The sequence below is a fragment of the Medicago sativa genome, chromosome 1 (assembly GCF_051527215.1).
Source record: "Medicago sativa cultivar Bolivia chromosome 1, Bolivia_mono, whole genome shotgun sequence".
Lineage (NCBI taxonomy): Eukaryota > Viridiplantae > Streptophyta > Magnoliopsida > Fabales > Fabaceae > Medicago > Medicago sativa.
Window position 1 is genome coordinate 37,050,303 of NC_140749.1, and position 144,179 is coordinate 37,194,481.

At 34.4% G+C, this 144,179-nt stretch overlaps 8 protein-coding genes and 1 pseudogene across 11 annotated transcripts in view; 3 read left to right on the plus strand and 6 right to left on the minus strand.

Annotated features, from left to right (window-relative positions):
• The first annotated feature begins 55,187 nt into the window (after positions 1–55,187).
• FLD (protein FLOWERING locus D-like protein) lies at positions 55,188–61,326 on the plus strand. 2 transcript variants are annotated; one of them, XM_085717907.1, is made up of 6 exons: positions 55,188–57,024; positions 58,350–59,117; positions 59,207–59,252; positions 59,362–59,489; positions 60,357–60,420; positions 60,868–61,326. In XM_085717907.1, the coding sequence occupies exons 1-5, from the start codon at positions 55,344–55,346 to the stop codon at positions 60,392–60,394; spliced, it is 2,661 nt and encodes an 886-aa protein (XP_085574033.1). In that variant the 5' UTR covers positions 55,188–55,343; the 3' UTR covers positions 60,395–60,420; positions 60,868–61,326. The 2 variants fall into 2 exon arrangements, with proteins under 2 accessions (XP_085574033.1, XP_085574030.1); XM_085717904.1 differs by lacking the exon at positions 60,868–61,326 and adding an exon at positions 60,519–60,733.
• Positions 61,327–62,178: 852 nt separating this feature from the next.
• LOC146954716 (MEF2BNB-like protein) lies at positions 62,179–64,358 on the minus strand. 2 transcript variants are annotated; one of them, XM_085717922.1, is made up of 4 exons: positions 64,242–64,358; positions 64,017–64,071; positions 63,757–63,845; positions 62,179–63,200 (listed from the first exon to the last, which is right to left on the minus strand). In XM_085717922.1, exon 4 carries the CDS (start codon positions 63,170–63,172, stop codon positions 62,429–62,431), a length of 744 nt encoding a protein of 247 aa, XP_085574048.1. In that variant the 5' UTR covers positions 63,173–63,200; positions 63,757–63,845; positions 64,017–64,071; positions 64,242–64,358; the 3' UTR covers positions 62,179–62,428. The 2 variants fall into 2 exon arrangements, with proteins under 2 accessions (XP_085574048.1, XP_085574038.1); XM_085717912.1 differs by lacking the exon at positions 63,757–63,845 and having other exon boundaries at positions 64,242–64,356.
• A 4,192-nt stretch (positions 64,359–68,550) lies between these two features.
• LOC146954717 (F-box/kelch-repeat protein At3g23880-like) lies at positions 68,551–70,095 on the minus strand (annotated as a pseudogene).
• Positions 70,096–79,912: 9,817 nt separating this feature from the next.
• Positions 79,913–85,887, minus strand: LOC146954718 (serine carboxypeptidase-like). The gene is made up of 9 exons (XM_085717972.1): positions 85,527–85,887; positions 85,227–85,398; positions 84,105–84,224; positions 82,944–83,087; positions 82,708–82,861; positions 81,953–82,041; positions 81,115–81,373; positions 80,864–80,997; positions 79,913–80,325 (listed from the first exon to the last, which is right to left on the minus strand). Exons 1-9 carry the CDS (start codon positions 85,814–85,816, stop codon positions 80,197–80,199), a joined length of 1,491 nt encoding a protein of 496 aa, XP_085574098.1. The 5' UTR covers positions 85,817–85,887; the 3' UTR covers positions 79,913–80,196.
• Positions 85,888–87,448: 1,561 nt separating this feature from the next.
• LOC146954719 (subtilisin-like protease SBT3.17) lies at positions 87,449–90,131 on the minus strand. Its single transcript, XM_085717983.1, has 3 exons — positions 89,910–90,131; positions 89,581–89,678; positions 87,449–87,689 (listed from the first exon to the last, which is right to left on the minus strand). The coding sequence occupies exons 1-3, from the start codon at positions 90,125–90,127 to the stop codon at positions 87,616–87,618; spliced, it is 390 nt and encodes a 129-aa protein (XP_085574109.1). The 5' UTR covers positions 90,128–90,131; the 3' UTR covers positions 87,449–87,615.
• Positions 90,132–92,546: 2,415 nt separating this feature from the next.
• On the minus strand, positions 92,547–99,851 carry LOC146954720 (erythroid differentiation factor-like protein). The gene is made up of 8 exons (XM_085717968.1): positions 99,509–99,851; positions 98,363–98,570; positions 97,328–97,853; positions 96,997–97,248; positions 96,684–96,875; positions 96,520–96,594; positions 93,904–96,408; positions 92,547–93,184 (listed from the first exon to the last, which is right to left on the minus strand). Exons 1-8 carry the CDS (start codon positions 99,792–99,794, stop codon positions 92,885–92,887), a joined length of 4,344 nt encoding a protein of 1,447 aa, XP_085574094.1. The 5' UTR covers positions 99,795–99,851; the 3' UTR covers positions 92,547–92,884.
• A 13,905-nt stretch (positions 99,852–113,756) lies between these two features.
• On the plus strand, positions 113,757–128,014 carry LOC146954721 (serine/threonine-protein kinase CTR1-like). 2 transcript variants are annotated; one of them, XM_085717996.1, is made up of 17 exons: positions 113,757–114,107; positions 114,617–114,943; positions 115,032–115,173; positions 115,447–115,550; positions 117,389–117,594; positions 119,616–119,702; positions 119,887–120,027; positions 120,154–120,194; positions 122,270–122,338; positions 122,490–122,590; positions 122,689–122,773; positions 122,883–122,981; positions 124,290–124,358; positions 124,459–124,590; positions 126,231–126,325; positions 126,626–126,767; positions 127,679–128,014. In XM_085717996.1, exons 1-16 carry the CDS (start codon positions 113,890–113,892, stop codon positions 126,699–126,701), a joined length of 1,992 nt encoding a protein of 663 aa, XP_085574122.1. In that variant the 5' UTR covers positions 113,757–113,889; the 3' UTR covers positions 126,702–126,767; positions 127,679–128,014. The 2 variants fall into 2 exon arrangements, with proteins under 2 accessions (XP_085574122.1, XP_085574118.1); XM_085717992.1 differs by having other exon boundaries at positions 114,642–114,943.
• Positions 128,015–133,587: 5,573 nt separating this feature from the next.
• LOC146954722 (glycerol-3-phosphate dehydrogenase SDP6, mitochondrial-like) lies at positions 133,588–141,324 on the plus strand. The gene is made up of 6 exons (XM_085718001.1): positions 133,588–134,038; positions 134,285–134,758; positions 136,694–137,025; positions 140,003–140,163; positions 140,360–140,618; positions 140,791–141,324. Exons 1-6 carry the CDS (start codon positions 133,681–133,683, stop codon positions 141,088–141,090), a joined length of 1,884 nt encoding a protein of 627 aa, XP_085574127.1. The 5' UTR covers positions 133,588–133,680; the 3' UTR covers positions 141,091–141,324.
• A 529-nt stretch (positions 141,325–141,853) lies between these two features.
• LOC146954723 (P-loop containing nucleoside triphosphate hydrolases superfamily protein) overlaps positions 141,854–144,179 on the minus strand; it is a 7,025-nt gene continuing 4,699 nt past the window's right edge. The window contains exon 7 of the mRNA XM_085718007.1: positions 141,854–142,411. Coding sequence (XP_085574133.1) covers positions 142,117–142,411 — 295 coding nt within the window. The 3' untranslated portion in view covers positions 141,854–142,116. The remainder of the gene's footprint in view (positions 142,412–144,179) is intronic.

Consider the following 144,179-nt stretch of genomic DNA (forward strand, 5'->3'; position numbering starts at 1 on the left):
CCGTTACTCCGAATCCGATTCCGTTTTCGCCTACGCGTTCTATTCGACAAATCCTATCATATTTTACTGAAAAATCATATTTTCAAATCTCAAAAACAGCTTATCCCAGAATCACTTATTTCTTAAAAACACTTAAAATCACTTTTTCTCATAATCTCAATTTTCATCAACCCAACCCTAAATTTGATAAGGAACATTGCCTATGATAAATCTAAGACCTGAACATCAATTTAACATAACTTCAATGAATTTTCTATTCTATTAACAACCAAACACATCTTCAAAACCTAATTTCTCAAACAACCAAAACTATGAACATCAAAATAAGATTTACCATAATCCCCAACACTCACAACCTGCAACCTTTGCCAAACCCAATTTCAGAAAACATACTTAAGATTAGAGAATATGAATCCCAATTTCTGATCACCCAAACCCCCAAATGATTTGCAACAATGTTTATAGGTTCTATGGGAAACATAGCAGTCAAAACAACATAGAAAACATGCATTCTCAACATAATTCATTTCATTATAGCAACCTAGCATAACTTTCTAACACAACAATTCATCAAATTTCAGAATTATACATATTATTAGTGAAAGGAATCCCACCCTTACCTTATCTCAGCAAATTCTACAGCAAAAACGGTTGGATTCTCTCTTCCTAGCTCTTCTCCTAGCCTTCTCTTGGTTCTTCTCCTCTTTCTCTCAAAACCCACCTTTTCTCAATTGTACGTGAAATGTTTCTTTCTGACTTTCTTTCTTTTACTCCCTAAAATATAACCTCTCCTTTTTCTCATTTAACTCCCACTAATTTCACATAATTACTAATTAATTCCCATTAACCAAAATATTAATATTTTACTCCTATTTTTATTTCTCCTAATTTTTCCACAAATAATAAAGCCATATTCATTTAAATAATACACAACTCCATGAATCATATAATAAAATAGCATCATACCATATATCACATAAAAATCATATAATATATATATTTCACATAAAATCACATATATATAACAAATAAAGTCATATAAAATATTCACCCATCTACTAAAAATAATAGAATTAAAATGGGGCGTTACAAACTTCATCCCCAATTTCTAAACCCTAACCGTCCAGAACCAAAATCCACCTCAATTCATCACAAAATTCGTACCAATTTCACCACAAATAAACTCAATTCAGCAATTACTACACGAAAATTGGTTCGAATTCACAGAAGATTCTCAGAAAATTATCATCACCGAATCTTCACCTTCGCAATTCAAGCAAAAATTCGTCAAAGACGAATTCCTTGCGATCACGAAGGATTTGGTAGGGGAAGAAAAGAAGAGGATCGAAGTAGAAACGAAGAAGGATCAAGCACCAGAAAGGTTCGAAAAAGACGAAGAGTGAGAAGACGAAGAAACTTCGATTTATTTTCGTAGTTTGAATCAAAATATACATCAGAAGCGAAGAAGAAGCTTCGACATCTTTCTCACCTTTCTTTTGGTTCGAATCTCCAGTTTCCAACAGGTAAACACATAAAAACCTTCTCGTTTCGTCTCAAATCTTCATCGAAGGTCCATAAACAAAAATAAACGGTGAAACAGAGTAGATCAACAAGTTTTAAAACTTGTTCTTTCGAAAAAGTTTGAGAAAGATTGAAAAAGCTTGAAACCGAAACCCTAAGATGTAGATCTACGAAGATTCACAGTTTATTTTTCGAATCTAAGTTCATATTCGTAACCAGCACAAAAGATAGAACAAGTTAGGGTTTAGATCCAAATAGATCGGAGAAGTTTGAGTGTTGCCGGAATCTGGAATTCACGGCGGTGACAATGAAGATTCCGATGAATCTTCATCGTCTCCAGCCATTTCATTCCAGAAACCGGCAGTGGAGGATGAACGGAGAGGAAGAGAGAAGTGAGAGCTTCTCTCACTAGAATGAGAGAAGAGAGAGAAAGAGAGGTGAAGAATGAATTGGACCGGTCTCCAGGCATTTATATAAGCCTTTGGACCGGTCTGGTTCAGCTGGTTCGTTCCTTTTGGCACCCTGACCGTGGGATCTAGGGTTGATCCGTCTGGATCAATCCAACGGTCCCTGTAGCTCCCTGATGATCCAGGATCCATGTGTGTGTGGGTTTGGGCCTGTTGCTTGTACTGGATTTCGTTTTCTTTCATTTTCTTGCTATTTCAAAACTGTTTCTTGCTGTTTGCACCCCTCCATGTTCAAAAACTTTGATAAAAATTCCTAAAAGTTTTCTATATGTTCTTGATATTTTTCTTGACATTTTTGTGATATTTTTATGTGCTAAAACCTGAGGAAAATGTATGTGGAATTTCTTGCTAATTGTTTACTATTTTTGTTAAAATTTGTGAAGTTGTGCATCTAAAAATCCTTTAAAATTCCAAAAAAATCTTCATGTATATTTCTTGTTAGTTTTGTGGTGGTTTTGTGATAATTGTTGCATGATAAAACTGATAAAAAATAATGTGATGTTTTTCTTGTTATTTTGTGATGTTTTGTATTAAAAATTTGTGAAAAGTACATGTTCTTGATCCCTAATCATGATACATGATAATGATTTGTGAAGTGTGAATTTGCAATGGATTTCTTGCTTGTTTTGAAGTGTTTTTTTACTGCATGTGAATATAATGTATGTGTTTGCTTGTTTTACAAGTCATGTTAAAATTGGTTTGTGAAGATAAAATGCCAAAATATGTCTAGAACATAGCATGATTCTTGACTTGTTTGTATCCTTACAATCCTCATGTTATTGAATGTGATAAAACCTTTAGGAGAGTTGGCATGATGTGAGGATTATAGGTCATACACTTGTTTGGATATTATGATAAGTTTTAGGAATATCTTGTCACTTTTAGGTTAAGGGTTTCATTACTTTTTTTGCTAAGTTTTTAGTATTTCTTTTTGCTTGCAATTTCCATTCTATAATACCCTATGCTACTAACCACTTTACTTCATGTTTCATGCATTCCATAAAGCATTTCATCCTCCATCTTCTATTCTTAGTTTTTATTTTCAAATTCATGCAAAATTAGAATGTAACACTTAGGAATTTTTGTACTTTACTTTTTATGCAATTTTAAGTTCTTGCAAGACCATAGCATGTGATTAGGGCATGATGTAAAGGACAATGGACTCTAATGATGTACACCGACACAAGCACCGACACATGCACACACATCACATAGATATTTTAGATGTATGTTTAGGATATGCATGCCTTAGATGTATGTTTAGGGAATGTATGCTTATATGTATGTCTAGGAACTTTGAAACTTAGCAAAAATCATTTTCAAAATAAATATGAACAATATCACTCAAATCATTTTCTAAATAAACGTTGGGATCAAAATCCCATTGATTTTCCTTTTATTTTCTTAAACAAATTTTAATGAATTCTTAATCATACTTAGACCTTTTTGCAAAATAACTAATTCAACCTCACAATTTCACAATCTTACGCCCTTGAGGCCTCTCTCTCTCATTCTTCAAATTCCAATTTTCAAACTTAAAATCAACCAACAAAAACAAAAAAACATTTTTTGGAAGAGAACTACGGTGGATTTGATCCCTTAAAAGGGTACGTAGGCAAGGAACCAATATTCCTTCAATTCAAATAAAACAAAATTCAAACATCTTCTTCTCCCTCCAATTCTTGACTTAGTAAACTCTTAGGTGTAAATATCATTTTTCAAATAGCACTTAAAAACAAAGTGCGCGCGTAGAAAGTAAAGACGGTTCCTATAGGTTACTATAGTCGTTATGGGTGCCTAACACCTTCCCGTAGCGAAAACAACTCCCGGACCTCGATTCTCAAGGGTTTTGCTTATTTTTTCCCTTCCCAAGAAAAAATGAGATATCAAAGGTTCAAAAGGTTCAAACGTAATCAATGTTTGACACCCGAAAACCAAGATAAAACAGTCTCTACCTGAAGTCTCAACAAATGGGGTTTGAAGAACTCACTCATGTGCAAATGGATACATGTCCTTCTTTAAGGTGGGAGAGCTCAAATGACAAAGATTTAGCGGCTGGAGCATGGGAGCATCTACTGCTTTGTGCCAAATTCATGGAATTTCTGCCAAACAAGAGGAAGAAGAAGGATGATATATTCTTTCTATCATTTTTGCCACCCTAACAGTGGTTGAAGCGTCAAGCTCAATGACGTAAAAGAAAGCGCATGGTGGGAGGCAACCCATCCTTTTTATTATGTTTCTGTTTTCAGTATTTTATTTCTATTATTGAGTCAGACAATTGTCAGTGTGCTTGAATAACTCAGTTGTATCCCCTGTTATGTATTGAATTTGCACTTGTTTATTATTGATGAATTTGTTTGTTAGTTAATCTTTTACAATTTAGTAACAAATACTTGTTCAAGTGGTATTCCAAAAGGTCATATGGAGGTAGTGACTTGAATCTCAAAGGCGAAGTGTACGACATATGTGATAGGTAGTCACAACTCCCATAAATCATAACTGTAAGGTTCATGGCCAGATTTTATTTTTCAATTTACTTATATATAGTGTTCCGTGCAACTACATTTCTAGAACTTGCATTGTTTCTTGACTATTGATTGGTCTTTGTCATTTACACACTAAGGCGAAAGTGCTTGGTCCTGTGAGCTTTTGAAACCTACCCTGATTTTATTAAAATTTTATCCTTTTTTAAAACCAAATTGAGCCGGTAGGTTAGATCTTTTTGTACGGTGACAAACTACATTACAAGCCTAGAGACTTTTAGGATGTGACCCAAAAATGTTATATTTGAGTTAGACTTTTCATAATGTTGCTAAACAATAAGTTTGGGGTTGCTATTGGAATTTGCAACTGACTAAGTTTGGGGTGGGGGTACTAGAGAACAAAGAACTTTATCATGAAAAATACACACAAAAATGGTGTATTGAAAAAAAAATAGAATGAAAAAAGGGACAAACAATGAAAAATCTGAGTAATTTTAAACTCGATTGTCCCAACAAGTTACAAATATTCTCTAGTACCTTTACAAATTATTGTTTCAAGGGGTGAATGATGGATTGAATCCATGCTTTAATTTTCGTAGGAGTGCCTAACTCAAATTTTGTGCAGCCTACTTATACAAATATTATCCCACCTATAGCGTCATTTGATCCATGTAGCCGACCCCACATAGTGAGATAAGGCTTGGTGGTGGTTGTTGTTGTTGTTGTTGTTGTTGTGTATACCTAAGCCCCTTTATAACCCTGAAAGACCTCAAAGTGTGTAATGACATTGATTTTGATTGACGTTTAGAAACTTTTCAAGTGTATGGTAATATGTAGACCTGCATGTCGACTGTGTGTGAACCCTTATCAAATTGTTGAATGGAGTTGTGTATGGTAGATGCAAGCAAGTCGAACTAGCTCATTTTTAGCTATTCGGGAGATGAACTTTTGGGTACTATCGCTTGATCAGGTAATTTTTATTTTACTGTCGATTGTCAATGTTGAAAATAAATTCCTTGAGGACAAGGAATGTATCAAGTTTAGGGATGTGATGACAGTAGTCATTACATTATTTTTTAGTCATATTGGTGTCCTTTTTGTAATGTTTTGAGAGTCAAATGCTTGTATACATGGTTAAATCAGCTCAAGATTCATAAAAGAGAAGTTTTGCACAAATTGGAGAAGAATGCAAGAATTTAGCTACTGGAGACATCGTGCCACGATGTACCTGAATCGTGGCACGTTTGAAGCGTGAAATTTACCTGAAGATGCTGGAAAAATCGTGGCACGATCGATGTGTAACGTGCCACGATGGTTGAGTAAATTTGTTGCCACGTATGATTAATGAGCAAACCGTGCCACGATGGTCTCAAAACGTGGCACGATGGTGGGATTTTTTGAAACCCTAATTCTTTGTCTATAAAAGCCAGATGCGATCAGAAGCTTGGGGTTCGATTCTGGAGACCTAAACAGAGCATAGACGGCACTAGGAAGCTGAAGAACATGCAGTGGATCTCACCAAACTCATAGTTGGTTTTGATTTATGTATGTTCTATTATTTCTATGTCTATGATTATGTTAGTTATGAGTAGCTAATCTTCTCAGTTGATTGAGCCATGATGAATCTATTTTGATATGTGAACCATGTAGAGAACTCTCTTTATTATCAATAACATTTAGTCTTTATTCATTATTATTCTTGCTTAATGCTTTTCTTAATATCATGTGTATGACTATTAACCCTAGCTTTTATTGATTGCTTGAATTGAATTTAGGTTTCAATTGACTACTAACCCTAGCTATAGAACCGGACATAGTAATTGTGATTAACTCAACATATGAAACTAGAGATAGGAAGATGAGAGTTAAGACTTAGGGTTAACGAACTAGAACATCGCTTCCAATGTTATTCAATCAGTTTAAAAGATTAACAGGTTATAACCTAGGAAAGGGATTTGAGTCATGAAATTGATCAAAGCTAATAAGTTAATCCGACATAAAGAATGAATAAGTGTTGTGAGTAAAAAGAGATAAGCTATTTCACATAAATCAATAAAGGATTCACCGGCTTGATCATCTATTTTAATCCAATTATCAAACCATTTTATCTACCTTGTATTAAGTTTTATGCAACCAAATCCAATTTCCTAGGGCAACCCATAAATTTACTACATCATTTATTTTAACACTTTTGCCTAGTAGAAATTAACAACGGTCCTCGTGGATTCAATCTTTATTACTACTTTGATAGTTTTTGGTACACTTGCCAATTTTCTATCAACGTGGCTAAGATGACGGCTGATGAAGTGGTAAGACGATACACCTTTTATTTAATGAAAATTGAATTTCTATGTTGTTTTAATTAATGTAAACTATTGTTAATTTTTTTCATATATTATTTTGATTATTGTGAAACTGATGTTACTATTTTTTTAATTTTTGCAGTGGTGTGACAATTTAAAATATGTAAACAATGGAAAGAAGATTGCAGCGATACATGATAGAGAAAACACCACTCGAATAACAGCAAAATGGTTTAAGGATGGCTTGAGGGCCACCAATCTTCAGTGGCTGCAGGATACCAACTACACTATTATTTATTGACCATGGACAATGTTCTGCCTTTGTTGAGAGATATCACTAGGAGGCATTGAGCTTCCATCTTTTGTTTGGGAAGACGACAATGACTTGTTTGCTGCATCTCCCCGTCAAGGGCATGATATTGGCCCACGAAGGTTCAATGCCCATGACTGAGGTTGTTGACTTGATGGTGCAACTATTGGGGGCTGATGTGGTGAAGACATGGTAGCAGGTGGAAAGGACAAATAGGGCTCATGCACGATTTAGCTGGTTGAACGATATTTTCAAGGAGCATCTTCGAGAGGCACTGGAAGCTCGCCAGGCTGGTCATATAGTTGAGATGCAGGAGAAGCGGGACCAGTCTCTCCGTATATATTTACTCTATTTGGTGGGTATCACGCTTTTCACTGAGAAGAGTGCCAACTATGTGGATGTCGCTTATTTGAGGTATTTCAGAGACTTAGAGCTTGTCTCTAATTATGCATGGGGAGTTGCAGCCCTTACACACCTGTACAGGGAGCTTAACAAAGCATCCGATTATAAGACCAAACATCTGGCAAGATACTTATCTTTGTTGCAGGTATAAATAAATAAATAATAATGGACTACATGTTTATTCATATGCATGTCTTGTATGTTTGTATACTTATATGTTGTTGACTTTGTTGCAGGCTTGGGTGTTTCAGCACTTCAGGGGTATGGATGTCAGAGATGCATGAGGTGGATATCAAGACTATCAGCATCCATGTGCCTTGATGTATCTACTGTTGAGGGTCTGGCTTCATCAGATGTTTACAAAGAGCAACTGGATCTAGCGGGTGTTATCATATCCATGTATGCTGAACACCGTAAGGCATGTTCATACGTGCGAGTCAGCCTTTACTCTAGATGCCTCAGATACAGTACTCGTAGGGTGAGATATCTGCCGGAGCAAGCGCTTCTCCCGTTTGGGTTTGTCCAAACCGTCCCCAGACATCCATGTGAGAGTGCATCTCCCCAGACGACCTTATCGTATATCAGCTACCGCAATGCGCACATCTTGATCATATGCTGACAAGTTAGGACTTGAGGCTTGATGTAACACCCTCAAACCCCCACATACAATATTTAATAATAAAATCAACAAATAATCACAAGGTTCAAGATGCTACGTCATCGTTAGTCCAAAATCATGCATATATGTAACACCCTCAAACCCCCACATACAATATTTAATAATAAAATCAACAAATAATCACAAGGTTCAAGATGCTACGTCATCGTTAGTTCAAAATCATGCATATATCATCATAAATATAAATAATCGCAGCGGAAATAACATTTCAGACATCATAAAGTCATAATCTCCAAAATCTCAGATACATCTGATAGACGTTTGGCAAGTGCACCAAATACTATCGAAGTAGTAAAAATATCGATCCCACGAGGACTGTTTTTAACTTCAATAATTCAATTTCGTTATATAATTAGGATGTATAAAATTTATTTTGTTTTGCCACTAGGCAGTAGATTTGGTTTGATTTTAATTAAATCAAGAAACAGAAATAAAGTTGATTAAGAAAATATGGAGAGAGAGATGAGATCAGGTCTGTCGAATCCTCTATGTTTCCCCTAATTGGTTACTGCACCTATTATTACTAATGATTCTCTAGTTTCACGATAGTTAACAAATTAGCCCTAATCAATCCCTTGAGTTAGGACCCTCTTTTTAAACTACAGCCCCTAATTCCTTAGGTGGTCTAATAATCATCAAAGGTTTAAGCACGTTAACCTAATATCACTAACAAACGATTATCCATTCCTAGACTAACCATGTTTATTAGAACAATTCAATTAGGTCTAAGTCGAAAGCTATGGTCAGTAGTCATTCGTTCTCACAAAATCATGTTTATATTTGATCAGGATATAAAAAGCATTAAGAACAATTGAATTGAATGAAAACTAGAATATCATTAATAAGTAATAGAGTTTAACAGCAACATGTATCAATTAGGGTTACATAGATTCATCTCTGACCTAATCTCTGAGAGATTTAGCTACTCATAATCGAGTTTACAAATAGCATAATCAATGAAATAATTAAAACATACATGAATTGATAAAAGGATGAAGAAATCGCCCTTCTAGCCGTCTCTGATGTCTCAAAATCGCACTTTGCTCTCCAAAATCGTAACCCTTGTTCTTCAGATTGAGTGCAGTATTTATAGAAGTCATGGGCCTGACCCATCAAAATCGTGCCGCGCCTTGTATAATGGCGTGCCGCGATTTCCTCTTTACAGGAAGTGTGTAATTTTGCTTCAAAAATCGCAGCACGGCTTGAAATTGGCGTGGCGCGATTTCCTTCGAACAGACTTCAAATTTTAAGCTTTTTGAACTCCAGAACAGTATAAATTGCATGAGAACTCTATCAAAATGTCACAATAAGTCCCTAATATTACGTAATGACAGGATGTCATCACAACCCCAAACTTAAACCATTCCTTGTCCTCAAGGAATTTGCTTGCAATAGTGACAAACGACAGTAAAATAACAGTTGCCTGACAAAACGATAGTACCCAAAAGTTCATTCTCCTTCTAGCTAAAGATGAGCTAGTTTGACTTGTTCGCATCCACCAATTCACAACTCCACGCATTCAAATTGAAATAGGGTTCTACCAGTCGACATGCAGGTCTACATATTACCATACGCTTGAAAAGTTTCTAAACATCAATCAAAGTCAATATCATTACACACTTTTGAGGTCTTTAGGGTTATAACGGGGCTTAGGTGAAAGGTGGGATATATTTGGATAAGTAGGCTACACAAAGTTTGAGTTAGGCATTCCTACGGAAGTTAAAGCACAAAATTCAATCCTTCAATCATTCACCTTGTGGAATAACAATCAATGCAAAGGTACTAGAGAATACTTTTAACATTTTAGGGACAATCGAGTTTGAAGTTACTCAGATTTTCAATGTTTTGTCCCTTTTTTTCATCATTCAATTTCATTCTTTTTTTTTGATACACCATTTTTGTGTGTGTATTTTTCATGATAAAGTTCATTCTTTGTTCTCTTATTCTCTAGTACCCCCACCCCAAACTTAGTTGGTTGCAAATTCCAATAGCAACCCCAAACTTAATCTTTAGCAACATACTACAATGCCTTAACTCAGAAAATACATTAAGGGACAAATCCTAAAAGTCTCTAGGCTTGTAATGTAGTTTGTCACCGAACAAAAAGTTCTAATCCTACCGGCTCACAATTGGTTAAGAAAGGATAAATTTAACAATTTAAAACAGGGTAGGCTTCAAAAAGGCTCACAGGACCAAGCACTTTTGCCTCAGTGTGTAATTGACAAAGACCAATCAATAATAGAGAAACAATGCAAGTTCTAGAAATGTAGTTGCATGGAAAACTATTCTAAATATAAGTAAATTGAAAAACAAATTTGGCAATGAACCTTATGGCTGAGATTTCTGGGAGTGTGTGACTACCTAGCAACGCCGTACACTTCGCCTTTGAATCAAGTCACCCCTCCTTTAGAACTTTTGGAATACCGTTTCATCAAACAACTGTTACTAAACTGGAATAGGTCACATGAAACAAAACAAATTCATTAATAATAAACAAGTGCAGGAGCAATTACAATAGGGAAATAAGTTCAATGGACTTTGACATAAAAAGAAAATAAAGAAAATACATCAAAAGAAAAATAACTGAAAATAAAATACAAAGCAGGAAATGCTAATCCATCAGTAGATCAGCCCATGTTCACATCATCATCCGAGTGTCCAGCCCCTGGTGTCCTCAATGCCTCAAAGATGCCATCCCCTTGATCTTGCTTGGTGGCATTGAAATCGTCAGTGATTTCCCTCCTCAGTTTCTCAACCCAACACTCCTCCGGCGGTTGAACATTCAGCAATGCATTAAGGGCTTCAGGGCTGAAATCAATGATCTTGCCCCAAACAAAAGATTGAAAGGGTGTATCGGAAACCCGTGCATTTGCAAAGAATTCGACGATCACGGTTTTGTTGTTCGCTTCATCGATCATCTCATTCAACTTCGTCCACCCTCTCCTTCGTAACTCAGCCTCAAAGAACGGATAATTCACAAGCTTTGTGAATTCAAACTTCCTCTCCCCCACAACTTCAAAACTTTTCATGGCTTTGTGGAACTCTTGGGCTTGGTCATTGATAAAATGAATGGCGTTTTCGGGTGGTTCAGATGCGGTACGAGGGCGTTTGGCTTTTCTTGTGGATGGCTTGGGGTTGGTGGCTTTCTTTGAGCGGGTGTTTCGTGAATTGGAGGCCATTTGTGGTTAAGGAAGATGGTGAAAAGGAAGTTTTGTGAAGTTTGGGAAAATTATGATGGATTGTGAATGATAATGGTTTGGATTGATGAATTTGTGATTGAATTGTGGTTTGATGATGTTTAGGAAGTGATAAGGTAGATTAAGATGGGAAAAATTCGTGAATGGGAAGTCTAGGGAAATTTTTGGTAGAGAAAAGTAGGAAAAATGGAATGAAAATGATGATGAATAGTGAGGTTTTTATAGGCTGAGGAGAAAAATCGCGCGGCGGCCACATACAGGCGCGACGCGATTTTGTAGAAACAGGGAGTTCTCTCATGCCAAAACTTGTTTTCTTGAAAAATGCCTGAGTCTAATTGAATTTTTGAAAAACTTTTGAAGAGAGAATCATGCAAGACATCAGTACCTTGCATGATTTTCTTGATAGGAGGTACTAGAACAATTTTTCGAAAACTTTCCTGCCTCATATTAAAAAGAAAAGAAAAATATTTTTGTGTTTTTATTTTTGAAAGTAATAAAATCATACCTGAAAATTAAACAGTGGGTTGCCTCCCACCCAGCGCTTTCTTTTACGTCATTGAGCTTGACGCTTCAACCACTGTTAGGGTGGCAAATATGTCAGAAAGAACACATCATCCTTCTTCTTCCTCTTGTTTGGTAGGAATTCCATGAATTTGTAACAAATAAGTAGATGCTCCCATGAACTCACAGTTAGACCTTTGAAATTTAAGCTCTCCCACCTTAGAGAAGGACAGGCAACCATCTGCACACGAGTGATTTCCTTAACCCCTGTTTGTTCAGACTTCGGGAAAATGTCAGCACTCCTCACTTTTGGATTTTCTTCCACCACAACCTTGTGACACTCAATCTCCATCTGAACCAGCTTCATTTGAGACTCATGTGCTTTCTCAACAAGATCACCACACTGAACATCAAACTTTTCAAATAAAACTTGATTTGACACCAAGAAATCATCTAAAATATTCTGAAGTTGAGTATTGTAATCAATGTTGATCACCTCTTTCTTCCCTTCACCATCACTACCTGGTTGATTCGCCTCATAATGACCACAACTCGAGATTTTGTTGTCCAAAATTTTGATCTTAAAAGATAGCATATATTTTTCATACTGCAACTTAGCAATCTCTTCTGTGTCATAGAGGAGTAACCTGTCTATCATAGCTGCAAAACTTGGATAAACTTTTCAGTAGCACAGTACAATGAGAAGAAAACAAAGAGGATAATATTTTTTTTTTAATATATATATATACAAAAATATAAAAGACAGAAATCCTAAATAATAACGTAATTGCCTTGTTGAAATAATTCAACAGTCCCCGGCAACGGCGCCAAAAACTTGATAGACGTTTGGCAAGTGCACCAAATACTATCGAAGTAGTAAAAATATTGATCCCACGAGGACTGTTTTTAACTTCAATAATTCAATTTCGTTATATAATTAGGATGTATAAAATTTATTTTGTTTTGCCACTAGGCAGTAGATTTGGTTTGATTTTAATTAAATCAAGAAACAGAAATAAAGTTGATTAAGAAAATATGGAGAGAGAGATGAGATCAGGTCTGTCGAATCCTCTATGTTTCCCCTAATTGGTTACTGCACCTATTATTACTAATGATTCTCTAGTTTCACGATAGTTAACAAATTAGCCCTAATCAATCCCTTGAGTTAGGACCCTCTTTTTAAACTACAGCCCCTAATTCCTTAGGTGGTCTAATAATCATCAAAGGTTTAAGCACGTTAACCTAATATCACTAACAAACGATTATCCATTCCTAGACTAACCATGTTTATTAGAACAATTCAATTAGGTCTAAGTCGAAAGCTATGGTCAGTAGTCATTCGTTCTCACAAAATCATGTTTATATTTGATCAGGATATAAAAAGCATTAAGAACAATTGAATTGAATGAAAACTAGAATATCATTAATAAGTAATAGAGTTTCACAGCAACATGTATCAATTAGGGTTACATAGATTCATCTCTGACCTAATCTCTGAGAGATTTAGCTACTCATAATCGAGTTTACAAATAGCATAATCAATGAAATAATTAAAACATACATGAATTGGTAAAAGGATGAAGAAATCGCCCTTCTAGCCGTCTCTGATGTCTCAAAATCGCACTTTGCTCTCCAAAATCGTAACCCTTGTTCTTCAGATTGAGTGCAGTATTTATAGAAGTCATGGGCCTGACCCATCAAAATCGCGCCGCGCCTTGTATAATGGCGTGCCGCGATTTCCTCTTTACAGGAAGTGTGTAATTTTGCTTCAAAAATCGCAGCATGGCTTGAAATTGGCGTGGCGCGATTTCCTTCGAACAGACTTCAAATTTTAAGCTTTTTGCACTCCAGAACAGTATAAATTGCATGAGAACTCTATCAAAATGTCACAATAAGTCCCTAATATTACGTAATGACAGGATGTCATCAACATCTCATAATGAACTCAATGGTTCCTAAAAAAATATCTATAAATAAATTAAATCCCCGACTCCAAAGGTAAAAGCATAGAAAGGAGGATATGCATCAAGCTGTCCTCGGGAACTCACGCCGATCAAGTGTCCTCAACTTGCACGTCTACACCATGAGGATGCATGCGAAAAAAAAGCCACTGGAGGGTAAGATATACGTTCAACATAAAGAAGATATGAACTCAAGCATAGTACTCCCTTCGTTCCTTTTTAAGTGTCTTTTTTGGGTGAAATTTTTGTTTCTATTTAACTGTCTTTTGGTATTTTTAAGGGTATGATTTGTCTATTATATCCTTTGTCAATTACTCTTATCTTTTTCAATAAAACTAATTAATGCTATCTATTTGAAAAACTAAAGTTTGTTTATTTTTTTAAACAAAGTTTGTTTGTTTTTTTTTTTAAACAAAGTTCGTTTCTTCAAATTTAAACAAAATTTTGTTACAAGCAATTGTTCCAAGAAGAGTTAAAATTTATAAATAAGATGAGTAACAGTTATTAAAAATTTCAAGTGCAAAGTAAAAGAACAGATTTGAGAGAAGAAAAATAAAAGACTCCATGAATGTTCAAAAGGAAGAAAGAGTGGAAGACTCATTGGAATTGATGGTGAGAGGTGAAGAGGGAGATTGAAGACTCATTTGACAAGATACAATAACAAGAACAAGATGACAATGAAGAAGAAGAATTTGAAATAATTAAAAAGATGTGCACAGTATTTAGAAAATTGACAATTGTTTGATATAAGAGAGAGAGTGCACAAAAAAAATTGGAATTTGTTGGAAAAACAATAATAACTTACAATTATTTGTTACGAGAGAAATATAACATATTAAATTTATTGGAAAGATAAAATGTGTGCAAAAAAAAATAGGAATTTATTGGTGGATTAAAATGAGGGTATAATAGAAAGAAAATGTGTTAAAATACACATACTATTTTGGTGTTAATTTTTTAAAAAGACATTTAAAAAGGAACAAAGTGAGTATTAAGGAAATTAAACATCACATATAAATATACATACTCATCTCCTAAATTACTATGATCAGATATAATGTCTTTCAATCAATTAAACAAACAACAACAACTATCAAATCATCGTTGCAAGATAAAACAAGTATTCACACTACCATTTTATCACCAAGTTGAATATACATCATTCACACTTCATCACCATCATCACAATTACACAATCATCACAAAACACACAAAGTCATATACATACCTTCACATAGATTCATATAATCAAATACACGACTCCCATATAAACTCATAATCATGCAATATTCTAGTTTGACTCTACATGCATGTGGTACCGTTTTGGATGTTAGAGTTATGCTACCGATTGATGCCCCTTCTTTAAATAATTGGATAATCGGAGGTATATTACCAATTAATCCACCCTTCTTTAAATACCCTTCATTAAATATGACCGACCATGATGCATGGATACAAGTAAAGAATCGACAATGCACGCCTCCGCATAATTCATGTTACATGATCACTTCATCACATAGCATAACATCACACCAACACATCAAGCATCTTCAAATTAATACATTCATACAAACAATTCATTTCATCATCAACATTTATTCTCAACAACATCATAATAATCACCACATCATGTTTATCATCAATACAACATCAATAAAACGACATCACTTCTATTAACCAATTTCCATCTTAGAAGATTCACCATTTACACTTATTAAATCAACATCTCGTTCACATGTCAATAATCAATCCAATCATTGTTCATCACCTTACCATTAACATATAATTAATTGCAAGCTAATATGCCATAAGTCATTATTCCACAAAGTCCGTCTATTTCATCAGTTTGCCTAAGTTTGTCTATTTTTACACATTTCACATAAACTAATCCACATCCATCATAAGTTAGGTTAAGTACTCCAATACATTCAATTTATACTCCTAATAATAAAATTTTTGCGTTTGAGACCTAATCACATGCATTGGATACCTTAAAAGTAAAAAAAAATTGAGTTTCCCGACAAGAAGGGGGCCGCACGGTCGTGCTGTCCAATGTCGAGCTACACGCACGGTCCGTGCCACAGGGGCACACAGTCGTGCCACTCTAACATGACAGAGATCCTAAAATTTTCCGTTTTCGCGCGTAAAACATTGTTTTCAACACCGTTTTTCGATCCAATTCACATCAAATTCGTTCCAAATTCTTAAACCACTTATACTCGATCACTTATACATCATTTCTAACTTAATCAACTTAATTACACTTCTATTCAACATCAATTAATTCAATTATCACTTAAAACAACTTATCACTTAAAAACTCATTTTTACATACAACAACTCACACCCAAACACTATAACAATTAATCAACAACATAATTCCACCACATACACATACCCAATGTTATAACAAATGAACATGACATAGATTGAGCAATATTCATCAACAACTTCATGGTTTTCATGCAATTAAGCTAAAAACTTATAAACATCAATTTATCATAACTAAACATAGATTTTTATGCAACAACAACATGATTTTTTCACTTCTAACATATTTAAAATAACCACAATTAATGGAGAACGAAATTCAACTTAGATAAACAATAATTTCATGAAAATGCAAGAATAGAAATAATCCAAAAACCACACAATTGCTCCTAAGTTTCAATCTACCATTTCACTTTAGTCCCTCAAGATTTCTCTTCTTTTTCCCCTTTAGATCTTCTTTCTCTTCTACTTTTCTTTATTCTCTCTCTAGTCTATATATGTGTGTAAACTTACCAAATGATTTCACAACCCTAATTTGTGACTACCAAGATTCTTGAAAATTGCTGTTGATAATTTGGTTTGGCTGAGAAACACGAGTAAATTACTCAAATCCCCCTCGACAGTTAAATGCCGAAGTTTACTGGAATCGGTTGTAGTTAACTGCCGAGGAAAACCTCGGTTGTTAACTGCCGAAGTTTTGTTATAAGAACAGAACTGGCATAGGAGTTTCCAAAACTCCATTGTTACATTTTTGATTCTCCAAGGTGCGATTTTCAGCCATTTCAGGCCATTCCAAGCCAATTTCAATCACAAAAACAAGTACGTTGTTTGAATCTTATTGCATTGTTGTTTTGTTGTTGAATTGTTTGTTTTTTTTTTGTTAAATTTCGATTATATAGGTTTTATTGATTTTATGATATGTTAGATTTATGTTTAGGTTTTATTGTTTTGACAATTTGTTGTAGAATTGTTAAAATTGTTAAGTTTGTGTTTTATGATTTTAGGATAGTTTAGGTTAGAATTGTTGGAATTGTCAGGTTTAGGTTTTGATGAATTCTTGTAGAATTGTTTAGGTTTAGGTGTAGGTTTTGATGATAGTTTAGGAATTGTTAGAATTGTTTAGGTTTAGGTGTAGATTTTGATGATAGTTTAGGTTTAGGTTTAGGTTTTGATTTTTTGATTTTATGATTTTATTTCATTGTTGTTTAGTTTAGGTTTTGATCGTCAATTTTTTTCTTATGTAGACATGTCTCAGAATCAGAATCAGGGTAACGTTCAGGGTGATGAGAAGAAGAAAGAAAAATCGCCTATGACATGGCACAGAATCACATGTGATGGTTCCGTCAAAAAGAAGGATTCGAAGGTACCGGTGTACAATCAGTCGAGGTTGAGGAGGAGCGGGAGGACATGCTACCTTGGTCCTCAACCAAAAACAGGTGCCACAGCGACTGTAGCGGGCAACCTGATTGACTTGTGTGACGAAAAAGATGAATGAATGTAATGGCTTGTAATGCCTAATTGTTTTGGATCTTTTTTATGTTTTTTTAATATGTCGCGCACATTTTGCTACATTTTCCTTAACATTATGGTGCTTTTGAATAAAAATCACGTTTTGAATAATTTCAATTAAAGGCCCGTTTTGAATTTTGAATAATTGCGTATTCAAATAAAAACTAATTAAATCTAACGTGAATTCGAATAATTAAAATTGTGACAACGTGAATTCGATTAATTAAAATTGCGACAGCGTGAATTCGAATAAAAATTGTGACAGCGTGAATTCGAATTCAAATTGCGTATTGAATAAATTCGAATAAAAAGGTACATTACATTACCTTCATTTAAACCAGCCTAACAAGAATTTAATCTTTTGAAAGGAACAATGAGAATGTCGGTCGGATGTTGGAGTCCTTCCGTTTAACGAGTTTGAATTACCCCATTCAGAGGAAGAAAATTGTTGTAGTTGGAATGTGCATTCCAACTACAACAATTGTCTTACCTTTATGGGATAAATTCAAACTAGCCAAACAGCAGGACTCCAACGTTCGTCCGACATACCTATGGTTCCATTCAAAAGATTAAATTATTGTTAGGCTTGGTTTAAATAATGGTATTGAAGTGTCAAAAGAATGAGGTCCATTCCTTGACACTTCAATACCTTTATCTAAACCAGCCTAACAAGAATTTAATCTTTTGAAATGAACAATGAGAATGTCGGTCGAATGTTGGAGTCCCGCCGTTTGGCAAGTTTGAATTACCCCATTTAAAGAAAGACAATTGTTGTAGTTGGAAGGTGCATTCCCTACCTAATCACGATCTTCTGGCTGAATCAGACTCTTGATGATATCTTCAGTTGATCTCAGCAACGTTACCTGCATATCGATCCACTGGAATATGATGTGCTCCCAAAACATGTTCGTCACGTTTTCGTCGTCCTTTAACTCCACCCAAGTGAATGATACTCTCCCCTCGTCAAGCGTTGGACGTTTATACCGAATGTTTTGCACCTCCTTGTGTCTCCGGGGTTGACTCCTTGGTTGAATTCATCCAGTTCATCCTTGAGACCTCTTAACGTTACACCAAGGCACTGAACCTTCAACCTATGAGGTTCTCCGCCGTTGAATTGTGCATGAACGTCAATCCACCCGACCATTGTTTCAAATCTACACAATAAGAAATTGAAAACAATCAATGAAAAACTCATTCAAACATTTCATCAAACACTTGAAGTGTAATTTTACATAAACCCTAAAATTCATAAAAATAACCCTAAAATGTTTTACCCTAAAAAAAACATAAAAATAATGTAAAATATAACAAAATTATTCAACTTATATCTAATCTTAAAATAAATCATATACTCTTCCATGTAAATCTACTTAAAAACTAAAATAAAAAAATAAATATAAAACACCAAAATAAAACATAACCCTAAAATTCTAAACTATAATATAAACATCATGCAAACATTTTAACTTAATTAATCAACTAACATCTACTCTAAAAATGAATTATAACATGTTAATCTACTCAAAACTAAAATAAATTAAATCTACTTAAAAACTAAAAAAAAAACATTTATAACAACTAAAATGTAAGTTAATAGCATTATGATTACTTACTTGTGATTTTGTTGAATAAATTTGGTTGGATTTGGTTGGGTTTTGTAGAGAGATTTTGAGAGAGATTTGAGAAATTTTTAGTAAAATGAGAGTAATAATGGATGAGAGAGCTTCTGCCAGATTTGTAGTAGGATTGCATCGGCAGTTAACTATCGAGGTTTTCCTTGGCATTTAACTGCAGCCGATTCCAGTAAACTTCGGCAGTTAACTGTCGAGGGGCATTTGAGTAATTTACTCGTGTTTCTCAGCCAAACCAAATGTGTCAACAACAATTTTCAAGATTCTTATATATCCACATCATTTGGGCTTAGTTCACTCAACTCCTATTGGGCTTAGTCATTAGTCTTACTCATAAAAATAACATTATTCATTTTACTTCACTTAAATCCTCTTTTACCATTTACCTTTATTCTATTAATTCTTCAAAGTTATTATTACCCTCGTTAAATATTCCTCCACATGTAAATTACTAAAATGTCCTTTACTCTCAAATTAACAAAATACCCTTAATTCATTTATTTCTAATAAAACCCAATTAACCTAACAATCCAAACACATCAAACAATAAATAATTAATTAAACAATTAAAACAATAATATTCTATAAATCGGGTTGTTACACTTGTTGTTATGAATGGTGTTGAGACGTCACATGGATACATCAGATGGTTTTATTCCATCTCACTTACACGCCTCATACTTGTGGGCGAGAGTGTTCCTATCCCAAGGCCACCCGAGTAAGAGATCCTTGATGAGGTTGTTGCTGAGTAGGAGGGAGATCATGGGTACCTAGAGCTGACCGGAAGGTTGAGCCGTATCAAAGACATATCTATTCAATCATGGCCAGTGGTGTGGTGGCGCAAGGGACTGATGAATGAAGTCAATTTGAAAGCAATTCTGGCGGAGGTTTATGCAGGGTGAGTTTATCGTCATAGGCGTGGTAGGGAATATTTTGAACATGTTTGATGTTTTGAATTTTATGTTTGAACACTTGGTTCGTAACCTTTGAATAATTTCTGTTTTAAATTTAATTTTTAAAAATTGTGTTGTTTCTTATCGTTTCTATGAAAGTATTTATTTTATACGACCACGAATGCGTGTTTATATCAAATTCTTACCATATGTATCTCTCAGCCAAAATACAATGCTTTTGTCTCTGTGCTGAGACAGTTCAGATTATATAATCCAAAAAGTGCCTTTTTTACTCAATAATTTGTCATTTCTGGGGTGTTTGACATTTTTCGCATTCTATAATCTGAAACCGATTAGAAGAGTTCGGATTATATAATCTGAAACGTTGTGTTAACTGAGACCTACACAAACAAGTCGAAGGTGTTATAGGTTCCAACAGTTTATGAAGTGTTCGGATTTTAGAATCCAAATTCTTTTTGGATTACAAAATCCAAAGAAAAAGTATTTTTGGAGAAAAAAATAGGGCGCGTGAGGATGCAATAGGGTGAAAAAAGTAATAGTATACTAGTATAGGGCTACATGTATCCAATTTGAGAAGGCCCGTAATGATTGATCTAACTTGAGAAGTCCAAACACAAACATCACAAAACTAAAAAGCCACTGAATGAAACCCTAGGCGCCGTTTCATTTTAGATTTCTTTTATGTCTCATTTGTTTCTTTCATCTCTACGTCTTAAATCAGAGAAACAGAATCAAACAATAAACCCTAAAAAAACAGATTTCAGTTATAAATTTCTATTAATCTTCATCCTTAACCTTTTCAATCCAAAACCATGGTCAATGTAATTTGCAAATTTTGATTCCTTTTCGTCACATAAACCCTATTTTTCACCCTTTCCTATTTATCAAATTGTGTTTCATGTTTCGTCGTTGGATTTGTTTTAGAAGAATATAAGGTAAGATTTAATTTCCCAAATTTCGTTTCTCTATTCCATTTCTTGTTCATGTTTCATCGTTGGGATTTGATGCTAAGTTTTGTGTTTTATCTCATATAATACTTGTTATAACTATGTCTTAGGTACTTAGATCAACAATCTTCTAATTGTTAAACACCTAGTAATGGTTAGGGTTTCATTTTTTTACCTTTTCTTAAAGAAATTGTTTTTAACTTTGAATCTTTATAATCTTATGTTTTTTGGTAACAAATATTTTTATTATGTTTTAGGTTCCTCTGACAATCATCTTACCTTTTGAAGCTCAAACCGTAGATTTTAATTTGGATAAATTTAATGTTTTGAAGTGTTTTCTGATTCTAAAGTAATTGCTAACTTTTCTTCTCTTTTTTGTGTTTGTTTGTGGCTTGAAAGATGGAGGCAATAATTAATTTAGCTTTGGTTGGAGGAGATTTGGAAGCTTTGGACACTTGTAAGTTTTATGGTGATTTGAATTTCTTTTTATGAAAATTGTTATAGACTAGGCAAAGACCCAGTCCAGGTTAGGATCAAAGTCCAACTGATATCTTATGTAAGGCGGACCATATCATGGGCATGCCCTATATGCAATTGGATCGTGGTCTGGACCCTCAATTTGGATCGTCCAATCTGTATCCAATGTTGTGATTATACCTTTATATAAGTACAAGAGTCCCATGGGGACACCTATCCATGTAAAGACTTAACAACCAAAAACCCTTCTCATTCCGTATAAATACTAATACATAGTGTTGGCTCATGCATCTCACTCTTTACTTAAATATTTGCCTCACTCTCTTAACCTCAAACTGAGTTGAGTGTTGAAGCATGTGTAGGTACACCGCCCCCCTCTAGCGAAGCAAGACTCCCAGAGGAACGACAATGGATTCACAATGAATTTGTCCCTAGATATAATCTTTTTCCATGAATAAGATGATTAACACTCGCTCATCCCACCACAACATTCACAACGACGAAGTCCAGATCCAACAACCAGACGGTACCACAACATCTTCCTCTCCGTAGGAACCCACTCACGGAGGCCTTGGCATTGTTCTCTCTCTCTAGTGAGACTAGAACCTGTGACTGCAACGATGGTGGCTATTTTAGTGGCAAATCTGATTCCAACTCTTCAACGGATGATAAATCTTCCACCTTTGGTACCTCCGACGCTCATAGTGACAACCTAAGATGGCGAGATATAGGAGAATCCATCGACAAACAAAGCTCAACAAACGGACAATTTCTCCATGACCTTGATGTGGCGGTGCAACGCCATTTAGAAATCATAACAACCTAAGTATTTGAACCAAACCTAGATCAAGGCAAAACCTTCTCCATTCCATTAATTCCAAGAGTGTCACCACTCTGACCATCAACGTGGGGACAACCCACATTTGTCCTGAGCAAATTATGAGATATTTTAGGATGAAGGACAAAAAAGAGGAAGAGACGAGGTTCGTAGCCAGCTGTCGTAAGAAAAGAATTGTCATAAAGAGTGTGGTGATGACATATCACCCCCTCGCAACCGTCACCGGTCTAAATATGTGGACTAGAGTTTGTACGGCGATGAACCATCCATAAAGAAAGTATTTACTAACATGATCAATGATTATCTGATGCCAAAATCCCTTCAAGAGGCGCTCAACATCAAGTTCTAGGATTAGATGATGGATCCTGATGACCACATCGAAACCATGGATACACTGTTGTTATTCTAAGATGGTCGCGATCCGATGGAGTGTAAGTTATTTGTCTTGAGCTTGTAAGAATGAGCTATGACGTGGTTCAATGCCTTTAAACCTTTGTCTATTAATTCCTACGTTGAACTATGCAAGAGTTTCGGGTCTCATTTCATGGCCTCAAGGAAACAACTAATGTCTGTAGGCAGTCTAGAGATTATATGTTAGAACAAAGGAGATCCTATAAGGGGATATATCAGGGGATTTTAAAAAGAGGCCATACAAGTTAAAGGCGTAGATAAGAAGATGAAGACTTATCTGCTTAGGAAAGGTTTGATGCAGGCACCAAGTTTGTTGAACACATCTTCTTGGAACCACCGAAGGACTTTAACCATCTCTTGGGTCGGGCCGAAAGATATACATGGTATCATGAAATGCTTAAGATTTAAAAAAAAAAAAACTCGGTATCCGATCCAAGTACTGACTAATCCAAAGGGACCAATCCCACCGCCCACTTGTGGGGGGCCCCGTTTAAAGCCAGAGCATAGCTCCGTATGGACTTAGCCCACAGAAATTGGCACCAGAGGGAATTGAACCTGAGACCTTGAGAGGAACAAACTGCAAGATCCCAAGCAAACCACTAGGCCAACCCCAAGTGGGTTAAATGCTTAAGATTAATAACATGATGATAACACAAAGCGAGAAGCAATGGGACAACTCATACGATAAGAAAGCTAGGAAAGACAAGGAAAGGTCTAGCAAGCCTAACATAAGGTATTTCCAAAGACACCAAAAGTACATTCATCTCAACACTTCACGAGACTACATTCTTCAGGAATGCACGAACACAAAGTTTAGAGAGAAATGAGTTTAGTATCCAAAGAAGTACCACGATCGCATGTTGGACGACATGTCCCAATATTAGAGGTTCATGTTAGTATATATGGTGATTAAACAAGGAAGCTAGAGGGGGTGAATAACTTCTTTTTGGATAAATAGTTTGTGAAAGCATAGTTTTGAAAACCTTTGGAAAATATTTATGACTGTTGAATTTTTGCTAACGATTCAAACGATAAGACTAAATCAATGTGTAACAACAACAATTCAACTATGAATAAGAAATTTATCAATAATTTGTATTTGTTAAATCAATACACAATTCAAATCACAAAACTAAACTTTCTCAAACCAAAACAATTGATAACAAAAGACACTATCTAAAATTTTGAATACATGATATATGAATGAATTATTTAAAAGTTAATTTCAAAGTTTAATTATGAATGAGTTGAATGTTTATAAACCTCGATCAAGGAGATTGAGATTAGATTAATGCAAAATTAACACTCACAATTAAATGGTAATGAATTCATTCAATAGATTCATATATCATAATTAAATTGCTGAAAGTAAAAGAAATGGAAAGAAGAACACCAAGGTTTATAGAGGTTCCCCCTTTTTTTTTCCTCACTAGGGGAACATCCTCTATTCGTAAAAGAATACATCTCTTCTGCGGGCTTCCACTATGATGAAAATGTTTACAAGTGTATGATTACAAAGATTCATTTGATTCCTAATCTTCTATGCTAAGCAATCACACTAGATTCAATCTCAAGTCCTCTTGAAATTGGACATCCACAAGGTCTTTGAATCTCAAGCTAGCAAGAAATCCTTTGATCTTCTATTACAAAAAAAATCGTTTTCGTTATGCCCCCGCTTCGATCCTGTTAAACCTTGAACTGTTGAGAAATAACCCCACACAATTACCTTTGGAGGTGAAAAGTATTTTCTTTTCCTTTATATCTTTGATGCTCCACTAAAATCCTTGAAAGAAACCAAACTTACAATATACTATAACACCTTAACAATCTAGATCCCAAATCCTACAAAATTACTTAGAAAAAGTGTTCAATCTGAAGAAGTTGTAGAAAGAGAAAGGTTTGAGACTTTAGAGTGTGTTTGCAAATTGATTTTATGAATGAGAGAATGAGAGGATGAAAGTATATATAGGTAAGTGAGATAGGAGTAAGTTTGTGAAGGTTAGAAGAACATATAAGAAGGGGGGTTGGATTGTGTTGGTCTTTTCGACGATTTCTTTTTCTAAGTGTTTAATACAAACATTGATAGAATCTGATGTTACAGATTCTGACTCAGAGTCTGAATGCAGCGAAAATACAGAACACGTGGATAAAAGATAAAGAGTCAGAGAGAGAAGAAAGACACAACAATTTAACCGGTCCCTCCTGAAACACATGAGTAGTCCAGTGCCCTTGCACTTCCAAGGGATTTCACTATAATCAATCTTGATTACAACTTACTCAAGGACACACCAAAAGACTTCTCAATGCTCACACATCAAGATACTTATATGCTCTGGGACTCTACCTAAAGACTTCTTTGCTCAACCACACCAACAAGAGACTTCCCTTGCTTAAGCACAACTGCTTAAGACTTTACCCTGCTCAATCACAACTGACTAAGACTTCCTATGTGCTCAAAGTTTCACCAAGAGACTTATATGCTCAAGCACGCAGGAGAGAGACTTTCTAAAATGTTTGCCCCAACTGCAAACAAGTTAATTTGTTCTTACACTCTTTCTAACTAATAAGTGTAAACTGAAAAAAAAAATGAACAGACTAACTCCTTAGGATTTCTAAGATATAAACTTGAAAATAAATCCTAAGCGTTTGCGCTATTTGATTTGACAAAGTTTTGGCACAAAAAAAATAGCAGAGTTTTGTTACTTCTTCTTCAGGTCTTTAGCTCTTTTTATATGCAGTGATTTAATAGATGTATGACAAGAGTGTCATCGCAAATAGAGTTGTTGAGAATCTTTGATCATGAACGTTGGCCCTTTGCATGATATGGATATTCACGTTGGAAAGTACTTTGAATTTCTTTTGTTAAAAGGAGAATTATCCGTTGATTTTTTTCGTTCCAGATGTCCTTTGTCTGGTTGTACATGTAGACGAAAGAAGACAAAAGAACTGCTCTATCAGATGTTGTGATAGAGACAGCTCACAGAATAAGACAAAAGCTCACGTGGATTCTGGGTCCCACAGGTCCAAGTAGCTAGTGAGATTATGTGTCTGATGTCCTTCATAAATCCGTGGAGATCACTCCTTAGCTACTATGAGGCATCCTTTTTCTAAGGACGTTGGCTTCTGGTTGACCTTCCAGTCGATCTTCCACCATAGTCTTCTAAGCTTCCCAATCCCTTTCTAATGCTCTTCGTATGTTCATTCTTTATGATAAGTAGATCTTACACACTTGAACATATGTTAGTATATCAATTGTTCTTTAATACTTTGTTATCATCAAAACCCAAAAGAACTTGTATGAACCATTCTTGTTCTGACAGTTTGACCCAAAATAACACTGAAAAAATGAGTTTAAAGCAAATAAGAAAAATCTTGAATCAATTCTGAAGGTGAGAAAAACACAAGAAGGGGGGTTGAGAGTATGGAACAGAGTTCAGAGTCTTGTGCAGCGGATAATGTAAAGAGAGAGAGAGAGAGAGAGAGAGAGAGAGAGAGAGAGAGAGAGAAGAGAAAAACACAAAGCAATTATACATATTCCTTCCACAATCCGGAAGTACTCTTGTCCCCCTTGCACTTCCAACGAGAGTTCACAAAAATCAATGTCTGATTACAATTGCTCAAGCACAAAAGCAAGAGACTTCAAACTACTCAAGCATAAAAGCAAGATGTTTCCTATGCTCAAGCACACATGCAAGAGACTTCCTATGCTCAAGCACAAAAGCAAGAGACTTCTAATCAAACAGAGTTACACAGAAAATTGTTTGAGGTTTAAACACTTGATATACAATCAGTGGTGTTCACAAATACAAATAGGATACAGACTCTTAAGACTCTAGAATTTCTAAGATATGAAAGTTAAGAAATTCCAAGTGAAATTTGATGTGAAAACAATTCAGCAGAGTTTTGGCACTTGTAAATTGTTTTTGAGTCTCTTACAATCTTCAATTCTTCACTCCTTTATATAGAGGTGTGAAAGAGACGTTGTTGATAGCCAACACATTAAAAGAGTCATTATGAAGCTTGATCAACACCAATGATTTGCTGCTTGATATGGTTATTGTCCTAAGAGGGAACAATTTCAAATTCATTCATTGTATAGAAAATAACCAGCGTAGACATAGCTGTTATCTTGTACTATTGCAGACATGGAGAGTGGAGTAGTGGGTTTACAATTGTACTATGTCCTTTTTCTGCGCTCTTCAGTGTATAAGCATCCAATGCCTTCTAATTCCTCTGAAATAACCGTTGCTCCAGACTTCTATTCCTCCTGCAATGATGTGTCTTCATAATAACAACTTTAACTAACTGCAGCTTCTAGTCTTCAGACTCTGATGAACTTCAGCTTCTGATGATCTTCAGACTCTCTGATGACGTCAGCTTCTGGCAGTCAGCTTCTAATGATCTTCAGACTCTGTCTTGCAACATAAGCTTCCTTTGCTAAATTCTTTGCTCTCTTTTGTTCTTTCAGAACCAATACTTGAATTTAAGACTTATAAATTTTTTGTCTATGATTCTACACACTTGAACAAATATTAGCATATCCAATTGACATTCCAATACCTTGTTATCATCAAAACTTAAAGGTGGTAATGTTAAACACATTTTGTTCCATTAATCTCCCCCTTTTTTATGATGACAAACACTTAGTATTAAAGGTCAATTGTTTTTAATCTAATTAACAAGTTGACTTTTAGGGCCTGAGGTTTGTAAGCTCCCACTGAGTCTGATAGTTCTAAAGGTGAGGTTTGTAAGCTCTCCCTGAGTTCTATCCATGTTAATTAAATTCATTTTAAACTTAAAAACATCACTCAGAAATAATCTCACATGAAATCAAAGACTAAGAGATGAGAAGCAGGTTCTCCTAAATTAATTTTAATTTAGTGGGCTCAAATCCTAAATACTATATCTACTCCCCCTTTTGTCATTAACAAAATGTATAAAGAAACCAGAAAGAGAAGTAAGAGAAACATGGATTATTTCTAAGCACAAATCAGAGCATGGTTGTAATAATAAACATATCAAGATAGTTCATAACAACCATAATAATATCAAAGCATAACATATGAAGTACTGGAAACACAAGCATCAGAGGCAATAAAAAAAACATAAACAACAAAACATAAAATATTAAGGTGTGAATCTTGGGTCGTTGTTGCTTCTTCATCATAGTCATCATGTCAATCATCATTGCTTTGAGATCTTCTGATTGTTTCTTCACAGTTTCTTCCAAAGCTTCTGATCTTCTAGCTTGAGCTTCTTCACTTGCTTTCTGCTCTTCTTTCATTTCAGCCATTTGTCTCTTCAAGGCTTCAGTCAACATCTTTTGCTCAAACAGTTCTTGCTGAAGTTTCTCAACTTTCTTGTCCTCTTCAGGATCTTGCTTCTTCAATTCCTTGATAACTGGCTTCTGAGGCTTGATAAACACTTGAGTCAACCATGAAGTGTCCAGATCCTCTTTAACAGATGAGGTGATAAGTGAGGAAAGATCTAGGAAGAATGGAGAGTCTAAGATGTATAATCTATTTCTTCTGACTTCCACAACTTCCATACTCTTGATGACTTCTTTGAACCAGTTGTTGAGAGCTTGATTCTGAGCTTCAACAGACAATATTTGCAAGTCACAGAAGACTATGTCTACTACTTCTCTGAGAGCAATCCACTTGTCTTCATAATTTTCAATGTGAACTAGATTATTTCTAGCTTTGACAAGATTGTTCAGATCCCTAAAGATGTTCTCACAAACCTCTCTCAGTACAATATAATCAAGTAACAGGGTAGGAGGTGGTGAGACATTGATGGTTTGAGGTTTAGAAGTTGAGGGTAAGTCTTGGTTTGGCTAAGATGAGGAGGATTAAGGTAAATCTTGTTCAGGTTCTAAAATGGATGCAGAACCTAAATTACTGTTATCATGAATAATATGTTCTTCCTCTTCATCAGAATCTGATATATCCATGTTAGATATATCAAAGATTGGTTTGGGTTCAAGTATAGGTTCAAGCACAGTTGGTTTGTTGAGCAAGGTATTAATGGCATTTTGTAATGTGTTCTCAAGTTATGCAACATTGATAGGTCGAACAACATGTGTTTGGTCTTCTGACACTGACATACTAGCATCAGAGACCGACTGGTCAGTTGAGGCGGTTTCAAGAATTGATTGGAGAGGAGAATCTGGCTTGAAATCAGGATGAATAATCAAGGTTGTACAGGTTTCAGAGGCCATTTGTAGAGTTTCAGGTTGGTGTTGGAATTCTGAAACAGCAATATCAGGTGTTGTCTCAAAGGCTATTTTTGAGTTGAGTTCATAGTTAGGTAATTCACCATCTAAATTTTTAGAGAGTTTATCAATGACTGGTGAATCACCGGTTGAAGATTGTGAAAGGACAGCTGACTGATAAGCTTGAGTCTGAACTAATCTTGAGATAACTTCTTCTTTCTGCTTAGTCATACTATCTATTCTAGCATCTACATCTAAATATGGAGGACAAACAACAGTATGTACATCAGGATGCAGGGCTTTAATCGGTTTAACAAAGAATGCATCAGACTCTTTTTCTTTGAAGCTGTCAGACTCTGGTTGAGGTTTCGTGGATAGTGATGGGGGTAAATCTTTTTCTAGATTTTTGTAAACTCTACTTAAAGGTATGTCATCTAGATTGGTTGTGTTGTGTGTATGTGAAGGTGCGTAAAAATCTATTGTATCTGAGAGAGTATTGTTAGAAACATTACCTTCAGCTTATGAGCCTCTTTGCTCCCTCTTCACTTGCATTGTAGATTTCAGCATCTCACCAACTTCTGCAGCAGCTGTGCTTTGGATTGCATCAGTGAATTCCAGAACCTTTTGAGCATTTTAAATAGTCTTCTTCTTCACAGTGTGAGCAACAGAAGTGCCTAATTCTCTGGCTACACTCTTAGCCTGTTCAAAGATGAAAGCTTCTTGAGTTTGTTGACTCTCATGAACTTGTAGACTCTCAGCAACAACAGATTGAGAATCTGTCTGAGGGTCTGAAGATGTCTTAGCTGCAGCTTTCTTTCTTCTATCCATTCTTGTAACCAAAGTAGAAGCTTCTTCAACTTATGCTTCTTCTTCCTCTGTATACTTTGACTGTATGGTCTTTCTTACATGATTATTGGCCTTCTTTTGAACCTTTGGCTTTGGTTGAGAAGCAGCTCCTGAAGAGCTACATCTAGTTCTCTTGTGTAGAACCTTGACAGGTTCTAGTTCAACTAATCCTTCTTGAATGGCTGGAAGATTTGATTCAGACAGTACAAGCTTTGGGGCTTTCTTTTCTTTCTTCTGCTTCTTAGGCTTTACTTCAGCCTCTTCCTCATTTTTGACTTATTCTTCTTGGATTTCCTCTTGCTCGCAACTTTCAGAGATTAGTCTATATCATAAAAATATTTATTTATTTTAAAGTAGATTAACGTGTAGTGCATATTTAATTATTAAGGGATGAGGTTGTAATTCAAACATCTCATAGGGGAAGGGGGTATAAAATTTACTTTTCAAGGAAGGAATCTGTATATTTTAACATACGAGGGAATATAAGCGTAATTCAAATTTCTCATAGGGGATGAGAGGGTAATTTACTCTATACTTTATTATAAGATTTACTTATTAAAAAAGCTATAAAAATAAATCACAATCAATTGTTTTTTAAGAAAACAATTGATTGTTAAGATTACAAATAATATCTGATTTTATTTTAATTTATTTAATAGCTTTAATTGGGGAAATATACGTCAAATTCAAAGTATAATTTTAAAATAACTTTGACCGTTCTTTTAACTTGGTCGGTGAGAATAATAAATGCATATTTGACTGTTCTTTTGGCTTGGTCGGTGATAATAATAAATGCATATAACCTCGTAATCTCCGCCTCGGTGTAAATCTTGGCTTATAAATGTCATGCCCGTATCTACCAATTTTGGCAACACAACTTTTCTTTCACCATTATTCTATTATGTTTTCTTTCACGTTTCTTTTCTCACCATGGGAAATTTGGTCCTTGCACCATGAATTTCCTGCTAAGGTTTATGTCTTGACGGTGAATTCTCTCCTCCCAAAATACACCAGTCTTTTTTCCTTTGCCTTTTGTTTTGCGTTTGTGTTGCGGGAGTAGTCCATATTTCAAAAAACTACAAATGCTTCTCTCTAAAAACTTTTTCTCTGCTCTCTGTCTAGCATAAACCGCCTTTCTTCTCCCTTATTCCAAATCTACCGTTCACAGTTGTCCACCATGTAATCTTTGTTTCAGGTGGTGTGATGAGTGGCGTTTGGCCCTCCGCACCACCAACCTTCCATATCTACCGCTAGGCCGACGTTTGGCGTGGGTTTGCAGGTTTTTGGAAGGTTTAAAACCCTTTTGGGTTGGTGACGTGGTGGTTGTCACCACCATCAAGTTGGCTCTCAATCTAGAGAAGTACAGCGCTGCTTGTCTTGCGGTGGTTTCGGTACTTCAAAGGGTCTGTTCTGTTGAAGGTTCCAAGGTTGTTTTACGATTCATCCAAAACCTGCGACAACCGTAGTTGATGCTGTTTTGATGTATGGTTGGTTCTTAAAAAAAACCCTCAAGGATGGGTTCACTCCACATGCGGCGGTGAGGTTGGCTCATCGTTCGTTTGCCGTTGCTACTTGGCGATGTTGTTTGTTCTTTGATTTCCTGGTTCTATTTCAGATTTGGATTTTGGAATAAGAATATATCTCCAATGGATAGTACCTATGAAAAAACATATTTGTTTATATAAAGGGTTGAAAATGTGTAAGAGTTCGGATTTTGCAAGTTGTCTTCATACTTTTCCTGATCTTAAGTATAATAAGATTGTCAAATATATTTAGTTTGGACATTGACCGAATACATATGACATTAATATTTTAGTTTTTTTTAAGAATGCAAAGAGTAATTATTAGGGTTGAATTTCTTTTGACCAAGTTATGATTGATTTCTAGAAAAGATGAATAAGAATAAAAATTATTATCATCGAGTTTTGGGCTACAATTAAGTCATATGTTTGGTTGAGACAAAAAATTGTTGTATGTTTTGAGTACCAAACCTGTTAGTCGTGGTATTCCAATTTATATTTGAGATATTGATATCGTCTTAATAATCTATTTGATATTCAGCAAATAAAGTTTGGTTCAATTGGTAAGGAATTGACTCATCCATAAAGTCGAGAGTTCAACTTTTTCTACAAATGTGAGAATCTCTTTAGTGGGTGATATGTTCGTGTTCAAAGGTCTGCATTGATCCTAATTAGCCATCCAAGCCCAACCCACCTAAACTTTTCTGCATAAAAAAAATAGAAACTATTAATATTTATATAATAAAAATGTATTGTTTTTGGAGAATCCTCTATATTTTATTTATTACATGGTGGACAACTGTGAACGGCAGATTTGGAATAGGGGAGAAGAAAGGCGGTTTATGCTAGACAGAGGGCAGAGCAAAAGTTTTTAGAGAGAGAAGCATTTGTAGTTTTTTGAAATATGGACTACTTTTGCAACAAACGCAAAACAAAAGGCAAAGGAAAAAAGATTGGTGTTTTTTGGGAGGAGAGAATTCACCGTCAAGACATAAACCTTAGCAGAAAATTCATGGTGCAAGGACCAAATTTCCCATGGTGAGAAAAGAAACGCGAAAGAAAACATGATAAAATAATGGTGAAAGAAAAGTTGTGTTGCCAAAATTGGTAGATACGTGCATGACATTTATGAGCCAAGATTTACATCGAGGCGGAGATTACGAGGTTATATGCATTTATTCTTATCAGTGACCAAGCCAAAAGAACAGTCAAATATGCATTTATTATTCTCACCGACCAGGTCAAAAGAACGATCAAAGTTATTTTAAAATTATACTTTGAATTTGAAGTATATTTCCCAATTAAAGTTATTAAATAAATTAAAATAAAATCAGATATTATTTGTAATCTTAACAATCAATTGTTTTCTTAAAAAACAATTGATTGTGATTTATTTTTATAGCTTTTTTAATAAGTAAATCTTATAATAAAGTATTGAGTAAATTACTCTCTCATCCTCTAAGAGAAATTTGAATTACGCTCCTCTTCCATGTTATGTTAAAATATACAATTTCCTTCCTTGAAAAGTAATTTTTATACCCCCTTCCCCTATGAGATGCTTGAATTACAACATCATCCCTTAATAATTAAATATGCACTACATGTTAATCTATTTTAAAATAAATAAATATTTTTATGATATAAACTAATCTTGAATAACCATTTAAGAAAAATAAGTTCAATTCACTATAATTTAAATATCAGTAATAATTAAATTTAAATATTATTATTATTATTATTATTTTATAATTTAGACCGTTTTCCCCATTGAAACTACATAACCCCCTAGCGGAGGCGGATCCCTTTCTTCAAGGAACTTGGGTATCATGTTGTTGTTTCTCTCTATCAGTCAGATTGTCTTTGTCGTCCTGCATTCATACTTGCATCACGAGCATTCATAGTATCTTAGGATCAAAAATGGCGTACTCTGTATTTAAGTCTCTTCGGCCCGTCAAAATGTATTGTTTTTGGAGAATCCTTATGCTCATTCGACGTAATCAAAATATCTTGAATCATAGTTGTCCGAATGAGCATAGGGGTTGTCTCATTTCATGGCAACATCTTGATTTGAACTAGATTCTGTCATTGATGAATGATAGAAGTTTTAGGGTTCTAAGGTTTTTCGTTTGAAAATGAAGAGTTTTTCCGAGAAAGCTTGAAAATAGAAAGTGTAGGTAGTGAAAGTGAAGTGTGTGAATTTTGTCTAAGTGTTTTTAGTAAAACGGTTGCAATTCAGACAGGGGACAAACAAACACAAACATTAATGATTGAGGGGGCGCGAAATACAACTTTCAAAGCATAAATTCATCATTTCCCTTTTAGTTATAAACCAATACAAATAAACCACGTCAGAGTGTTTCAGATTGTTTCAGAGTAACTGTTACATTAGTGGGACAGGTGTTAAAAAAAGTAACTTCCACCTTTCCCACTAACATAGCTATCAGAGGCAAAGAGTTCAGACTCTAGAGTTCAGATGCTGACGTCATCAGAAGCTCAATTTCCTCAGAGTCTCAATTAAGAGAGTCTGATGGACCTTATCTTCTGAACAACTTCAGATTCGGAATTCCCATTCAGAGACAAGCATTAATCAGCTACAAAATGCATGTTCAAATTTTTCTTTATAAAATCAAACCTTTAAACAGTTAAAGGTTTAGTAAATATATCAGCCCATTGATGTTCAGTATCAATGAATTGTATATCCAAAATACCTTTTTGAACATAATCCCTTATAAAATGATGTTTGATCTCAATATGCTTGACTCTTGAATGTAAGATTAGATTCTTTGACAAACAGATAGCAGTAGTATTATCACAATAAATGGGAATATTGTTTTTATTAATCTGATAGTCCTCTAACTGATGTTTCATCCAAAGTAGTTGTGTACAACACTTGCATGATTTGATTCAGCATATGCAATGCAATATATGAATCGAGTCAAATCACTGAGAATGGATTTTGGATAAATTGAACACAAAACTTGATTCCAAACTTCACAATGTTTCTAACAACACACTTGTGCGGAACATGTGATCTAATCTTAAAGGGTGCTTTACAAAAACTAATGACATCACTTAAAAAATGAACTAATGCTTAATCAAAAGATAGAACAACTTTCACTCTCCCCTTTTTTGATGATGTCAACTTGAGTAGTTTTTGTATAAGCATATAATACAACTCCCCCTGAAACTTAGTATAAGAGAAACAAAAACAAGCAACACAATCTCTCCCGTTGACACCAACAAAAAGGGAGATGCAACAACATTGAAACTAGGCAATCTCATTTGTGAAATAGCAATTAACAACTTGATGGAAAACATGCATAGATTATGTTAAAAACTAATTACAAGTATGCAATCGTAACTTAATACAAGTAAGCATGCAATATAAGCGCTTTAGATATGAGAAAGCATGCGACATGAGACAAAGAGACACACAAAACACATGCGCAAAACTACAATTGAGGCATGCAAGATTTACGAATAAAAGGATTTTACACATATAGAACTTTTATGATGCATAATAACACAACAACACATCTAAAAGGTAAGTAAATGCACTTTTAAGAACCAAAACTTATGGTGAAGTGCAACAATCAAACAAGAAAGTAGCAACAATCAAATTAATGATGCACATGAAGATAAAACATGTGAACGAGTAGAGAAATAAGACATATACCTCATTTCTCATAATGAGCCAAAACATGTTTTGACCTAATCTAGAAATTACTTAGTGAATACCGAGAACTTACTCTTTTCTTCCTTGTGCTTCTAGGATGATGTTCAAGGAGTGGTCTCTCGTGAAGATCCAAACGTGATAAGGCCGTGGTGAGGTTAATTGTTTGTCATCCTCCTGTATGTCTTCAACACACTTCCACCCAAGATGTCCTCATATTTCCAAGGGGCTTATTGTGGAGCATCATCCTCGACTTGACCCTTGATTAATGTTCCTATAACACAAGAAAAAAAAACCTTTCCTAAACTTTTGGGAGTAAGTAAAAACAAAGGACCTCTAAAATTGATGCGTGAATTTTTGAGATATGTCCACATTCCTTTTATGCAAAATTAGCGAATCATGGATGCGTCACCAATTAAGTACCTTGAACAACCCAAAAGAAAAATTCCCTCCATGGTTGTAAGACATTCTTACACTAATCAATTTGGACCCTTTAAATCCCCAACAAAGGTTGGGTCTTTGGGATTTTTTGCCCAACCGAAAATTTTGGGCACATCAACGGAGTAACAAGCATGCCCTTCCCTTCCCGACGACCTAGAACATATCTAGCCAATCTTATTATAATGTTGTTTTTAGAGATTGAGATTGAGGCGGAGATTACCGAGAATGTTGGAAGTTGAGAAGCTCACCATTTTTTTTGGTACAAGAGAGGGCCAAAGCCCTAAACAGAAAACTAACACAATTAAACGAACTTTTCTAGACATACAAGTCCCAGAGATGTCTTCAAAGAATCGACTATTGAGCTCACTAGAAATGGTCTCCAAAAGAATAAAATTTTAACATTTCACAGTAAGGCTGAAGTTAGTAAGCCAATCAAAATTTATGTTGCCTTTTCTCAAAGTGTGATGAACCTGAATGCACCAACTATGATTCAAGATATTTTGATTACGCCGAATGAGCATAGGGGTTGTCTCATTCATTTTGCAATTATTTGTAACCATGTTAATAACTAATTTTGAATCACTTTCAATGCACAACTGAAAAATATCGTCCTTCAAAGCCAACTCCCTAAGTACATACCCCATATCTCTGCATGAAGAGCATCACAAGTGTCAACTGTAACACCCTACTTCTATTAAGTGGTAAAACGCGCGAATATACAATTATATTCTAGAAATAGATGCTACGTCTACCAAATTAAAACATACATGCAAAAAGATCATGTTACATCACTTAGCAGCGGAACATATATAAAATCCATAAACCACCTCAACGTCTCAATATAATAAGAACATATCCTCCAATCTCAAATACAAATAACATCTCAACTCCAAAATACATAATCAACTAAATCCAACATATCCTAGATCAGAGCCCTAATCTAGACACTTGCATATAAAAGAGGAACTCCACTCCTCGGCAACATCGAGCAAACAGACTAAGCATCCTGCACTCCATCTACCCGTCCATACGGAAAGGTAGGTGGTAAACCACTGAGGGTTAGCATTACAACATCATAATTCATATAAGATTAAACAAGAACATTGGAAATGAAAGATATATTCGAGAACGAAGGACAACACATCATACATGTATTCACAACACTTATATCATTCAATATCATCATTCCAAGTTCGTATCAACAAGTGTATCATACACGTATCACATATACATAACCATCCCTCCTAGAACACTAGCATCACATGATTATTATCCCCCATCACTTACATTTCAAGCTATCACATTATTAACATGGCATAACAAGTATATCCAATTTCTAAACAAATCATCGACATAAGTTCATCAATTATCAATCAATGGAAAGATTACTCACCTTATTCTCCACTTAGCATACTTAATTCAAAAGTACAATTCATCATTTCAAAGTCATAAGCAAGTAATCATCATCATCAAGGAAATCACCTTATCATACGCATATACATATACAACTCTCACTTCATCATTATTATCAAATTAATTATCATTAAATAGATTCACCAAGTGTATAAGCACAAACAAATAAGACATGCAATTAGAGCATAATTCAATTATTCACAACCATCAACAAAATCCACCAATGTACATATACACCAATCCACACAATCACAACATTCACCAAATTTCACCAATCCACAAATTCACCAAGTCATATATTCAATTATGACATAACTCATCAATTATTCAAATGCATATAATGCTCTAGACTCTTCTAGATGCATGTGGTACCAAATCACCTCAAGGTCGTCACCTTCGATGCAACAAAAACATCGTAATCACCTCAATTGGATATAAAATCACCACCATCAGTCATGAATGCATGAACATATGACTCGACTCAATGCATATGTTCACACAAACAATAATCACCTCAACGTCACCAATACTTGTACACATGCAATCAACAACAATTCACCACCACTTAACATATGTACAATCACCAACAACATCCATAATTCAAGCAACATATAGGTCACATATATACACCACCAACAATCAACATTTAACATGTTCAACAAAATAACATAACATAAACATGTTCATCACCATTCAATTAGTATATATGCATCGACAACAATTCACCACCACTTGACATATATACAATCATTAATCATCTCCACATAAATCAACATATAGTTGCCACATTTCCACATAATTCCTTACAATCCAAATAGAGGAACAAATACAACATATGATCACAAACATCATATTCATCACTCAAAAACCATTCATACATCATCTCATAATCATATTAATCTATTCATAAAGGGTTCATAAGCAATTGACTCTTAAAAATCATTTTCTACCAAGTTCGTCTCCAAAAATCACAACATTGAAATTAATTGAGCACCTAAGCCAAAACCAAGTAAACGAGCTCAACTGCCTATGCCATGTATCCTCACAAGTCACACTTATGTGCAGTAGAGGTTACATAAGCATTTCATCGGCCACATATGGAGAATTACCAAAAATTCCGAAGTTCGTCTCACTTGACCACTTTTCACAAAAATTCCCATTTTCAAAGGAAAACAAGTTGGTTCACTACATCACAGTCTAACTACCTTAGTTGAACTTATAAAAATCAAGTTTCAAAGATTAAAAACATTCCACAAGGATTAGGTCGACTTAGAACTAGTTATGAGGGATTTTTCGACAAAACTTTTCAAGAGTTTTTTCCCCATAACTTGAAAACCAAGAATCATATTCAAGTCAAACCAACGCATTTAGAAAGCTAAAAATATTATCTACAATTTTCATGTTTGTACCAAAAACCAGCTCACGAATGAAACGAGGGAAAAAGATGAAAGAATGCGAAACAGGGGGTTCTGCCCTGTGCAACTCGCAACTGCGAGTAAATTCACTCGCCATTGCGAGTTGGCTCCAGGGAGCCCCTGTTGCTCGCATTCAACTCGCAGCTGCGAGTACAGTTGCGAGTTATGACAGTAGTCTCGGGAAAAAGAGCCATTTTCACCCCAAAACCCCAATTTTGACTCCCCAATGCCCAAATTCGATCCCAAAGTTTGTTTAAACATTTCTAAACATGAAAAGACACTCAAATCCATATAAAATTTTCCCCAAAACATTCTCTTAACAAAAATCATCATTTGACCCATTTTTCATCAAAACTTCAAAAACAACACAAGTTCATGGAAAACTCCACAATTATGATTACCCAAGGTTTTAATCATCAACAACAACATCTCTCAACAACATCAGCAACTAACTATCATGAATTCATCAACAATTCATCACACCCACACCTCATATCACCATTTTTGGACAAAAATGCAAAGCATACATATAACCACAATTTAAGCATGTAATTTCATCATCAACCACTCAATTAACATTCAATTTACATACCCAAACATTGCATCAAAATATGAACACGAATTTACAATCAATTAGGTTCAATTCATCAATTTCACAAATGGGTAAAAATGAAAAGTTATGAATTATGGTTGAATTCTAACCCTCTTACCTCTAGCACCAAGAATCTCTAACCCAAGCTTCAAGTTAGCTCCTAGATGATAAATCCATCTTGCCTCTAACCCTTGTTCTTGTTCTTCCCTCTAGCTTCTATCTCTTATCTTCTCAAATGAAAAATGTTTGTGAAAGAACCCTATTCCTCTACTAACATTAGTTTATATATAGGCTCACTTAATTGGGCTTATCTCACAACCTTAATGGGCCTAACCCATTTCTATTTCAACCTCAAAAATGTTACTACTCACTTACCGGTAAAATATAACACTAACGGTCACTTAACGGTAGATAAAATAATTACTACACCCTTTAGTAACTTGGTAAAATAATAACTCTCACTAAGCACTAAAAATAACCTCCAGCAAAAATTACAAAATTACCCCTACTCTCAAAATGACTAAAATGCCCCTAAGTCCAAAATGACTAAAATACCCCTCTAATACCGAATTCTACGATTCCCAACCAAAAATACACACAGAGGCAATAATCACATAAGAGCACATATAACACAATTAAAAATAATAAAAATAAATCTAGTCGAAAAATCGGGCTGTTACAACTCTCCCCCACTAAAAAGAATTTTCGCCCTCGAAAATTACCTGAAGGAAACAACTCTGGATACGCAACCCTCAACCTACTCTCCGATTCCCAAGTGGCACTCTCACCAGTCGGTCCAACCCAAATCACTTTAACCAAAACGATCTCCTTGCCACGCAAACGCTTCACTTCACGATCCTCAATCCTAACTGGCCAAGTCTCAACGGTCAAATTATCCCTTACTTCCAACTCATCCACTTGGATCACATGAGACGCATCATACACATACTTCTGCAACTGAGACACATGAAACACATCATGAAGATTCGACAAAGATGGCGGTAACGCAATCTGATACGCTACAACTTCAACCTTCTCAACAATCTCAAACGGTCCAACAAAACGAGGAGTCAACTTCCGACACTTCAAAGCACGACCAACACCGGTTACAGGATTCACTCTTAAAAACACATGATCACCCACCTGAAACTCAATATCCTTCCTCCTCTTATCATGATAACTCTTCTGCCTACTCTGAGATGCTCTCATCTTCTCTTGAATCATCTTAACCTTTTTTCGTAGTTTCTGTAACGCCCACTTTTTCATAATTAATATTTAAGTGATTTATGGTTTTTATTAGAATAATATGTGAATTATTATATATATAGAAGATATGTTAATAATATAAGTATTTTCTTAAGTGGGGGAGAAATATTGTTATTAGTAGAAACAATTAAATTAATAGGGGAAAGAGTAAGTTGTGGTGAGAAGAGCAATTAGGGAAAGAATAAAAGTCTGTAATTGGAAGAGAAAATTAGAACGCGTACAACTGAGAAAAGAAGAGAGAAAGAAGAGAAGTCAGAGAGAACCCTAAAGAATGAAGAACGCGACTGTTGGATTTCAGAAACATAATATAAGGTAAGGGTGAGACTAACTCTCATTATTAACAAGTTTTGATTCATAGAAGTGATCAATTGTTGTAGGTTTAAGGGATTGGGATTAGGTCAAAAATTATTAAAAGTGGAAGAATTAAGTGAATTTTGATGTAGTTTGATGTAGACAGATGTTAATTAGTCATAGAACACGTTTAGATGTTGATTGGTGATGAATTAGAGGGCTGGGAGAGAATTCGTGTGCTGAGATGAGAGATGAGAGCTGCGACAGAACCCTGTTCTGTCATCGCTCGCAGCTGCGAGTGATCCTACTCGCAACTGCGAGTAACCCCTTAGCTCGCAACTGCGAGCAATGTTATACGCAACTGGGAGCTTCCCCGTTGAGCTCGCCATTGCGAGTTGTTTAGCTCGCCACTGCGAGATAGTGCAGTACAGACCTGATGTTGTGCGAAATTGTGTCTTTTCGCCCGTATCCTTGATGAATTGGTTTCTGATGTTTATATTAGTGATAATGCTGCTAATTATGATGTTCCAGTGATGCTGTTTTGACGTAATGAGTTTTTGTGAATTATTTGTTAATTAATTTAACATTAAAAATGAAGATTGTTGCATTTAGAGTCGAGTTGTTGCATAGTCGGCGATGGGGGCTTAATGCCTGACAGGTTCTTATGACCTTAGCGATGGGGGCTTAATGCCTGACAGGTTCTTATGACCTTAGTGATGGGGGCTTAATGCCCGACGGTCCAAATATGACCTTAGCGATGGGGGCTTAATGCCCTGGTGGTACCACATGCATGTTGATGTTGTCTAAGTTGTTGTTGATGTTGTTGTTGCATTGTAGAGTCATCATAAATTATAATAAATGATGAATGTTGTGATGATGTTGCTGCCTTGTTGCTGTTGTTGCTGTCACAATAATTATAATGATGTAAATGAAGTGAATTAAGATGAATATGCTACCTTTGAATAACTACGAAGTTGTTGGTTACTTAACCTTGTTAAATGATGATTAAATGATGATATTAAGTTAGATATATGATGTTGGTTATCTTTTATTAATTATTATTTGTTTTTAATGAATGTGAAATCTCACCCCTTCTGCGTATATGTTGCCTCGACCTTGGGTAATGTGCAGGTAATAAAGACTAGTTGTGTTCGTGAGTAGACTCCTCACATCGTGTCGTCTAGGATGCTCTGATACGTAACGGGATGGGGATTGTCTGATGCTTGTTTTCCTTGTTACGTATTTTATTTAATAAATGTTGAACATTTTATGAAGATTATTTGAGATGTTAAGTTGTGGCCTTTTATGCCAAAGATTTTATGTGACGTTGCGAACTAAATTTCCGCTGCATTTGATTATTGAATTTTATAAAGACAGGTTGCTTAAATAAATAGTATTTCCTATTATTATATTTTGTTAAATGATGTATTGATGTATGTGATGTTCCGTTATGTTGATAAACTCTGATAATTTTTATGAAATTTTTAAGTCGGGAAAACGGGGCGTTACAATTGGTATTGTAACACCCCGTTTTCCCAACCTAAAATTTCATCATAAATCAGAGTATTTTAAATCATAACAGAGTGTCACATACTTCTTGAAAAATCATAAAATGGATAATAATAATTATCTCTCAAATTCAATATCAAATTCTAAAACCATGCAGCGGAAAATAGTTCAATACTTAATCATAAAAAGTTCATAAAAGACACGTAAGGAATAGATATAAAAGTAAGCCCCATCCCATTACGTATCAGAGCACCTAGACACAAGTGAGGTGTTCACTCACGAACACTTCTAGTCTTTAATACCTGCAAGTTACCCATACGAAGGGCAACATTTTCAAGCAGAAGGGGTGAGATTTCACAGTCAATAAATTAAGCATATAATTCATCAAAATGCATTTAACAACATAAAACATTATTAACATATCAAACATTTATCATTTGGCATTATATCAAAATCATAATCAATTATCATCATTAGTTCGTAAACAGATATCCTCTTTAATTCATAAGCAAAAATTCATCTTTAACAACTTAAGACATCATAACATCAGCATTAATAATCATTTATCATCATTTTATTATCATCATCAATCATAAACAAACATCATCATCAAAACATCATCATCTAAACATCATCATTAATCATAATTCAACTTAACACTTGACCCGACAACACAACTCAACTTGACAATACAACTCTTATCAACTTAACAACTTAACATCAACGACAAATGCAACGACAACAACTTCAATATCAACGACAAATGCAACGACAACAACTCCAACTTAACATCGTACATATGCATGTGGTACCAGTCAATAACATAAATGAGCGTAATTAGGCTCTTCAACGTGTGAGCACAAAGGCTGCCGGGCCTAAAGCCCCCAACTTTAATGAGCACAAAGGCTGCCGGGCCTAAAGCCCCCAACTTTAATGAGCACAAAGGCTGCCGGGCCTAAAGCCCCAAACTTTAATGAGTATGCAATGGACTCGACCTTCCAACAACTTAGACAACATCGTGAACAACTTATACAACTCATAATCATGGACAACTTCTTAAATTCTGACAACATAGACCGACTCATGCAACTTCAAGACATTAACAGTCAACAGCAGAAAACAGCAGCAAGATACAACATATAATAACACTTGAATGCATTAACATCATCTAAGGAATGAATTACATCAACATAATTATCATAAAGCATCATAATATCACTCATGCAACATCACTACTAATCTCAGTCACCTGAGCAGACTTCTGGAGCTTCTGAAAGTATCCTAAACCACTCTCTTTCTTACTTCTAATGTCAACTCATGTCTACACGTGCGAAAGGATCGCATCGGAAAAGTATTGGGCAACTAACAGCCTAACTCGCAGTGGCGAGTAACTTTGCTCGCAGTGGCGAGCAAAGCGTGCATTTTTGGGGTCCCTAAGTCCTTGCTCGCAATGGCGAGCTATTCTGCTTGCAATGGCGAGCTTACAGGTCACTCGCAGTTGCGAGTTGCATTGCTCGCAGTGGCGAGCTCTGGGTCCTGGCTCGCAGATGCGAGTGTTCTCGCTCGCAGTTGCGAGCGATGAATGTCAGTACGGCCAGAAACCTAAAATTTACAACTTTTCACCTATCTTCATGATTCTTTCATCCAAATAGCATCTAATTAACATCTTAGGCAATATCTAAGGTCTGTACACTAATTTTGCATCAATCTAACATCTTTTCATGGTTCAATCATCAAAATCGGTCTTAAACCTAATTCTCAATTCTCACCAAGACTCAACCTAATCATGCTAAATTCATTCTACAGAATTATACTCTTAATAATATTGAAAATTAGTCTCACCCTTACCTGGTAATTGCAGAAATCGCAGCCCTCTCTCTCTTGTTCTCCTCTTCTGACTTTTTCTCCCTTTTTCTCCAAAAATGTACGTACTCTGTTACTAACTTATGTCTGCCCTATTTATCTTTTCATATTACTCTTCTCATTACTAAATTGCTCATCTCACAACACAACCCCACTTTTATTATTTTTATTTTATTTCTCATATCTTATTTTATTTAATAATAAAATAAGTCTCAACACATCATAACATCTCTAAAAATCATAACGTCGCATATATCACATAATTTTCAGATAAATCATATATCTCTCATAAAACCACGTAAACCTCGTAAATCACTTAAATTCATAAATCATATTAGAATATGAATATACTCTAAACTTCATTGAATTAATTAGATAATTAAGACGGGCGTTACAGGTATCAGAGCAGGTCGGTCCATCCGGCCAAGTAGTGAGTCAAGTTGTGTCATTTTAGCAATTGGAATACCATTATTATGTTATTCTAAACGTTGTGTGTTGTGCAGTAAAGAAGAGTAGACCTGGAGGCTGCAAACCTTATCTGTTACAAGAGAACTAGAATGGCTGGAAGAAATGATGCTGCGATTGCTGCTGCTTTGGAAGCTGTAGCCCAAGCTGTAGGACAACAACCAAATGCTGGTGCTGGTGTTAATGCTGACGTAAGGATGTTGGAGGCCTTTCTGAGAAATCATCCTCCCACTTTCAAAGGAAGGTACGGCCCTGATGGAGCACAGGCATGGCTCAAGGAGATTGAGAGGGTGTTCAGGGTTATGCAATGTACTGATGATCAGAAGGTGCGTTTTGGTACGCACATGCTATCTGAGGAGGCTGATGACTGGTGGGTGAGTCTTTTACCTGAATTAGAGCAAGGTGGTGCGGCTATTACTTGGGCTGTGTTTAAGGGAGAGTTCCTAAACAAATATTTTCCTGAAGATGTTCGTGGAAGGAAAGAGGTCGAGTTCCTTGAGCTGAAGCAAGGAAACATGTCGGTGACAGAGTATGCGGCAAAGTTTGTGGAGCTGGCTCAGTTCTATCCACACTATACTGGAGACAATGCTGAGTTTTCTAAATGTATCAAGTTTGAGATTGGTTTGCGTCCTGATATTAAGCGAGCCATTGGTTACCAACAGATCCGTGACTTTTCTGCATTGGTGAGTAGGTGCAGAATCTATGAAGATGATTCGAAGGCTCATTATAAGATTATGAATGAGAGAAGGGGTAAGCAGCAACAAAATCGTGGGAAGCCTTGTAGTACTCCAGCTGATAAGGGCAAGCAAAGAGTGAATGATGAGAGGAAACCTAAGAAGAATGAGGCTCCTTCTGGGATTGTTTGTTACAAATGTGGAGAAAAAGGACACAAGAGTAATGCTTGTGGTGCTACTGAGGCGAGAGGGTGCTACCGTTGTGGTGTCAAAGGGCATACAGTTGCAGAATGCAAGCACGATGACACTATTTGTTTCAATTGCGGTGGGAAAGGACATATTTCAGCTCAGTGTACTGAACCAAAGAAGGCCCCGGCCAGGGGTAAGGTTTTTGCTTTGACTGGTACTCAGACTGAGAATGAGGATCGTTTGATCAGAATAGTCCTCTCCAAACTCTGAATAGTCCTCTTCGTCTGACCATCAGTCTGGGGATGATAAGCAGAACTCAACCTCAACTTAGTCCCCAAAGCAGCTTGCAAACTTTCCCAAAACTTAGAAGTAAACCTCGGATCCCGATCCGACACAATACTAGAAGGAACACCATGCAATCTAACAATCTGCTCAATGTAGATTTTAGCCAACTTCGCCACAGACATACCGGTCTTAATAGGAACAAAATGTGCCGACTTCGTCAACCGATCAACAATTACCCAAATCGAATCAAAACCCTTAACAGTCTTCGGCAAAGCTCCAACAAAATCCATAGAGATACTATCCCACTTCCACTCTGGCACAAACAACGGTTGCATCAAACCTGACGGTTTCTGATGTTCAATCTTAGACTTCTGACAAACCAAACAAGCATACACAAATTCTGCAATCTCTTTCTTCATTCCAGGCCACCAGAACAATCTCTTCAAATCCTGATACATCTTAGTCGCTCCTGGATGGATACTCAAACTACTCTTATGACCTTCTTCCAAAATCCTTCTCTTAAGCTCAAGAACATCTGGTACACAAACACGATCGCGAAACATCAAAACGCCGTTCTCACCCAACCTGAAGTCTCCACCCTTACCTTGATTAACCAACACCACACGATCTACAAGTTCCAAATCTTCCTTCTGACCATTCTTGATCTCCTCCAAAATATTACTCGTCAACTTCAACATTCCCAATCTCACACCCTCCGGTGTTAACTCACTAACCAAACTCAAATCTCAGAACTGCTCAATCAACTCTAACTCTTTCATCATCAAAGCAGACATATGCAACGACTTCCTACTCAAAGCATCAGCAACAACATTCGCCTTCCCAGGGTGATAACTCAACTGAAAGTCGAAATCCTTAAGATACTCCAGCCATCTTCTTTGCCTCATATTCAAATCCTTCTGGTCAAACAAGTACTTCAAACTCTTATGATCACTAAACACCTCAAACTTAGAACCATACAGATAATGCCTCCAAATCTTCAACACATACACAACAGCCGCCAATTCCAAATCATGAGTCGGATAGTTCTTCTCATGCACATTCAACTGCCTCGAAGCATAAGCCACAACGTGACGATTCTGCATAAGCACACCACCAAGACCCATCTTAGAAGCATCACAATACACAACGAATGATTCCTTCGGATTCGGCAAAATCAACACTGGAGCTGAAGTCAACCTCTTCTTCAACTCTTGGAAACTCTTCTCACACTTAGCATCCCAAACATAAGCTTGTCCTTTCCGAGTCAACTGCGTCAATGGCAACGCCAACTTAGACACTACTACAAAATTGGGAAAATATAGTGCCTCATAAATAGCGCTTTTAACACTAAAGCGCTATAAATTAAAACACGAAGGTCTTAGCTAGCACTTTTTTGAAAAAGCACTATCTATCCTTTTAAGTATATATAGCGCTTTGTATTGAAAGCGTCAGTATAGGTTAAATAAAAATAATAGATATTTAAATAAAAAACAAGATTAATCGTATATGGCGCTTTTTTTGAAAAGCGCTATATATAAACCAACCTCAAATAGTGCTTATAAGTTAAAAAAAGCGCTACTGTATGCTTGAGAAAGATAGCGCTTATAGGTTAAAAAAAGCGCCATTTTATAAAGTGATTTAATGTACATTAACTAACAGGTCCCCTGTTCGATCCCCTGCATAGCATATTTCAATTTTTTTTGAATTTTAATGAAAAATGGATTGCAGTAACAAAGCACATCTTTTTTTTTAATCAAAAAAAAAAAGCACACGTACATTAACTAACAGGTCCCCTGTTCGATCCCCTGCATAGCATATTTCAATTTTTTTTGAATTTTAATGAAAAATGGATTGCAGTAACAAAGCACATCTTTTTTTTTAATCAAAAAAAAAAGCACACCTTTTTTTTAATATTTTTATCATATATATATATATATATATATATATATATATATATATATATATTATATATATAACAAACTAAATCCAAACTTTTTCAAAAAAACAAATTCAAACTTTTTCCAAAAAACAAATCTAAACTAAAAAAACAAATCAAATATATAACAAACTAAATCCAAACTTTTCCAAAAAAACAAATCCAAACTTTTTCCAAAAAACAAATCCAAACTAAAAAAACAAATCTAAAAAAAAAAAATCAAAATTTCCAGATCCCACTAAATCCTACTTTTCCATAAATAAAGCATATCCTCGCAAAAAAAAAATTAAAATACCCCATACACTCTTAATAATTGAATGGAAGTGTAGTAGTCAATATTTAGAAAGAAAATAGAGTTTTTTAGAGAGAATAAGAAATTAGAGTGCTAACAGGGGATTAGTAAATTTGGGTAGAAAAGAGGTGTAGTTAATGAGATGAGTAGTGCTTTAATGAGTTAAGTAGAGGGGAGTGTGAATAGCAAGACGGTGTAATTACAGAAATAATAGTAACAATTTCGAGAGGTGCAGATAGTAATTTGAAAAGATTAGTAACAAACTTAGAGGACATATAGTAATTTTAAAAGATTGATAACAAACTCAATTAAAGTTTATAAATAGAGAAGAGAATTAGAGAAGAAGAGTTGCCGAGGAAGAGAAACAAAGCGGCAAAAGAAAAACTAGGGTTATGGAGAGAAGAGACAACGAGGAATAGCGAGAAGAACCTAGAGAGAGATTTCACAGTAGGAATTCATCACTTTTGCAAACTAGAGGTATGGGGGAGTCTCTATTCACCATAAGGTGTGGGTAGTGAAGGGTTTATGTTTTCCATTTTTTTTTATGATAATTCATGTTAAATTAGTACTGTAGTTTATTGTTGTGGTTTTAGTATATTATTAACTCTGAATTCATGGGCATCTCCTTATTTTCTTTCTTTTGCTTTGCTTGGAATTGGAATTCTATTTTGTGGCATGATATATAGATCTGTGATGACCATTATTAATTTACCGATGCTAAATTGCTAATTGATAATTGTTTATCGATGCTAATTGTAATTATTTATCAATGCTAATTGGAATTATATTTTTGATTTAATTGATAATTGTTTATCGATGCTTTCTAGTTTTCTCGAATTCAACGATGCCTTTACATTAATGGATCATGTTCTGCGTACACCTTACTTTGGATAGGAACTAATTTTCTACTTGTTAGCCTTGTATAATTATTGGTTCAGTGCCTTTGTTTCTAATTCATTAGCTCTTGTTTTATTAGTTTCGTGAGTTGCTACAGTTCCACCACTTTCCTTGCAATTTCATGATTGTTCCTTTTGATAATTATATGCAACATGTAGCTATCTTGTGTCAAAGTTTAGGCATAGTGTATATTTATGATTGTGTTCTTTTGAAATAGTTGTGTGTATATATAACGATCAATGGAAAATTATTATAATGTTAGTTCATAATAATATATTCAGTTTTCAAAGTGATTTATGTATAAAATAGCTATATTTGAAATTATTTCTACCATTTTTAAATGTGTTTGAGATGAGTTTAGTGTCGAGTGATGGTGAGTGTGTCAATATATTTTTAATGATTAATTGAAATTATGAGATATTAAATGATGAGGAAAGATAAATTATTTGACAATGTGTAAATAATAAAATAATTGAAGATGTATTATTTAAAGATGTGTTATATAAAGATGTGCTATTTGAAGATGTGTGATTTAAAGATGTGTTATATAAGGATGTGCTATTTGAAGATGTGTGATTTAAAGATGTATATAAATTTTTACGCATGATCAGTAGTACTTTGAATTTATCTTTAATATAATATAGTATTATTGCTTAATGGTGTTTTCTGGTATATATTCAGGTGGAGGATTCAAGTGGAGGAGAGGGAACGAAATTTGGAAATGAATGATGATGTGCCAGCTTGTTTTGGATAAAAATGTTGAGAAGATCAAGAAGATAGATGAAGACTGCATGATATCATAGAAGATTTTGATGTTTATGTTAATTAATTAGTTGTAACTCCTAGAGATATCTATGTTACCATATTATAGGCTATACATTTCTGACTTTTATGCTTTATATACATACATTTTTTTTGGTATGGTTAAGTTTTATTTGATAAATAATAGTTCCAATTATAATGTGCCAAAATTATATATATTTCCCTTTAAATTTCTGACTTTATATATATTTTACTTTAAATTGATAAAAAAAAAACACTATCTGCAAAGGAAAAAAAAATTGACAAAAAAAAATAAATAAATGCTTCTCTTAGCGCTTTTTTTCCTTTATAAAGCGTTATCTAAACATAATGTTACATAGCGCTTTTAAAACAAAAACGCTGTCTTTAAACCTGTCTTAGATGGCGTTTTTTTTTTGAAAGCGCTATCTAAGGAGACTCTTTGCTAGCGCTTTTTGACATAAAGCGCTATATAAACCATGCTTTAGCTAGCGCTTTATACATAAAAAAAGCGCTATATTACTTTTACCAGCGCCATTTACAGTAGCGCTTCAAAAGCGCTATCTAAAGCAAAAAAAAAGCGCTATATAAGCTCATTTTTGTGGTAGTGAGAGAATCCCTCAATGAACCTCCGATAATAACCTGCCAAACCAAGAAAGCTCCTCACTTCAAAAATAGACTTAGGTGATTCCCACTGCAACACTGCATCAACTTTCGACGGATCCACGGCAATACCACCTTTAGAAATCACATGACCAAGGAAACTCACTTCCCGCAACCAAAAATCACACTTCGACAACTTAGCGAACAACTTCTTCTCTTTCAAGACTCCCAACACAATCCTCAAATGCTCGGCATGCTCTTCTTCAGACTTCGAATACACCAAAATATCATCTATAAACACCACCACAAAACGGTCCAGAAAAGGATGAAATATCCTATTCATATACTCCATGAAGACACCTGGCGCATTAGATACTCCAAATGGCATCACAGAATACTCATAGTGTCCATACCTCGTTCGGAACGCAGTTTTGGATATATCTTCCGCCTTTACTCTAATCTGATGATATCCTGACCTCAAGTCAATCTTGCTGAACACTTTCGCACCAACCAACTGATCCATCAAATCATCAATCCTCGAAAGCGGATATCGATTCTTAATCGTCAATTTATTCAACAGCCGATAATCCACACACAACCTCATGCTTCCATCCTTCTTCTTAACCAACAACACAGGAGCACCCCACAGAGAAACACTCGGTCTGATAAACTGCTTCTCGAGCAACTCTTCCAACTGACTCTTCAATTCACCCAACTCTGATGCAAACATCCGATACGGCGCAATCGAAATACGACTCGTTCCTGGTACCAAATCAATTGCAAACTCAACTTCCCTCTCCGGTGGTAACTTGGTAACGTCGTCCGGAAAAACTTCTGGAAACTCTTGCACTACCGGCAAATCACCAACTCCTTTCTCACTACTTTCCTTCAAAGAAGCAAACATCATGAACACACTAGCTTCACCATCCAAGGACTTCTTTACTTGCTCCGCGGTCAAGAACTTTCCACCTTCCTCAGCTACCAGCTTAGAAAACGTTACACTCTTGGTCAAACAATTAATGTTAACACCAAAAGTCAACATCCAATCCATACCAAAAATCACGTCCATATGCTTCAACGGAAGACACACAATATCCAACTCAAAATCAACATGAACCTTAACACAAACCACAACCAACTGATCCTTTGCATCCAAAGATACCTTCCCTTGCCAGACCCAACGAACCTGAAACAACCTGTTACTCCCCCAATACGCTCAAACCCACCTAAAAGAATGGAACAGCAAAACAAGTACCGACAGTACTTCCGTACATGTCGCATACAACAGGAAATTCAACGAATACTAGTCCGGACAAGACTAACCAGGCTCTGATACCAACTTGTAACACCCTACTTCTATTAAGTGGTAAAACGCGCGAATATACAATTATATTCTAGAAATAGATGCTACGTCTACCAAATTAAAACATACATGCAAAGAGATCATGTTACATCACTTAGCAGCGGAACATATATAAAATCCATAAACCACCTCAACGTCTCAATATAATAAGAACATATCCTCCAATCTCAAATACAAATAACATCTCAACTCCAAAATACATAATCAACTAAATCCAACATGCAAATCCTAGATCAGAGCCCTAATCTAGACACTTGCATATGAAAGAGGAACTCCACTCCTCGGCAACATCGAACAAACAGACTAAGCATCATGCACTCCATCTACCCGTCCATACGGAAAGGTAGGAGGTAAACCACTGAGGGTTAGCATTACATCATCATAATCCATATAAGATTAAACAAGAACATTGGAAATGAAAGATATATTCGAGAACGAAGGACAACACATCATACATGTATTCACAAGTATTCACAACACTTATATCATTCAATATCATCATTCCAAGCTCGTATCAACAAGTGTATCATACACGTATCACATATACATAATCATCCCTCCTAGAACACTAGCATCACATGATTATTATCCCTCATCACTTACGTTTCAAGCTATCACATTATTAACATGGCATAACAAGTATATCCAATTTCTAAACAAATCATCGACATAAGTTCATCAATTATCAATCAATGGAAGGATTACTCACCTTATTCTCCACTTAGCATACTTAATTCAAAAGTACAATTCATCATTTCAAAGTCATAAGCAAGTAATCATCATCATCAAGGAAATCACCACATCATACGCATATACATATACAACTCTCACTTCATCATTATTATCAAATTAATTATCATTAAATAGATTCACCAAGTGTATAACCACAAACAAATAAGACATGCAATTAGAGCATAATTCAATTATTCACAACCATCAACAAAATCCACCAATGTACATATACACCAATCCACACAATCACAACATTCACCAAATTTCACCAATCCACAAATTCACCAAGTCATATATTCAATTATGACACAACTCATCAATTATTCAAATGCATATAATGCTCTAGACTCTTCTAGATGCATGTGGTACCAAATCACCTCAAGGTCGTCACCTTCGATGCAACAAAAACATCGTAATCACCTCAATTGGATATAAAATCACCACCATCAGTCATGAATGCATGAACATATGACTCGACTCAATGCATATGTTCACACAAACAATAATCACCTCAACGTCACCAATACTTGTACACATGCAATCAACAACAATTCACCACCACTTAACATATGTACAATCACCAACAACATCCATAATTCAAGCAACATATAGTTGTCACATATATACACCACCAACAATCAACATTTAACATGTTCAACAAAATAACATAACATAAACATGTTCATCACCATTCAATTAGTATATATGCATCGACAACAATTCACCACCACTTGACATATATACAATCATTAATCATCTCCACATAAATCAACATATAGTTGCCACATTTCCACATAATTCCTTACAATCCAAATGGAGGAACAAGTATAACATATGATCACAAACATCATATTCATCACTCAACAACCATTCATACATCATCTTATAATCATATTAATCTATTCATAAAGGGTTCATAAGCAATTGACTCTCAAAAATCATTTTCTACCAAGTTCGTCTCCAAAAATCACAACATTGAAAATAATTGAGCACCTAAGCCAAAACCAAGTAAACGAGTCAATTGCCTATGCCATGTATCCTCACAAGTCACACTTATGTGCAGTAGAGGTTACATAAGCATTTCATCGGCCACATATGGAGAATTACCAAAAATTCCGAAGTTCGTCTCACTTGACCACTTTTCACAAAAATTCCCATTTTCAAAGGAAAACAAGTAGGTTCACTACATCACAGTTTAACTACCTTAGTTGAACTTATAAAAATCAAGTTTCAAAGATTAAAAACATTCCACAAGGATTAGGTCGACTTAGAACTAGTTATGAGGGATTTTTCGACAAAACTTTTCAAGAGTATTTTCCCCATAACTTGAAAACTAAGAATCATATTCAAGTCAAACCAACGCCTTTAGAAAGCTAAAATTATTATCTACAATTTTCATGTTTGTACCAAAAACCAGTTCACGACTGAAACGAGGGAAAAAGATGAAAGAATGCAAAACAGGGGGTTCTGCCCTGTGCAACTCGCAACTGCGAGTAAATTCACTCGCCATTGCGAGTTGGCTCCAGGGAGCCCCTGTTGCTCGCATTCAACTCGCAGCTGCGAGTACAGTTGCGAGTTATGACAGTAGTCTCGGGAAAAAGAGCCATTTTCACCCCAAAACCCCAATTTTGACTCCCCAATGCCCAAATTTGATCCCAACGTTTGTTTAAACATTTCTAAACATGAAAAGACACTCAAATCCATATAAAATTTGCCCCAAAACATTCTCTTAACAGAAATCATCATTTGACCCATTTTTCATCAAAACTTCAAAAACAACACAAGTTCATGGAAAACTCCACAATTATGATTACCCAAGGTTTTAATCATCAACAACAACATCTCTCAACAACATCAGCAACTAACTATCATGAATTCATCAACAATTCATCACAACCACACCTCATATCACCATTTTTGGACAAAAATGCAAAGCATACATATAACCACAATTTAAGCATGTAATTTCATCATCAACCACTCAATTAACATTCAATTTACATACCCAAACATTGCATCAAAATATGAACACGAATTTACAATCAATTAGGTTCAATTCATCAATTTCACAAATGGGTAAAAATGAAAAGTTATGAATTATGGTTGAATTCTAACCCTCTTACCTCTAGCACCAAGAATCTCTAACCCAAGCTTCAATTTAGCTCTTAGATGATGAATCTCTCTTGCCTCTAACCCTTGTTCTTGTTCTTCCCTCTAGCCTCTATCTCTTCTCTTCTCAAATGAAAAATGTTTGTGAAAGAACCCTATTCCTCTACTAACATTAGTTTATATATAGGCTCACTTAATTGGGCTTATCTCACAACCTTAATGGGCCTAACCCATTTCTATTTCAACCTCAAAAATGTTACTACTCACTTACCGGTAAAATATAACACTAACGGTCACTTAATGGTAGATAAAATAATTACTACACCCTTTAGTAACTTGGTAAAATAATAACTCTCACTAAGCACTAAAAATAACCTCCAGCAAAAATTACAAAATTACCCCTACTCTCAAAATGACCAAAATGCCCCTAAGTCCAAAATGACTAAAATACCCCTCTAATACCGAATTCTACGATTCCCAACCAAAAATACACACAGAGGCAATAATCACATAAGAGCACATATAACACAATTAAAAATAATAAAAATAAATCTAGTCGAAAAATCGGGTTGTTACATCAACCTTGCAGGCAAAACCTTTGATCCATCTGTCGTTAGCATCCCAAAGCAGGTTGCCACAACCCAAACAATCTCCATTTTTTTTTGCACACCCCATCACAATTGAGTTTGACCCATGCCTCTTGAAAACATTACCAACCAATTTTAATAGTTTCGGTGTGTCGAGTATTCATCTAAATATGATTACAAGTACAATCTTCAAAGCCTTATTTTGTGATTAGGTTATTAAATGTCTAGTTTTTCATAATTGCAATTATTTATGGATTTTCAATTATATGAATTTATTCATAGATGTTATTAATTTATTTATTTTTCAGACCATGAATTTTAATTTTCACATGTCTTTTTTTTTTTCTATATAAATATCATTTTATCCCTAAAAAAAATATAAATATCATTTTCATATGTCTTATTTCATTATTAAATATTTGTATTATTTTTTTGTAAGTAAAAATAGACTCGGTAACAATATTCGAAAAACACTGAACCTTCTTCTCCGGTGAAACTGAACGGCGGCATTAGTGGCGGTGGACGGCGGCGCATAAGAGAGCTGGCGTTTTCGTAGTGTGAGTGTGATGGATCCTCATTTTCCTTTCACTCCACCTTCCCTGTCACCACCGTCACCTCAACTAAACCCTAACCCTAACCCGAATAATATTCAATCCGATTCATCCCCCAATTTGGACCAAAACCCTAACCCTAACCTCACCAATTACCTTGGTTTACCCGTCCCCAAGAAGAGAAGGCGCGGCAGGTCCCAACGGAATCCTTCCCCCTCCTTCCGTTCACCTCTCAACAATGATCTCAGCTCTTCCGCTGTTGCACCTCCACCGCCATCGACAGACGACTTTTCGGATGACATTATCGTGATAAACAAAGAAGCCAAAGCTGAGGCAATGATCGCACTGACCGCTGGTTTTCCTGCAGATTCGTTGTCCGAGGAGGAGATTGAAGCCGGCGTTATCCCTGTCATTGGAGGGATTGAACAGGTGAATTACACTCTCATTAGGAATCACATTATTGCGAAATGGCGTGAGAATGTTTCGGTTTGGGTTACTAAGGCAATGTTTATTGATTATATACCTCCGCATTATCATTCACTTTTGGACTCTGCTTATAATTATCTTGTATCACATGGCTATATCAATTTTGGTGTTGCTTCCGCTATTAAGGATAAAATGCCTACCGAAACGAGTAAGCCTGGTGTCATTATCATTGGTGCCGGTCTTGCTGGGTTGGCTGCTGCGAGGCAGTTGATGCGGTTTGGGTTTAAAGTGACTGTGTTGGAAGGGAGGAAACGGGCTGGTGGACGGGTTTATACTAAGAAAATGGAGGTAGGGAGTAGGGTTGGTGCTGTTGCTGAGTTAGGTGGGAGTGTTTTGACAGGTACTTTAGGGAATCCTCTTGGGATTGTAGCTAGGCAGTTAGGTGATGTGCTTCATAAGGTGAGAGATAAGTGTCCCCTTTATAGTGTGGACGGAAAGCCGGTTGACCCTGATATGGATGTCAAGGTTGAATCTGCTTTTAATCGTTTGTTAGATAAGATAAGCAGACTTAGGCAATCAATGGGGGAGGTCTCTGTTGACGTGTCTCTTGGTGCAGCGCTGCAAACGTTCAGCCAAGTGTATAAGGATGCTGTGACTGATGAGGAGATGAAGCTGTTTAATTGGCACCTTGCAAATTTGGAATATGCAAATGCAGGTTTACTATCACATCTTTCACTTGCATTTTGGGACCAAGATGATCCGTATGATATGGGAGGAGATCATTGCTTTTTGCCTGGAGGAAACATAAAGCTGGTTCAAGCCTTGGCTGAGAATGTGCCAATTTTATATGAGAAAACTGTAAATACGATTAGGTACGGTAGTGATGGAGTCCAGGTTATTGTAGGAAGTCAGGTATTTGAGGGTGATATGGCATTGTGTACTGTTCCGCTGGGTGTGTTGAAGAAAGGGTCTATCAAATTTATACCGGAGTTGCCTCAAAGAAAACTTGATGGAATTAAAAGATTGGGTTTTGGTCTGCTTAATAAGGTTGCTATGCTCTTTCCTCATGTGTTCTGGGAGATGGATCTCGACACATTCGGGCATCTTTCTGATGATCCAAGTCGTCGCGGGGAATTTTTCCTGTTTTACAGTTATGCAACTGTTGCTGGTGGTCCCCTGTTGATTGCTTTAGTGGCAGGGGAAGCTGCACATAAATTTGAGAGCATGCCCCCTACAGATGCAGTAACAAAGGTTCTTCAAATTCTGAAAGGTAACCTTTATGTAAAAGCTATAGTATGACTATTTCTTTTCCATCATAATTCATCAGCTCCATAAATCAACTAATACAATTACATGATAAGAATGTTCCCGAAAAATACATAAATAAAATTACAACTTACAACATAATAAATTGTAAGTCCCTTAAATATGTTTGATGTTTTCCTCAGTTACTTAACGTGTCTTGGGCTGTCAGTTTTGTTCATAGTATTTTCTCCTTTTGTCTTATTTAATTGTTACTCTTTGGAAAAAGAGTTGACTCAAATGATTTGTTACTTTAGAATATGGAGAATTATTAAAAAAAATTAACTCCTTATTTATCTGTATTTCAACCTATCCAATATTAATTAGTTTTTCTACCTAACTCCTGCTACTACAAGGGCATTCTAGTCATAAAAGATTATGACACTTGTCCGACACGTGTCAGACAACTAAAATCGGTGTCCTAAATAAACTTGTTTTTTTCTTTGATTCGACACTCTTAGGACCGGTGTCCAGCACCTATATAACACTCATACAGCCGTGTCGGACAACTCAGACAAACATCTAAAACATTTTTTCTCTCTTGCTTCCACACACTGTAGATACACGAGTTACATATGTTTTGAGAAATGTTGATCAATTAGGGGGTAATAGACATTACAATTGATTATAACATTTTTAGCTTTTTTGATAGTAGATGAATAAATAAAGGTCAAATACTACGATACTACCAAAAAAAAAAAAAAGGTGAAATACTACGATATCTTGTTTTAGAACTTTTTCTAATGAAATAACTTGCTCAAGTTAGATGCTTATATATGTATTTTGACTTTCATTTTAGACCGTATATAAATAAATTAACATATATGTAGCGGTGTCGGTGTCCTATATTTTTTACACTAGCGGTGTCGAAGTGTCCGTGTCGGAGTCCATGCTTCATATGTATTCAGTGAACTACTTAGCATTTTTCATGAATATAGAAACAAATCACAATCAGTTTCAGATTCTCAACTGTTTTGACAGGTTCTTCACATTGGTCAGGGAAAGGTTTATTTTAAGCCACAATAATGTGTTACTTTAGTTTATATAAAACCGCCAATATTCACTTCTGATTCTTTAACAATATTGATATATAGTACATGTTTTTTTTAATATTTCATAATATGCCTTAATATCATCGCTTCAGCAGTAGTATTTTTGAATTGTCAGAAAAAGACCCTGATCATGTTTTCTTAGCTGAATTTCAGTCAAATCAAATTGGTCATAATTGTTTAGATCTGATTACTATTTTACTTAAGAAATATGTGTGAAGAAAAATGCTTTATCTGTATGCAGGTATTTATGAACCAAAAGGAATCAATGTTCCTGAGCCTATCCAGACAGTCTGTACTAGATGGGGGAGTGACCCCTTCTGCTTTGGTTCTTACTCTAATGTTGCAGTTGGAGCTTCAGGTGATGATTATGATATTTTAGCCGAAAGTGTGGGGGATGGTAGACTTTTTTTTGCTGGGGAAGCAACTACTAGGCGGTATCCTGCTACCATGCATGGGGCTTTTCTAAGTGGTCTAAGAGAAGCAGCGAATATGGCCCACCATGCGAATATTCGATCAATGAATGTGAAGGTTGAAAAGACCCCTTCAAGTGCTTATTCTTGTGCTTCCCTTCTTGCAGATTTATTTAGAGAACCTGATGTAGAATTTGGGAGTTTTTCTATCATTTTTGCTCAGAAAAATGGAGACCCAAAGTCACCTGCAATCTTGAGGGTAACATTTGGTGAGCATAAAAAGAAGTATCACGAAGTTTCCAAACAAGACCAACAGCAACACTCAAACAAATTACTTTTTCAGCAGCTTCAGTCGCATTTTAATCAGCAGCAGCAGCAGCAGCTTCATATTTACACTTTGCTGTCAAGACAACAGGCTCTTGACCTAAGAGAAGTAAGGGGTGGTGACGAAATAAGATTGAATTACCTTTCTGAAAAGCTAGGAGTGAAGCTGGTGGGAAGAAAAGGATTGGGGCCGAATGCTGATTCTATCATTGCTTCGATTAAAGCTGAGAGGGAAAATCGTAAACCTGTTTCAACCTCTATGGCTCTTAAACCAGGTGAGTGATTTATCTTTCTTTAGATTCTTTCTCCTCTGTTTATACATAGATGCAGCAATTTAATTAATATCTTCCATGGTCTATATAAGGTGTGTCAAATCTAAAAGCAAACATTATGAAGCGGAAGATAATCAGGTTTGAGCTGAATTTCTTGATATTCATAAGTTATAGTATCTTGTCATCTCAAATCATAAGCTGATCTATTTGATATGAAATTTTAACTTAATAATATTGATTGACTCAGAAAGGCAAAGGTGGTGAAGAAAAGCAATGGACCCATACCCCATGCAAGCATGAATGTGAGGAGTGCCTCTAAAGTACCAGAAGAGAATCAGATAATAGATCAAGTGCTTCCTGATGTGCCTGTTTCAGGTAACTGTTCTATAAAGAAAAAAATACGTTGATACTCAGTATCTCCTTTCGAAATGAACCATCTGGAGCTGTGATAATTGCATTATAATTTTTTAAGTTCTTTAGTTTTTCTATAGGTATCAGTTTCCATATGATATTTAATTTTGTTGTGAAACGCTATTACATTGCCCATTTTTAGAATATGGATCGTTAGTTTGGCATGTTTAAGATGAGAAATGAATATTTTGGGGAGAGTTTGTTCACATTTAATTTGCATATTTTAGTGAATTTATACATGGTCAGAACTCTAACCTGAATACTATCTGAGAAATTTAGTTGTTATGCCAATTGCCTTTTATGATATTTGTTATGTTCATGTCAAGCTCTTCGAAACTTTCCCTCTTTGAAGGGTATAGGCCGTCTGTCATCAGGCAGAATATATGTTCACCCTTTATTTATATATGCTGCTGGTTTCATATTTATCATTAGAAGATTAGGCTAAAGATGAGAAGGTTGGATCTGCAATAATTCCTCTCACCTCCTCCTTCTCTACAAATGGAAAAAATATGAGTTAGCGATATTGTGGGTAGTGGGTATCAGGGTCTATTTTCTTAAGTCCCTAGGGGAAATGTATGGATGAATTAGGCAATTAAAATGTTTTGAAGGATAATTTATCTTTTCCCTAGTTACACTCTACTTCTACACTCAACTGCATTAATTACAATTTTTTTCCTATTAAATGATTGACTGTATTCCTGGCATATTTATCAAAATGTAAATAGAAAACTTCAACTTTCAAGTTAGCATGTGTTAATATTTTATTGTAGTTTTCTTTAGGAAGCTATCCAGTTAGTCTTACTGAAATACTAACTTCCAAAATATTTCCAGGGAACAATCAAAATGACTTATCAAACTCAAATCTGTAAATGGATGACATTTCTTCATCTAGCAGGTGAGAAATGCCTAATAAATCTTAATTCTGATAGTTTTTTTATTTGGATTTCAGATGTATGATTTAACTTATGCCTAACTGTTCATATTAATTTGCAGGAAGACTAAGATGTCATTAAGCTTATAGTGTCATTCTTTGTAATTCCTCAGCGGAATATTTGTAATACACCTCTTCATTTTTATTTTATTTTAATAATTGGTATTTCTAAGAAATACATTTGATTGTTGTTGTAACTTGTAAATAAGTAATATTATGTAAAAGAATAGATTATCCATCATAGATCATACTACTAAACGCAAGATCTTGTTCGAAATTGGAGCAGTCCCTTGAATTAATTATAAGCAGACATAAATCCTTTTGACAATAAGGCACCCGCTGTTTATCATAGTTTTTTACATCAAGCTTGATTAGCTTAAATTGGTTGTGGTATGATATTTTCCATTTCAGTGGATCATCTCAGTGCTCTTGTTCGACCTAATATAGTGGATCAGCACCAGTAGTCGGCGAAATCACAACAGAATCAAGCGAATGTCATGAATAGAAGTTTGGATTGTGGTGTTTTGTTGAGAAATTTGACTGGATTTGAAATCATCGTGGTTATGTCATTACGAAATTTGTTATTGGATCCTTGAGTTTTCACGATATTATATTAAGATCAGAAAGCAACAAAAATTTGTAAACCAGTTCAGAATAACAAACCGATTCTAAACAGGTTTTAAACTGAACAAAATTAGTTTTAAAAACTGGTTCAATTTAAAACCATATGAAATGGTTCGGTTTAAAATATGGTTCAGTTATTGTATAAGATATGAGGACATGAACAGCAAGCTGTAATCTATATTTTATGATCTGAAAAGTGTGCTCTGTAAATTTGCATCTTCGCAAGTATTTTACTTGTGTTCATAATCACTTGTATTTATTTATTTATGAATGAACTTCTAGGTGTTAAACGTTCATATTGTTTTAGTTATGGATTTGACCAACTTATTTTTATAGATAACTAGTCAACGCTTTGTTTCTTCAAAAAAAATTGTTTTGAAATTTTTCCGTTAATGTTAAACGGTTAAATTAATTTGGCTAACTAGATGTTACATAATCTTGCAATGCAATTTTGAGGTCATTCTGATTTCTGATTGTGAGGACATAAACTTGCAATTGGTTTATTGTAGCAATCGTGCTCTCAGAGTTGGACTGAAGCTGGGGGATCACCTGGTTGGGTATTCGTGGGGGACTGTGTCTTATTCTTTAAAGCTTAAGCATGATATGTGAAGAAATTGTGGTTGGTTTGTACTAGTTTCCTGAAACAAAATGTTGTTGAACCACTCCTTGTGCTTTAGCTTATCATCTTTTATCTCTTCAACAAATTCCTTGCTGATTAAAAAGAGCTATTATCTATTGATATAATTCACGATACTGCATGGCTTCACTCTGTTTCACTTTCCTCCATTTCTTGGTTTGTGAATCTGTACAATTATCGGATGCATTTATTTCAGTCTATGCCCGAAAATTTATATCAATATATATTCACCCTTAAAACGATAATGATAGTAAGATAAAACCCTTCCAACAATGTAAACTCCATGATTCATGACATATTTAAACATTAGAGAATTATTTGAAGTTAACAATGATTAGATCTTTACTCATACAATAGCCAATTCTCAAATTTTAGATCTTTACTCATACAATAGCCAATTCTCAAATTTTCAAACATTGCTAGAAACAAGTTACCCGAAACACACATTTGAACGCGTGAAATTTAGGGCAATAGCAGCATGTTTCTTTGGATTGCAAAATCACAATTTACAATTAACTAATTAATAGCCAATGCCTTGTTTTTCTAGGAAGCAAGGAGTGTTAGATCCTGTGTGATTAACCCCACATGATATCATAATTGCTAAAGTACATTTAACAACATTACTAATTAGTTATTAAAGTACTATACAGCATTATATACAGGCTGAATCATTGTATGATATCCAAAGAATAGCCTAGCTAAGGCCTATACTCATGACTTGCCCAGCCACTCCTCCAGCTTAGCTTGTTTACTGGCTTTAAAGTCATCATATTTTTCTGTCACTGACAATAACTTATTCTCAATATCAATAGTATCACTCTGTTCTGATTGAGATTCATCTTCAATCTGACTTGGCAGTGGCAACTCATCAGCTTTCGAAGATATACAATTGCTTGCATTAGTCACAGGCAAAGGCACATTAGGGTACAGCTCTGACTTCTCAGTCTTGGGATCTATTGATCCTGTAGAATCAAGTTGTGACGACTTGAGACTCTCTTCCTTCAGTTTTGAAAACTTAAAAACGCTTGAAAAATAGCTTCCTCTTTTTTCACTTCCCTCCTGGAGATCAACTGCTGAATTACTCCAAAAACTCGTTCTCTCTGTCTGAAAATTTGATGCTGAACGACGGAGTATCCCTCCTTTTGGTTGCTTTGATGTCATAGTAGCCAGAGTTTTTTTAATGTCTCCAATCATCTCATCGACTATTGGGAATCCATACTCTTTCATTGATTTCACCATTGGGACAGAGTCCTCCAAATCTTGTGTGTGCAAAGTTGTTTCATGAGACTTCTTAACAACATTGTTCTTAAGCTTGATGACATTAGGCACTGCATTTTGAGTATGCTGTTGGATGAAGAAAAGACCAGCAGATGGTTCATTCGCCACGTATTTAATCATCTCTGCCAAACACTCACTTATCTCCACAAAACCATCAACAGTGGAGAATCCATGCATCTTCCCAAAGACAAATTATTGTTCATCCCTGACATTGTTCAGAAAAGAAACATTCAGATAAATTACAACAGAAGAAAACAAAGTAAAGTAAATTTTCCATTTGAAATGCTATTGATATAATAGGCAAATTACACAGACATATGCATTTCATTATTAGTCTGTCGTAAATACTACAGTTGCTGCAATAAAATGAACCATAGTGTGCTTGCTTGTGTGTGTGTATTAGTAATATGCCACAACAAACAGGTGTGTGGTGTGCTATGAAGCAAGGACACTCCTCGGATTAGGCGTGTCCCGGTGTCGGACACGTGTTACATCCGACACCGTCACCTACACATATAATTACACTGAATTATGAGATTTTCTCAAAGTATTAGCAGTGTCGGCGTGTCAGTGTTCGTGTGTGTCCGGTGTCTGTATCCATGCTTCATAGGTGGTTAGCAATATGGCACAACAGTATATCTTTTTGAAAGCATAGATCAAGTTTAACTAATCTTGGCACTTTGTATATATAAGGAAGGCATGGAATTTGGAACTTAAAACCATAAATTTAAGTGAAAGAATGCAACAATGGGATTTACAACCTGTGTTACAGATGGTGGGTGAGGTTGCAATGGTATTATAGAAATAGAAGGCAATTGCTAAAAGATTGCAGTTATGAAAATTTCAAATCCTGTCAAAGACAATAATAAGCTATTCTTAAAATTGATTTAAAAAACTCTACACCCCCTCAAGTGATAATGTGAATGTGGGAGGGATCTCTAGTAATGGAATGGAATGGAAATCCAAAGAAACAGAAATATGATATCTAATCTTAGGTTTAAGGAAAAGTATATTAACTTACCTTGGAAATGTATGTCTGGGTCTGGGATAAAAAAAGTATATGATTAAACAGTATCCTACATACATACAAATGAAAGAATGTTAGACTAGAATTCTCCATACATTAAAATCACGCGATCTCACGTATGAAATTGAAAACACACACACACATATCAAACAATCAAAATTGAGAGAAAATTAATACACTGTATATCCAGATTAATCGACAACGTACGTACGTACGTACCTACTACTACCAATTGAGCACAAGTTGTTGTTATTATGATCGTGATCGTGATCGTGAGAGAGAAGGGGATTGTTTTGTTTTGTTCATACATTTATCTCTTCGATTTTCTTTCTTTCTATTTGTACCCCTTCTCTTATTTCTTTTCAATAATTTTAATTTTAAATAATATGATTAATTTGTTTACATTATTCTTGTAATACATTTTTTTTGACAAATTAATCTTGTAATACATGTGAAGTCTATAAAACACATATTCTAACCGTCCTCGTGAGTTGGTATGGACAATGAATAATATATGTAAGGTTTGGGGTTCAAATCCCGACACCACCAAAAAAAATTAAAATGTGTGTCTTTAATAAATATAAATATGATTAAGGGTCATGCACACATATTAAGAAATATAAAAAAGTTGTCAAAAACATAACCATTTTACTAAACTATCCTTAATAACTATTGTTGTGTTTCCCATATAAGTATAATATATTACTTTAAAACATATAAGTATAATATATTACTTTTTTTTTTTTGGTCTTGTATAATATATTACTTTAAAAATAGTGTATACAATATTTTTGTCAAAAAAAAATAGTGTATACAATATTATTAAGTAAAGGTATAATTTTCCTTCAAAAAAAGTAAAGGTATAATTTGTAAAAGTTTACATTGAAAAGTGAACATGTTATTCATTTTAAAACATTTTTTTTGTTAAAGAGACACTCTTTTTAAAATGGAGGAAGTATCATTTATTATTTATTACTTTATCATTTTCTAACTTTTTAATCTATGTTTTCTATATCATTAATGAAAACTATTTTTGTAAAATAACTCATAATTACTCTTTTACAACAAAAGAAGTATTATTCAAATCTTTGTTTAACATTATTCAAAGATGTAGTTATTGAAAATCTGATACTCGTTTTTATTTTTTTTTGAGAAATCCATAATATCATCCTATTTATAATTAAATGGGATAGGATCAAATGACACCAAGGTGTCAAATTAAATTTGACACCAAATCCTAACCATTAATCCAACTTTAATCTAACGTCTCTCATCAATTCATTAAATTCTCACATGTTTGATCAAATGAGCCAAATTTTAATTTTAGAAATAATTTATTCTTTCTTCTCTTGGTTAATTACTTACCATTTTCGTTATATTGGCTACTCTTTCATTGGTGGATCGGTATGTATGATTCTTGAGTTCATGCTGCTATTTTTTTTTGCTGACAAAATGCTGCTAATATTCTTGTATCGGGTGTTTTACCATTTGTGTTTTGCTTTCGTTTAGTAGCATATGTTCTTTTATAATTTTGGGTCCAATCGTCCATTCATTATCCTTGGTGCTCTTTATAAATCAATTTTCTTTAGGTTCTTCTAAGAAAAATAAAAATAAAAAAGGTTAATAGAAATAAAGATACAAGGATGATAAGCCCTTCAAAAAAAAAAAGATAACAATGAATAGTGTAAAGAAAATCGTAATAATACCATCATAGAATTTTTGGTAAATAATTAATCAAAAGAAGATAGAATAAATTATTTCTAAAATTAAATTTTGGATCATTTGAAAGCATGTGAGCATTTAATGAATTGATGAGAGACGTCGGATTAAGGTTGAATTAATGGTTAAGATTTGGTGTCATATTTAATTTGACACCATGGTGTCATTTGATCCTATCCCTAATTAAATATATTATATATTTTTTATTAAACTAAACATAGCATAAAATTTTAGACTTCCATTTACTTAATGAGTATAGACCATATATCAATGGTCTACACGACACATGTTTCATTGCATATGCTTTGTTATTTATATATGAGCGCTGCTAAACAACACGACAAACTCAAAACACGAAAGCCACACGACATGTTGAACAGCATCCAATTCGTTCTATTAATGGATTTCTTTTTGGTTATTGATGCTTTTGTATATTGTAGTAATAACATACATAACCCACTTCCAATATTCTTTCAAAAAAAAACCCACTTCCAATATTAAATTATATACAAAAACAATAGTATATATCAAAAAACAATGTTACCAAAGCAATGGTGAGGTAAGACACATATTTAGACCAGCGAATGAGATGTTTTTATGATTTCTCATAGGAAATATATAGCAGAGGCAAAAAATTCATTTTTTGTTGAATCCAAATTAAAAACAAATAAATAGTAAATGATAGTTATAAACTTGTTTGTGCAAATTACACGACAAACATTGTCGTGTATTTCAGCATTTTCCTTTATATATATATATATATATATATATATATATATATATATATATATATATATATATATATATATATATAGGAGATGTTTATTGTTTGTTCCCTGGGTACCCAATGTGCGACAAGTCATTTGAACAATAATTCCAAAACTAAGTATGAATTATATATTTCTAGCCCACCAAAGCAACTCAAGTGGGTTACTTTAATTTATATTCAATTCAAAATCAAAGTATATTTTACTAGAAGACGCTCAAATATATCAAAATCAATTATACAATTCTTGAATTAATTTTGCATCCTCCAAAAGTACAATAGAGCATACTCAGGTTTTATGATGTGAAAAGTTTATTTTGATTTAATTGTAAAAATGATTTTTGATAGAAGTGAGTTTAAAGTAAAATTATTTAAGTTTAGATCCATTCACATGTGAATAGTGATTTGAACAATTTTAGTGTAAAAATCATGTTTGCATTCAAAAGCTATATAACTTCAAATTATTTATAATCAATTCTAAAGGCAAAAGCAATCTAATTGAGAAACTTCAAACATGGCCAAATCTAAGTTCTTGTTGTCTTAGATTTGATTAACTGGACATATAAGATAAATGCCTCTCTTTCAAAGATGAAGCTTAAAGGAAAATATGTTTTCTGACACGTCTCAAGTTTTTTGGATCTATGTGGTTCCCAGGTAAAATATTGAGTCTTTGAAGATTTCTCTGCACAGCCTTATCTAATGCAGATTGTTGATAGAAATAAGTTTGGTTTGCAGAATCTTTCAGATCAAAGGCTTTAATGTATTTCAAAACGCAAGAACCTTGTATCGCTCAACTTGAATATTTGTGTATCTCATTTTATTATGATAACGTAATGGATAGGCGTGTATGTGTGACTGATGAGGAGTTTATAGCCATTGCACAGAGTTGCATCTCATGAATTTCTAAGGTAGAACATAATTTGATAAGTTTATAGCACTTGGACATTAAAGTGATTGTTAAGCTGATTAAAGTCTTCACAAAAATGCAAAACTTTGCTTATTTGATAAAACATTGTTTTAGCTAACTATCCTTCTTAAAAACTTCCTTCTTGCTGACTACTAATTGTTTCCCTTTTGTTTTTGTTTTTCTGTATGTTTTAGCCTATAACATAAACGTTCAAAATCAAAGATGAAATTAAAAAAATGTCAATTAAAATTAAAACATGAAAATACTATGTTAAAGTAAATTTTAAAGTATAAACATTTGCATAACAATAATCCTAAATGAAGATTACTTCAAATTCCAGACCAACATGGCAATTGATTGAGTAATTTTTTCAATAAGCCAAATCAAATATTAATAGGAGAAAAAAAGTTACATTTGAGCACAAGCATTGCACAAGATGAGCTACAAATAATGTTGACAGCAAAAATCTAAAGCCAAGTTTGGTGTGTGTCAGCAGCTTTTTAGCTTGTCAATACTAAATCAAACAAAAAACATCTCAACTCTGTTAGTACCAAATTTCCACAACCTACTACCAGCAAGTAACTATGTAACAGTTTATTGCGAAAAAAGCAGCAGCCAACACTTCAACTAATTTGTTCTTCAGTTGCAGGCAGGATCAAAGCAAATCTACCACCTAGTATCTCATTATTAACTTAGCTACATTGTTGCAAATTGCTTTAATCATAGTAGATTTTTCTTCCAGAATTTCAATGAGCATTTTCTGGGAGCTCATATAGTCAGATTCAATTTGAGACCAATAAAACCTTATCGTAGGGTAAGATACCAAATACCATTATTTATCTAATTCTAAATACCATTGATCCAATAAATAATATCAACCTAATAAAAAAGAAAAGAACTATGTAAAACTTTTGTCAAACCAATCATCCTTTGTCATTGCGATTACTGGTAAACGGCATAACGGAAAAACTACTCGATTTTTCTAACAAACAAATTACTCTTGCAAATGTAGATTAAAATTGTGAATCCTCTGTTTTTGCAGGTAAAACATAACTAGTAATACCATTCAAGTCTCTCACACCATACATGATAATACTTCCTGAATAAAATAAAAAGCAGATCACAACAAACATTCATTTAATCCTACAAATTAGTGACTTTAATTCAACCAACAATATTACTGATAGATAACAATATAAGAGATAGCAAAGATGAGACTACACCAAAACAACTCACACTACATATTCCATGTTACTAATGTTAAGACCAAAAAAGATCTAAAGCAAAAGATATAGAAGTCATGCAACTAGAACTTGGAAGACTCCAGAAATGTGATTTATCATTGCAGTGATGGCACCTCTCATGGTAAATATGCATCTCCCGCCCAAGTATGCCTAAAATGGTGATACCAGACTCTCATAGTATACATGCACCTCCATCCCAGTCCCAAGTATGCCTAAAACCCTAGGATAATCAACCCCTCCATTATTTAAGTTACACAGGACAAGTTCGGAACGCATGGTTCTCAGTAGAAGAACACCATCTTTTGAAACGAACAAGGGCTCAACAATAGGCTGCCTTGGACAATTCCCGATTAACTTCTCATGAGGGATGATTGTCAATATAGTCCATGACTCAGCAACTCCATACTCTTTCATTATCCACACAGCCAAATGAGTTTCCGAGTGATTATCAGAAAACACGCAAAGACAGTTACTCAAAACATACATGATAGGATCGCAAACACGGTAACCATCATTTTGAGGAAGCAACACTTCCCCATAAGTCTCTTTCTCAAGATCAACCGCAAGAATCACCCGTTGACTGGAATTAACACCATCTTTACCAACTATCCAATTCAAAGTGCCACTCACAAACTTCCCTGACCACGTACTAGGATAACACGGGAAATTTGGAAGTGTTGTCCAAGAATTTTCACTAAGGTATAAATTCTGGTTACTTTTTCACTAAAATCATCCTGATTGTGTACAAAAACTAACAACTTGTACTTGTCATTCACGTGATCATAGCCAAAACCATGATGTGTAATAATCTTGTTATGAAAAGAAGCAACAATTGGAAATGCATTGGATTTCAAGTTGATAAAAGGATTCCACAATCTAAAATTAGATTGACAAGCATCATACAAACAAAGTAACCCATTGCAAGAACCTAGAATAGTGTATCTGTGCGTCATGCCTATAGTAACGGGTTGAACAAGGGTTGATGGATTTTCCAACAATGGCTTCACAGGATAAGATACGATTTCACGGTCGTCTCCAGAGAACAATTGTGGATACGCTGTTGAGGTGAGAAGGTGACTCTTTGCGAATTGTGAATTAGAGATTAGGGTTTTCCATGATTTGCAAACGCACTTTAATTGGACAAGGGATCTCACGGGAAGCCTCAGAAGGATATCGGAGATGACTTCTTCCGGTAAAACAGGTGCTTCGTCGCTGGTCGGAGGAAGAGGCTGTTCGTTCTTGGCGGTGGTTTCGGACAGTGGTTGAGAAAAAACGGTGTGGTTTTGAGAATGGTGAAGACGAATACACAAAAGATCGGTGATTGTGCGTTCCCCAGTCTTCATCTCATCGTCATCAGCCATTCGAACGCCTATTCTACTGCAAATTGATGCAGAAGAGTTATTGTGTGAGAAAGAAAGATGCTGAGCTAAGTACAGAGAATAGGCTTGTTTCAAAATGAATATGCTTTAAGCTTTGCCACAAGAAATTGAATGAAATAATTATTGGATATAACGCTTTTACTAAATTGCCCTTACTTTATAAGAAAAAAACAAAAATTAAAGTTGCATTGAAAATTGTGTGAGAGAAAAATTAGAGTAAAGTTGAAAGAAAAAAATTAAAGTTGTATTGGAAATGTAAAGTGACATTCATTTTGAAACAAATTATTTTGGCTAAAATGACACTCATTTTGAAACGGAGGGAGTACTGTTTTTTGAGTGAATAGGCAAAAACCCCCCTGAAATTGTAACTTTCGTCAAAAACCCCCCTGACTTTTAAGAAACTTCAAAAAAAACCCCTGAAATTGTCAAACGTTAGTCAATTACCCACCTCCGTTTATTTTGGCTGTTAAACCATATGATGTGGCAAGTAAATGTACACGTGGCAGCTCCACATTGGTTGAATTTTATGCCACGTCATAGGGGGTAAATGACTTTATTTTTGTTGCTTTCTTCATCTTCTTCCTTCCACTTCTTTCATCATCTTCAACATCCCTTTCATCAATGTTTATAAAAAAATGTAGAATTTGTTTCAAGAAACAACAACCTATCAACAACATCATCATCTCAATACTTCACCTCCACCACCATCAACAACAATAACACCACCTAAGCTAATCAACAGAAATCCACTTCACTAACTCCATAAATTCTGTCAACAAAAGCCTAAACTATATCTTCAAAAACAAAAACATGATAAAATTGAGTAGAATGTTATTGCTGAATTTAAATTTTCCTTGAGTCTTAAATCTTAATGTTAGTAACCTGTGAGCTACAATGAATGGAAAAGTGGTTGTGATGTTAGGATCATGGAACTTGATGGTGGTTGGAAGTGAAGTAATGAGATGATGTTGTTGATAGGTTGATGTTTCTTAAAACAAATTCTGCATTTTTTATGAACAATGATGAAAGTGAGGTTGAAGATGATGAAGAATTGGAAGGAAGAAGATGAAGAAAGCAACAAAAAAAAAAGTCATTTACCCCCCTATGACATGGCATAAAATTCAGCCAATGTGGAGCTGCCATGTGTACATTTACTTGCCACATCGTATGGTTTAACAGCCAAAACAAACGGATGGGGGTAATTGACTAACGTTTGACAATTTCAGGGGGGTTTTTGACGAATGCTACAATTTCGGGGGGGTTTTGCCTCTATTTTTTTTAAAGAGATTTTTGTACTGTAATATGTTTTTGTTATAATTTTTTTAATAAAGAAATTTTTAAGGAAAGTTTCAAATGAAAAATTTGTTTGAATAACTTAACTTAAAATTTCATTCTAAATGTGCGTTTGACCCTACTTTTTTTAGATCTAAACGTCACTTTTAAAATAAAGTTAAAAATTAAAATTTTCAAGTTGAAGTTGAAGTTAAAGTTGTTTGGTATTTGATGTTTTTTTCAACTTAATTAGTACTTTTAAGTTAAATCTGTTTGGCCAAATGAAAATTTATAAATTATTATATAAAACATTATCATAAATTAAATTGAAAGTTTGGAAATAATACAGTACTAGAAACATAACACATCATAAACTTGAATGATTTTTGTTTTCTAACAATTTAGTGGCTATTTGATTTCTAGCTCTATCCATGTAGCTCCTGTAACACCCTATTTCTATTTAAGCGATAAAACACGCGAATATAGCAAATATTCAAGAAATAGACGCTACGTCTCAAACTAAACAACAACTTGCATGCATAGATATAAATTTCAATAGTCGCAGCGGATATAAATCATACATCTCCATAACAAATTAATACATATACCATGGTCAATACATCACCAACCTAAAGTTCTCCAAATTTCAACAGACAATACATCTCAATGAATAAAATAAGTCCAACACAACTAAAGACACTGACTCGACCTAATCAGAGTCATAAACTATAACTATAAAATAATAGTGGAGGCTAACTCCAGCTATCAAAGCACTCACCGCAAGCGGACTACTCCTGCACAGCGTCTACCCATCCATACAGACAGGTAGGCGGTCAAAACCACTGGAGGTTAGCATTACATCAATCATAATCAATATAAACAACTTGACATAAATAAAATAGTTCAATTCCCAATTATTCATCATGAACATCTAACCTCCACATCCACATTCATATAACAACCTCAATCATTGCAAGTATATGATCATTTAGCACACTCATCATCATCATTCATCATTTAACACAACAATCAAGACCCATGCAATGTGATATGCCTAAACTCGACACATACATGCATGTGGTACCAAATCACCTCAAGGTCGTCACCTTCAATGCAACAAAAACATCGTAATCACCTCAATTGGACATAAAATCCGCCACCATCAGTCATGAATGCATGAACATATGACTCGACTACAATGCATATGTTCACACAAACAAATCACCTCAACATCACCAATACTTGTATATATGCAATCGACAACAATTCACCACCACTTAACATATATACAATCACCATCGATATCCATAATTCAACCAACAAATAGTTGTCACATATATACACCACCAATCATCTTCACATAAGTTATATCAACTATCCACAAGGGATTCATAAAGTAGTCGGCTCTTAGAAACATTTTCAACATAGTTCGTCTCTCAAAATCAGAACATTAGAAATAATTGAGCATTTAAGCCAAAACCAAGTAAACAAGTTCCAATGCCTCAACTAAGCATACCTCTAGGCTACATATGAGTGCAGTAGAGGATACCTTGGCGTTTCACCGGACAAGTGTGACGAAATCATGAAAAACTCAAGGTTCGTCTCACTTTATCACTTTTCATAAAAATTCTCATTTTCAAAGCAAAACAAGTTCAAACTTGATGAAACCAATCACAACCATTTTTAGAAATCTTATAAACATTATACAACTTTAATCCCACTTCAATTTCCGGAGAAAAACGAGTTTTCGGAAAAATCGACGTTTGGACCGTTTTTCCCAAGTTAAGTGAAAGTTCACAAATTCAAGTCCAATTCAATTCAAACCATGTTCCAGTAGGATTAAGTGCATAAACAGAGGTTTAACAAGTTAAAAGAAACATTTTAGAAAGCCCGGATTGGTCCCCAAGTGCACGAAGCGAAGAAATAAAAGTGGCTAAACTGGTAGCTGCACGCTTAAGTGTCCTCTACACGCTTAAGCGTCCAACTTCCAGTAGCTTCTGGACTTAGCACGCTTGGAGCACGCTTAAGCGTCCTAACCCCAGAAACTGCACGCTTAGAGCACGCTGCAGCACGCTTAAGCGTGCTGTCACAGTTTCTGTCGAAAATTGTTGCGGGTTCCAACCCTTTTCACCCAAAAATCCCAATTTTGATCTTTCCAAACCCCAAAACTTAATCCCAAAGATGTTTATAGGTCATATATGTTCCAAAACACTTAAACATGCACAAGTTTTGAGATTAAAGTATCAACACAACAAAACTCATCACTTCACCAAACTTTCTCAACTTTCAACAACAACAACAAATTCATCACCAATTCACCATTTCAATGACACCCTATGCATCAATTCATCAACAACACATGTTTAAACAACAACAACAACATTTGAACATGAATTCATCATCAATCTAACAACCACAACATTATTCATCATCAATTTCATACAAAAACCCATCATGTTCATATCTACCCATTTTAACATACAAATTCAACAACAACAACACAATTAACATTCAATTCATGCATATAATCATGACATCATAATTAAGCACGAATTTCTACGTCTAAAATCAAATTAACCACTTAATCAAAGAATTAGGGATAAACTACAACTATGATTATGCTTGAATTCTAACCCCCTTACCTTAATTATTCAAAATCAACACTAAGGCTTCACTTTAGCTCCAATCCTAGCTCCAATCCTTGAAGCTTGACCTCCCTCTAGCCTTCTCTAGATTCTTCTCTTCAAACCCTTTTTCTTCTCTCTATCTCTATCTTTATCTCTTCTCAAATGAAAATGTTGGCAAAAACCCTATTTTCTCTACCAACTAGAGCTTATATAGGTTTTATCTAATTGAGCTCAACTCACAACACCTTAATGGGCCTAACCCATTTCTATTCCAACCAAAATGTTACTTCTCACTTAACGGTAAAATGTAATACTAACGGTCACCTACCGGTAAATAAATAAATAATTACTACACTCCCTAGCACTTAGTAAAATAACACTAATCTCACTAAGCACTAAAAAAAAAAATCTTCGACAAAATTACCCTTACTCGCAAAATGCCCAAAATACCCCTAAGTCCAAAAAGACTAAAATACCCTTCTAACACGAATTCTACAATTCCCGACCAAAAATACACACAGAGGCAAATAATCACATAAGAGCACATATAACACACATAAATAAATAAATAAATCTAGCGGAAAATCGGGTTGTTACAGCTCCCATCTTGTACTCTTAAATTATATGAACTCGAATCTTCAGTAATGTTTCTTTCTTCTTCTCGTTCGGGCATATATCCAGGGATTTGGTCCCATTTGTTGAATTCCTCATCTTGAACACCACATATTCGAATGAAGTTATGAAGTGTTGTTGTTGCAACTATGATTTTTTCTTGTTTGATTAGTGGAAATGGTCTCATATCACATAAAATATGCCACATTTTCTTCCAAACACCAATTGTTCTTTCAATGACATTTCTAAGTGACGAATGTGCATGATTGAATACTTCACGAATGTCTTGTGCTTGACTGACATCTCTAAAATCAGGAATGTGATATCTTTCACCTTTGTATGGTGATAGATATCCTTTCATGTGTTGGATATCCTGCATCAACCAAGTAAATACTTTCCTATAAATATTTAAAAATAAAATAAAAAATCATTGTTAGTTTATGCATAAAAGTTATTGTCAGAACTGTATAAATCACAAACTTTATTTATAAAAAATTAAAATAAAAAAAATTAATCGTACCTTGAGGAGGATGAGGGAACACATTTTTCATTTCTTCAAGGACTGACGTAAGAATACGTGTGTCATGTGCAGTACCAGACCAGCCAACAACAACAAAAGTGATTAACATGTCTAAGTTACAGACTAACATGACATTTTGCGTTGGATATCCTTTTCTGCCAATATAACGAATTTGATCTTTAGTAGGAACAATGGCAGGAATATGCGTTCCATCCATAGCACCGATGCATCCTTCAAAATAAGGCCAATATCTTCTATCATCCTTGATTTTGGATTTCCTTTTTTACAAAAAAAAGTCACTTCTTTTATTAAGAGTTTTATTAAAATTGTGTTTGCCCCCACTTCTCCTTAGAAGTAGAAGATAAGTAGAAAATAAGGAGGGCCAAACATGCTCTAAGTATTTCATCATTTGGTTATAATTTTTTTTGGATACTAAAATTTTTAAAAAATCTCTAAAAAAAAAGTTATTTCAGATGGCTTTTTATAAAAATCATTTTTGAAAGATGTCATTTTGAAAAAATATGTGATTTTTACTATATAAAATCTCGAACAATGAATATTTAAGTTAGTGAATTTCAAAATCTCTTTTTTAACTCATATCAAATGAGTTTGAAATAACTTTTACTATTTTTGAGTAAATTTCAAAAAAACCATTTTTAAAAATACAAAGAAAAATCCATTTTTTTAAAATCTAAAACCCTAAGAAAATTGGAAATGAAATTAAGAAAAAGGATTTGATGTTGTCGTTGTACGATAATAAATTGTAGACCTTCTCTATCCAACGATCAAAAACAAATATTTGCACTCATCCACACTAGATTGAGTCAGGAGTATTGGAGTTTGGGACAATTAGTGTTAGTTAGTTGATTAATTAGAGGTAATTAGTTTTACATAAATAGGACACAAGTGGTGATGGATAACATTTTTTTTTTAAGAAAATTAGGGAATTGAGAAATTATTATTGATTTAAGTGACATTAACGATCATTCTACGATAAAATTGTCTCTTAAAGTTCATATACGAAACTATTGAATGAGTATTGCAACGGACAAAAGGAAAACCATTAGACAAAACTCTTATCACATAAAGACAATTCTTTCAATAAAATTGTGTTTTTTTAGGGTTAAGTAAATTTTTGGCCCCTCTAAAGATATAGTCGTGCCGAATGGAAATTTAGATAGTCAACATCTATCTACCATAGGGATGGCAATGGTCCTCCAATGGATAGGGTACTATATTGTATGTTCTAATAACCACATTTGTAGAAAAAATGTCCATACCCAAGCTCATACCCTTGTGAAAAACAACTTTATTGTCCGTCCCGATGTCCTATGAGCATCTAAGTGCTCATGCTCATTACCCACATAGCTTATGAGAAAGATGCAGCAACAACGGTTGTTCAGGTTAAGGTTTAAACACTTAAAAAAAAAGGATTTAGATTTAAATAACTATAAAAAATTTACAATTAATTAACTTGCATTGTATATAATATGTGCGGGATAGGGGCGAGTTGGACATTGAAATGGCATACCCGCATCCAATCCCATTCAAATTTGTGGGTAATTACCCGAGCCCAAGCCTAGACTCGTAAATGCGGTATTTAGCATACCTATTATTTATGGGCATTTTTCCAGGTGCCCAACGGTCTCAAGTCAAATTGTCATCACTAACCTACTGCACAATCCACGATAGCCAACACATAACATATCTATTGGCTTCCCTAGAAATATCAGATGCTTGATCTTCGACATGATGGTCCATCCCATGAAACTCCCAAATTTGCCATTATTGCTAATACAATAACCATCTCTGAATCTGATTGACTTGCACAATCAAATTTGAGATACTTTTATTCCTGGTTGCACTCAATCCTTCATACACTCCCACATTTCCATTATATAAGTTGTATTTTGCTCCAAGTTGTTAGCAAAACCACACGTCTAAACTCCATTGTCGTCCCTAATCAATCCTTCATACACTCCCACATTTCCATTATATAAGTTGTATTTTGCTCCAAGTTGTTAGCAAAACCACACGTCTAAACTCCATTGTCGTCCCTAATAAAACCTCCAAATGGTTGGTTTTCTTTGAACTGCACAATAACTTTAAGTGGTTTCCAATGTTTAATTTAGGACAGAAAAACAATGAAGATGATTGGCTCTAGTGATAAAAGAGAAGAATTATACTACTTGAATCTCTCCAATAAGTTGGATTGCTCTGCAAGTAAGACTATCCACACATTTGTTCCTTTACTAGATAGTGCCTTATCGCATTTTAGACTATGTCACCTTTCTTTTTCTAGAATATTCTTCTTTACGTTCTAGCTTTCCTTTTGTTCATGTTGACTCTAAGGCTACTTGTGATGTACGTCATTACGCCAAACATAGAAAGTTACCTTTTCCTACAAGTTGTAATAAAGTTGAAAAGCATTTTGATCTAATACATTTTGACATTTGGGGTCCTATTGATGTTTCCTTGATTCATAATCATTTCTATTTTTTAACTGTTGTAGATGATTTTAGCAGATATACTTAATTAACTCTAATGAAATCCAAAATTGAAACAAGACAACATGTCGTTGATTTTATCAACTTAATTGAAAATCAACATGATTGTCATGTTAAGACTGTTAGGAGTGATAATAGTCTTGAATTCATCATTCCACAACTTTATGATGCTAAGGGCATTTTGCATCAAACAAGCCGTGTTGAAACACCTCAACAAAACTCTAGAGTTAAAAGAATGCACCAACATATTTTAAATATTACTAGAGATTTGCTTTTTCAATCAAATTTACCCAAAACTTTTTGGTCTTATGTTGTTGTGCCTGTTGTTTTTACCATGAATAGAGTACTCAGTCCTCTCTTGCAAAATAACTCCCCATATTTCCTCTTACATGAGAAATCACCTGATTTGAATCAATTAAAAGTTTTTGGCTTTTTAGCCTATGCATCAACACTTCAAGCTTATATAAGCAAGCTTGCTTCTAGAGCAAGAAAGTGTTTTTTTTTCCTCTATTTTGCTGCAAACTATTCTTTTTTTCCCTTCCTTTTAGAGACATAAGGGGTGTATAAAATGTATTCTTCACCAAAATCATTTAGATTCTGATCCTGCGCTCCCTCCTTAATCTGCTCATCAAAAGATAAGTCACCCCATAAAGTTTTCATGATTGTAACATTTTTCATAGCAGCTTCATTGTAAGAAAGAACTGGCTGAGTGTCATTGACTAGCAACTGAGTATCTCTGCATCAGTGTTTTTTTTTTTAACAAGTCTATGCATCGGTGTTTATTACAACACCATAACAGTTGTTCGAATCTATATTACCTACCAACTATCAACCTGTTCAGCCAGCAATGTATGATGTTCAATAGGAACAGAACAGTAAAAAATATCTCTATATCTACACAAGCATTTTAATTGGAACTTGAGTGAGTCAAGCTATCCAATTTTCCAGGCATAGGGGAGGTATAATACACCATCAGGTTAACAGTATTGGGAGTTTGCCCTCCATCAACAATTCCAACTGGGGATGCGCTCCCTACTTGAAATTCATTATTCTTTTAACCCCCATCTATTTTAGATCCTTAACTAATGACAATGAGATACTATAAAAAAAAAAAAAATTAAATTAGCCACTGTTATGATTGAAATTAGACTGAATATTGTTCACTTAATGTTTCCAAGTAATTTTGTTCTAAAATTAGTTTTACAATAATGTATATTTAGTCTAGAGTATGTCTTTTTTTTTTTTAATAAATAGTCTAGAACAAGGTAATTAAAATGTGTCCGGTCCGTTTGGTATGAAAAATCAGAAAGGAAACCGGACTTAAACTATGAGAGTTGGTCAAAACGGCAGTTCACCTGATTCTATAGATTAAACTGGATTTTACTTTTGGAGAAAACTTATAAACAGTTCCCTAGGTGCTGTTGGAACTGTTCTCCAGTTAAATTATGCCAAGTGGATTACTTAATCCAACGTCAGAGTCATCGTGAACCGATCTTACGTTACTTCTCTGTCTTCTCCGTTAACCCCTTTTTCGTCTTTGTTAAGCCACAGCACCTCCAAAATACCCAACTTCCGTTTTGGTAGGACTACATCGTCAATCTGGCATCAACCGATTGACCCTTAAAAATTACTACATATCAAAAAGGGGTTATGGTTTAAGCTCTCTATGTATATGTTGCTGCCAATAATGATAATGAAGTAGTCCCTTAAGAATACGTATATATGTTTCCCCTCTCGAACCAGATAACAAAGAAGCCCTTGAGGCTTTAAGCTCTCTACTACCTAGTTTTTTTAACCCATTGATTTAACTAATTAATCAGTTTATTTGATCTACACTTACGCGTATGAATGTGTTTGATTTCTACTAATAAACATACTATATACAACTAGAAGCATTCCTTCCAAATCAATTTATACAAGATACAACCGATATGAAGATGACCCAAATAAAATTTGAAGCAAAAATAAAATAAAAATAGACTCGTTGAAGAATTCTGATGGGTAAAAAGAGGGTTAATAGTTTTACTAATCGGAAGAAATTATGTGTAAAATCGGATTGCAAGTTTGGATACTGAGCAGGGAGTGTGCGTTAACAGAGAAGAAAGAAGTAACTGGAGATTAGTTCAGGATGTGTCTGATGTGGATTAAGTAATCCACTTGGCATAATTTAACTGGAGAACAGTTCCAACAACACCTAGGGAACTGTTTATAAGTTTTCTCCTTTACTTTTTTACTTGATTTTTTAAATCAAGAAATTTAAAATAAAAAAAATTGAAAAATAATGTGCTTTAAAGATCAAGTGGAAATGTCACATTATATCATCTAAGAGGGGCGATATTTGAACAACCCAAAAAAGAGACAATGTATTCACACCGTAGTCAACCGAGCTGGTCCCCATCAAATTCACAAACCGAGGTGGAGAAAGAAAATATTAAAGAAACGAAAAAGTCGTTGGATAGTAGTTTTATACATGTCGGACGAGTTTAGGTTGTTAGAAAAACCGTTTGAAACTTCCCGGTGTGGGACTTATATTACAACCAACTCAGAAATAACATATGAGTACAGCCTCCTGGTTTTCATTTTTGTTTCCTTTTGCTAGATTAATCAAGCAACAAAAGGGCTCACATGTCAGCAACCAATTTTTCCTCACCAGCTATGGATTCAGCAAGGGTTCCCCGAGTCCACTTCTTCAGCATATCTAATGCAGCTTTGGGCTGGTCCATTGGAACCATGTGACCCGCATCATGGACCTGTTTTTATCACACAGTACTTAACTGAATAAAATATTTTCCAGAGAGCATGAGCAGAGCAAGAAATGATTTGGGCAGATATATGAAGTGTCTATTTCTGGACAACATTCAATGTCATTGTATTACAGAAAAAGCAAGTTTATATTTGATCATGGCAATAAAGTATGTAATTTATCTCCCGCACAATATAAACATTCAGTAGTGTGAGTCACTCCCAATTTTAACATTCTGCCCGAGTCTTTAACAGAAAAAACATTCATAATCCTTTCTTCTATTGTCACCGCTAATGATTTGGATGCAATGTTGAAATTGGGGTGAATTTAATCAGCACTGCTGAATAGCGAGTCCTGTTACCAGTGCTGATTAAAAAAAGTTGGGGGTATTTTGCAGGTAGAGTTATGCTGAAGAAGGCAATCTATAGTTTACCCTGTTTTCCATGTAAAGTGAGATTAATTCCATATAGTATTGGTAGTTTTCAGTTTCTCTACATTAGCATGTGTCTAGATGTGTATGTGTGCAGAGAGAGAAAGATAGAGACCTTCAGAAAACTCAGAGGACCGTAGCTCTTCAATATTCCAGCTTCTGATCCATTAACAACATAGGGAACATCAGGGGAGGCTACAAATTCTTTCTGACCGGACCATTTCATGGCATGAACCCATCTTGAATTACCTACTCATTGAAACCATACCATGAGGAAAAGGTACATCACCTCATTATTCAAAAGATTATAATATGAAATATTAAACTTCTCAACAAATCTTAAATATATCTAGTGTAAATACTTACCAAGCCAGTTGCATATGAGATCATATTCCCCAGCATAAATGAGTAAATCGATTCCATCCTCAAGAAGGATAGGAATACCAACTTCAAGATTCCTCATCCAGTCAACCAACATAGCCATATAAACTTCAGTGCTACAAGAAACAAAACGAATTTTGCCAACCCCTAGTGAATCCCGAACCGATTCTTGGTTCAGAAACTTTTCCATGTTTGAAAAATCATAGCAGAGACTCCCCTCACACTTCTTTCTGATATCATAGTACTGCAACAAAAGTATATAACAACTAGTCAAAATTATGAAAACACCCATATATTGCTTCAAAATTGCAATTTCCATAAATATGGGTTTCTTCGGACCTATCATCGAAGCAGCATTGAAGACATTCTAAACATTTGCGATAAAACCTATTAATTAAAAACTATTGTGGTTTAGCGCAAGTAGTTGATGCACAGTGTGTGAGCATTGTAAATTCCGGGGGTACCGAGTTTGATTCCTATTGAATTAAAAAAACTCCTGATTAAAATATCCTCAGCTGAGAAAGAGTTAAAGGAGGTGTGTACAAAACAGACTTTGGGTTTGGAAAATGATCGATTATCAGAATGAGTACTTAGTGTTGGGAGTGCATATCAATTAAACTGTTCCAAATCCCGATAAAATGATTAATTAGAACTCTCCATGTGGTATACGGTATTTTAGCATCTCTTTTTCCAAATAGATTGCTTAAACTGTATATCTTTAACTATGCCTCATTCTCAATGTGATTTCATGTAAGGCCTCTGTCACAAAAAAGGTACTAATGAGATGTCAACTACACAGAAGAGGAGGAAATTGTTTGCTCACATTTACACCTCCAGCATGTAACAAGATGTCACTGAAAATGAGATTACAGGCTACATTTGCACTCAGGCAAGCAATCTTTCCATCGGTTCCTGAAAGGATTAAAACAAATATTAAAGACAAATGTACCAGAAGCCAACCAGGAGAAGATTCTTAACAAGCGGGAGCATTGGTTTAGAAGAGAAACAGGTTTGGTCAAAAGAAAAAAGAAAAACAGGCAGTGATTCTTGACAATTTACTTCTGGTGAAATGATAAGAAAATATTTAGGGCACATTAGATTTGTTTAAAAATGAAGGATAGAACAAAATGAATTTTGTTCAAAGCTTGGTTTTAAACAAAACAAAACTAAAGATGAAGCATTAAATAGAATTCTAAAATTTATTGTTCACTAATCGACAAACAAGAAGAGGAACCAACAGTGTTTTATGATTCAATTTTATATCCATTGTGGTTCTGTTTGTAAAGTCCCTCAGGATGCATCAAATGCAACCTTAAAGTTTACATGATCATTGGAAATCAACAAACTCATGCTCTCAATATAAACTTCCATAACTGAAATTGCAAATGAATTTTGTAAACTTTCCAATGATTTAGAATCGGATTTAGTAATCCACGTTTTATGCCAACTATATACTTGTAAAGAATATGCAAGATATATGTGTAGTTTAAATATATACATGTATGAGTGTTATGGATCGTAGTCAGCAACACAGTGGCAGGTGGACTTCGTATGTCAAGAAATACAAGTGTAAATTACCGCATAGCTTTATTGCCAATTCACAGGCTGGAACCAACACTTTGCCAAGAAGTGCATGTGTAACCTTTGTAATTAAGCCCATCTCCAGAGCATAATCTGGGTAGGCTTTATACTGAATTGCAGGATTAGTAAGCCCATTACCAATGGCCAATCCCTGTTCAAACCATTAAAAATAAGATACACTGGTTTCCTATATAAAATCAGAATGTTTCATTATATGATGTAACAGAATGAACCTTCAAATTTATATGAATTCCTTCATTAGCTTGGTTTCCTTGACGGATACGAGATCCTAAAGCAGGAATATAGTGTCCAGCATATGATTCACCTGTAATAAAAAAGTCATTCTTTGCATATTGGGGATGCTCTGCAAAGAAGGCCTGGGGGAAAAAGAAAGAAAAAAAAAAAACTGTTAAGATGCTATTGTAGTCTTTTTTATATTATTTTCACTATGAATTGACATGTGTATTACCCGTTCGACTCTACTGAGATAAAATGAAAACACCTGAACCCACATTTGGGTATGAAGCCCGTAATTTTTTTACTTTAAATTTGTAACAGTAACAACTTTTTTAATTTGTGTAGGTTTGAATCTTGATGACCTAATGCCAGTTTTCTGCAAATTCGAGCAGGTCTCATATGGCTTACAGATGCTAAGATTCTTCAGAAGACCAGAGGTTCGTAGATCTATGTGAAAGAGAGTATGTATGACCTTTGATTTATAGGACTTGGACTTGTTAGTGTGAAATAAATCTACAATTCTAGATATCTCAATATGACTAAAGGATGTTTATGTCCACTTTAAAACCTCAGTTGGTGGTTATTGATCTTGAAAAAACTGGTTTGTTTTTAGTAAATATTGTTTTTGAACTCGGAAGCCTTTAAAGTAGATATTATTCATTTTCAAGTTTGGATTATTTCCCTATTAAGAAATTGAATTAATGAATAGAAAAAAATAAGAAAACAGGCTCCTTACTCATTGAAAATTATGATTCCTTTTAATTATTTGAAAATTTAAAGTTGACTTCAAATCTGAAAATGAAATTTTTTGGATAATGATTTGATTGTCAACTAAATCCCCCTATGAATAACTTGACTACCAAAATTACCAACATTGGCAAGTTGATAGTATAGAGGTAAAACACCATTTCAAAGGTTAGAAACAATCCCTCTAGGCCCATTGGGATTTAAACTTGAGTAGCATCTATTAATCTCCTTTACCAAATTAAAACACTGTATTTAGTTTTTTCTAAATATAAAAGGAATTTAAACATAATTAGGGAAGGAAAATAGTGGGTGGATCATCTAAACATAATGAAAACAGAGAAAACACCATCTTTAGAATTGCACTAAAATTCTTGAATTTTACATTCAGATTCAAGAGCAAACACAGGTACCTGCAAAAAGTCATACAGGTCATTGCTAACACCCTTTTCATTATGACGAATATCACGCAAATCAGTACTGTAGCTAAAGCCAGTTCCAGTTGGTTGATCAACATACAAAAGGTTTGAAACCTACAAAATTGGCAACAAATTTTAACTGTCATAAATAATTATCAGAGGAAATGTACAATACAGAAAGCAGTTGTCAAGGTTATAAATTATATTTCTCTCCCCATAAAGACACTCGTGTCTTTAAGGAAGATGTGAAGTATGTCAAAGAGCTAGTGATAGCTAAAATTACATGTTAGTACTATACAGAAAGAAAACCTTCAAAACTAGCCGCTAAAGACAATGAGACACCACTGTGAGCACTAACACGGCAGCAATGAGTTCAACAAGAAACTTGATAAAGTTTAAATGATTGATTACTGATTAAATTGTTTCTTATTAACATTACTTTATAAAGATTCGTTATGATATCAAGCAATGAGCAATAAATCAGTTTCAATGTTTTAAAACCACTATCTCCAGGGAAGGTCATGTCCACATAATAGTATAAGTTACTTTTAGAGACTACGTTCCAACATGGGAAAAAGTAATTCACGTGACTGTAATATTGCATTAATATGAAGCACGGACACCTCTAGGACTAGCCGTGTTGCGGTGTACGACACTCCTATGACACTTGTCCGACATGTGTCGGACAACTAAAATTGGTGTCCTAAATAAAATTGTTTTTTTCTTTGATTCAACACTCTTAGGACCGGTGTCCGACACCTAAATAACACTCATACGAGCCATGTCGGACAACTTAGACAAATATCTAAAATATTTTTTTCTCTCTTGCTTCCACATACCGGAGATACAAGAGTTACATATGTTTTGAGAAATGTTGATCAATTAGGGGTAATAGACATTATAGTTGATTATAACATTTTTAGCTTTTATTTTATAGTAGATGAATAAATAAAGGTCAAATACTACGAAAATTTGATACAAAAATTTGACATGAAATTGAATTTAGAATGATAAACTTCATTATTAGAGTCGGAAAAGTTTGACATGATATTTCTTACTCTCTTCCAATACATGAAGTAATTAACTAATAAAAGAGAAAATGTGAAATTAGGCTACCTTGTCCCAACCATAGTGGTTCCACACAAGAGACAAGTCGTCCTTAATTTTGAAAGGGCCATTTTCGTAAAACAAAGCCAATTCACTACTACAGCCAGGACCTCCAGTCAACCAAATGACAAAAGGGTCGTCTTCCTTGTGGTTGCGTGATTCAAAGAAAAAGTAGAACATCCTACAAACAACACAATATAGTTTTATAGTAGGGTGATGTCGTTTATTTATTATGGAAAGAATTTTGATAAAAGGAAAGAGAATCATATAGAAGGAAGGAAGGAAGTTAAAGTGAAAAGCTTTACTTACTTTGCAGCATGGGAATGTTGAATGGGGTAATAGCCAGCATAGTGACCAAAATCATCAACGGAAACATCATCATCATCGGAAATTAGGTTACGAAACTTGAGGGGCTTCTCAACGATCTTGCCACGGTCACGGGAAGATGAATTTGCAGCAGCGATGTTGAGGTTGACGTCCGGAAACAAATTAAGGTCTCTAACAAGCTTCTTAGCCTGAAGCTTCAGTCCAAGATCAACGCTGGTGGCAGAACAAATTGATATCCACAAACAGAACAAAATGAACAAGATTGACCCCATTTTTTTTGTTTGGAATCTCACAAAAGAAAAGTAGATACAAGTTTATAAAATTCACATCCACTCAACTCATCAGGTGCATTAGTTCAGTGTGCACACTTTTCAAACAAAGATATTTAATAACACGTGTATGGATCACAATTTTAATTAGATTAAGTTAATAGCACATGTATGCATCAAAATGCTTCTTAAATGTAAATCAATTACAGTACTTGTGTTATCCTAATTCAACGACCTGGTTAACCCCATTCATATCATGGTTAATTATGTTGGGTAATATTAATGAATATAATAATAAAGTGCAGCAATTTATTAACCATATGATACAACCATCTAAGTTGCGTTCAAATATTCAAAATTTTTAACTATACACTTGAAAATTGTGCTAAATGACTTTTAAAATAATCACATATGTTAATTTTGTTTGCCATCTAATATGTCTGTCATAAAATATTTCTCAAATTGCATTAATGTGATTGAATCTCTACCCCAACTTATCAGTAAATTGCATTTTTGGTCCCTTAAATATTTAAGTAGTATCGCTTTGGTCCCTTAATTAAAATTCGATTTATTTTGATCCCTTAACTTCTCTCCGTTACACATTTTGGTCCTTTCCATTAGTTTTAATACAAAAACGTTAGGTTTTTTTTCATTTTCTTCTGGAATTTTTCTGGGATTCTTGTTGTTGAAGATTGATGAAGATGATATGAAGATGAAAAAGAGGAGAATAAGATGAAGAAAACCTAACGTTTTTGAATTAAAACTAACGAAAAAGACCAAAATAAATCGAATTTTAATTAAGGGACCAAAGCGATACTACCTAAATAGTTAAGGGACCAAAAGTGCAATTTAGCCCCAACTTATCTTTTTCATTTGTTGGAAACTAAATATGTTAAAAAGAATCCATATATTTTTCCTTTTCGGAAGTGAACATTGAACGATAGTCGACATTACTGAAGCACAGCAGAGGACGATGATAATAAGTTCTACATGAAAGATGTTGTAACCGCAAACACTTATACGTTCAAGTCAACAAGATTGAGTTGAGTGAATGGTAGTTAAAATGATGCATATTTTTTTCTGAGTGCATAAGTTCTTATCTACTAGAGTCGTTGACAAGGTATGAGACTCTTGAGATTGTTGAGCAATATCCGGTGCAATTGGCTGAACAATAAAAACAACACACAAGAACTTGCTCCGCTCCTAAATTTTGTTAACTCAATGAACTTCAATTACCAAGTTCCGTATTTCTTTAGATTGATAGTTTGTAGTTTCTTTTTTTTCATATATGCAAGTGTTAGGGGTTGGTTTGTCATGAGATGGGAAAAATTATTATGGCAGAATAGATTGAACTTCAACATTTTTCTTAAACTCCCCCAGTGTCCTATCCTATACATCTGGCTAACCCTTCAGGTACATTGACATAACAATTATAAACAAGTGACCAATTCTCAGTCAAATAATGTACCAGGTTAACAATTGATGATAATGTAAGTTTAACATGAAATGTGGCTCAATAAGTAGTCGTCAATTCAGAGACACAATAATTTGCAATACAGAACATCTAATTAAGCTCTCGATGGTTCAACAGAATTTAAGCTCGACAAAGACCACATTGAGAGACAACGACAAACATGCATCCAAAATATTAACAATATTATAAACCCATGTTATTATTGATATAGCGCAGTCTGAGCCAAACTTGTTTATACATGGTCTAGATAATATTTTTGGCTGAGTTCATACAAGATATATAGTTAACAGTTTGGACCCACATTCATCTTCAAATGAATATAGATTCTCTAGTGCAGCTTATTTGGTCCTGAATGGAGCTGAACTGTCTGGCTTGGAACAACTTGAAGAACACCTGGTTGCTCTGCAATTTAAGACACCCAATGTTAATCATAAAAATGGAAACCACATTTACCAAAATGAGAGAAACTAAAAAAATCTCAAATTATACATACACACAACACCAAAAATAAGCTGATGTGAACAATTCCTATGAGAAAACAATAAATATAGAACATTTAATCATGCATGAATGGTCAAGATTAATAGTTATCATGTTCAAGAGAATTACTGATGTGAAAATAACTTTAGGATAGAACCAAAAACAAGGATCTATATTTACAACAGTGCAATAAGCTGTTAGAACAAAGATTATGACAACTGACAAACACAGTGAACACTATCCATTGGTATGCAATTTTGAACACTCTGAAACAACAAAGAAAAATGGAAAGGAAAGTATATGGACACTATTTATAACAGAGAATGAAACAACCGAAAAATTAATAATTGACTAATGATAGACAAATGATCTTAATTCACCAAGATATATGCTACTCATAAATAATGGTTTCTTATTCTAAAACATTGTAATAACTAGATTGTTTCCTTGATCTTCCCAAGACACAAAAACAACAAGGCCAGATGTGTTATCGACTGTGGATAATGGACCATGGCGAAAGCCAAAACTCTGCTGTTTTAAGCAACTATTTCCGCCATGAAACACCATGGTGTGGATCCATCACAAAAATTGCCCAGTCCGGTTGGCGAAAAATCCACAATAACGCTGCCATGGCTGCTCTTTAATAACACTAACAGCAATAAAGCCAGAATTCACACACCACGTTCTTGCAGGAGTCATCATATACCGTTCTGAAAGAATCCGATTGGTATGATCGCAACGCAGCGACTCTGAGATTGGGCAGAGGAATCTATAGTGCGTAAAGTACATTTTGGTGCAACTAAACACACAGAGCTTGACAAGTTTGGGAGGTGTCCCATGAGTTCGTAAGAAGCTAGAATTGAGGTTAACAGTGTGGTTCGAGAGTCAAATTTCTACCAGATGATAATATGAATCCCTTTTCATAGGATATATCAAATATATATCAGATAATAAAAGAACATCCAGAGAGTGTTTCACAAATATGAAGACAGTGCTAGAATATGAGGTAAATATGTCATATGAATACCAAGGTAGCAAAACCAATATGACATTGATATTATAGGTTTGCTTGACGAAGGAAGAAAAGAAATAGTAAATTCTTAATTTAGTCTTTCAAACATCACCCTTAGTCCCAAAAGTATATGATAATGATAAGTCCCTAAAATATATGATAATTCATCTCGTTAATCTCTAAAGTATATGGAAATCTATCTCATTAATCTCTAGTATCTGCCATCTTAATAGCAGAGACTAACATGACAAACTTTCATACACTTTAGGGACTAAGTAGGAGAGAGTGATACTTGGATGACTATATTGAGGGTTTACTCAAAAACAAAAACAAAAGATAAATGAGATGAATTTTGTGTTTCAAAACACTCACAATCAAAAAGCCGCAAAGAGGAGCAATTAATTAGGTAAAAAAAAAACTGATTTAGCAAAACCATTGATGCATGTAAGTTGCTTTTATCTTTGTTTACAGGAGTAGGATTAAATCTTTGTTGTTAATGGAAATAAACTAAAGCATGCTTGCGCATAATCAACTCCTCAGCAGTGCTCCGACTATCCAGCCAGCACCGAACTATATATCCGCAAGCAAAAAGCATTTAATAAAACACAGCGGACATATAACATCAAACTATAAAATCGTATCATAATGATAAAACTACAAACTACACCATATCAAAACCCACAAAACAAAATCTGGAACAAAAACATCAACAGGAATAATAATCTTGGTTAGCTTTAAACATTAAAATAAAAAACGGTGTTACATTAGAGAATTTCACAGGATATTAAAATATGAACTTACTTGAAATCTGATCAACCTGTTGAGGAGTAAGCTTAGCAGAGAAGCCACTAGCTGCAGACTTATAACTGTACAACAAAGCATCCTTTGCAGCTTCTTCACTGCAATAATGATTACATCAATCAACTTGACTTTGTTATATTCTAGAATCAATTCATATACATATTAATTATACACATAAAAACAAACACTTTTGATCTAAAATAAAACATTGAATTCATAAAAATAAGAGACCGTTTTGCATGCAAGTGACTTATAATCAATTTTAGAAAAGATTGATTGAAAAAGCATAAAGAAAATGAGAATGAATTAATAATAAAAGGAGGAGGTACCTGCCAAGAACCGCAGTGAGGGTTCGGATGTGGTAAGACTCAGGCTCCTCTTCCTGTGGCTTCTCGGTGTAGATGATGTGAACAGCAGGAGCAGAAGAAGATGAAGAATCGGAATCGATGGGTTTTGGTGTTGAATCAGACATGGCGATGATAATCAGAGGAAGAACAAGTGCGAAGATGACAAAGAACGAGAATGGTCTCAACAACGAAATGTTCATGTCTGATTTTTGTCTTCGCTTTTTCCTCTTTTATTTATTTATTTACTTATTTGTTAAGAAACAATAATTAATTAATTAAATAAATTTCAAACTCACAATATACTTTTTCGTAACTTACTTGACTTTGTTGCTTTGTTTTCTTTTGTTTTGGTGTCGTATGTCGGTGCTTCTTCGTTATCTATACGGCTGGCTGGATGTACACGGGTCGAGTTTTATCAAAATTGTAACCCGAGGTGAATCCCAATTTAGGTTTGGTAAGAGAATCATCAATTTTAACATTGACTTAGGTTATAGGTTAAACTCTCTTTATAGGTTGTATTTGCTTGAGTCTGGTGCAAGAATCACAGATTTCATGCTTGACAATGGTTGATGATTGATTATTAAAAAGTCAAATTTTGTTTATAATAGTGACTGGAGGGAGTATATCGTGTAAGAAACCCCAATTTAAGTTTGGTATGATCATCACCAACTTTAATATTGGATCGGATCAAATGTGTCGAACCGCCATTTTCAGATTGGATTAGGTTCGATAGTAGGTTACACTTACCCATATTCTTTTTTCATAAAAAGAAAAAATGATTCTAAATAAAGACCAAACATTTTTTTTTCCCTTAAAACATGGTGTAATGTATACATTATATTTTTTAAGGATATTTGCATTATTTTCTAGCATACAATGAACGGATCAAAATATATATGTGTTGGGTACATTCATGAATATGCGGTTATAATTCGGTCAATAGTCGGCCCTAGTTTTTTAGTGAGAGAAACTCCATCTTTTCTCTAAGTTTTCTTCCTCTTTCACTCGTCGAGGAGGGGTGATTTTAGGTCAATTTTTGACCTAGAATCACCCCTTTGCATCTTTTTTCCCTTTCTTTCAATCTAAATAAGTGATTTTCACATACATCAAGTTTTTTCTTTTGTGTTTTTTTGTGATTTCGTCATCTTAGTGCGACGTCGTGTTGTTCGTCGTCGACGTTGTTTGATTTCGTATCTTTTGTTGTGTGGTGTTCGTTTGGTTCATATTGAAAGACCAGCTTCAGACAATCACAAATTCAATCAATGATTTGGGCGTCAACGTCTCAGATCCAGAAGCATGAGTATTCTGGTGATTTAGATTTTATCATATTATTTGTAGGCATTTTGCCGTTGTATGCTATTAACTTGGGTGTCGTGAGTTTGTTCGCAGATTCACCCTTTACGTTTTTAGCGATATTGATCATGCTATTGTCTCTGATGTATTCTATCAATTTAAATGAATGAATATCCTTTTGTTTTTGTCAAAAAAAAAAAAGATATAAGATAGCATCTTAAGGTTTGATATTGATTGGAATTCTCTTTCAATAATTATTTTTCTCCAGCAATCGTAACTACTTCATTGGAGCTTTTTCGGTGGTGGGTTCCGACGCAATTCTGGATTTTCAAGCGCGCTTCGTTAACTATGATTGTTCTATATTGATTTGACAACTTTCCATTGTTCTCTATTCGTGGAATCAATGATTTGTCCTTCGAATTTTCTGGCTCCACCGACCACTGTGGCGCCATAGCTCTCTCAATCAACCAAAAAATTCTTTACTCAGCTTGTTTCGCACACTTGTGATTGTGGCATCCAATTGAGTCAATTTCCTCCACACACAATCAAAGGTGACTCTATGAGCATCAAAATCTCACAAGGTGGATACGAATTGGGGATCGGAGAATGCAAACAAAATTTACACGGTCAATTGACGCTACAAAAAGGTGATCTACCTTTCACGACTCGTGATCTCCACATGAAGCTGTCGAATTTATTGGAAGCAATCAAGAATTGGAAGATTATTTCCCTAGGTAAGGGTTTTTTTTAGTTCCAATTTAATTCCGTCGAAGAGTTCGGTCGCTTGGTTTGATCAATCTCAAACCTAATTTATTGCAATTCTCAAGTTGGTCTAGAAATTTCGATCCCAAAATCAAAAGCAAACACACACATGTGTGGGTCAGACTAATTTGCCCCAAGATTAGTGGATGTCGAGATTGTTGTTTGAGGCTTCGGGCATGGAAACACCCTTAGCCACTGATGTCGAGATTGTTGTTTGACATTGCTTCAGGCGTGGGAGATATTTTGATAGTACATGGCTACATGCGCGATTGGGAAAGTATAAGAGGTAAAAACACCGTTAGAATAAGGATCTCCTACGTGATTTGGGGCATTCCCCGACCAAGTTTTAGAGCCAAAGCTGCAAGACCTACAAGATTGTAAACTTCAGAGTACAAATGCCTCCTAGTCCTAACATTGATCAATAGAGACATTCTCAAACTGATTCACTAGAAATCTTTAATCCTGGTCAATAGGGTCAATCACAGCTTTAGGGAGGATTGGCAATTTAGTATAAATGTGAGATGCAAAAACTGATAGAGAGAAGTACAACACACTAACACAGTATTTATACTAGCCAACTGTCATGACATGACATTTATAACTGTCAGTGATTGAATCTAGAAGCCTCTAAACAGCAGGTAAGCTGTGATGTGATACTAAAACGGGCTTAAAGGATTGGTCCAAACCCAAAAATACAACGCAACAGCAATAGCTACACCAGTAACAACAGCACACACAGTAAGGCTGTAATCCTAAATCCTATTATATCAATACAAGATAATCAGAAACAGGTGACAAACAAATTACTTAGAACAGATGTAAACAAGAAAAGAACGACAGGATAAACTTCCTATCATGATATCCACAAGCTGTACGTGGGTTGCAGTTGGATGCATTTATTATCATGATGTCCACAAGGTGTGCATGGTATGCAGTTGGGCCATGTCAGTGCCCTTCAGGGACATCTTGTACAATTCCTTGATCTTTTGACTATCACCAAATTTGCTCGATGTTGAAGATGGTTGGCAGAGAGATTTATTTGCACTCGATGAAAGCACTGTGGCCAACATTTTCTTCAAAAGCCCCTGCAACTGACTCCAATATTTTGCATGAAGTTCAGGATAGTTAGTACTGAAAGTGTCCGCATTTCTATCTGAAACATGGCGTCCTTCAAGCAAATGAGCCAAAGCTGACTCCAGCATCTGAAACAAAATTTAGGAAGTAATCAACAAATACAGAAATATATATACACTGAAAGTCTGGAACCGATTGATGGACGCCATGATCTATCAAATACCAAAATTTCCAATAAAACTATTTAAGTTGACACACTACTTCGATTCCAAAATTGATTCCAAATAATATATAAAGGGCAAAGGGCAACCCGGTGCACTGATGCTCCCGCATACGCAGGGTCCAGGAAGGGGTCCCACCATTTGGTATATTGTACGCAACCTTACCCTGTTTTTACACAAGAGGTTGTTTCCAGGACTTGAACCCGTGACCTTACAGTCACATGACAACAACTTTACCAGTTGCGCCAAGGTTACCCCTCATTCCAAATAATATATCAACGGAGATAATTGAAGTCCAGCTCTTCAAAAAAAAAAAAATGCAGTTCATATCTAACTGAACATTTCAACCCCACTCCTTTGACACATACTAACCAGATTTCAATTAGGATAAAACATAAGCTGGAAATAAAGAAGCAAATTTGAAGAATTCTATCATCTTTTCGTTGCTAGGGATTGGACAGGTTAAATTTGCAATGGCATTGAAAACAGATCAAGTTACCATGTCTACTATGCTACTATTCATGGATGAAAAACTACGAGTTACATCATCTAAAAAAAATAAACAAAAAAATAATGAACCGCTAATCCAAATCAAATTACTATGTGAAAGAAGTGCAAGAAAATACCACGTTGGAGTGTAAATGGCTTGAAACGCTAAATGAAAGAGCTGATCTCTCCATCAGAATAGTTAAATACATGTTAGAATGTGTTTTGGGGCCATAGAAGTCCATGGCTTTTTGCCAGTTCCTCTCTGCAAGAGATGCATACTGCTTGATTCGTTGCACCATGCTGTTTTCACCTTTTGCCAATGCACTTCTCTTACTGCTGGAATTCATAAATTTCAAACAACAGTCTCTCTGATAACAAGCCAACTGGAAGTAAGCATATGCAGCCTCCTGTTTGCGTAGCTCCCCCAGGGACTCGTACACGGATAATGCTTCCCTAATGGCCTCATTAGCTGAAATTTCATGCTTTCTTAGATCTTTTTTAGCTTTTCTGCCATGGGAATTGGTATGAGTTAAATGAGTCTTTTCCAATGATACATTTTCATAAACTTCAGCTGTAGTATTTTCTCTTGCCAAAAGCATGCCGAGCCGCAGATAAGTATGAGCAAACTGTGTATGCACCTCGTTCCTTAAGCCGTTTGTGCCAGTATCAGCATTGTCTTTAATGGCATTTAGTTCTAACCTAGCTGCCCCGTAATATCTAAGGGATTCTTTATATTCTAGTTTTGCAGTTTCCAATGCATGATTGTACGCAATTTGGAAGATATTGTGTTGTTTAAGATTATCAATTTTAGATATCATCTCCTCAGCAAGTGCCCGTTTGCCATGTCCCAAATTACAGTTTATCAATATTATGTTGGTGTGATCTGAAACTTCTCTGAATGCATCTATAGCATCACTAAATGCCAGTTCAGCTTTATGCAGTTCTTTATTTTCAATTCTGATTCGCCCCAATTCATTGCAAACCCACCCTTTCTTTTTAATCACAGATTGTAACTCCGACAAACCAGTTGGAAGTTTAAACAATGCTTTTCTAGCTTCTTCATAGCATTTCAAAGAAGCTAATAGATTGTGCTCTGCATCTCCAACTAGAGGTTCAGCTAGGTACTCAAATATCCCACCGATTTTCGCTTTACCCGTTTCCCTAGAATTAAACTCAGTTTGAGAGACAACACTAGAACATGATTTGTCCATCTCTGAAGATCCCTCAACATTTCTAGACTTCATAGCAGCTGAGGATTCAACTTCGGTCCTATTATTTTCAAGAGTTTCTGTCAGGTCTCCACCATAATTACTGTGCTCAAAATCTTCAGCGTCAGAATCTTTTCTACTCTCCTTGCTTTGAACGAACTCGTCTCCTGAGTCTCTTGCAGGCAAGTGATTGACAATTTTAGAAGACAGTCGTTTACTATGCTTTCTACCATAAGTCATGGTCACCTCTACACTACTACTACTTGCACTGTTCCCACTACTAGCTCTGTCACTCTGGCAACTGCAATTTACCAAGGAACATGAACTGCAGTTCTGATTCAACTGCACCAGCTTCTTCTTCAGTCTTTTTACTTCCTTCACAACCTCAGATGACATTCTCAGTTCTCTAGAAGCAGGTTTTGTCATATCTTCCGTTGAGATTTCTTTACCCTTTATCCTGTGGAACTCAATTTTAACATCTCCAACTAATGCCCATGCTTTGGCCCAGAAAAGGTAAGTAGAAGACTTCCTTCCAATGTATGTCTCATCTTCTTTATCATCCAGCCATGTCATATTTTCATTCATATTGATGTGTTTTCTCTGTAAAGATGAGTAACTAGCCATTGAAGAAATAAACTTCGTGTCTTCAAGATGTGAAGGCATTGATCCATAAACAGAACATGACAACTGTATAACCTTTAAGGCTTGATAAAGTTGGCCATCCTCTTTATATGCTTCCGCTAGTGCCAAATAAGATTCTCCAAGCAAAAGAACAAGCTTCCACAACTTATGATCCAACTTGGACGTTGGAAGCCATTCTCGAATGTCGCAAACTTCAATACAATCGGAATCCCCACAAGCACATACTGAAACATTAAAAGGTGACGATGGACTATCATGATTATTATTGAGTTGTTCCATCATCTCTGGTTCAGAGCTCTGAATCTGCCTCATCCATCTCAAAGACTTGATGGCTTGGGAAACATGATGTACAGCAGCTAACTTGGATGAGATTGGATCAGCAACAGTCTGAACCACAGGTGGGGAAACTGGACATACTTCACGTACTGAAGACCTAACATCAGAAGACAAACATGGTTCAACCCCTCGTTGGTTGCTCAATTCTGTGTTGCCGACTGGTATTAGTTCCCCAGAAACAGGATTGTGAGCTTCAGAAACCATCTTTGCAGGAACTTCTGATTCCAAGTGTTGGGTTATTTTCACATGTTCACCGGATTTGCCATCAGCATGCACATCAAACATTTCATGGGCAACTAGTTCAGAATTACTGTTTTCGCCATCCAAAGATGATTCCTTGGCTTGAGTAACAGATAGTTCACATTCTACAGCTAGAGACTCGGGAGTTAATTTCAACTCATCGTCATAATTTAAAATCAGCCTTGCAAATTGTTCATGAGCAATTGCACGTACCGCCTGTTAACCAAAATATTTATCAGAAATGCAGCCATTTCAATAGAGAATAATTGGAAGTGCCGCATAAACAGAGCCAGGTAAGACATCAATCATGTTATTCCTAAAACATACCAGATGGTCAGAGTCATCTAGGAACTCCAAACACTGTCTAAAGAACCTCACACACCTAGCCCTATTTTTAGCAGCCTGTAGCAAAAGAAATAATAATTAGTCGTTGGCTGTTATAAACCACTCAAAGCTGAATCAACCCAAAAATAGGTCCAATTCTTCCTCACCATTGAGAGTGAAAGCCTGTGAGCAATTCGATAGAGAAGAATTCCCAGGGAATATACTGCATCACTTCTCCCACTACTGATTAGTGACGGCATGGAACTTGAAGCATCATCACTACTGTTGGATGAGTGGTTTTTCGGAATAACGGAAAGATCAAAAAGTTGTATATCATCTTCACCAGCACCTTTATAAAGCTGAAAAATTCAAAGCCATGCTTCGTAGCGTTACTAAGGGCAACAAATTTGTTAAAAAAATTAACATAACAAACCTAAAAGCATCAAATGTTTTAAATGTATTAAGAATAAAAAATAGTACCCAATAAGCTCCCGGATCCTGCTTGCAATTATCCTGAAGAAACCTCAAAACAGACAGACCATTTTGTTGGACAACATACGGATGAAACGCAGGGGTTCCATCCTCTGATATCCCTTTAAGGAGAAAAATGTCATCAGTTTTTAAAAGCTCATATCCCTGAACAACACCATTGTGATGATAACATATGGCCAACTCCGGTACACTTGCCATAACATTGTCAAGCCAAGCATCAAGCCAAGTTAAAGGTGTGACCTATCAAAATAGGGAAAACAAATATTGGCAATTTGCCAGACATAAAACAAGGTGATGATTTTAGAGGAATGATCCTTACCTGTCGTGTGACATCCCATAAATGCAAGCTCACAGCAACATACTTCTCATTACTGAATAAAAGTAGGTCACTTCCCAGGAGCATGCGGAAATTATGAAACTGCCAGAATAAAACCCTCAGAAAGCTATCGTTACCAACGTTTCTCTGTTTTTCAGACTCTTTCATTGATGATCTGGGTTTTTCACCGACTTGTGACACCTTATTAACTGGAGCATGGCTCTTATTTCTCCTACTCTTCTTGCTTCCCCAAAATAAGCTGTCTTGTCCGACCTGTGAGTAGTCAGAATGGCAATTGTATCCTTCGGATTGTACAACATCATCATTCTGTACCACAATATGGGGTGTGTTTCCAGGAAAAACGGAAGAATTTGATTGATCTTCTGATGGAACATGATGAGTTGGTGGACAATCACATGCCTCCATTCTTACTGAATGCATAGCAAAATTCAAAAATAAAGATTGATCTGCACATTTTGATTGATTATTATGTCTCCTAATCAACTTTTCACCCTCTTCAATATCTGGCCTGCAGTTCACAAATGTATGATTATGAACATTAAAGTTCACAAAAAACAGAAAAGAAAGGAAGCTAGTCGAATAGTGCACTGCAAAAATTATGGAGTATTCAATCTAACAAATGTCCATAACCAAACACAATAACCTTAAATAAAAAATAAAAAAGTTGAAGAGGTAATTAATATCTAAATGACTGATCAGCTCTGCAGTGTCATACATTACATTCTAGATTGCAGGATCAAATATGATGCATTAAAACCAGAATATGATTCTATTGAGTTGTCTATAAATTTTCTTTCTTGTTGAAACATATACGCCTATTTTCTGCAACTATTAGTAATTTCTTCTAAATCAGAAAGTGGTACAAAATTTCGCAATGCTTTTAAAAAAATAAAATAGATTGTTCAAGTTTCTGAAGTGAAAAACTTATCAGGTAGTAGAAGGATAATTTGCAAACAGCAAATATAAGCAAACGCATTAAATAGTGGAAGTGAGAAACGGCAACAGTAAGAGAAATACCCGGTATTCAAAACAAGAGTATCACCAATGCGATGAACAGCAATTGATAGTCGAGCCTTGGAATATGGCATTTTAAATATCTGTTTCAAAATGTCTGCTGGAGCAATTATGTCAATCTCATCGCCATAGTCAACAAAACCAGACACTGCAAGGGCCTCGCATTTTCTAGCGAAATTTGACGCAACAGCAGTGCTTTCCCATGGGAAATCTGTCACCGAAACGGTGTCAAAACAACAGAAAAATCAGTGATTGCGAAAAGTATAAAACTCTGGTATGGAGAACTGGATGCCACTAGATATCTTTCAGTATTTCACCACTCCTATTCATTTGATATCAACCAATGATGATGAAATTATAGATAATAGATTATATAGTTCATGTACATAGATGCCAACCAATAAATACTAACCTAGAACTACAAGAAATAAATCAACCTAGTAACAGAAACGAAACCAAAAAAGTCTGTGCAGATAAGTATGTACTGAGAAAGGTTCTAATCATAGTTATGTACTTGTGATCACAAGTACACAACACCCCCTCAAGTTGATGAGTGGGTATCAATCAATCCAATGTTGGCAATAAGATCTTGAAAACACTTGTCAGTAGTTGCCTAGTTAAACACTATACAACTACCCACTGACATCCTAAAGGAACATGTTATGTGGTTACAAGGCATTTTTCAATTTTGACATTGAAGTAAATGTTTCCTTCCTCATAAAGAATTCCATATGTCTAGATATATATATGATTTGCAATCAGTATTCCATTGCTAATCTAACATGTAATCAAACCGATATTGCATGGAAACAAGGAATAGGAAACTTGAAGAATGAAAAGATTAATACCCATTCTGACAAGAATATAATCTAAAAACATACAATTGAGAAGTGTTTTTAAATTTGTGATCTAGTAACCAATCAACTGGGCTCAAGTGGTTAATGAGGTACACCAAATACGAATTGTTCGAGTTTAATTCCTGGATGGAACAATTCTCGGTCAGACTTAACTTATTGATTACCCGGATGGTTAGCACAAAAAAGAACTTGTGATCCAGGTCATAGGGTTGCATATTCATAAAAGTTGGTTCCTTCTATAATACAAGAAACTGTAAAGAAAGAAACAAGATTGAAGAAGAAGAAGAATTACCTCCTCCTCCGGGAGTTGTGTTGGAGTGAACAGCAGCACCAACAGGAAGAAGCGGTGGCGTATTGAGGTCAGTTTGAGTAGGCAGCATCCGGTAGCGATAACGAGGAGCATTCACTGTTTGCGGGGTTGGAAGAAGAGCGGAATGAAAAGAGTTATCGGTGGGAACGGGGATTGAACCGCATAGGAAACCAACGGGTTTCGGAGTCGCGATTTCTAACGTTCCCACGCAAAGAAGCTCGCCGCCGGAATTTTCAGAGTTCGACGACGATGAAGATGATTTCGCCATCGGAACTTACAGTGAGCAAACCACAGCACAACCAAAAAAATGGAAGATATAATGTTCAAAAAAAAAAAAACCTCACTGAGACTATTGTAACATCTTACTCATGACTCGTAATCTCTCTGGACCTTTCTAGAAAGGCTCCTATTGTCGCATTTATAACCAAATAATTACTCATCCCTGTATTTAAGCACTACTTAATTTTTGTCTTAAATGTAAACCTTTTTTAAATTACTATTTATTACTCCCTCCGATCCTTTTTACAAGAGACAAATGGGTCAACTAAAGTTGATGTTTTTTGTTCAAAATGTAGACCAAATACATCAACTTTAGTTGACCCATTTGTCTCTTGTAAAAAGGACTGGAGGGAGTATTATTTCCCTAAACATACTCTTAATTAACACTACTAACTTTTTTTGAAAGAAATTAACACTACTAACTTTTATTGAAATATGTATAGTCAAATTTAATACAAATAAAAACAAAGTACAATTTGGTAATATTAACACAGAAAACAAACACATTAATTACACCGACAACTTTTCTTAAGAAATGTGAAAAAAAGAAAGGGGGCTCAAACACAAGGATGGAGGGAGTATATGTTAGATTCATTCAATATGTAACGCCCTCCTTTTTTATTTAATTATTTTAATTAGTTTTAGAATATATTTATATGATTGGTATGATTTACATGATTTATGTGATATTTTGTTATGTTATATGTTGGTATTTACTAGCATAATATAATTGTTATTTGGTGTAGAAATATATTTGTTATTTGTTATAGATATATTTGTTATTTGGTGTAGAAATATATTTGTTATTTGTTATAGATATATTTGTTATTTGGTGTAGAAATATATTTGTTATTTGTTAGAGATATATTTGTTATTGGTGTATTATTATTATTAAGTGGGGGAGAGATATATTTAATTTAGAAATAAATAAGATTATGAGGATTATTAGTGTGAGTGGAATTGGGGGTTAGAATAGAAAGAAGAATAAGTTGTTAGGCCTAAATAGATTTGGGAAGAATATTTTAGTATTATAAATAGAGAAGCTTAGGTTGGAAAGAGTTTACCCTAAACCGCTTTTTGGAAAAGAAGAGAACAATAAAGAAGAGAAGAGAAGAGAAAAGTCAAGAGAAGAGGAGAAGACCTTAGGAAAGAAGAACGCTGCTGCTGATTCAGGAATTAATCTAAGGTGAGGGTGAGACTATCTTGCATTAATATTAAGTTGTTAAATTATTAGATCGCATCTAATAAGTTGGGGAAAGTTTGTGAGAATTTGAGAATTAGGGTTTTGAGAGAGATTTGATGATTAGATGATGAAAACTTGTTGAATTGATGTAGAAATTGTGTACAGACCTTAGATAATCCATAGGATGATTATTGGAAGTAGTTTTGAGGTTAGAACCATGGAATTGGATGAGTTTAAGAATTAGGGTTTAAGAATTGTAATAGGTTGTTAATAGATTTGAGAACCCTTTGAATTTACATACAGTATGTTGATGAATAATTAGTGTTCTAATGATAGGGTAATCATAGGGTAATGATTAGGGTCAAGTTTGGAGAGTATTGGATCGAAAACGGAGTGGAAAAGATTTCCCCAAGCGAAATCGCAGCTGAACTGCGATTTTGCTGTCAATGTGCAAAACGCGTTTTTATTGTCTCAGTTTGACAAGTTTAAGTTCCGAACTGGGTTTAGGTGTAAACATGAAAGTTGTAGGTATGGATGTTAGCTTTCTAATGCCGTTGGTCTCACGTCAATAGGATTTATAGAACTTGAGTTATGGTCAAATTACTGCACGTAGGTCACAGTGAATTTTTATGGACTTTCAGCACAACTTTTCCGAATTTAAAATAAAAACTGGTATTGATCGGTACAGAATTGGTCTTAGGAGTAAACATGAAAGTTTTAGATAATTTTGTTAGCTTTCTAGTGGCTTTGGTTTGACGTGAAAATGATGTTTGGTCTGTGAGTTATGATGAAAATACTACAGGGAGGTCTTAGCAAAATTGTACGGTGACAGCATTCTCTGTTTCATGTTTTTGCATTTTGTTCATATGTTTCTGTTTTGAATTGTTCTTTGTTGTAAACATGAAAGTTGTTGATATTTGTGATATCTTTCCAATAGTTTTGGTTTGACATGAAAATATGTTGTGGATAATTTATTATGTTTTTACAAAGATACATAGTGAATTATTGTTGATGTTTAAATACGATGTTATATGAAGTTGTTTATGATTGATGAATATGATGTTTTAAGATGTTGTTTATTATCATTTGATATTGTTATATTATGATATGCCATGAATTATTTATGTGATCCATATGTTGTCAAGATGTTAAGACGTTAAGATGATAAGAGTTGTTAAGTCGTCAAGTCGTTATGAAGTCATCAAGTTATTAAGATGTTATGTTGTCAAGATATCAAGATGTTAGGATGTCATAGATGTTCATGAAGTTGTCTAAGTTGTAGGAAGTTGAGTCCATTGCATACTCATTAAAGTTGGGGGCTTTAGGCCCGGCAGCCTTGTGCTCATTAAAGTTGGGGGCTTTAGGCTCGGCAGCCTTTGTGCTCAAACTACGTTGGGGGCTTTAAGCCCGGCAGCTTTATGCTCACATGTTGAAGAGCCTAATTACGCTCATTTATGTTGTTGAATGGTACCACATGCATTTGCATATCAAGAAGTTTTAAGATGATTTAAGATGTGAAGTTGTCAAGTTGTTAAGTTGTCAAGATGCTAAGATGATTTGAGATGTTAAGAGTTACATAGTCGAGTTGAGTCGCATTGTCGAGTTAAGTGAAGTTTGATTATGAAGTTTGATTGTGATTTGATGATTATGATTTAATGATGATGTTTGTTTATGAAGTTGATTATGAAGTTGTTTTCGATAAATGCTATGTTTTGATAATGATACTTATGTGAATTATATGATGATGCTTACGATTATATTTGGTGTTAGATATTGATGCTTATGATCATGATTTAAGATAAGATGTTTTATGAATAATAATTGAGATTACTTGATGAAGTATATGACTAATGTAGGAAGGATAATGATACTAGTTAAGGAAGTTTAAGTTATTAGATATGATTAATGAATTATAAGATGTTTAAGTTGTTGAATGTACTTTATATGATTTATATGCTTAATATTATTGTTTGAGAAATCTCACCCCTCTGCTTGGAAATGTTGCTCTTCGTATGGGTAACTTGCAGGTAATCAAGATTAGAGGCGTCGTGAGTGGACTCCTCACATGTGTGGCTAGGTGCTCTGATACGTAACGGGATGGGACTTGACTTTACTTCTATTCCTTACGTATTGTTTATGAACTTTTATGAATAAATATTGAACTAAGACTTTTGAGATTTTCTGATGAGGCCTGCGTGCCAAAGACTTTTTATGTTGAATGAATTAATTCCGCTGCGAAGTTTTGAATTACTTATGTTCAATGATTTTGAAGAATAAATTGTTATTTATTCAGTTTATGAATTCTTAAGAAGTGTAGCATTCCGTTTAAAGTTGAATTACTCTTATTTTTAATTACGAAATTTTTACGTTGGAAAAACGGGGTGTTACACAATACGTATTTGGTCTATATATATAAATCAAATACATTAAATGTTGAATGAACTTAAAACAAAAAACACTTTTTTTACTTATAAATGTGATCGGATATAGTACTGTGATCCACGGAAACGCTTTTCAACGAGAACTCTCTTGTACGGTGTAAAATTTAAATTTACATGTGATACCAATTCTCCTTCTTTATTAGTTTTCCACTCATAACCTACATTCTTATTAATAATTTTTTTCTTCAATAAATTTATCTCATTTATTGGTGACTACTGGCAGTGACTTCTAAGGTAAATGTGTAACGCTCTCCTTTTATTTATATATTTTTATTAAGTTAGAATCTATTTATGTGATTTATTTTATATATGTGAGGTGTTAGTATTTTATCATGTGGCATTATTCTATTATTTATTAGAATATGAGAATTATTAATGTAAGTAGAATTGGAGGTTAGAATAGAAAGAAGAATAAGTTATTGGGCCTAAATAGATTTAGGAAGAGTGATTAGTATTATAAATAAAGAAGTTTAGGTTAGAAAGAGTTTTTACGTTAGACCGCTTTTTGGAGAAAGAGGAGAACTCAGAGAGAGAACCCTAGGAACGAAGAACGCTGCTTTTGATTTCAGAAAAACAATCTAAGGTAAGGGTGAGACTATCTTTCACTAATATTAAGTCTGTAGATCATTAGATTGCATCTAACATGTTTTAGGATGAGTTGTGAGATTATGAGAAATTAGGGTTTGAATGAGAATTGATGATTAGATGATGGAAAACTACTGAATTGATGTAAGGGGGGAGTTTTATTGTGTATTCATGTGGGTAGTGAAGGATTGTTAGTTTGTTTTCTTAATTTTTCTTTGTTAAATCATGCCGTAGTATTTTTCCTTTATTTGAAAGATGTTCTTCTATAGCAATTTGAATTTCGGTAAACCCTATCTATTGATTGAACAATTTGGTTACTGATTATAACAACTTTATGCCGTAATATAAGATGACAATGGGTCTTACTTTATTTGTGTACTTTTGTCAATTGATAGAAAATTGCTACACGTGAAGCTTCTCTTGTGGTTTGTTTGTTCATTGTATGATTGTTTTGAAGCGTATGAGTTTTCTAATCAAAGCTTGCTGAAACATTTTTTTGAGATAATATATAAATGTGATGTATGTATACTGGTAGAATTAATATATAATATTTAATTGTGCATAGGATGCAAATTTGTTAGATCTACTAATATGATGGTGAGTACTGAACTTTCGATGTTATAGGTTCGACCAAGTACAGTGGATAATTGCAATTATATTAGTTACATTAATATATTATAGATTTAAAGTGATTTTTATTGAGAGAATTGTTACAATGAAAATAATTTCAACTATTTTAAAGACGTTTTTAATAATAAGTTTTAAATAAAAATAGCTACCAGGAGATAGAACTAAGGGAACACGGGTATCTATCATAGGTAATTATCACAAGTAAAAATAAATGGCAATGAAAGTATGAAAGGTATTATCATGGGTAAATCTTTCATAGGTAAAATATGCGTGATAGCAGTGAAGGCAACAGAAGGTACTATCATAGGTAAATATACATGGTCGAGATTTGTTTGCATAGGAAACCTTTTGGATAGTGTCGTTTGATTAGGGAAAATATCAAGTTACTTGAGGTTAATGAGAGAAGTTCCTAATAAAGTAAATAGTGTGATCACACGATGAGTCTAAAATCATGGATTAATTAAAGGAGTATAAGATGATAGTGGTGGGATGAAATAGTTGACGATAACCAAAGTAATTTTCTCAAGGTATCAAATACAACTTTATTAAGTACTACCCTTAAATTTATTTATTTATACTTGTTCCCAGTATAGCCTATTTGCAAGGTCCCTATACTATATGCTTTTACATATTTATAAGTAGTGTCCTTGTTTATTTTATTTATGTACGGTGGTGGCTGTGTTAAATGCTTATACTAATATAGGTAGTGTCATTGCTTATATGGTTCTTGTAAAATATATTTATATGAAATGTGTGGGAATGTATATATTTATGAAGTGTGTAGAACAAGTCGATGGCTTTTACAAGCTTAATTAAGAAATAAATAAATAAATAAATAATGAGCGTATTTGGTTCATTTGATCTCTTGAGTAGTAAAGCTTAGAGTATACGTTTTATTATATTAAAAGGAAGTGTCAAGGTTGTCGTTACTTTAATACTATAATATTAATAGAGGATCTAGAACTGTTCTTTGTGTGTTTTGTTTAACAAAGTGTAATTGATGAATTATTTGACTATGTGTGATTCAAAGAAAGGTCTTATATAAAGATGTGTTATTTGAAGATGTGTGATTTAAGGATGGGTTATATAAAGATGTATCTTGTTATTTATGCACTATATGTGTTAATTATAATGCTTATGATGATGTGATGTTTAAGATGTTGTTGATTATCATTTGATGATGTATTTATATGCTGCATATACTGCCGAGTCTTATTTAAGATGTAAGTGTCGGTCTACGTCAAGAAGTTATAAGAGATGTTCATGATGTTGTCTAAGTTGTAGGAAGATTGAGTCCATTGCATACTCATTAAAGTTGGGGGCTTTAGGCCCGGCAGCCTTTGTGCTCATTAAAGTTGGGGGCTTTAGGCCCGGCAGCCTTTGTGCTCATTAAAGTTGGGGGCTTTAGGCCCGGCAGCCTTTGTGCTCAAACTACGTTGGGGGCTTTAGGCCCGGCAGCTTTATGCTCACACGTTGAAGAGCCTAATTACGCTCATATATGTTGCTGAATGGTACCACATGCATTTGCATATCAAGAAGTTTTTACGAAGGTTTAAGATGTTAAGAGTTGCATTGTCAAGTTGAGTCGCATCGTCGAGTCAAGTGTTGAGTTGAATAAGATGTCTGATGATTTTAAGATGATGTTTGCTTATGTTTTAAAGATGATATTTGATTATGAATTTGAATATGAAGTTGTTTATGAATTTGATTATGAAGTTGATTATGATAATGCTACGTTTGATAATGCTATGATGTTTATGATTAATATTTGACGATATGTGATGATGTTGTGATTAATATATGTGATGATGTTCGTGATTATTATTTGATGATATAAGATGAAGTATATGACTAATGTAGGAGGTTAATGATGCTAGTTAATGAAGTTTAAGATATGTTAATGATATTTAAGTTGTTAAATGTAATTTATGATTTATAAGCTTGATATTATTGTTTGAGAAATCTCACCCCTTCTGCTTGAAAATGTTGCTCTTCGTATGGGTAACTTGCAGGTAATCAAGATTAGGCGTGGTCGTGAGTGGACTCCTCACAGTGTGTCTTTAGGTGCTCTGATACGTAACGGGATGAGAGTTTTGACATTGTTTCTATTCCTTACGTATTGTTTTAAGAGATTTATAATGAAGTTGTTGGATTTGAACTAATTATTATGTTTTAGACTATTTATGAGACTTTTATGATGAGGCCTTCGTGCCAAAGACTATTTATGATGTTGAAATATTTCCGCTGCGAGATTTAAAAGATTAAGTTCTTATATTTTTGAAGGATAAATTATTATTTATTCCATTTACGATTTTTAAGAAATGTGACATTCCGTTTTATGATGAAAAACTCTGATTTTATTTAACAAATTTTTACGTTGGGAAAACGGGGTGTTACAATTGGTATCAGAGCAGGTCGGTCCGTCCGGCCAAGTAGATGAGTCGTTGTGTCGTGTCGTCATGTTTTCTAGTTAGTAGTTATGTTTTATTACGTGATCATGTTTAACTGACTAACTTTGATGTGGTTTTGTGTTTCGTTTGAAGAAGCAATAACTAAATTTATTTTTTCTTGTGCTTTGAATTTCGAGGACGAAATTCTTTTAAGTTGGGGAGAGTTGTAACGCTCTCCTTTTATTTATATATTTTTATTAAGTTAGAATCTATTTATGTGATTTATTTTATATATGTGAGGTGTTAGTATTTTATCATGTGGCATTATTCTATTATTTATTAGAATATGAGAATTATTAATGTAAGTAGAATTGGAGGTTAGAATAGAAAGAAGAATAAGTTATTGAGCCTAAATAGATTTAGGAAGAGTGATTAGTATTATAAATAAAGAAGTTTAGGTTAGAAAGAATTTTTACGTTAGACCGCTTTTTGGAGAAAGAGGAGAACTCAGAGAGAGAACCCTAGGAACGAAGAACGCTGCTTTTGATTTCAGAAAAACAATCTAAGGTAAGGGTGAGACTATCTTTCACTAATATTAAGTCTGTAGATCATTAGATTGCATCTAACATGTTTTAGGATGAGTTGTGAGATTATGAGAAATTAGGGTTTGAATGAGAATTGATGATTAGATGATGGAAAACTACTGAATTGATGTAAGGGGGGAGTTTTATTGTGTATTCATGTGGGTAGTGAAGGATTGTTAGTTTGTTTTCTTAATTTTTCTTTGTTAAATCATGCCGTAGTATTTTTCCTTTATTTGAAAGATGTTCTTCTATAGCAATTTGAATTTCGGTAAACCCTATCTATTGATTGAACAATTCGGTTACTGATTATAACAACTTTATGCCGTAATATAAGATGACAATGGGTCTTACTTTATTTGTGTACTTTTGTCAATTGATAGAAAATTGCTACACGTGAAGCTTCTCTTGTGGTTTGTTTGTTCATTGTATGATTGTTTTGAAGCGTATGAGTTTTCTAATCAAAGCTTGCTGAAACATTTTTTTGAGATAATATATAAATGTGATGTATGTATACTGGTAGAATTAATATATAATATTTAATTGTGCATAGGATGCAAATTTGTTAGATCTACTAATATGATGGTGAGTACTGAACTTTCGATGTTATAGGTTCGACCAAGTACAGTGGATAATTGCAATTATATTAGTTACATTAATATATTATAGATTTAAAGTGATTTTTATTGAGAGAATTGTTACAATGAAAATAATTTCTACTATTTTAAAGACGTTTTTAATAATAAGTTTTAAATAAAAATAGCTACCAGGAGATAGAACTAAGGGAACACGGGTATCTATCATAGGTAATTATCACAAGTAAAAATAAATGGCAATGAAAGTATGAAAGGTATTATCATGGGTAAATCTTTCATAGGTAAAATATGCGTGATAGCAGTGAAGGCAACAGAAGGTACTATCATAGGTAAATATACATGGTCGAGATTTGTTTGCATAGGAAACCTTTTGGATAGTGTCGTTTGATTAGGGAAAATATCAAGTTACTTGAGGTTAATGAGAGAAGTTCCTAATAAAGTAAATAGTGTGATCACACGATGAGTCTAAAATCATGGATTAATTAAAGGAGTATAAGATGATAGTGGTGGGATGAAATAGTTGACGATAACCAAAGTAATTTTCTCAAGGTATCAAATACAACTTTATTAAGTACTACCCTTAAATTTATTTATTTATACTTGTTCCCAGTATAGCCTATTTGCAAGGTCCCTATACTATATGCTTTTACATATTTATAAGTAGTGTCCTTGTTTATTTTATTTATGTACGGTGGTGCCTGTGTTAAATGCTTATACTAATATAGGTAGTGTCATTGCTTATATGGTTCTTGTAAAATATATTTATATGAAATGTGTGGGAATGTATATATTTATGAAGTGTGTAGAACAAGTCGATGGCTTTTACAAGCTTAATTAAGAAATAAATAAATAAATAAATAATGAGCGTATTTGGTTCATTTGATCTCTTGAGTAGTAAAGCTTAGAGTATACGTTTTATTATATTAAAAGGAAGTGTCAAGGTTGTCGTTACTTTAATACTATAATATTAATAGAGGATCTAGAACTGTTCTTTGTGTGTTTTGTTTAACAAAGTGTAATTGATGAATTATTTGACTATGTGTGATTCAAAGAAAGGTCTTATATAAAGATGTGTTATTTGAAGATGTGTGATTTAAGGATGGGTTATATAAAGATGTATCTTGTTATTTATGCACTATATGTGTTAATTATAATGCTTATGATGATGTGATGTTTAAGATGTTGTTGATTATCATTTGATGATGTATTTATATGCTGCATATACTGCCGAGTCTTATTTAAGATGTAAGTGTCGGTCTACGTCAAGAAGTTATAAGAGATGTTCATGATGTTGTCTAAGTTGTAGGAAGATTGAGTCCATTGCATACTCATTAAAGTTGGGGGCTTTAGGCCCGGCAGCCTTTGTGCTCATTAAAGTTGGGGGCTTTAGGCCCGGCAGCCTTTGTGCTCATTAAAGTTGGGGGCTTTAGGCCCGGCAGCCTTTGTGCTCAAACTACGTTGGGGGCTTTAGGCCCGGCAGCTTTATGCTCACACGTTGAAGAGCCTAATTACGCTCATATATGTTGCTGAATGGTACCACATGCATTTGCATATCAAGAAGTTTTTACGAAGGTTTAAGATGTTAAGAGTTGCATTGTCAAGTTGAGTCGCATCGTCGAGTCAAGTGTTGAGTTGAATAAGATGTCTGATGATTTTAAGATGATGTTTGCTTATGTTTTAAAGATGATATTTGATTATGAATTTGAATATGAAGTTGTTTATGAATTTGATTATGAAGTTGATTATGATAATGCTACGTTTGATAATGCTATGATGTTTATGATTAATATTTGACGATATGTGATGATGTTGTGATTAATATATGTGATGATGTTCGTGATTATTATTTGATGATATAAGATGAAGTATATGACTAATGTAGGAGGTTAATGATGCTAGTTAATGAAGTTTAAGATATGTTAATGATATTTAAGTTGTTAAATGTAATTTATGATTTATAAGCTTGATATTATTGTTTGAGAAATCTCACCCCTTCTGCTTGAAAATGTTGCTCTTCGTATGGGTAACTTGCAGGTAATCAAGATTAGGCGTGGTCGTGAGTGGACTCCTCACAGTGTGTCTTTAGGTGCTCTGATACGTAACGGGATGAGAGTTTTGACATTGTTTCTATTCCTTACGTATTGTTTTAAGAGATTTATAATGAAGTTGTTGGATTTGAACTAATTATTATGTTTTAGACTATTTATGAGACTTTTATGATGAGGCCTTCGTGCCAAAGACTATTTATGATGTTGAAATATTTCCGCTGCGAGATTTAAAAGATTAAGTTCTTATATTTTTGAAGGATAAATTATTATTTATTCCATTTACGATTTTTAAGAAATGTGACATTCCGTTTTATGATGAAAAACTCTGATTTTATTTAACAAATTTTTACGTTGGGAAAACGGGGTGTTACAAAATGTCCGTCACCGATGAACTATATAAAATATCGTTAGATCAAATCAACGTTCTAGATTTGTGGCAAATAAAAATGAGAGCATATAGACATTTTTTTTTTAAAACAAGAGGGCATATATACATGTTCACAAACAATACCGCTCTTTCTTTAAAAAAAAAAAAACAATACCGCTCTTGTCTCTTTCCAACTATGTAACCTCTCTCTCAAATGGTGATATCTCGGTAGTTCGATATGTTACGCCATGGTTTAGTTATTCAAATTCAAATTTAATGTTAAATTGATCATACCATGGCAATAATAGGTATGAAAGGGAATGATACATATCACATAAGGAGTTGAATTTTTTATACTTAGAAATTGAAAGAACCCGTGTCAATTTAAATTTTAGTGTTCAATACTTAAAAATTGAAAGAAGGACTTGGATTTCCTGTTGTTACGTTAAGATCATAAAACTGATGTGCAATCTGAACTGTCCCATGTCATATCAACCGTTGTGATTGATTACAGTGCGAAATTGTGTGCTGTTTTACATTACCAAATCCATATCCTTTGAAAGAACCGATGTCAAATCTCACTTTTAGTGTTCAACCTTCAACTAAAACACAAGCAAATGAAGAAGAAAAAAGTAATAATTAGAAAGTGAATGAGTGAAATTGTGGATGGTAATAGTGGCATTGTAGTGTAGTAGAAATATGGACTCCTCTATCTTTGTCAACAAGAATATAAGTTTGGGGCGACGGAGATGAAGTTGGTCGCATATATACAAGGAAGAAAATGTAGGCGTTATTGTGTGCAAATAATTTTATTTTAAATAAATCTAGAACTCATAATAGGATCTAATTGTATATTTTTCATGGTTCACCGATCAAGAATTTAATTGATCCCTCACCTTAAATTTCACCCATTTTATTAAATGAAAAAGTTCTTACAAAAATAAACTGTATTCAATTTTTCATTTACATATTTTAAAATATCTCTTTATTTATTTATTTAGGTATGTATTTAAATATTCTTTCCTGCAAAGAAGAATTGTATTCATTTTTTTCCTTTATTTTTTTTTGGCTTAATTGCATGTTTGGTCCCTTATGTTTATTTTAGTTTTCAAGTTGGTCCCTTATGTTTTGAAAGTTTCAAGTTGGTCCCATACATTTATTTTAGTTTTCAAGTTGGTCCCTTACGTTTTGAAAGTTTCAAGTTAGTCCCTTATGTTTATTTTAGTTTTCAAGTTGGTCCCTTATGTTTATTTTAGTTTTCAAGTTGGTCCCTTATGTTTATTTTAGTTTTCAAGTTGGTCCCTTATGTTTTGGACCGACTTGAAAACTAAAATAAACATAAGGGACCAACTTGAAAACTAAAATAAACATAAGTGACCAACTTGAAACTTTCAAAACGTAAGGGACCAACTTGAAAACTTTTAAAACGTAAGGGACCAACTTGAAACTTTCAAAACGTAAGGGACCAACTTGAAAACTAAAATAAACATAAGGGACCAAACATGCAATTAAGCCTTTTTTTTTCACGTCCATTTTTTTCCATTACATGTTTTAATATGAACTCGCTTTATTATGCTTTTATGTATGCAATAATTTAAAATGTCTATTTCAATATTAATTTGAACAAGATCAAGACGGATGGCCTCGAAGTAGCGGGCGAATTGTCCCTAAGGTCGTACGTATAAACACTTTGTCGGTAAGAGATGATGGAAATAAGATGTATCACATTGATGTTTTTTTTTAACTTTCTATGAGACGAAGGGACCTTTTATAGTTGATTCTCCTAATTTTAAATGCGTTGTTATTGACACAAAAGCATAATAAAACGAGTTTAAATTTTTTTAAAATTTCCCATGCATAAAACTATGTTTCACTCATTTTGAACTTTTGATTCGAATCAGACTTTGATTGAATCGATTCAAATTAATTTCGGTTTAGATCCTTTTCATTATGTTGTGTTTTACTCTATCTAGGTATCTCCTCATGCATAAAAAGTTTGAAAATGTTTCCATGCATAAAATTGTGTTTCAGTCATTTTGAACGTTTGATTCGGATCAAACTTAAATTGAATTGATTCAAATTAATTTTGATTTTGATCCTTTTTTTTTATTATGTAGTGTTTTGAATCGAATCAAACTTGACTTGAATTGAATCATGAATCGAATCATACATGGATTGAATTGATTCATGAATTTAATTCATACATTTTTCATCAAAATTCAAATCATTCCTCATTGGAAATTTTTCCGAAGGCACATATAGGAAATGATGTACGATAATGTGTGTTAAAAAGAAAGATTTCAGCTTAAAAAAAAAAAAAAAGCAAAACCCTCCATTTGATATGGCATGTCCGTTATGCGTACATGGTAGTGCCGCATAGACAGAAAACTGCCACGTCATCATGACTGATGGAGAAAACTGACAAAGGGGGTAAACTGATCGACTTTGACAAAATCAGGGGGCAACACTACCATTTTAGTCCCTAGGAGTGATACTTACTGTCACTATTGCTCTTGACTCAGATTAAAATTCAAATAAATAAGTCACTTTTCATTCTCTTTGTCACTTGAGTCCCTGACATCAATTAAGACCGTTAACTCAGTAAAAAATGTTGAAGTGTCTATTCTGAATGACACATGAATGAATAATTATTGAACCCATTTCAAATTTGAAATGAATGTTTTCATTTATCTTTTTCCTTTTTACATTTATTCTCTATGAGTGATTGAATCATACTCTTTTAAAAAACTTAAATATTGAGACTCGATAACATATTAATTAAAAATAAAGTTAAAATTCATTTTTCCACAAATATTTTAGATGATTTTTTTTTTATCCATTGCAAACGTTGTTAATTTATTCTTCTTTTTTAAATCCATCAAAACAATAACAAAGATGGTGAAGATAAATTTTGTTTTTTATTTTTATAACTGAAACATTTAACGTGAACCATTGGATTGTTTTTTTCGTACGAAGAGAACAAGATACATCAACTTTTGACTGAGGTAACATTTGAAAGTCAATTAACTATTAGATGAAAAAAGTGTGTCTGAGTCAGAGACTATTGTGACAGAGACCATTGTGACGAGGAGAAACAAGACCAAAATGGTGGTGAGCAAGTAGTTAAGTTAAAAGAGGAAAGTTGGGAGTTAAGTTTGCGAAAGAGGAAAGTTGTTTGAGCGAGCTGAGATAGGAAATGTACGGCGGTGGTGAGCGTGAGTGCGAATCTGAGAGCACGATGATGATTATGAAGAACGACGAAGATGAAGAAGACGAAGAAGGTTCTTCTTCTTCTTTCAAGAGCTGGGCAAAGCAAACAGAAGAGAGCTATCAATTGCAGCTCGCACTTGCTCTTCGCATTTCATCTCACTCTGCTTCTTCCTCTCAATCCAATCGCTTCTTGGATTTGGAACCTACCTCCTCTCCTTCTCCTTCTTCTTCTTCTTCCGATTCCCCCCAATCACTTTCACACCGTTTTTGGGTATTTATTCTCTCTTTTACACGCATTTCATTATATTTGATTTGATTTTCCTATCATCGCCTAAACATTCTCGATATTACTTTTGGATAAACAAGTTAATTAAGTGTTTATATTATCCTATAAGTGATTATGTTATGTATAAGCTAGATTGAAGAGTCTTCAGGAAATAAGCTGAAACCAGCTTATGGACTCATCATAAACTATTTCCATAAGCTATCCAAATAATAGTATCTCAATAAGCTCAAATAAGTCAATCCATACAGGTCCTAAAATTTCTTACTAGTACAAGAGTTTTACAAGATACAAACCACGCACCGGTTGTGCTCACTTTTTCTGTGGTATTGTACTTAACAACTAGTTGACTCTGACACAGTTCACTTCACTTTTGATGAGTAATTTTCAAATTTACTTCACAACTGATAATGTAAATTAGCTTTGGAATCATCCATGTACCTTTGAATATTTTCAAGTTTTGTTCATTAATATTTCCTGAACTGGAATTATATCAGGTGTTCATTAATCTTTCCTGACCAGGTAAATGGTTGTTTGCAATACTCTGACAAAGTTCTAGACGGATTTTACCTAATTCATGGGATGGATGCATATACATGGACTATAAGTACCGATATGCAGAATGTTGGTATGATTCCATCATTTGAATCACTAATGTCGGTTAAACCGTGTGATAACTCGTCAGTTGTAGTGGTTGCTATTGACAAATCTAGAGACCCTGCCTTGAGAGAACTGCTAACTGGGGTATTAAGTCTTTCAAGTAACTGGATTACCATCAAAGATGCAACTGATCAGCTTGCAAATCTTGTTTGTAGTAGGATGGGGTGAGTTCACCTCTCTTCATTTTTTCAAAAAAGAAAAACTAACATTAGCATTCACATCTTTTTAACAAGCTTTTATTCTTTTCAATAGGGGAGGATCTTCCGACGAGGAAAATTTAGGTGCGCGCTGGAAGGAATGCTCTGATATTCTTAAAAGCTGTCTACAGTGTATCATTCTTCCAATTGGAAGCTTACCCATTGGCCTTTGTGTCCATCGAGCATTGCTCTTTAAAGTAATATTCAATATCCGATTCGTTATTTTTGACCCATTTTCTGGTCAGAACATTTTTTTTTAATTCAATATCGCTGAGATGAGCTTTTGCAAACAAAAAAAAACGTGTCACTGAGATGATTGCCATTTATCTTCTAGTTTCATATTTTATTGTCTTCATTTCTTAATGATGGATACACCTTGGAGTTTCGAACTGTGAATTTGTTTTTTAGCATGCTGCTGAAGTTTTTGTAAGAGCTCGCATGTGAATATCCTATGATAATTTTAATTGCAGGTGTTAGCGGATTTAATCAACCTACCGTGTCGAATCGCTAAGGGATGCAAGTATTGTAGAAAGGACATGGGTGCTTCTTGTATAGTGCAATTTGGTTCTGACAGGTCAGTTGCATTTGTTAATTATTGAAATTCGAATATGAATATTTTTGAATTATTTGCGACTTTGTGTGTGGGTGGGTCGGGTGGGGGGGTATTTCTAACATAATGTTGAGTTTTCTTCAGAAAGCTAAATAATGCTGATATTATAATTTTTAAATTGTTGTAGTTTTATTAAGTTTGACACATTCATATAAAACTGGCCACATTATACGGAGTTTAATGGACTGGTCACACTGTGAAGCTGTGGGAGTGAGTAATGGAACAGAGATTAATGCAAGAAACCCACACCAATAAAATCATCAATTTGGTTTGCCAGACAGACCTGCCATGGAAGTTACACGCTTGCTAGGAGACCCGCTATGAGATGCACACATGGTTTTTAATGATTTGAAATAGGCATATGTTAGGGTACCTAGAGATATTTTGGGGAAGGACTTAGACAAACAAGATGTTTGTATTGCTTGCTTCAAATATATGTATGAAGAGGCCAAAACTAGTGTAAGAACGCCAAATATAATAAATACAAAAGATACTCTAATAATTGTGGGTGTGCACGAAAGGGTCAACTTTAAACTTGTATTTTTTTAACTAGGTTCTAGACGCACTCACCAAAATGAGCCAAGAATTGGTGCTACTGTCCATGCTTAGCTTAGCTGGAGAGTTGTAAGAGGGGATATATGAAACGTTAGAGATATGGTGACAGGCCTTTGAAACATATGGTGCCTAAGCATAAGTAAAACAGAGTAAATGGAATAGAAGATTTCTAGGAACCCAGTAATTGGATGGAATATAAAGAACAATTTAATTAAGAAAATAAGAAAGAATAGGAGAGAATCTCTCCTCCAAGGGTTTCCCCTTCACAATTTATACATGATAATCCTAATTAATATTCCTAGTTAGCTCCTCATTAGCCTGTATTGTTACTAACTCATAGTATCAAAACTCTTATTATCTTATCTCCTAACAAAGACGGAAGGCGGCGGGGGAAGGAGGAGGACACAGGGCGGGAGTATCTTCTAATAAGAGAGAGATTGAAGGTGGAATTTCATCTTTAGTGGTATTGACTTGTATGTAGAAGACTTGTAGTTGGAGAAAGACGCAGAAGCTTTAACCATAGTCTTGTAATAGTTTTGGCTAAAGGTCTAATATTGTATTGATTGCCATTTTTAAATGGGGGATAGCACTTGTCTACAAGATAGGTGACAGAAGGGTGTGTTTATGAATATTTATGAGGGATTGCAAGCTAATATTGACAGTATTGTCAGTTTGTAATAGTATTTTTTCATTTGCTTGTTTCAAATATTTAGGAGAACTGGAGACAACTCTTACATCAACCATCAATGTTTTCAATTGTTCATTTCTTATATTACATGTAATATGTCTGCAACATGGAATTGATTATCATATTTAAAAACAAATTTCAATTAAAGTAAGAATGTGATAGTATTAGGAATTTACAATGATGTACTTTGGAGTAAAAATCTCAACTGAGTTAGGGGATTATATATACTGAATCACACACTTGCAAACATAAATTACAATACACAGATCAGAGACATGATAGACTCGGTTTCGCCAAGAGATTCAAGACTCAAGAGCCTTGGTCTCTCCTGCCCAATCAATGACTCTCTAATTTCAGGATAACTTAGTCTTGTCTTTTTTTTTATTTCTAGCACAAACTGAATTATACATAAACATATAAACTGCCACAAATAAACATAAAACAGCAACAAGTAACTGCATACAAATAACATACTGACATGGTCAGTTTTGGCCTCTCCTCCATATTATAATCTTTAATAAGAGGTCTAACTGAAGTGAATACATGTACACCTTTCCAGGGAGTATATGATTGATTTAGTAGGAAGGCCCGGGGATACATGCCAACCTGATTCTTCAGTGAATTCTGCATCTTCGATGTTGATCCCTTCTCCATTATGTCATCCAAGGTTCAAGCCAGTTGAAACAGCTGAATATACAAAGACAATGGCCCAATTGTATTTCTTGGACAATCAAGCACTGCATCTTGTGTTTGATACCACGTCAGGTTGTTTCCTTTGCCCTTCTGGATGCCTTTTTTAAATAAAATAATTATCGGGTGCAATTAGAGTATTAAGAAAAGGGAGCTACCTTTTTATTTGCCTTTATACTGAAAACAACTATCTCTTTTTTCCCTTTGTCAGTCTTCATCACCTGGGCTTTTATAGTTATAGATCCGAACTTTCAAATATTGACTTTTGTAGTAAATCTTTGGTTTTCAATGAAATGTTAGAAGTTACCATGTCCACAAAAACGGCAAACCACATGTTACATTACTTTGTTTGGAATATTGCTGTGTTATTTACAACTTCTGGTCCTAATCATAAGAGCTTTTTTTGGTCTCATTTATAAGAAAAAATTACAACTTTAGGATGTATTTATTGCTTATATGACTTTTTTATCCTCATTTAAGATGTTGTCTTTGTAATATTAGTGGGTGTACTTAATGTCTCACAATTTTCCATGAAGGTATGTTTGGAAAAACAATAAAAATTTTACAATAATAAATAAGTTTATTGATTTTGGTTTTTCTTAGTAACTGGGACCAGCGGTAGTATTATAATGTTAAAAGTGTTATTGAGTTTGACTTGCATTAGTTGTACTTGGGTTACTTCTTGATATGTCAATGTAACACTTATTCAGTCTAATTATTTAAATATATTCTACTTAGAAATCTGTAGATTTCTTGCACGAAAAAGTTTTCTTCTTTATTGAAGGCAGAAGGAGTGTTGTTTTGTGTTTTATTATTAGTTTATCCCTCTTAGAATTTTGGGTTGAGCCTAACTCAACCTTACAAAACCGGCTTGTAAGGTGAGGGCTTCCCCCTCTAGTTTATCCCTCTTAGAATTTTGGGTCGAGCCTAACTCAACCTTACAAAACCGGCTTGTAAGGCGAGCAGGGACGGATGTATGGCCAAGCATGTGTGGGCTTGTGCCTTCACAAAGTTTTTAAAAACCTTTTTTTTTAGTAGTATAATATACCAATAGTTAACAATTTGATCACATAGCCCACACTTATCATATATCATCTTTCTCTTCGCCCACACCTATCATCATATATATCTTAAATCATTTTTTGATAATATGAATCAGATGCGAAATCGGATGGGAGATGACTGGTTAAATGATTGTTTAATTATTTATATAGAGGGAAATATTTTTATTGATATTGAAAATGAGAAAATCATTCAATATTTCTAGAATATGAAAAATCATAGAGGACAATTTTGATGGGTATTTATGCTTTTGAAAACGAAATGTAACATGTATATAATGCTACAAATTTTTAATATATGGTGCCCCCACTATTCAAAATTCCTGGATCCGTCACTGAAGGCGAGGGCTCCCCCAATTTATAAACATATGTTCAGGCATTAACTCATTCAATGTGGGACTTTTAACACCCCCACCGTCCAGGAGTGGATATCTAGAGCGTGATCCGAGTGACCCGATAGTGGTAACCTGATAGCACGTGGCACAACGGATCTTAAATAGACTCTGATACCATCTTAGAATTTTGGGTTGTGCCTAACTCAACCTTTCAAATTGGCTTGTTGGTGAGGACCACTTATAAACATATGTTCGTACCTTATCTCATCAAATGTGGGACTCTCAACAATTCCTTTTGTTGTGGGTGTTTTGTTGAGGAAATTTCCTAGTAGTTTTGTGGCTATTGTGGTGGTTTCTTTGTCTATAATTTTTCCTTGCATTGTGTTTGTTTTGTGCTTTCCTACAGGCATTTTATGTTGTAATCCTTTGATTGCGTCTGTGCGTGCACGCTCTTTGGTCATTTTGGTATTACTATTCTGTTGCTTGGTGTTTTCTGTGTTATTTTATATTTGTTGCTTCTGCCATATCAGTTTAAAACCTTGCGTGATATTGATATTGTTCATGCAGCGTGATCCTTGATACGGCATAGGAAGAAAAAATAATTTAGAATATATAAAGGTTAATGATAAATATCAAAAGTTTAACATGGTATCTGTCCCCAGTTATATACCTCTAAATTTGCTGATTTTCATCATGACAGGAGGTACTGTTGATTGTAGGGACAAAGTGGATCTTCAGCAAACTGAAATGTTTGGTGCAAACTATGCTGGTGGGAACAACCATATAGGTGCGTTCAGTAATATTGAATTGTCTATTCTATCAATAAAAGGATTCTCATGAGCAGATTATACCTTCTGATACTTAATATGCCTAATTTGTTTCTTTAATAAATAAGCTCAAATACTCTGCATTCTCTGTTTTCTGTCTTAATGGCGCTGGATTCTCCTAATTTGATATGCCATCTCATTTAGGTCCTGGTACCGAGGAACACGTGTCTTTCAATGAAGCAAACCAATCAGTAGTGAATTATTCGAGTCATGAAGTTGACCTTGAGGAGGAGGATCTGGACATTCCGTGGAGTGAACTTATTTTGAAGGAGAACATTGGGACAGGTACTATTTGAAACCTTGTACAAGATATATAGAGTAAAAAATTTCTGATTCTACCCATGCAGTCTTTGTCTTAGAGAAAATCTAATATGAAACAGTAAAATAAGAGCAACAATAACTGTTTTTCAGGGTCATTTGGAACTGTACTTCGTGCGGACTGGCGTGGCTCTGTAAGCATTTATTTCTTCAAGTATCTACTTATTCGTCTGTCCTCATTATAAGGATATCAACATTCATGCTGTTGCTGTCATTCATTGTTGTTAGAAAAATTGATGAATTAGAATGACTGAGTGCTGTTAGTGTTCCTATCTCCATATTTTATATACTGAAAGATAAAACACGTCATAGGAGGGATGCGCCCAGCTTTATAAAATGCTCCCTCTTGTCCTTTTATAAGAGAAATGGGTCAACAAAAGTTGATGTATTTAGTTCATAATATGGACTAAATACATCAACTTTTGTTGACCCATTGTCTCTTATAAAAAGGACCAGAGGGAGTATAACAATAGAGTAAATTTCACTCTTTCCCATGAGAGAGGTTTGAATTACACTCCCATATCCTCTTGTGTTAAAGTGTACACTTTCCTCCCTTGAGAAGTAAATATACAGAGTAAATTATACTATCCTCTGCTAAGAGATGCCTGAATTACACTCTACTCCCTTTAGAGTTAAATATGTATGAAATTTTAACCAATTTTAGCATATATGGATGTTTTTATAATAGCAATTCATTCTAAACCACAATTTACTGTTAAAGTATTGCTTCATAAATACATATTTTTATATGCACACTTTTCTTGTATTGCTTCATAGTTTCTAATAGGGTTTAAAACTATATGTTAATGATATTGTGAATCAAAAATAGAGAAAAACATGCATTTTAGAAGTTTGATAATTATATTAAAATTGACCAAGTGTTTATCAAGGCAGGGGAGTGTAGATTTTAACATAAGAGGGGAAGAGAATGTGATTCAATCATCTTTCAGGGGAGGATAGTGTAATTTTCTTTAGTATACTTTGCATAAGAGGGGAGGGGCGTGTATATTTTAACCTATGAGGGGAGGGTAGTGTAATTTACTCTAGATAATAATCAAATTTATCTTGCGGGGGCAGGTTCTCCCATTCATCTATGAATAGATTTTCCATTGTATACACGAATTCAAACGTTACCTTTGCCATTGCTTGGTATATTTAGACTAGATCAAGTAACAACACTTCAACTTGGTCTTCTCACTTCTCTGATAAATGGAGTCGCTTTCAACAAGAACATGCTCGCTATATGTCGATCTCCTAGGAGATCAAAACAGTTAACATCGAGAAGTCCTTAGTAGAAGCATGTCCATGGAATGACCTCTATACCAAAGACAACAATGCAAACTAGGTAAATAACATCGTGAGAATATCCTAAGAAAGTTCACTGGAGAGAATGAGTATCCAACTAAGAGATTCGAGAACGAACTTTTCAATATAAAGCATGTGCGATAAAAGAAATCTAGGAGGAAGAGGAAATGAGGATTGCGATGGAAAGAGGATAAAGTAGGGATTTGACCATCTATATACCAAAAGAAGGTAGACTATCAATTTTTTAACATTGCTGTAGAAGCTGCAACAATTTGAAAGGGTTTCGAGACTCCTGTTTGAAACAAAAGAGCCTGGGCAACTTGAAGCAAGTGTCTGATTTTTCTTTCTGCCTCCATATTTTGTTGAGAAGTGATGATACAAGGTGTTTCATGTATGATGCTGATGCTTTTGCATGGATGTGTAAGGCAATGTAGCATGAGAGTAATCATCTAGAGTATCCTAACATAACAATTAACATACTGACATTTGCCATTAAAAATAATAAAAATAAAGAAAAAAAAAACCTAGAGTGTACAAGTGAACAAGTAAAAAAATGAGATGCAATTCCATTTATTAACTCTAGGTGGATAATTTCCTTGGTGGTGTTTACTGTTTAGAAAACTAACAAGACTCACTATTTTAAACAAAAGAGGTCTCCAAAATAGGATACAACTTCAAGGTATTTAGGAGAGGATGTCCAGGATGACAATGTAGATGAAGAAAAAACAAATGCAAAGAAATGAAACGACTATGGTTCTTGAACTGCTGACTCCAAAAGCGAAGAAAGAATAAATTACCATTGTGACAATTAATATTCCTTTTTAGATGTTTTTATGCTGTCCTTTCTGCGTTGGTTGAGGTTATAGGGTACAATCCGATAACCAAATACTGTGTTACCCTTCAGGATGTTGCTGTGAAGATACTTAAGGTGCAAGGTTTTGATTCCGGACGATTTGAAGAGTTTCTAAAGGAGGTATACACTATTATTTTTATTCATGTTCTTTCTTAGTTGTTTTTTTTTTCTTTTTCAGATTGAGGCCTGGGAATGGTTTTATATTATATTTTCATATATTCATTTTTTTGTCTTCATTGATTTTACTTCAGTATCCCAGTTTATTTCATAGGTCACACTCATGAAGCGTCTACGTCATCCAAACATTGTACTTCTAATGGGCGCTGTTATCCAACCACCAAAATTATCAATAGTAACAGAATATTTATCAAGGTAAAATAATTTCCTGACACAATCATCACTTTTTTTGGTTAAAAATAATTTTAGGCTGAATGTTTTATTCTTAACCAAATGGTCTCCTTGAATTGCAGAGGAAGCTTGTATGAACTTCTGCAGATGCCAGGTGTTGGTTCCTCAATCAGTGAGAAGCGTCGTTTAAGTATGGCATATGACGTGGTATGTCTTCATTGATCACGACTGTCAGTCTTACAATTTCTGACTTTTTTGTCATCAGACAGAAAGTACTACTTTCACTAAGACTTTGAGATGTGATATGTTTGTCTAGGCAAGTGGAATGAATTATCTTCATCAAATGAAACCTCCCATTGTTCATAGAGATTTGAAGTCTCCAAATCTTTTGGTTGATGATTCATACACTGTTAAGGTAACTGTTAGAAAATCTGTATGTGAGAATGCTATCTTTACGTGAGAATAAAAGGAATAGTTACTGGCCATTAGATCAAAAATAAACGGTTGAGATTAAAAAATCTCTTTTAAGCAACAAATGTGTGTCTCCCTATTCTATTATTTCTCTTCAACCCATTGATCCATCTTCTTCCCACCTTCATCTCCTTTCTTCCCTTTAGATACAATTTGAAATTGAATTGCCGATTGGAGAATCCATAAAAATTATCAATTTTAGTTATTGGTAAATATCATCAATACAAATAAGAAATAACTTTCAAGTCTGTTATTATGGGAGATTATCGATCGATAATCTATAATAATTTTCGTTATCAGAAAGAGAGGTAAATGGGCGTGGGTGGAAGAAGATCGGTCGAAGATGAAAAGATCAATAGGTTGAATAGAAATAATAGAATAGGGATATGTGTGACTTGCCTAAATGAGCTTTTTTAATTTCAACCATCTATTTTTGATCTAATGGTCAATAAGTCTTCCTTTCATTCTCACATAAAGATATCATTCTCACTACAAATGTCCTCATAAAGAGATTAATTAGAATAGACTGACGGTGTAAAACAACTTTACACAATCAACCAATTAGACACATCATTATTGATTGTGGGTGATTTTAATTGGTTGATTGTGTAAAGTTGTTTTACACCATCAGTATATTCTAGTTAATCTCTTCTGAATACTATTAATTGAATTCATTGTAAAGAGGTTTTTGTGCTTATTTATGCTAATAACTAGTTGCTTAGAATAGAGCTAGCTTCCTGGAAGAAAATTTGTCTTTATAAAAGGAAACAAGGGGAGAAAATTGTACACAGAAATAAACTGTCGTAAAACTGAGTCTTTGAACTTGAGCGAGCAATTACATTCTCCATATCTTGCTCCTCCATGACCAGTTTTCCACCTAGAAAACATACAATAACCTGATGTTTACTTTCTATGAATATTTGGGCCTACAAAATGAGCATTTGCGTTCAATTCTGCCCTTCCTAATAGTAGTCCTCTTCCATACAGTTTTAAGATTTTGTGGAACAGGATCTAGGCCTGCAATTTATACCAGCAGCCTTACACCCAAGCTTTTCTATCTCGTTGAGAAGATTTAGGAAAGTCAAAATTAATAGGGAAAAATGAACTGTAATATTTCGATAGAGTGCACTCCTTAAAAAGGTTTTGCCTAGAATAATTATTCCTTGTACAATCTCCTTGCATGCGTTTATGGATATATGGATCTTCAGATTATGGTGTATCGACATTCATTTTGTTTATAATATCAACTCAGGTATGTGACTTTGGCCTTTCACGTACAAAGGCAAATACATATCTTTCATCTAAAACAGCTGCTGGAACTGTAAGTTCTACTCCTCAACTGAAAAGCGTTAGTTTTTTTTTTTTTTTCCAACTTTTTCTTATGTAAAATAACTCTTTGATGGTTTCAAACTCTAAATCAGCCTGAATGGATGGCACCAGAAGTCATCAAAGGTGAACTATCAAATGAAAAATGCGATGTATTCAGCTTTGGTGTAATCTTGTGGGAACTGGTGACCCTTCAACAACCATGGAGGCAGTTAAATCCTTCACAGGTTATTTTCCATATCATGATGCTTTGGATTGTAAGCTAATCTCTAGAATACCATGAGAAAGATATTGTTCCTCTTTTTGAGCGCTGATTTTGGAGATATATATAATTATTTTTTTTTGACAATTGATTTTGGAAATTTGATTTTGTTACTCTTTGTCCCTCTGTTCGTTTTTAAACTCACATTTGAAGGAAAATTTTGTTCCTGTTTAATTATCGTTTTCAAAGCTCAATGCAACATTAATTATTGGTTTGTGAATAATACCCTTGGCTATTTATTACTGAGAGAGAAATAGATGGAATTAGATAATAAATTATTAAGGGTAATATAGGTAAAATATAAATAATGGTGTCAAAAGTAACTGTTAAAGAGTCCCACATCGGATAAGAGATTGTCTAACAATGTGTTTATATGTGGGGGCAATCTTCACCTCAGAAGCTGGTTTTGTGGGTTGTGTTAGACCCAACCACAATTTCTAAGATGGTATCAGAGCCTCCTCCAAAATTATTCGTTGGGCCACCTGCTATCAGGTTTCCGCTATCGGGCCACCCACCATTTATATTCATGCTCCAAATGTCCAGTCCTGGGCGTATGTTAAAAGAGTCCCACATCGGATAAGAGATGATAACTAATACTATTTGGTATCTCCAATATAAACCCCTCCACATGAAGGAGTGTATGATACTAAGAGGGAATCGAACACTTAGTGATATAATAGATGAATCCTAGTAGGAGAGAGGTCCCAAGTGAGACACATTGGCCCTGAGAGCTGGTACATGTAGAAGACAATGTTCTTTACTTAGTATTTTTACCATGAAAAACAAAAAGCTAGTTTCATGTGTCTGGTTCTGCATGGAGCACAGGGTTGTGAGCTAGATAAACGGTAGTTTGATTATCACAATTCACGTAGAAAATCTCAGGAGTGGCATAAACAAGAGAGGTCCTATCTCTGCTTGACTGGGCAACCACATACTGTTTCCTGGACTACCGAGGACAAAAGGAAGACACAAGCACCTGAATTTGAGCAGTGGTAATCACTCATCATGGTCAGAAGCTCACTCTGCATTACAGTAAGCATGAAAGGCTAAAGGCTGCGAGCAATACGAGAGTCCGGATGCATTTGTTTTGAAGGCTGTCCATTGTGATTCCAGTGATTGGGACAAGATTTGGCACACTCTGTTGACTTAGTAGCTGATAATATATAACATGCTGTAATGTACCAACAACTCATCTTTCGACATCTGGATCAATTATATGATCAGCCCTTCTTTTGATAGTTGGACGCATGGAGCCCCTTCAATTATATAAGTAGCGTTGTTCCACTGATTTTTCTTTTTGCTTTGTTATATGTTATATGTTTTGTAATTTCTGAAGAGGATTCCTTCTCCTTTGTTCTATTCGTAATATTTTTCCTTTCATCTTAATAAATTTTCTCTTTTTATACGGAAAGGTTAAATCTAAACTAATGTTTTCACTGATCCTTATATTGTGATTCACCCAAATTAAAATTTGATGGCCAAGGTTGTATGTTAGTTATCTCCTCTGGTTGAGCTCCTTCCTCACTGTCCCGTCTGTGCATAGATCATTACTTTTAATGTGCACCAAATGCCTTTTGATTTGACATCCAAATATCATTGGTATAGGTTGTTGCAGCTGTTGGTTTTATGGGCAAAAGGCTAGAAATTCCGAGGCATGTGAATCCTCAAGTGGCTGCCTTAATTGAGCTCTGCTGGTCTACGTAAGTAAATTAAATTATTAATTTAATTCTTTTGTTTTTTAATAGATGAAGTTTTAAGCTTGGTGGTGATTGTCTCATCCTACATTCAGAGTTATGCCATTGGCTCAATGAGACCTTATAGAGACACATACAGACAACTCATTAACAATGGCTGTGGTGGGATTCGAATCCCACCAAGGAGACTCTAACCAGTTATGCCAACCATTGGCCAACTAATTATAATGTGGTTCAATAGGTTCCTGCATTTTTTGTAATACATTGCCATATGGTTGAATCTGAAACAATAGTTTCTTACTGTAGGGAACCAAGGAGGCGGCCTTCTTTCTCCTACATTATGAAATGTTTGCAGCAAATAATTGCCAATGCTAAAGTGTGAATAAGTTCATACAGATGATAAATAGCAATATTGAACAATATTATACTTGGATTACAGTTTATTCAGGTGCGTCTTAATTTGAATTTATCTAAGTGCAGCATTGTTTTACTTATTTTTGTTTAATGTGGTACACTCATAATTCCAAATTTAGAAACATTTCTGAACATAGCTTGCAATAGATGTGCAAATAGATTGATCTATTCATGATTTACTTGGCTTAAATCTTCAAATCTAGCCTGAACTTAGCTTATTTATCAATGGGAAAATTGAGTATGGTTGAAATATTATACAACATCGTTAATTTCCCAGCTCTTGTTCCTTTTGGGTCAAACATATTAGACCAATTAGACATTTAGGAAATTCACCCAACGGAAATTGACAGCTGGAATAGTTAACCCAGGAAGAAATTGGTTAGTAAAATCAATTAAGTGGTTCACCTTCATGGACCAATGTTGTTAAATGGGCAGCCATGGCAGAATGGAGTGACAGATATTTTGACAACCATCCTAGCTATTCGTGAAGGGATGCCCGCAATGCGTGTTCATATGGTAGATTTTTGACCACCTGTTATTCCGCAATCTGCCATCAAAAACATTATCATTGACTAACCTGCCAATAGTATTTCTTGCTGGGTCTAACATATTGACTAAAAGAATCACTGAAAAACACAAGGGTGGTGAATTGTGTTTCTATCAGAAGATTCTATTTTTAGCAAACTAGTTGCAGGCTTCCTCTGAATTCCCAACCAAAGCCTAGGGTAGTGATAGTCCTAACTCCTAAGCCAAGCAATATATAATTTTTCTAGATGTCAAAAACGAAAATCCTCAACTAACAATGAAAATCCTTGATGCTATACTAAAGTACTAAAAAACCACCCCCCGTTTTGCATAAAATTTCGTGTAAAAATATACTGGTATACCTTAATTGATGGTTAAGCTTGTAGTGTATATTGCTGATTGTTTCTGTTTGGTTGACAGAATCTTGCTGAAGAGCTGAATTACTCTGGTGGTGGTTGATAGAGCAGCAGCCTACCTTTTAATGTTATATATAATATACATATCATTACTCACAATGTCATATTCTATATATACCTTTTAATGTTATATATAATATACATATCATTACTCACAATGTCATATTCTATATTATATACTATTTCATTTGGCTGTATATATAATGATCATATCTTGCTTCGGGATTTGTAATTCTTTTTACCATTCTTTTTGAAATGCAATTTTTTCTCAACATTGTCATTACAACGGGAAGATGTGTAGATAAGCGCTCTCAGTAATATTTTAACTACTTATTGTCAATTCTTCCCTCTCCCAACTTTATGCACCCCCCATCATTTCTTAACTATACCTTTGCTTGACTGACTAGTAATTGTTGTTTATTTATTTTGCATGCAACCTTGTTCTTTATGTCTCACTAGGAGCCATTTGAGAATATTTGATTGGTGAAATAATAGGCGTTTAGAAAATTTGTTTTATATAATCTTCAAATGCTGCCTGTTCTTGAGGGTGAGAGACGATGGCTAATGAAACCATCAATAATCACTCCAATTCCTTTAGCTCAATTTCACTATTAAAACTGCTGTTGATAAAATGTATCGGAACAAGGCATTTAATCAATGAAACTATCAATGATAAACGTATTAGAAAGACAAATTAATCCCTAAGTCCTTTACTTTTATGTTTACCTGTGGTTTAAAAAATATGGGGAGAATTAGGTAGCATATCATCTCCACCGTTTAGTTTGATCCTAATTTAATGCTCTCATCTCATTATAAAAATCTTCTCTCACTTGATACAGCCTCTATATTTTTGGAAATGAAAAGTTTTTTTCATTGTGTACTTCGGATATGACTTTCTAATATTCATTCCACTACTTGTTGGATACTTAAAAAACCACATAGCAATTACCCAGAATTTAGTTAACTATAAAAATGAATAAATAAAAAGTATATTAAAAAAATCAACAAAAGACATGTTTTCGATAATCTTGCAAAATAAACGTAAAACATCAAAACAAAATTATTTAACTAAATTATAATATGACCAGATAGTTAAAAACTTACTACCATTGTTCCATTTAACTACCATTGTTCCATTTAAGTATTGTACATAAACAAAGAAAGCAATGCCGACTTATTGAGTGGGTGATTGGTTTGATGCGTAAATTTCAATCTTTCCTAACTTCAACTTGGTTTGAAACCAGGCATTGAGAAAGATCAGAAACCAAAGAATTATTTCTTTTTTTAATGAAACTTATTATCGCTTCTCGGTGAAACCTTTTGAGAGTTTATTATCTCATTGTATCTACTTCTCTCTATTGAATAAATAAGAGCATTATTAATTAAAAATAGTGAACTTTAAAATAAAAGAGAAACAGTAACAAAAAATCTCAAAAAAATATACGTTAGAAAAACAAAGAGAGTACGGTATATAATATTATATTTGAACATAAATTCAAGTGAGAATTACACAGTCCTTGGGTTTTGGTTAATTGTCACACACTTGCCCTTTGATTTTTCACAAGACACTCAAGTTAATTTTGCCCAGTATATGTTACCCTGAATATAAAATACTTGCATCATTCTAATACTTGAGCAAAGGAGTAATGATGCAAGGAAATATTTTCGATGTTTCTTCACACCAAAAAGCTAAAATCGTAAAGGGAGCATGCTCAACGATTAAATCCCCTCATATTTGCTTTAAATTCCCTTCACCAAATAGAGCTTCAATCAATTGGAAACATCCTTGTTAGTCAGTCAACCCTTAGGTCACCTTGACCAAATAAAACCCTCCATTAAACCTGTTACCTCAGCAAACACAACACCACATATTGACCTTTCATGGCAACACTCCCTCTGCCACCTAGTCTGGCAAGGGATTTAAATACAAATACAGGGGAAAAAAAAAAAATTAACAGTATCGAGTAGCATGAATGATTCCTAGCATTTTAACAAAGAAAAGGAAAATAGAAAAACAAACAATTCCTATAGAATATTTTAGTAGAACAATTGGGAAAACCTTCTATACTTCTCTATGGTAAGAGTAGAATGCGACTTTTTGGGTTCACAACAAGCAGCAATCATTTTTTCTGTTATGCAAGTCAACAGACATATGTGCTATATGTGCCCTTTGGATTGCCCAATCCCTAAAATAAGCCGATCAGAAGATAGCTTCTGATGGAAAAAAAATAATCGGATCGAATCTCCATATAGGTTTTGTGTGACCGGGAGTTATGTTCCAATAAATCAGGGGCTTTTGAGCAAAACTGAGAGGCCCATAGAGCAATTACCCTAACTTTTAGGGGGACAATTCCTATCAAAGGCCAAGTCCAAACAAAACTATAAACAGATGCTTAGCCTTAGAATTGTCCTGCAGGAACTAGGATACTTTTGAAGAGGAACAACAATCATCCAGTATTTAATATCCATTAAAACGTAAGACCTAAAGCTTAGCTTTGTCATTATTTTGAGAAAAGGGGTCGGGGAAGCCTATTCTCCACTGCATATATACTTACTTCCTTGACCCAAATAACATATTTGGGAAACACATTCAAAATGCAACCACAAAGGAAGTAAGAAAAGAGAAGTTTCAATAGACTGGTATGTCAAAATCAAAATAAGATGAGCAGCAATGAAAGTGTAACCTGTGGACAATAACAGTTTTTCAGTGGAATTCCCTGAAATTTAAATTATTACTGTAGCAACTGTTGCATTCATTTTGCCAGAGCTAAAATTAATAGCACAATAAGAAAAACCATTTTTTTTGTTGATTTTCCTTTTCACTTTTACATAAATATCACAATTTTTACGAGTTATCCATAATCCGTCATTGGAACTGTTTACTTGTCTAATCCACATCCTAAAACCTAGACAGTATTAATTAAGCAAGCTAGTCTAGTTTGTTATGCTAAAGAAACAGAAATGACAAGGATAACAGACATTGTATTAAAAATGATATCAAACACCAAACAAGGAAATTCCAAATTGTCCAGAATAAAAAACAATAGCAAAAACTGGCAAAGAACAACATCTACTATGTAATATGAATAATGAAAATTTGAGATTGATGGCAGGGAGAATTAAGCATGGACGAGTAGTGCTCCACTATATGCCACAATTGTTTAATATAGACTTATCTAGGCAATGTTAAAGGAAAGATAAGATAATGAGACACTTTCAATTTCCATTAATGTTCAGTAAAATATCAATAAGAATCCATTCCATTTTTCAGCTTTCATTGAAAAGCCAATAATTCAAAAACCCTAAAAACCTAGATTTTTCACTACACGGGGAAAAACATGACAAAAGTTGGGGAAAAACACAGCAGAACCACAAGAGTATGCAGGCAACACTAAATTAATTCTCAATTACATCAAATGAAAGAAAGTATAGAAGCTAAAAATTGCATTGCCCATTGGAATGATGAAAATGAAAAATAACAGTGAGAATCCTTAAAAACTAGTCAATTAGTAAACAAAAGAATCAAATAACAAGTCTAAGCTCATAAAATTTGGTTTCAACCTAACTCAACCCTCTCACTTTCTTAGCACACCCCCTCGCGCCTAGAATCTCTAGTGTGTTACCCGATAGCAGGTGACCCAATGGATTTTAAATAGGCTCTGATACCATTTTATAATTTGAGTCGAACCTGACTCAACCCTATAAAACTAGATTATAGAGTAAGTGATACTCCAACTTATAAACTCATTTTGAGGTCTTATGCACAATAGTTTTAACATAAATATAAACGGAAAATAATTATGTAATGAATTTTCTTTCCATTAGATATATATGAACATGACATTACAAAACAAGTGAGCAAGAAAATGTAATGAATTAGAGAAGAGCGATGAGAATGAAAATGAGAAGAGCAGCAATAAAAGAGTATTTAAGGGCAGCAACAAGAATAGCCAAAGAGATAAACAAGAGTTGCCACAGAACTTGGACACTTGCCCATGTGAGAATACCAGTTAATCCAAGAGCAAGGACATTATCAGGATCTCGATCTAAAAGGCTACTCCAATTCAAACCAAAAAGGGGTAGTTTTTCTTGTTTTTGTTCTTGTCCAGAAGTAGAGGGTTGTTGTTGTGAATTTTTGTCCTCTTCTTTTACCCCATCACTGTTGTTGTTGTTGGATGCAGACAATGGAAATGGGTGTGGTTTTCGAGGATGATTGAAGGTGATGGAAATGGCGGAAAAGTATTGTGGTTGGTATCGCAGAGAAGGGATTGAGAGTGAAGATGAGGGTATGAAATTGGTTAACCCTAACATGCTCATATCGCTATTCTTTCTTTTGTTACTGTAGACAAAGGGGAGAGGTGACTCGGAATGTATGTGAAGGAGAAACAAATTATAAGTCTTATTTTTTTATTTACAATTAATATATATCAACTAATAAACTCATTTTGCCCTGGTATAATAATAATGTTTGCTTAGGCACAAAATTTAGGAACACATACATAAATAAAAAAAAATTAAAAGATAAATAAAATAGTTACATTAATCAATATCACTTTAATCATATTCTTTTTAACATGAAGTATCACATTAATCAATGAATTTTCCTATGAAAATTGCTTTTCTGACATAGAATACTTCTTATTGACACAAGTAAATGACTAAATTACCCCAGCGGTAATTAACTACCTCTGGCATATGCGCCAACAGTTAACTGCTGCTGGCTCCTCCAGAGGTAGTTAACTACCTCTGGCTTTGCTGCTTTTTATTGTGATTTTACGCGTTTCGGTCAAAAAATCAAGATAAATCGAAACTTATTCAGAATTTCACGAAACTTTACAGGCCCTCTATATATATTTTTTTAGAGCTGTCTGCAGAAAACCAGATCAAAGTTCAATATCTAGGTCGACATTTTGGTGTTTTGGTTTCTTGAGTTATTGGCGCATTAAAAATTAATATTTAATCCATCCGTTGTTGAAAAATTCTAATTTTTTTTGTGGGAAATGTTTTTTTTTTATGTTCTTAATATGTGTACAAAAAATAATGAAAAAATTCAACCTCTATATAACTTTTTCGGACGCGTAGTTGGAAAAATATTGCAACTTTAAGCGTTTCAGTAAAAAAATTCAAAATAAATTAAGGATTATTCAAAATACTAAGAAAATTTGCAGATCCTCTATATGTATTTTTATAGAGGTGTCTGCAAAAAAACAGCTCAAAATTCAATTTTTTAGGTTGATGTTTTGATGTTTTCGTGTCTTAAATTTTAGGTGCGTTAAAAATTCATATTTAATCCGTCCCTTGTCTAAAAATTCAAATTTTTTGTGGGAGATGTTATTTTTTTGTTCTAAACATGAGTGCAAAAAAGCGTGAAAATGTTCAACCTCTAGGACACTTTTTCGGACTCGCACTTGAAAAAAATTGCGATTTTGCATGGTTCGGTCGAAAAATCAAAATAAATCGATACTTAGTCGAAATGCTACAAAACTTTATAGACACCTCTATAAAAATACATAGAGATGATGTGCACAGTTTCGTAACATTCCGAATAAGTGTCGATTTTTTTTATTTTTTCAATTGCGATTTTGCGTGTTTCGGTCGAAAAAATAAAATAATCGAGATTTATTTGGAATGTTACGAAATTTTGCACATCATCTATATGTATTTTTATAGTGCTGTCTGTAAAGTTTCGTAGAATTTGGAATAAGTTTCGATTTATTTTGATTTTTAGACCGAAACGCGTAAAATCACAATAAAAAGCAACAAAGCCAGAGGTAGTTAACTACCTCTGGAGGAGCCAGCAGCAGTTAACTGCCGGCGCATATGCCGGAGGTAGTTAACTACCGCTGGGGGTAATTTGGTCATTTACTTGTGTCAATAGGAAGTATTCTATGTCAGAAAAGCAATTTTATTTTCAGGAACTTTTTTCGTAGAAACCGGTCAGCCTTTTTGACTTGTCGGTCGTCACCGAAAAACAAGTCCCACAGTTCTCTCTCTCCGACTTTTTTCATGACAACTCGCCTGAGACGACTTAGCACCGCCATCGGAGTAGCCGCAGCCACCGCTTACGGCGGCGCGATCCTGCTCTCACCTTCATATACATCCAACGATCATGGATCCCAGGTCGCTGGTTTCCAACAGAAGATCCACGACCCAAACGCCATCCTCCCGTCCAGACAAGTTCAGCAGTCGTCCCTCATCGGCTCCACCTCCGCTAACCCTCTCGACATTCTCGTTATTGGCGGAGGAGCCACCGGTACCGGCGTTGCCTTAGATGCCACCACACGTGGACTCCGTGTCGGCCTCGTTGAAAGAGAGGATTTCTCCTCTGGAACTTCTTCTCGCTCCACAAAACTCATACATGGAGGTAGGTACACACACGTGTTATTCTTCTCACCAATCTTGATAATCGAATTTCGTAGTATATATTTTTCGCATTCATTGTAGTTTCAATGTGATAGTGCTGCAACTGAATAAAAAGATGATGAACTTTTGAATTTATAGAAGTAATGTTATTACGAGTGTGGTTTTGAACTTGAATGAATTATTAGTGTTACTACATTGTTACTCTGATTGTGACTTTTGAAATCATATTTTGTTTTTTTGGTCTTAGGTGTTCGTTACTTGGAGAAAGCTGTCTTCAAACTTGACTATGGCCAACTCAAGTTAGTATTCCATGCACTTGAGGAGCGTAAGCAGGTTATCGACAATGCACCGCACCTATGCAATGCTTTACCTTGCATGACCCCTTGTTTTGACTGGTTTGAAGTAGTGTACTACTGGATGGGTTTGAAAATGTACGATCTGGTAGCAGGAGCACGGCTTTTGCATTTATCAAGATATTATTCTACAAAAGAGTCTGTTGAGCTCTTTCCTACTTTGGCAACGGAGGGGAAAGGTAGAAGCTTGAGGGGCACAGTTGTTTATTACGATGGCCAGATGAATGATGCACGGCTTAATGTTGGGTTGGCTTGCACAGCTGCATTGGCTGGTGCAGCAGTCCTAAACCATGCTGAAGTTGTATCCCTATTGAAGGATGGTGGTGGTGAACGAATGGTTGGTGCACGAATCAGGGACAACTTAACCGGTAACACCTTTTAATTCTATTTGTTACCACTGACCTCTATTGTTTACTACATTTTTCACTTTTTTGGTTATAGCATAAATTATTATATCTGATTGAGTACATAGCATAAATTATTATATCTGATTGAGTACACATTTGGATAAACAACATAATGAAGAACTTATTTATTGAATAAGCACTTATGACATTAGAGTTTGTGCTATAAGAGCTAATCGCTTCACTGATTTTCATACGCATGTATGAGAAACTTACTGAAATAAGCACAAAAAAAATCATATAGATATTAGATAGGTCATAAGCTATTTTTATAATTTTAATCAAACACCCACGTAAGCAACAAGGCCATATAAGCTCTTCCAATTGTTCCAGGGGAGTCTTGATGTGGGGGTTGAAGTTGTTATTGTGTGACTAACCCGCAATGACTCAGACCCTTCCTTGGACCCGTTTTATAGCATAAGTTTGTTCTATATATTGGATTTACTAAGATTAGACAATGTATGGAAGAAGACGCACAATCAGAAGAATTAATTTTTAGAAGTATAATCTTTTATTTTTGCACATTTATTATTATTATTATTATTATTATTATTATTATTATTATTATTATTATTATTATTATTATTATTATTATTATTATTATTATTATTATTATTATTATTATTATTATTATTATTATTATTATTATTATTATTATTATTATTATTATTATTATTATTATTATTATTATTATTATTATTATTATTATTATTATTATTATTATTATTATTATTATTATTATTATTATTATTATTATTATTATTATTATTATTATTATTATTATTATTATTATTATTATTATTATTATTATTATTATTATTATTATTATTATTATTATTATTATTATTATTATTATTATTATTATTATTATTATTATTATTATTATTATTATTATTATTATTATTATTATTATTATTATTATTATTATTATTATTATTATTATTATTATTATTATTATTATTATTATTATTATTATTATTATTATTATTATTATTATTATTATTATTATTATTATTATTATTATTATTATTATTATTATTATTATTATTATTATTATTATTATTATTATTATTATTATTATTATTATTATTATTATTATTATTATTATTATTATTATTATTATTATTATTATTATTATTATTATTATTATTATTATTATTATTATTATTATTATTATTATTATTATTATTATTATTATTATTATTATTATTATTATTATTATTATTATTATTATTATTATTATTATTATTATTATTATTATTATTATTATTATTATTATTATTATTATTATTATTATTATTATTATTATTATTATTATTATTATTATTATTATTATTATTATTATTATTATTATTATTATTATTATTATTATTATTATTATTATTATTATTATTATTATTATTATTATTATTATTATTATTATTATTATTATTATTATTATTATTATTATTATTATTATTATTATTATTATTATTATTATTATTATTATTATTATTATTATTATTATTATTATTATTATTATTATTATTATTATTATTATTATTATTATTATTATTATTATTATTATTATTATTATTATTATTATTATTATTATTATTATTATTATTATTATTATTATTATTATTATTATTATTATTATTATTATTATTATTATTATTCACAAGGATTGTTCAAATACTCGGCAGTTACTTAATTTCATATGGAAACATAACTGTTTTACATGCGAATCGAGCGACAATTTGGTTGCGGACTGAGTACAATGAATACAGTTTCCTTACAAGTGTGTATACTATGGTTGTGGGTGCACACTACACAGCAAGTTTGTGATTTACGCTTAAAAAATAGTAGTTCAACAGTTCCGCTGTTAATTGTTTTTATTTATTATTTTGCATCATGCAGGCAAAGAGTTTGATACATATGCAAAAGTGATTGTGAATGCAGCCGGCCCATTTTGTGATTCTGTAAGGAAAATGGCTGACAAAAACGTACGAGATGTGATTTGTCCGAGTAGTGGTGTACATATTATACTCCCTGATTATTATTCTCCTGAGGGTATGGGCTTAATTGTTCCTAAAACTAAGGATGGGCGCGTTGTTTTTATGCTGCCTTGGCTGGGAAGAACTGTCGCTGGAACTACAGATTCCAACACTGCCATTACTTTTCTTCCAGAACCACATGAAGATGAAATACAATTTATATTGGATGCCATATCTGACTACCTTAATGTTAAGGTATGATTTAACTGCTAACAAATGATACTTTCTGATTCCAAACCAAAATTTCTCAATATCCTTGCATCTCATCTCAAGGGCCTTCTTGTGGGAATTGAAATGCAAAAATGGAAGGATATTGAGAATTCTTGTTTTGATCATTCAGCTGCCTAACTCTAACTCATTCCAAACACTAATAACATTCTCACCTTGGAATACATTTGAAGGGAGAATGATCCTAGTAGGAGATTTCTCTCACGTTGCCTTATCTAGTGCTGCGTCTTATGTTATTTATTTTTTAATTTTATTTCTTTCGGTCATTGCTTTTTATACAGAGTCGGAATAGGAGCAATATATGATGACGATCATATTTAGTAGTTAAAGGAAGAAAACAGTTAGAGATATGGAAGTCAAAAAGGGTAAGGTCTTAAGTCTAGTTAGTTTAGGTCACTTGGGTCATTAATAGTTGGTGTCCTAGTTTTTTTTTTTTTTTTTGACAAAAGGAGTTGGCATCCCAGTTGTCTCTTTTTTTTCTTTCTTAGCACTCATTTTATTATTATTATTATTATTATTATTATTATTATTATTATTATTATTATTATTATTATTATTATTATTATTATTATTTTATTTTATTTTTTGCAAAAAGAATTCCCATGGATAAGAATTTTATAAAAAGAGAGGAAAAAAAGTGCCAAACCTGGGATTTTATTCTCTCTCATCCCTGGGAATTCTATTTGCAACAAATTGATAACATGAAAAGAATGCCTAGACAAAAGAAAGAGACAATTGGGACACCAGTCTCCTAATGACCTAAGCGACCTAAAATTACTAGACCCAAGACCCTACCCTTTTGACTTTCATATCTCTATAATTTTCAGCTCTAAATATGATCATCATAATCTATTTCTCCTATTCTCCCCATTCCAACCTAGTGCAAAAACCAATGACCAAATGAAATAAATTCAATAAAAAAATAATATAAGTCGCGACACTCGGTAAGACAACGAGAGAGAAATCCTCAACTAGATCAGTCTCCCTTCAAAACTAGAATTCTCATTATCCTTGCATCTCATTCAAGGAACTTCTTATGTGAATTGGAATGCAAATATGGAGAAAAGTTGGACTAGCAGCTATTCAGGGAAAAGCCGACCTGACTTGTAGCGAACACCACAAGCATTGCAGACAGTTTTTGCACCCGTTGGCCCAACCCTCCAAAAACAGTCTGCAATGCTTGTGGTTTGTTACAAGTCAGGCTGACCTCTCCTGAATAGCACAATCCAACTTTTTGTTCATCTTTGCATTCAATTCCCACAAGAAGTTCCTTGAAATGAAATGCAAGGATATTGAGAATTCTTGTTTTGAATCACATTCAGCTGCCTCACTTGAACTCATTCCAAACACTAATAACATTCTCACCTTGGAATACATTTGAAGGGAGAATGATCCTCGTAGGAGATTTCTCTCACGTTGCCTTATCTAGATCAGTCTCCCTTCAAAACCAGAATTCTCATTATCCTTGCATCTCATTCAAGGAACTTCTTATGTGAATTGGAATGCAAATATGGACAAAAAGTTGGTCTAGCAGATAGACACTATTCAGGGAAAAGCCGACCTGACTTGTAGCGAACACCACAAGCATTGCAGACAATTTTTGCACCCGTTGGCCCAACCCTCCAAAAACAGTTTGCAATCCTTGTGGTTTGTTACAAGTCAGGCCGACCTCTCCTGAATAACTGCTAGTCCAATTTTTTGTTCATCTTTGCATTCAATTCTCACAAGAAGTTCCTTTAAATGAAATGCAAGTATATTGAGAATTCTTATTTTGAATCACATCCAATGCCTCACTTGAACACATTCCAAACACTAATAACATTCTCACCTTGGAATTCATTTGAAGGGAGAATGATCCTAGTAGGATATTTCTCTTGCGTGGCCTTATCTAGATCAGTCTCCCTTCAAAACCAGAATTCTCATTATCCTTGCATCTCATTCTAGGAACTTTTTATGTGAATTGGAATGCTAATATGGACAAATGTTGGACTAGCAGCTAGACGCTATTTAGGGAAAAGCCGACCTGACTTGTAGCAAACACCACAAGCATTGCAGACAGTTTTTGCACCCGTTGGCCCAACCCTCCATTATGAAATCAGTTTTTGGGTTTTACGATCTTTCTTTGATTGTTAGTTTTTGAACGAGTTTAGGTGAGGCGTCTGAATGTGAATCAAAATCTGAATTCTCAATATCCTTGCATCTCATTTATTTTCAAGGAACTTCTTGTGGGAATTGGAATGCAAAGTTGGACTAGCAGCTTAACCGTATTCAGGGAATAGCCGGCCTGACTTTTAACGAATACCACAAGCTTGCAGACTGTTTTTGGGCCCATTGGCCCAGCCCTCAATTATGATATCAGTTTTTCCAAATATTTAGTAGCGCTGCCTTTCACGGGTGAATGTCTCTACTCTATACCATTGTGTGTCCTGCCATCGATGTGCCTCCACCACTTTGTCCCCATCTCTCCAGCCACCACCCTTGACGAAATGTCATCCTCAGCTGCACGCATGGCCAATGGCAGGACGTTGACACTCCGGCGCGTCCTCCAGATTGTATTTTCTGCATTTTTCTTCCCTTGATTAATACTTGTTTGGAAATAATTATGTATAATCTTAGGCCAAAGTCATGATAGTATCCTGCATTGTTTTTATGTTATTATATTGATAATGATGTTGTTTTCTATCATTCCATCTGTAGCAACACCCCTGTCACCACCCTTGTTTTTCAATTAACTGGGTCTGTCCTTGTTAATACATAATTAAGTCCAAGAAAAATAATTGGGGTGAATGTCACCACCCTTGTTTTCAATTAACTGGGTCTGTCCTCGTTAATACATAATTAAGTCCAAGAAAAATAATCGGGGTGAACTGTCACTCAATTTAGATGCTTTTCTCCCTTATACACAGATTCTTATTAAGGATAAAATAATGCCTGGAAAATTTAGGTCAGACGCTCTGATGTTCTTTCTGCTTGGAGTGGCATTCGACCGCTAGCAACAGACCCATCGGCTAAAAATACTGAAAGCATCTCCAGGGATCATGTTGTCTTTGAAGAGCACCCTGGTCTGGTCACCGTCACTGGTGGCAAGTGGACCACCTATCGCAGGTAATTGTTTTCATGCATGATGTTGTCGAAATTTTTCCTGATGTTGTTTCTCCAACTAACCCTGATCTTAATCCGTTTATGAAATATTTGTTTTCCTGCTTCATTCATTAATGTCCTTCTATCTCATTGTTCCATTCCAGCATGCAACGTTCCTACTACACATATAAACCATTATGAATATTACATTGTGTTTCAGCATGGCTGAAGATGCTGTTGATGTAGCTATAAAGGCAGGGAAACTGACCCCAGTAGGTGGATGTGTGACCAACAACCTTAGGATTGTTGGTGGCGAAGGGTGGGATCCTGCTTCTTTTACAGTTCTCACGCAACAGTATGTGCGCATGAAACTAACACATGGGGGAAAAGTTGTTCCTGGGGTAATGGACACTGCATCAGCAAAACACTTGTCTCATGCATATGGAACATTGGGTGAACGTGTGGCCGCCATTGCTCAGGTTAGCTTCTATATATTACCTGGACTTACTCTAGTTTGAAAAATCAACCGAAAATCTGTGCATTTTAGTAATGGTTTATTGTAAGTGTTGATTATTTTTCTATATGAACAATGTACTTATGGTTTCATACAAGGGAAGGTTTATATTATTATGCATTTTGTTTTGTATGTAGAATGAAAATTTGGGTAAGCGGCTTGCTCATGGTTACCCTTTTTTGGAGGCTGAGGTGGCTTACTGTGCTCGTCATGAATATTGTGAATCTGCCACTGACTTCATTGCAAGGAGGTCTCGACTTGCTTTCCTTGACACTGATGCAGCAAGACGGGCATTACCCCGTGTAATTCAATTAATGGCAGCTGAACATAAATGGGACAAATCAAGGCAGAAGGAAGAGCTGCAGAAGGCTAAAGATTTTTTGGAGACTTTTAAATCCTCCAAAAATGCCCAGTTCTATGATGGGAAACACAATTAGTAAATATTGATGTCCATATCGGCCCACAAATTGTATATAGACATTCTGCTGTTGTTATATATTTTCACGTTGTCCACTTTTGTTGGGTTCAACACGTATGGATAACGTATTTGAACTAGATGGGACTCACCTTCAACCCCTTTAAAACATGGTGTTTTGCAGAGTTTGTGTGTCAAAATGTTTACGAATTTGAGGGTTTCTCTAGCCTCCTTTAAAAATGCACTATATCATCTACTCCGTCGGTCTTGTTTTAATTGTCATTTTTGCTTTTTTTTTTTGTTTTTTTAAAATAATTGTCACTTAACTATACCAAATGCAACATTTATTGTTTTTTGCCATTAATATACCCTTATTTATTGAATTTTACTTTAGTAAACGATATTCTCTCTGTCCTAAATTATGTCACTTTGGAAAAAAAATTGTTCGAAAATATAAACTGTTTTACAATACCAATGAAACATTAATGTTAGTTTTTCTATAATAATCTTAAATGTATATTACATAAAAAGTGAGTGTTAGAAACTGTTAAAGGGAGTGTCCATAAAACTCATTAACTTAAGAATTGTATTGGACGAGGGTTTCAAGAGTTTTGGATATTAATCATAAACATTAATTTATCATTCCAAAATAATACTCAAAAAAAAAAAAAGGTGAAAGATTTCTAACGATTCTTACCACGTTAAGTACTTCGTTTTGATACGGGTACAAAAGAATTCAGAAAAAAAAAAAGTAAAATTCGATCCTATGTGCCAAGGCTCAAAGCTTGTCACATAAGGATAATAAAAATGCATTAAAAGCTAAAATTTGACGTAACTTTTGTAGCCAAATTCTACTGTCCTTCACTCGGCTACAAGAAAATATAATATTCTAAACGAAGACAGTATTACAAAATTTTCTGAAAGGGAGTTTTTATGGGGATGCAATGTTTCTGAAATCCAATTAGCACACCAAATCATCCTCCCATTCAAAGAACCAAACCCTAGTTCCAAACATGGAATTGATCACAACTTACAACAGCTTCAACTTTCAATCTTCCGACATGTTTGATGCCTGATGAAGATCTTTCAAGGACTCGGGCACTTCCTGCCCACATTGTTCAAGAATTGAGATGAGTGGTCCAGCATGTTCTGTATCGCTTTTTGTTAAGAAACCATGCAAAACACCATTGACACTTTGACGGGCCATGTTTGTCAAAATATGCTCGTAAGTGTCCATAGAGGGTACAAGACTAGGTAGGGCTATTACATCATACATCCCTATATCCACAGTAGAGATATCCTCCAAATCAATCATTGTAACCAGTCTCCTGTTTGAATCCACACTGTCCAACAAAACAGTACATAAGTTACTATAGAAAGTTCAATATAAAGTGAAGCAATAAAACTATAAAAGTATAAAGGTTATAGTACAACTTGTGATACTGGTATGAAAATAAGTTTGTAACAGAATAGGAGTAATCAAAACCGGACCGGACGAAAAACCGGTCTACTCGTGGGTTTAGGGTTTAAAGGTCGGACCAGGGTTTGACCGGGATTCAACCGGTAATAGTTAAATACACATTTTTTTATTTTTATAATAAAAAATATACAAAATAAAAAAATAATATTCATTTTTCACACTATTAAAAATTAAAACTTCACTAAAATTTTCAAAATAATGTAAAAATTAAAATGATAACGAAAAATATATAAAAAAAATACCCATTCAAAATTAAGTTATTTGTGAATTAATAAGAATAGTGTACCTTCCCTAGAATAAAAGCATAGTTTACTTGGTTTATTTCAATCCTTTAAAACTATATATATTAACTAATCATGATGAATAGCAATTACGGCTAAAGCATGGAAAACATATGTAGTGGACAAATGGGTTTTAATCATATAGTAGGCCCAACCCAAAGTTTCATTCAAAAGTAAAAGTAACCCTAATCCCTCATCATAGTTTATAGTCTGTTCTTTGCATTACAGTTCTGCGCCGTCACCTATTCCTTTCTCCTCATCTCTTCTTTCACTTTGTGTGTGTATCCTTTTTGCTGCACTTCTGTGGATCTGAAAGATAAATCATGGATCTTCCTTCATGCCTGTCAATTGAACCACTTTTTTCCTCTTTCTTCATACAAAATTGCAATATGCGGTTCAACCAGTGGAACCGACAAAACCGCCGGTTTTGTCCGGTTTTACCAGTTTTCCGGTTTGAATCCCGGTTCTGTTACACTGCGGTTTTTTGGACTAATCGGACCGGAGACTGGTCCGGTTTTGATTACCTTGTGTATAATAGCACATATTTCAAAAATATGTGACATTTATTAAGCATCTATGTGATTTATATTATACTGAACTATAGTAAAAGAGCTTTCCATTTCTTTTGAGAAATGGAGAGGATCCTAACTTCCTTGCAACAGGGGGAAATCCTCGGGATAACACAAACGGTAGCAAAAAAGATAGAAAACAATAGAAAGATACCCAAGGACAAGGATTGTAAAAAGCAATCTCCACCAACAAGGACAACAGCAGCCAACTTTGCATTAAAAATTATCTTCGTCTACCCATGACCTCCTCCTACACCATCCCTCCCTTCCTATCAATATTCAGCCCTCGACCTGCCAAGACCCCCACTCCATTCACACACTGCCAGCTGTCTGTTTTGTTATACTCAGTGTACTAGTACTACTTAATCTCGACCTTTCTATCAATATTATTTTATTGCTCTCTCACAGCCCAATTCCACTCTGTGTTTGAGACTCTTGAAGAATGCAGGGACCATTGTTAGCTGTATGCAGGGACCCTGAGTACACTGTTATACTACTAGTACTACTTAATCTCGACCTTTCTATCAATATTATTTTATTGCTCTCTCACAGCCCAATTCCACCCTGTGTTTGAGACTCTTGAAGAATGCAGGGACCATTGTTAACAAAACCAAGACAGTTGTCACTGCTAATGCACAAAACCAACCAACACTAGACCTTAGTAGTGCAAACACAACAATGAATTGGGGTTTGAAAATAGTACAATAGGCACACACATTGTACTACAAAAGTTCCTTAAAGCTGTAATAACCAACGATGGCTGAAATGGCAGCAATAGCCC

Bases quoted from the DNA above. Each gene is read 5' to 3' on its own strand.
- FLD (XM_085717907.1), top strand. From the start codon at position 55,344: ATGGATCCTCATTTTCCTTTCACTCCACCTTCCCTGTCACCACCGTCA. The intron at 59,253-59,361 runs GTTTGAGCTGAA...TGATTGACTCAG, and splicing joins ATGAAGCGGAAGATAATCAG to AAAGGCAAAGGTGGTGAAGA. The intron at 59,490-60,356 runs GTAACTGTTCTA...AAATATTTCCAG, and splicing joins TCCTGATGTGCCTGTTTCAG to GGAACAATCAAAATGACTTA.
- LOC146954716 (XM_085717922.1), bottom strand. From the start codon at position 63,172: ATGCATGGATTCTCCACTGTTGATGGTTTTGTGGAGATAAGTGAGTGT.
- LOC146954718 (XM_085717972.1), bottom strand. From the start codon at position 85,816: ATGGGGTCAATCTTGTTCATTTTGTTCTGTTTGTGGATATCAATTTGT. The intron at 85,399-85,526 runs GTAAGTAAAGCT...TGTTGTTTGTAG, and splicing joins CAACATTCCCATGCTGCAAA to GATGTTCTACTTTTTCTTTG. The intron at 84,225-85,226 runs GTAGCCTAATTT...CCAATTTTGTAG, and splicing joins ACCACTATGGTTGGGACAAG to GTTTCAAACCTTTTGTATGT.
- LOC146954719 (XM_085717983.1), bottom strand. From the start codon at position 90,127: ATGAACATTTCGTTGTTGAGACCATTCTCGTTCTTTGTCATCTTCGCA. The intron at 89,679-89,909 runs GTACCTCCTCCT...TCATTATTGCAG, and splicing joins CTCACTGCGGTTCTTGGCAG to TGAAGAAGCTGCAAAGGATG. The intron at 87,690-89,580 runs GTAAGTTCATAT...CTTAAATTGCAG, and splicing joins ACAGGTTGATCAGATTTCAA to AGCAACCAGGTGTTCTTCAA.
- LOC146954720 (XM_085717968.1), bottom strand. From the start codon at position 99,794: ATGGCGAAATCATCTTCATCGTCGTCGAACTCTGAAAATTCCGGCGGC. The intron at 98,571-99,508 runs GTAATTCTTCTT...TTTCGGTGACAG, and splicing joins CACAACTCCCGGAGGAGGAG to ATTTCCCATGGGAAAGCACT. The intron at 93,185-93,903 runs GTATTTTCTTGC...ATTTTGTTTCAG, and splicing joins GCCATTTACACTCCAACGTG to ATGCTGGAGTCAGCTTTGGC.
- LOC146954721 (XM_085717992.1), top strand. From the start codon at position 113,823: ATGTACGGCGGTGGTGAGCGTGAGTGCGAATCTGAGAGCACGATGATG. The intron at 115,551-117,388 runs GTCAGTTGCATT...ACACCTTTCCAG, and splicing joins GTGCAATTTGGTTCTGACAG to GGAGTATATGATTGATTTAG. The intron at 122,339-122,489 runs GTATACACTATT...TTTATTTCATAG, and splicing joins TTGAAGAGTTTCTAAAGGAG to GTCACACTCATGAAGCGTCT.
- LOC146954722 (XM_085718001.1), top strand. From the start codon at position 133,681: ATGACAACTCGCCTGAGACGACTTAGCACCGCCATCGGAGTAGCCGCA. The intron at 134,039-134,284 runs GTAGGTACACAC...TTTTGGTCTTAG, and splicing joins CACAAAACTCATACATGGAG to GTGTTCGTTACTTGGAGAAA. The intron at 140,164-140,359 runs GTAATTGTTTTC...ATTGTGTTTCAG, and splicing joins AAGTGGACCACCTATCGCAG to CATGGCTGAAGATGCTGTTG.